Source organism: Phalacrocorax aristotelis, chromosome 5 (assembly GCF_949628215.1).
Source record: "Phalacrocorax aristotelis chromosome 5, bGulAri2.1, whole genome shotgun sequence".
NCBI lineage: Eukaryota > Metazoa > Chordata > Aves > Suliformes > Phalacrocoracidae > Phalacrocorax > Phalacrocorax aristotelis.
In genome coordinates, this window is record NC_134280.1 from 65524685 (window position 1) to 65668863 (window position 144179).

A 144179-nucleotide genomic window follows, 5' to 3' on the forward strand; every position below is an offset into this window, starting at 1 on the left:
GCAGCTCACTTAAAAACTCCTGACAGTCAAAGACAACCACTCGGAAGCTGAAATGAAAGGGCTGACTCTCGGTGACTGCGACAGCATAATCTTAGTTGCGGTAACAGAACATGAAACCATCTGCTACTGCGAATTGTTAAAATAGAGGTGATGCCGGGAGAGGGCATTTGGGGCAGAACTCGCTGAGGTTTGGGAGGACACCAAAGCTGCATCTCCACAGGGCGGGCAGCACCGCTGCGGGCCCTTAGGAAAGCAGATGACTTCAGCATGTGGATTTGGCACGGTGACAGACTAAATCCGTGGGACGCAGCTCATCAGGCACAAGCGGTGCCAGCAGTTGGACGGGGATGGAAAACCCTCTCCAGCCCCATAAACTTTTGCGTGATCCCACGTGTCTGTTTCACCTTACTGTAGATTCCTAACATTCCACAGGCTAAGAAAGTAGGAGCCACAGGGCAGAGAAAAATCACTGTGCCTCCTTCCCTGTCGGGTACTGTGTATCAGCAGCCAACGAGGCAGTACAAAGCGGAAGGCCAAAAAGAACCAAACCCTTGGAAACGTCTCTAGCAGATGCTTCTGTAACGCTGCGGTATGGTGAACAGCTCATCTCCCTGATCTAAAATGAACACATATAATGAATTCAGTGTTGAGTCTTAAGTTTTAAGAAACTTGCTATACCTTCCCACACACTTATACTGACACCTCCCTATTTCAGTCATCCCCACCAACAGCCCTTGAACTAGTTTCCATAGATTTTAACGTTTCATCTCTCAATTGCTGTCAGAGAAAAGGTGGTAATGCAAAGGGAGGAGCAATTATCGTGGTAATAAAGACAAAAAAAAAGCCTAGCCTCAATCAGTTATGTAAATAGTCCTGCTTGGAAGAAAGACTCCAGGTAATATATGAACAGCAAGGTGACAGAAGGTACCTCCTGTAATGAGCAATAACAGATGTTACAGTTATATTTTCAAACTAGTTCTGAACTGCTTCCAGCATGCTGATGCTTACTTGACATTATACGATAATTATGTTTTTTTAAAAGTAATCTTACATAATTTAACCATCTTGAGTTTTAGCACAGTTACTTAGTCACAGGCAGCAGGAGCTCCCATGGGGTTTCTTCTATGACCCAACGAGGACTTCAAGAAGCAGCTTCGTTGCAGCTCAGAATGGTTCAACTTTTTAGGACTTTCAGCCTCCTCAACACCCACATTCGGCCAAGTTCACAGCAACAGAGTAAGCCGAAAACACTACACGGCACTCTTCCTTACGATCATCTTCCGTGGCCAGTTCAACATTTCAGCGTCTCATCTCCAGCCCTTTTAACAAGCAACTGTTCCACCATCTCAGCAGGGACTCCCTCACTTGGCGGGGACAAGAGAGAAGAGCTGCAGGTCTTCCCTGTTGGTACTCTACCATTCAGTTCAGCCTTAGAGAAATCTACACTAGATAAATTAATACCATAGATTTTGGCATAGAAACTTCAACTATCATCTACCACAGCTGGGCAAACAATGGGGTTTTTTTCTCCCCAAATACTTTCTGCATGAAGTCAGTTTTGCCCCCATCACTGCAACAAGGGCTGTACCTCTTTGAACAAGGTTTTGCTGCTCTAGCTTTACAAATCTGAGCCTGAGGCACCTAACAAACTCCCCGACGCCCACATCACTACAGGAGCTAGAACACTAAGAAAATACCATTTATCAGCCCATCAACACTTCTACATCAAATACCCCCAACCCCTTCCTGCAGGGTTAGCTAGCATACTGCATGGTTGGTTGCTTGCTTGCTTTATCAATCCTCCTGCTTTAATTTCTTCCTTTGCCAGGGGCATCAAATGCAGCAAGTCCCACCTGCAAGCCTTTTACACAGAGTAGGTGGTAGTGGCAATACTTTGAATTAAAGCCCATTATAGGTCTTGCATTCTGGAGCTGCAAAAGTGAAGTTTTAAGTCAGGAAGTGTTTTAATATGTTTTTTGTTTGGTTGTTGTTTTTTTTCTAAGATGCTCGAGTACCCTGATTCAAAAAGGACTGTTAATAGCTACAGTCCAAGCACAGTAAAGCACATTTCATGTTTAATTTAAAATGTTGGTTTGGATTTACCAGAATTATTTGTTGAAGTTTAACATTAAAATAAACCTAAAAATACATTCTTTATAATTATCTGCTCTTGATTTATTAACATGTAAACACCTTCAAATACTTTAAAGAAAAAATACACTAGTAATGCAAACTTAATCTTGGATGATGGAAATACAACTATTTATGTTTAAAAAAAGGAACCATTATTTCAAAATAAACACCTGAGACTTTCACAACTGATTTTTCTCTGTTCATTTGAAAACCGATCTCTTGGTGCATATATTAAGATCATGATTTTTCTCAGCTCTGCTGCATTTTTTTTTTAAATAATGTGGCTTATGGTCTGTTCCCAGCTACCGGAAGGGCTACGTCCATTGCTTCTATGAGAATTGGGTCTTCCTACAGCTTTTCAAAGGATTTACTGCTTGTGCATGTGTCTAATCTTCTAAGAAAATGTCTCAAAATAAGGATAAAACACTGCAATTTTTCTTTCCAAAAACACGTTTGGAATTATGTACTGCTGCTTATGCTGCTTCTTCTGGTGCACCAAGCAATCGTGAACTGTTCGTATTTAGCAGATATTTTTAGACAGTGAGGTGGAATGGTTCCACAGAAGGGAGATACGACGTGCTGGTTTTAGTAAGGCATGGAACGTGAAGGAAGAACATCTTGATCCTGTCTGGCCAGCAGATATTGTGCTGTTACTTTTAAGGACCACAGGAGCAGATCATAAGTCTATGCTTTAAAACTGAACATCAAAAAATACAGAAAAAAAACCAAGTTGGTACTTAAAAAATTATTTCCCGTTTGTTCTTCCCCTGCAAAGGAAAATGAGTTTTCAGTAAAATCCGGGTATTTCTGTGCTCTCTGAGTAAGGGAACGCTTGCCCCATTCACTGCGTAGCTCACTGTTAGGCTAGAAGCAGGACTGCAACTTGTAGGTGTCCGGTCAGTAGCAGCAAAGTGCGGGAACGCAGATTACAAATAATAAAGACGACTTTCAAAATGTATTTTAAAAAAGTTTATTTCATTTGTAATGAAACAACTGAGTTCTGCTCAAATTTATACAGTCAGTGAAATAATCCTATAAAATGATTTTTCTAGGACGTTACAAGGCACATAAATTACCAAATATAAACATAGAAAAGTACCCAAAATAATGAACTAAGCCCCCATATGCCGTTAGCTATTTCAGAGGTGTGTGAATGATTTACAAGAACGTGAATCACTCTGCTGACAGGGTAATGGCTATTTCACATTTGGCATGACCAACAAAATTAAAAATAAGGGGAAGGAAAAGCTCAGACTCAAGAACGGCGTAGTGTTTTGTGCCTCGGGAGGAACCGGAATCTTCTGAACCCCCTCCGGGGGCCAAAGGCCCGTGCATCTGGTACTGCTTCCCTTCGTGGGTTGCCGTACATCAGCCCGCTGTACAACTGGCCATCCCTATTGTCTGACGGAGGAAGGGACAACCTCTCGGCCTCCCCGGGGCTTCTATATTGGGCAACTTCATAAAAGACAGGAAGGATCTACGTACAGAGCTAGCACTGAGCATTGTCTTCAGCTTTAAAGAGTACAAGGTGTGGGGGTTTTACTCCTGGGCTTTTTTGTTTTTTAAAGTAATCGCTTTGGGAAGTCATTTGGCATGCAATAAGTCTTTATACTCTACTGAATAAGAAAATCTTGCAACCCATAAAAATAGTCAATTTTATTTCATTCCAAGAGGCATTACCAAATAATTTCCGCAAATACTCATCTTCCACCTGCGTATGTATTTTTCAACTAGCCTAACAGTCAAGGATTCAATGTAATAAGATTTTCATACAAATATATCGTACTGTGTATTTTCTTCCGTTAACAGGATCGACTCCTTTATGTAACTCTAAGTATACATTCACATATTAAAGAGTAATAATTTGGCTAAAAATATATGTCTATTTCTTATCTGATTGTAGTAATTAGCCTATCAAGGGTAATTTGCTATAAAAGATACAGTACTAGAAATAAATAGTTCTACAATTCAAAGATCTTCAAAATGGGTTGCCATTTCCAGTCTGTTTTAAATTTTCCAAAGTCCTTTTAAAGCATAAACTAAATTTACTACACTTGAGAAAGTAATTTGGACCTCAGTACACAGAGTCCCAATCACACGAGAAGCTTATTTCACTTAATCTCCTTCTTGGTTTTGTAATGGGCAGAAACCACCAGATAATTGACTGGATTCATGTCCCTGAGGGTTGGAGACTTGCTCTGGATTGGAGAAGTTTTCCCATCCACTCGGGAGATCTGCAGCATTCGGCACGGGTCATGCTTCAGTAAGTAACCTGCAAAAGTCTCCCATCCTCCTCCAACACGAACCATCACATGTTTGTTGTGCAGCATCTGAAATTACATATACAGGGAAAAAAACCCCAAAACTCTTGAGAGGGAACCGTTCACTGGGAAATCACATTTTTTCTACTGGAAAAAGCTGTGCTTACTTTAATTAAAAGTCACAGACATATGTTAGTGGTCTGCTCTATAATAAAAGGAAAGGAAAAGAAATAGTAGAATAGGTTTTATTTGAATTTAATAAGTAAATTAACTGTAAGAAAATGAGATAGCATTTAAAACAAAAGATTTTCATATTTTACGTAAAAAATACAACATGTTTTTCTCGTCCTGCAGCAGTGAGCGATCCTGTTCTTCATGTGTTTAGTATAAACACGTTAGGGAACACTAATGTTTTTCAGATTAATTTTTATATGTTACTAAAGACACCATTTTATATGTCTTGAAAAGGGCCTGCCTTTATAGGATAGGACCTATATAAAAGAGTAGCAAAGGAAAAACAACCAAACCAATCTCATCTATCTCCTAAAATATCAATAAAGTTAAGAAAATGAAGTACCATATAGTTTAACAATTCAGTATTGCTGACATGCATTCTAGCTAAAATAGTCTAACGCTGTAATTAAATTCATCTAACGAGGGACATCAGAAATAGCGTAGCTGGAACTGTTTGGAGATACCTGAATTTGTGCTGAGTTGTGAAAGAAAATACAAGAAAAGTCCCCAGGCGCTTACTAGCTTCCACTGCTTACGCTTGCTGCCTTTATTCCCGACACACTGGGGCTTGACCTACACAGCAATTTCAGGATGAGAGGGGTATCTAACTGCCAAATTAGGTACCTATCTCTAATTATCCTTAAGATCCACACTCATTTGCTGCCTAAACTCAAAATTTTTCACCAAGTCCCAGTGTAACTGCTGCCACGTCTGCACCTGTGAGTTCTGTCGGCAATTTCACTGTCATTTCTCTCCTCCGGTCCTCCACGCAGAGCAGGCAAATAAATACCAGTGAGGTATCATAAAGCAGCATGTTCTACAGAAGCCACATCATAAATCACGTGTTGAAAAATGCTTTGATTAGTTCCTCTCATGAAATGCTAAACATCATTTAGCGGGAGCGCCAGAAATGAAAAATTGGCCCTGTAAAAAGCAAGCTAGATGATGTTTAACGTAGTCTGGGTAATGACATCTGGATTTACGGCTGTGATGTGTATATGGGCTCGTCTACATGTCCAGAGCTCCCTCGAGGGCTGAGGGGATTTGCAGCTGAGACTTACCGTGCACGTAAGCCTTTTGTAACATAGCACAAATCAGATTAGTACATATAGCCCAGACAACAAACCAAGAAAAATTCTCAACCACAATAATAGATAAAAAAAGGAAAAATGTAGCTCTTAAAAAGCCCCCCAGCCAACAAACACCCCACCTCACCCTAAAAATATGTTGTTTGACTTCAGTTACGTGAGGAGACAGATTCACCTGGAGTGAAGAGAGCATGGAAAGCCGTACAACTTTCCAAAGTTTGAAAATCAGGGGAAGTTTATAAGGAACCAAACTCTTCATTTCAATGCCGCAGATGAACTCTCGTTTGACCCTTTTCATTTAAAACATTTTAATGCAAGGCAAATAATTGTGCTTCTGCATTTTGGCTTTTATGTGAAAGGCAGTGAAATTTATGTGAAATTCACCTTTACAGGTACTGAAAAATAAAGTCACTTCAGATCCACGCCAATGAGAGCGCACTCAAGTCCTCTTTGTTTAATTAACACCCCTTGGCTACTGAGACCGTCTGTGCTGTTGCTCTGGGTTGTGGGAGTGTGAGCCTCTGCAATAGCCGTACCCAAGTGAGGTTTTTCTCTAGATATACATGGATGTGAAAGCCGAGTCAGAGTCACACCTTCACCAATCACACTTTTTCCTCTCCAGCTTTGTATTTTAGTTTCAAGACTTCATTTTGAACCGACAACGGTATGACCAGCCTTCAGCGGTATGAGATTTGAATCAAGTTTTTCGCCTGGACAATATATCATGAAAGAAGCAAATGGTTTTTACATCAAGTTTGAAAACTGCAGTTCAAATGGCGATGCAGCCTCGAGACAAAAGAGCCTGCAGAATTTTATTTAGCAACTTTCTCCTCTTTGAACGTCTAAAAAGCATTTGAGAAATGCCCCAAAAACTTTTCGCGTAAAAGCATTTTAAGCCCAATTTCGGTCCACTACAACATGTGATGCTGCTGTGGGAAGGAGTTCACTGTTGCTGAATTTCAGCTTCCACATATTGTCACGGAGAGTTCACGTTCCAAGAGCAGCTAGTATCTGGGCTTTTGATTAAGAGTTAGGAATGGAAAGTTAGCAAAAAGTATATTTGCTTCAGTTTCCCTTAGGGACTACTGTGCAGACAAATAAAACCTACTGCTGGTATGTTATTTCCTGAAGCTTAGGTTAAATGTGCATCTTCTGTCCTTCCCCTCTTTTCTCTTTCTCTTTGTATTATTATACTAATATAAAATTCATTGAATGCTTGCTTTCTGTAGAAACTAGGGTTTCCTACATCCTAAATATAGTCATTATTCATGCTGTGCTGTGCCACAAGAGCACCATTTCACAGCCAGATTTTGATTTTAGTAACACCAGTACAAATCCACAATAATTCTGCCAGCTTCAGAATTGCTCTGTTCACAGAACTGTAAAGGATTTATCACAAAAAAAAAACCCACAAACCCAAAAAACACCAAACACCCCCCAAACTTGCTCTACTTTCTAACGGAAAAAGCAGTTTCCTCCCCAACCTACTTTGGCTGAAGATTAAACTTTCGAGTTTTATGATTCACTAAGTTCAGCTTTTCCATTGCATGAGATCTCTGAGAAAGAAAATGTTGGACTCTACAATAATCAAGTTTATTAGTTATCAGTGTAAATAAATTAATAAAATTAATCTATTTTCACACTGCTATCCAGCCAATTAAACTGAGAAAACCCTTTCTTTAAAATCAGATCCACCGTATGTTTATGACTGCCGTAAATCTTCATTATTTCTGTTGTGTCTGAAGCAGGGCTGTCACTAAAGCTGTTCCCTCTGGAATCTGTGTTTAAGTTAGAACGCTTGAATCTATGGGTGAAGCAAACATGTGAGAAAACAGATGACCAGGCAAGATCCTCACAGCGGAGGAACTGTAGGTTGCTTTGGTATGCATTAAGGCTGTATCAAGAGACAATAGGAAAAAAAGTCGGTAAAAGTTAGGTGAACTAAGCTGTCATTGCACAGGACTTTGGCATCAAAGCGTAATATAGTCTAAATGGACCTGGTTTTCACATAACTAAGTTTAGAGAGCTTTATGGCTTATTAAAGAGATATTAGGCTGTATGTAAAGGTATTAAGCTCATGTAAATGAGCACAGTTTTACGGAATTGAAAAAAATTGATTCTGTTTTATAGGAACTGAAAATCTTGCCCAATATTGCTATTCTTCAGACTCTATTATAGCTTTCTTAAAGAATATATCAGGGAGGGGAGGGGGAGCGGGGGGAGCAATTACACGCTATGGATCTGATCCAAGTACCGCAAAAGCCAATGGAAAGAATCCTACTGACTCAAAAGGATCTTGGGCTGGGCTCTGGAAGCCAAATGCAGCAACCTAAAGCAAATCATAGCCTGGAGTTAGTTTTTGTGATTTTAGGCCAACTTCAGAAATGATGTAGGCTACGTACTGAGAGTATTGACTATAAAATCCAAAGGTGTTTGGCAAAATAACACAGTGCATCACACCAATGGCTGTGCAAGAAAACGTTGCCCTCCAAAAGTGAAACGTTAACAAGATTGGATACATAACAAGAACTGGATACATAAAAATTCGTTTTTACTGAATATGAGCCACTTAGACTCACTGTCATCAGAAGATATAACCCTTGTTTCTTATATTTTAGCATTTAGGGGACCTTCTCTGAGAGGTGTTCAGCCCAGATCAATATATTTTCACAGTGACCCCAGAGACATCGCAGGTCAACACTAACGAAATCCCAGTGTTGTTAAGACTTACCCACGTTACTGTGTCAGACCACTACCCATAGCAAGCTGGAACATCTCACCACCATCACTGCAGGCTTCGAGGCCTGAAGTAAGTACACATACACACACACACAGAGGGTACACTCAGACATGGCACCTCTACTTGGTGATTTTGCTGCAACCCCAGCTGATGCTAATTAGGAATCATTTTGCTCCAGCTTGTCTGTACCATTTACATCGATGACCTACCCTCCTGTCTATGCAAACCAAAAAACCCAAACATTTTTCCAATCTCAGTATTATTCACTAACCATTCTTAGTAAAAAGAAGGTGAGAGCAGGGTACAAAACTTGGACCAGAAACAGGACCCAGATCTGGGCTACCAGCCTTCTCCAGTGAGTCTCTGAGCCTGTATCTACAATACAGTATTGTCAAGGAATGAAAATTGTTCCCCAGGGCATAGCTCGTGGACATTTTCATGGAGTAGGACACCTCTTCCATATACGAGACCACGGTCTCCCTCAGCACCTTCCTAGCTGTGGCCTGAAGAAGTGATGTTCGGAGAGAAGTCGCAGCCTGTGGCTGTGTGTGTGGCTGACAGAAGGTGAAGTCTTCTTGGAATTTGGTGTGCATGTCTATATGGAAGAGGAAAAAGTATTATTTGGGGACTTGAGACACTATTGCTTCAAGAGCAAGGCTCATGTCATTGAGTGTCAAAACTTTTGTTTCTTCTCCTGGTAAAAACTTTTAATGGTAAAGCTCTAACGCCAGTAAAATCAGTCCTCAAATTCCCCAGCAATTCCAATGCCAGAGGACCAGTTACCTTGGTCCTCTTGAAGGTGGCCACTGAAAATCCTCACAGCTATCATTTAACGTGGAGCCAGGTCTACCCTGGAAGGGCCACGAGAAAGACTCTCTGAAAGACTGGCAATGTGCAGAGAAGCCTGTCTAGATTTATGCCTTCACAGAAGCTCCAATGACATTATTTCAACATCCCTGAAGGTCAGCAAAACATACAGAAGTTCACGTTAACAGGTAATGCCAATACTCCATTCAAACAGGACATGACTGGGGGCTGGCCAAGACGAGGACACTGAGGAGAGCTGAATGGGCCCTGACCCTTGGTCTGATGAAGGTCTGACAATTCGTCTGAGAATGGGTTTGATAAAAAAAGAAGTTGAGGGTATCTACACAGATGTGCAGCACCTGCTGAGAGTGGGGCACCTCTGGTGGGGCAAGCCCATCACGGACTGGAGTTAGGATTCCTCCTTGTTCCACAGAGGTTTTGAGGAGACCTGACACGAGCAAGTGCAAGGGCTTTGGACAAAAGAAAAAGAGCTGCAGTGCTGCCCTGTGGATCATGGATTAGTGGTACTTAATAGCGATGTTTAGCAACCTCATATTTCCATAATCATTAATATTATCATATTGACAGTTTACTCATTTCCAGTACGTGCCCGTGCAGTACATGCAGCAGTAGGCGGTAGTAGGAATTTACACCAAGTCTTCTAAATACATTCAAATGGGGAAGTGAATTTTCAGAAATTTGTAAGTAAGTGTTGCTATGTGGAGTTTATCTACTTCCCTGAGAATTCAGTGACCTGAAAACACCAAGAAGAACGTCTAATAGTCTCGTGATTAATTGCGGCAAGCCACGTAATTACAGATGTTCAAAATACCTTGTTAGCAGAGATTATGCAACTTCATCTCTGAAGTTCATTGGAAAATTTATAGCAGAATCCTGGACTACCATCAGATTTAATCACCAGTCAGGGTAGGTTTAGATACATTCCTATTTTAAAAAGTTTACAGCCACTGCTGCATACATTTGTATGAGGCATTATTGCTGCTACATACATGGAGTTCAGCCTTATGGACAAAAGGGATCATGGGAGCGATTCCCAGGAGGATATGGAAGAAAACCAGCTTCCAGCTGGAAAGCTAGAAAGTTTCCCTGTAACACTTCTTTTTCTTGGCTTTCATTCTCCTTTTGTCATTGAATTTGTGTGTTGTCTTCTTAGAGAAAAGTTTGAGCCTGATAAAACACAAAGCTTATTTTAGACTCTGAAGAACTGGCCTAAGCGCATATCTAAAGAATTCAAATTAAACCTCAACTCTGCAAATCTGAAAAAAAAGTGCAAATTATATCACCAATATTAATTATTCATCCACACTGAAGTAATCTGCTTAAGGAATATTACTGTGCATTTTGGCAGGCAAGAGTCTATTAGTCCCTTCCAACCTGAATTATTTGATCATCCGATTGTATTAAGAAAAAAAAAAAAAAATCTTTCCCCACCTGAAAAACAGGAAAAATGCACCCCTCAGTTTCCTTGTCACCCCTCATTAAGTCGCATTTTGCCTAGCCCCGCTCTTGACACAGGATTAGACAAAACTGTTTTGGATTATGTCTACTAGTTTTAAAAGTTCCAAATGATGCAACTTGTATCACTCCAGTCACTACATATGGATTTGTTTAGGGACCTCCACTGAGTTTCTGTGTTGTCGTTCTAAAACCCCACAAAAGGAGCCTGCACTTCCCCTCTCTGCAGACACCATGATAATGACATGGAAAATAGACAGCTCGCTGGATTAACATCTCCCTCTCCTTTTCAGGGGTTTATATGTAGTAAATCACACTAAATGAGTCTTGCTTAGCTGGAAAAAGCATTATAAAAGCTCAGCTTGAAAAAAAGAGCGCATGCTAATTGCTTGTTACAGTATTTCTAGCTGTGCTAGAGTTGGGTTTTATAGTTAACACACTTTCTGAATTATGAAGAATTTTATTTTAAAGTTATATCTTGGGCTGTATCGAACACAGTAACAGGTATCCACTCAGTTTATTGAAACGATCTCTTACCCTATGTTGTATAAACCAAGAATGGGAAGGAATGATACTTTATCGATGATTTATAAGCTTCTTTGGTTCAAGTCTATACTCCTGAAAGAAACCAAATGCAAACATTCCTGATTTTATAGTAAATATTAATGGTGGAAAATAAACCAGAATGGAGGCATTCACCAGAATCCCTAAATGTCCATTTTTGGGCAGAATAACCTTTATTGCTTTGTGTCAAGTGATATTTCTCACTGAACAAGGAGCTCAGTTTTCACGTAGAACCTAATAAAGTTCCCAACTGCTTCAGCAACACCACCGCACTTACATTCTCCATGTCTACTCACTGACGTATGGGGTGGGGGGAACTGAAAGAAGTATTGACTTAAATAGGTGATAGAAAAAATTGTATCAGTGCATTTCCAGCTGAAATGATTTTCAACGGCTGCTGATACACCGAAGCCTGATAGATTTTCCAGGTGAGGCAGCCATAGAGGCTCGTACCAATAGAGCCCTCAAAGCATATACAGACCCAGCCTTACACTAAGTATAGATCAGAAGCCTCCTATAATTCATTGCATCATTTTTTCAGTTTGTTTCAGATCAAAAGAACAAGCACGCTTCGTGTATGCAAATACAAGAGGCATCTAAACAATCATTTGCACATGTAAATACCCAAAAGACAGCTTAAACATGAGAAGTATGGAACAGAAAAGACAGTATAAACATAAGAAACATGGAACAGAAAATGGCAGGTGTAAGTATCTGCTTATCTCCTTTTCAAAACGTGGCTATCACTTCACTCAGTCAAACTAAATTCATCAGAGACGACTGTAGACTTATCTCTCTGCAGGCAGGACTTGCATCGAAGTCAGCCACAGTAAAGACAGGGGTTTTAAGCTTATCCTTAACACTTCTGAAGTTAAAAATCTAGTAAGTGAGGCTTTCTGAGCTGAGTACTAATCTCCATACGTTCTCCTAGGCAAGAACTGTTATTATGTTAGAGTGCTAAAGATAAAAAAAGGAATGGAATGTTAGTGGTGCAAAATATTACACATAGTGATATCTTTAAGACAAACACTATCTTTCCCCATTTATATGGCAGGATCCCTGATCTGTGCCTGGCGCCCAAAGGCATCATCACACAGCAAATAAGGATTTAGGGTACAATGACATATTTTGGTACCATTTATCATATTCAACTCCAAATGCTTCAGATACACACATCACACACACAGGAATGGTGAGCCTTAGTTTTTTTTAAAAAAGCCACCTATCCTCAAATAAATTAAGACACAGTGAGAGACTCGTACAGTTTAGTGGGCAGTCAACATCTTTAACAGTCACTATTCTGTGAAGGGAAAATGTTTGACTTTGAATTACATTCTAACTGTGTTTTCATTAGATTGCCTTTCCTACCCAGACATTTGTCAGTTTTCTATTACATAGTTGAGCCTCAAAAATGATGCAGAAATTCTCCAGCATTTGTAAAGTGATAGCAGCTTATGTATTAATAACAGTGTTATGTACTAAATTTCATTCTTATAATATAGTATTATTGAGTATAGTGTTAAATTAAATAGGTATTACCTATTGTTTCACACGTAAACCTATTAACAGATTTTTAAATAAAGTAGAAATGGACATTTTTGAATATATTAATAAGGTGAAGATCCAATCTCCAAATTTTGGAAGCCTACTCAATAACAGATACACTTTTGTCTCCTATTCCTTCTTCAAAATCAGTAGGAAATTGTATCTGTTTCCACTTGTCATTGAAAAAAAAAGCCAAAACAAGGTGAGTTCCAATATGAAAAAAGTTTAACATCAATTATTTTATTTATTTTTTTAAGGTTTAAACTGGAAATTAATAAATCAAAAACTTGGCACAGATTGTAGTGAATTTGGGTAGAGAGTATACAGAGATTTTCTTCCTTCCGCTTTGCTTATTCAAATCGGACCTGAAACATGTAATTCTTTGTGGGTTTTGTAAAATGGCTGGTGGTCTCCAAGCTGAGAGCTGTTGCCCAATTGGAAAACATCATCAAAAAGATCTGATAATGTAAAGATCAGAGGCTTGGCTAGCCTGAACTCTTATTCCTCAAAATGCTGCTGCCAATTTAGGCCTTTGCCAGTCTGTCGGAGGAAGTTTTGGAAGCCAGAGTTATATCTGATTTTTGTTCATCAATACTACGTAGTAAACGTGGCCATTACAGGTATTAAGTTATTTGACTGTGTTATTTATGAATCCTCCCTTGCTCACAGGGGTTTCTGTGATAATAGAAGTTGACTTCTTAAGATTGTTCTGCATCAACATGAAAATGCCGGTCTAAGTAGCAAAGGGAGAGGTTTTTGAAACACGATGAAGCATTATTACTTTGCCACAAAACCAGAAGGCTCATGAACAATACTTACAGCGTAATGCTTGCAAGCTTCAAAATACTTAAACAATGATATTAAAATGATCCACATGAGGTACATAAGTTAACTCCCGGTCTCCTTGCAGATTAACTAACAAATGCACCAAAAGGTCTCAGAGGAAACATAATGAAATCTAATAAAACCAAATGAGACCAGTTACACAACATTTTCATTAAGTGACTGATCCAGTTCCTACTAAAGTCAATGGGAATTTATCCAATTCTTCAAAATCTATTTTGGGTCATGTTCTTCTGAAATCTGAACCTGACCCTTCTGCTAAAATAAGTATTTATTTCTTTTCTTTTCTGAAAAAGTCCCATGGGCTTTAAAGCCGTACCCACCACGTCCTTTGTTAATTAAATCCACTACTTACAAAGCAGCCCTCTCATTCTCCTTTTCCCCTCACAGATTTTTCTATGAAAAAAATGCATGACTGCATCAACTTTTTTACCTCGCTAAATCACACTGCAGAGAGCTCTCTTCTTTAAGAATATGAAGCGAATGGCTCTCACCCAACTCATCCTTACTCACCTGATCGCTCAGTCACTTTGCGTGCATGTTGATTTCTCCTTTTCTAGACACTTACTGTCCATTCAGCAACTGCTTCCACTTGCAAAAACACTCTTTTCTGTGTAAAACTGAAGCAAAAGGAGGGCAAGTAAAGCTGACCTCAAATGAGAACACCCTTGCCTCTTGGGACTCAGTTTCTTTTCCAACTTTCTTTATTCCATTTGCAAGTTCCTACCAGAGAACCTTTGAGCCTCATTTGAGATTTTCACCTCACAACTTTTTAATTTAATTTTCCAATACTTACCCAAGTTGTTAAACGTTAAACTACCTAAGCAGTCAAAACTCTTTCTTTATAGTGCTTATGAAACACTGTTATTAGATGTCACATTTTCAGCATGGGGCTGACGATGCAACTGGGAACTGAAGACATCTGTATCCTGCTGAAGACAGAGGCACAAAGATAAGTGTCTCGTGATTCGACTGAAATCAGACTGCTGGAGCTCAAAACCAAAGGCTTCATATATTAACATACTTTGTTGGTATGACCTGTGTCACCTAATCCCTGCTGAAGAAAGTGAAAATGCTCTAACACTGCTTCAGTGACATATAATTCATGCACGACTGTAAATTCCCCCTAACAAGACGACAAGTGGAAGTTGTATAACCCTTTAAAAATCTGGGGACAGTGTGAACAAGTGTCTCAAGTCTCTGCCTTTTACCCTTACACAGAGCTAATTCCTGCTCCTCTGTTATTGTTTATGCAGGAAACAAATTCTTCTCACCAAGCATCACAGCAATATGAAATGAAAACAAGAATTCATTTAGATTTAGTCACTGCTCAGCAAACTAGCATGTAATTGAGTTAGAAACACAATACCAAGGGGAAAGGGTTTATAAATTGTTCCTAGAGCTTCCCCCTAGTTGAGGTACATACGTGGAAAAGCTGAGATGGCTTCTTAGTTACATCCTGGTTTATAACAAACAGCTGCTCTATGTGGGCAAGTTTATAAAGGTCTGAAAGAAGCCAGGAAACATATATTTCAGCATGAAGACGAAGGTTGTCTATGAACACAGAATGGATAAGACGCTAGATGACTAAAGCCTCACACAATCCAAGGGAAATAATGGCAGATAACTAGGACCATGACCTCCACTTAAAGCAGACAGAGAACAGGCAAATGGCATGTTTACTCTGGTACCAGGCATGATGTGCCAGAAGACTTTTCCATTTGATATTTCAGCAGCAAATCACACACCCCTAAAAGGGGCGACAGCAATTGCTGAAAACAATGCTCCCGTAAATCTAATCTAACAGCATACGCGGGTAATAATGAAGATCAGCAACTGTGGATTTATCAGAAGTACAGTAACAGCGAGGTGTGACAGAATGGGAGAGTAGAAGATAGTGTGTCCCAGGATGTGGGGATGAGCAAGATGATAACACGTGGGTGATCCAGAAACACCCAGCGAAACATGAAAGACAACAGTACTTAAGTGCCAGGGGAAAGAGAGTTTCCTTTCAGCAGGTATCTAAGAGTAAGCAAGAATCAAAGAGCACTGAAACCCTGAATCGACGCGAAACATGGAATAGTACAGGAGGGAGAGGGAGAGCTCAGGGCAACTAACAGTAGTTACTGAAACTACGGAAAGACAAATGTAATGCCTCAAAGGACAAACTGGAAGTGTGACTGACAACATTCCCCCATGAATTATGGGATCTAGCATTGAGGTGATTTTTAGCTGACACCCTGTCACCTGAAGAGACAGTAGAGACTGAACTATGGAGCAATGATAAAGAAAATTGCACGAGATAGCTGACATCAGGACTGGAGATACATACAAAGACACATATGGAAGGCGGTGTCAGGGGAACTGAGAATTTTATAGGAACGGGGTGGGGTAGGAAAGAAGACATTTCACTTGCACAATGAAGGGAATGGAAAGATCTCATTAAGCCTGAGGGATTGAGGAACAAAAAGCTGATTAGTGTAGAGGTCCCAGCTTGAGGAGTAGCATTTCCACAGTCATTCTACCATTAAAGATATGTAGAACCCATGAAATAACATCTTGCTTTCTGCAAAAGAAATAATCAAGCAAGGAAACTGGAATTTTTCCCCTTTCACATTTCGAAAATGCAGCCTCCTCCCTCTACTTGTTCTTGGCAAGAGACGAAGTGAATATGCTTGGTATAATGGCATAAAACACTAATGCATGTGGATGGAAACTAATGAAGAAAATTGCCTGTTCCAGTGGTACAGCTCTGGATTGAATACACATGCAGGGAGCCGGCCTCATTTGCAAAGCTCTAGATTGTAACAGAACAAGAGTTCAGCCACCTTTCATACACCTGAAGAAGCCAGGAATTGGCTTAGAGGGTGAAACCACAGCTGCGTAAATCCTGCATGGCACAGACACCTTAAGGACGACAGCCCGTTGACCTCTGGAGGTTAACGAAAAGGCAATGTTGCATAAAATATTTTCACAAAAGGAAAGCACCGGGGAAGGTCAGATTAAAGAACTGTCTGTAGCACAAATGTTGCACTTAATGAAACTAAGGTCTTTATTTCTGTGTTCATGATAAAGCAGGCTCACAGAAATAACTACTTGAAGTATTCCTGCCTAACTCACTGAAATCAAGACACATCTTTGAGTGTGTACTGATATAAATAACATGAGACTTTGGACATTTGGGATTCTCACTCTTGATTAAACTTTCCCTCAAACCTTACTTTTAGTTTGTGTCTGACACAATTTTATAGAATTTGGGAACAGTACACGTTTGGTGTCTAATTAACTCTAGACCTTGGTTGCTGTTTGAAAAAAGCATCCTGCGTAGGCGAGCACTTTGTGTGCGAGAAATGACTCAGATGCAGACAGAAGTAAACACACTTGTTTATTCATTAAGGGACAAGTGAATTCCTGACAAGTGGAGGCTTTTACTACTTCTTCAAGGAGGAATAACGCCAAGGAAAATCAATTAGATGTGGGAGTCATGTTCAGAATGGCATTTGTAGGTAAAGGGTCTGTGCGTTTCCAAGCACTTTAGGTGAGACCCTGCACCTGGTGGACATTGAGGGCAACGAGGGTCACACTTCATCGTTGCTTCCCCTCCAGACATTGATGTGTGGGTCAGCCACAAAGCAGGCCTATTCTCCATCAGCTGAAGAGTTTTGGATATTTAACAGAAAGCTAGTTGCTTCTAGCTACAGAACTGACTCATAAGAAATATGTTATGCAATGCTCAGCAGAAGAGATGATATGGCAAACAGATTAAATACAGAAAAAGAAATCAGGCAGAGTTTATGAGGTTAAGTGAAAGAGAAAGTGTAAACTGGCAAATGCTGTCTCTGGATGGAGACACAGAAAACCAGATGTACTAAGATCAAATAATGGGGGGAGGGAAAACCGTCTTTCAGAAAAACCATTTCAAAAACATAAGCATGAGGCTGCCAAAGCAGATCTATGAGTGGTTGCTTAAAAAGAAGAAAAAGGCTTTACTCTTACCTTTGAATGAAAAGAATATTTAATTTTCTTAATTGTAGACAGTTAATGCTTCTATTCGCATTCTGAGCCTTGGAAAGTCTCTCTTAAAAACTAATAGCTAAGGGGGAGATTCTGTCTCACTTTCTAAAGTTAAGTAAGTTTTTACCCCTCAAGGAATATCAACTGAAATCATATATTGGAGCAGTGAGATACTGCTCAGAATGAGTTAGAGAGGCATAATCTAATGAGAAATAAAAATATGAGTTCTGCTTATAAACAGCTCACAAATTTAAAACAGAAACCTCTGCAAGTACAAAAGGAATTCATTTTACCAGACTATCAAGATTCTCCTAATTTACATTAAGGATCTTAAGTCATTTACAGAGCGTATTCGTGCACAGAGTGATCATCCATTTAGATTTTGCTACTGAATTCAGCACATCTAGGATTTCACCATGCAAATGTGCGTAGGTTGCATGTGAACACGCTCGTGTTATAGTGTTGCAGAAGTACATGAAAATGTTCTTTTGAACCCCAAAGTGCCATCTGTTTTCTAGCTATTTTCTCAAGACTCATTCTGACTCTCCTAATTTCCTGAATATCAGCCTCAAAACAGTCAAATAAAGGAAAATGTTTCCCGCAACTGAATAAAAAACCCCCCACGTTCGTCTACAGAGTTCTCCACTGCCTGCCTATGGAAGCGATGTGCATGTGCTAAGTGACACAGACATGTTATAAGGGTACCACAGACTGATTTGACTTATCGCATGCATCCAACTGCAGCAATCCCTATGCATCCCTAGCTCTGCCTGGATTTGGTTTGGGTTTTTTTTCAACATTGCAAATGGCTTCTAACAGCTACTTTCAAGTGTATGCAAGATTAATACAGAAGCTGGAGTTAAAACTGTTTAACTCGCTTCCTTCTTTGTGCACCCATATCCTCAGGGACAATGGTACAGCAGACCCAGCAATGAAACTTTCCTGCAGATGTGATCTTTGTAATCTTTGTCACAAAAGTGACTGCAGGTCATTTCCCCCAAACCACTATTTTCCTCAGTGGACAAGACAGGCTCTGACCTCTACAGACAGTAAACCTAACAGGATGACTTCAGAAGCAATGTTGCAGCAGGAGCTTACCCAAAGCACAGAAAAGCAACCAAGTCGAATACAGTTTCTCACAAGCGTAGAGGAAAAAGAGGGGAAATTTCATTATTAGAAGTAATTCATTCCACTTAAAGCATACGACAACCAGGTGTGTGTTGTGGAGATTGGAAAGTCCCTGAGCAGGAAAACAGTTGAGTAAAGTAGCTGAAAATATTTTTGCCAAAATAAAAGCTTTCAGTATCTGTAATTATATTTTTCCTATCACGCAGAGATACTGATATAAAGCCTTCACGAACATAATTTGCTCAGAGCCAGAAGGTGAAATATCTTACCTTATCTCAAACAATGGGAGTTTGAGCTGCATTTCATATAGACTAGCGGCTGTTTTAAACCACCAGCATCTAAAGACAGTTCACACTGCTCCCCATAATTCTGGTCCCCTTATTCCTTTCCTGCTTGCATGTTTGGATTTTCTTCCAGTTGAAACCTGTCGTGTTGAAAAATAATATGCCCATCTTTTGCCTCCTATGGAAATAAAGATGCTGCCAGCTCCCTTAGTGGTAAAAATCATGACCCATAAATTTTTAAATTATATTTAAGGTATTTTTATTTACCCAACCTTCAAAATTAATTTCAGTTGAGATAGGTATGGCAACATCCTCAAGCTGGCTGTTAGTACTGCAGTTTAACATATTAAGTCTGAAGTCATAATCCCCTGGAAAAAAAAACCAAACCATAAACCCCAACATTAAAGCCCAACCCCAACAACTGGTGCTTCTAAATGTTTTTCCTAGCTGACTTTCTGAGCTTCTGCAGACCTCAGGTCAGTGAGAAAGGATGGATCTTGATCCATCTGGATGTGTGATTGGCCCTTATTATAGTTTGTATGACTGACCTTCTCCATGACCTTGAGAAATTACTTGAATGAACATACGGTTTTTTGTTTCACTACCCTTCCACTTACTTTCTCTAATGTGATGATCTGAAAACCTAGACAGAATCAGCTTTTAGTAGGAGTTTTTACAATGTCTAACATAGGAGACCTGATCTTAGTTAGGTCTTGCAGATTCACTTCAGAATAAAACCAGAACACATAGTGTTAATAAAGTAATGAAACAGAGCTACCCCATTTTCTTATACTGCAAACCAAAGATTTGAAAAAACATCATCGCTCTGTCCCAACCTTTAAACAGACAGACATATAACACAATAATTTATTCAGAATTCCAAAATTTCAGGGTTTTTTACAGTTGTATCTGATTCTAACCATTTTATTTTCATCCCTTTTTTAGTGAATCAGCTACTTTTCATAGCTGTGCATCCCATGCTACAAATAAACATCACTTAAAATAGAAAATGTTGTTGCCTGGAGTAGCAAAAAGCCATGCACAAAATGAAGTCACTTTTAGGATAGTGTGATGTCTTACTGAGTCACAAGGTTAAAAACCTAGTCAGCAATGGGAAGGTATGATAGCATCAGCTATCACTTACATGAAGAAAAGATGATGACAAAGTATGGGATCATGCTCATCTGTTCGTTAATGAGTCTCTCAAGGGCATCACTCTTACGCATTTCTGAGAAAGAAATAAAAAATGGCCTGCCTAGAGCCATCACAATACAGTTCAATTGCTTAGCATAGCCACGCGAAAAACAAAACAAACAAAAAACGAACCACAAAAGCAAACCCACCAAACACATCAGGATTGCAATTATGAACAAAATCACAAGGAGGCAGACAAACACCACAATCAATTAAATGCATGAGGAAAAGGAACAAAGACGGATGTTCAGGACAAGTGAAGATCTCACAAAGGATAGTTAGAACTTTTTCCACTTGCTTGCGTAATGAAAACTAATGGAAACTAAAAATCTCCAGACACCTTAACAGATTACAAGGAACTGAATGCCATGGATTTTATGCTTGCAGATTTGTCTTTGTGAAGAACTAAAAAATATTCGACACTGTAGAGGTCTTCTGAGCTGATCAGCATAGCCAGTACCCTGACCTCAGCTCATTTTCTACAGTCTATGAGTTCATTTAGGATTAGTACCTGCCTCATTTGGTCTGACTCTCTCAAGTAAGTGAAAGGAAAGACAATAGCCTGAGGCGTTTTCTAGACTGGAGAAAGGAGGCCTGCACAATGGCAACATGCTGTATATCTTAGCTGTGAGACAGACACCACAAAGACTGCATGTTCCTAGGGTGGAACAAAAGATATCATTTCTCTTTGATCACTGGAAACAGAGGAAAATCTTGTCTGTGGGTTTAAGCCAGAGCACAGACCCGTTGTTTCAAGCACAGGTTTCAAGCCTACTTGAAAGGGTAGGCATGTCCCTATTTTCAGTTTCCATTCAGGCTTACTTTTAGCTTGAAGAGATTTTTGAAAGAGATGATTTCTCTCTTTCTGTATCCACATATTTAATTTCCATACGCTGAATTACGTCACAAGTAACACTCACCACAGAAGAACTGTTATACTGAACTTGAAGCTGATAGCAACATGTCCTGCTGCATCTGGGCTTAGACACGCACCGTGAAAAGCTTGCGGCTGTACCGAGGGAAGTTCTCGCAACCATAATGTCCTCTGCAGCATCTAGCATCATCTCTGTATTGCTGTCAATCTGTGCTATATTGAGATGACATGGCCTTTGGAATTTACATAGGAAATTATTTCATTACATCTTTTTCCAGGAAAGCAACAACTAACACTCAAACAAAAGCCCTATAAAGCACTTTTCAGCGAGGGCCCCAAGAAAAGAATGCCAGTAAGATTTGTATTTTTCTGGACATTCTCAGAATAACCTGCACATTTTCAAGTGCAGAAATTTTTTGATGAAAAGTTCAATAATGCCTTTATTACTCAGACTTTCTACTGCTTCACGGCATTACTCTCAGGACTTGCAGAGTGCTGGAGTGTCTGATCCAACCCATAGGAGTAAATAATATACAATGACTATAATACCATTTCACTTCCTCAAATTTATGAGATGTAGGTTTAATTATAAGCTCTAAGACATACTTTTTGCATGACCTTCAGCAAGCAAATATACTGTAATTCTATACTTTAAGTCTCTAGGCTGGGCATAACAAGACTTATTTTTTCCATTTCTTCTGTGTACTGGCTTGCCGGCCATTCAGAGGTAGGATCTTTGAATATATGTGGATAAAACATCACTATTAAAAAGTACAGTTTCCAATCACTGATGTAAAACAGTCAGAGCATAGCAATGATTGGAATTAAAAGCAGTTTTTAAGACTAACACATGCATTATCATGACTCCTCACTGAGGGCTTGCAGATGAAACTGGTCTGTGCTTATTATCACCTGGCTGCCTACTCATGCCCAAAGATGCAGCAACTATACCGCACAGTTTCAATGTGCACTAAACCCCTACCTCACTGGGACTGCAGCATATCAAAAAATAAAATAAAAATTAAGAAAAAAAAGAAATCAGTGAACAAACTCAAAAGAACACCACCAACACGATGAAGTTTAATTAAAGTGAGAAATTTAAAACTGGGGAGGCCCCAGCCGTGTGAGTACACCGGCCTGGGGAGAGCATGTACCAAAACCCAGAAATGATTCAAGAGGAGCTGTAATATGCTTACAATCCATTTATTCCTGTGCTAAAGAACTAATGTTCTTTTAAAAAGCTTTTAAAAGCAATACAATATACCGGACAGACATAAAGCCATTTGTCCTTGGTTGCTTAGTGATCCTAGAATAGAGATGTAAAGAAATTCACTGGGCCTTTATTCTGGCTAATTCGAAAGGTTACATGTTATTGTCTAGTCTTACCGTTAAATATGTTTAACAATAAGGTCTGTTAGAAGAAAACTATTCCTTTATGCTATTCTCTGTGAAAAAGACTTATTAAAATGTGGCTACCCTGAGGATATTGCTTACAAAAATCTCTTGTAGTAGCAACAGGAATTAGTAAACACCACTGAGGTACGTTTACCATGTTTAAGGGTGGGTTACATTTCAATAATTTAATCCATCCATTTTTACTCCATCATTCCTCTACAGGATGGTTTTTTTCCTTCACTTTCCACAACCCACAAGCTTTAGGGATATCTGCTCTCTGCATTATAGGTAAGGAAAAATTAAAACCTGCCAAAGAATGGAAGCACAAAGGAACAAAGACAGAAACAGCGAAGGGTGCGAGGCTTCTCTTTACAAGTGCCCCATGGCAATCCAGTACTCCAAAATAACAAGGAGGAGAAAACAGGGACCTGTTCTCACCCCAGTCTCCTAACTCTGGTATCCTGAGCCTACAGAATGTATCTAATATTCCTCAAATAGGTGCAATATAATTTTAGTACCAGCACAGTAGGGACTACAGCTTAACTTTTACCTTAAGGTGAAAGACTGCATGTGAACACTTGTTGAAGGGTAGTTGACATGCTGCTAACTCACACCCTAAAAGTAACTCGGTTGATTTGCCCCAAAATCTATGTAGCATAATCTAGCTCTATGGAGGTGTAAACTAATTCCCAATGTACTGAAACAGATCTTATAGTCTGTCTCTTTTCCAGAAAGTTCTGGACCGTGGAGTGAAGGCTTCGCCTCCGACTGCTTCCCCCATGGTTAGCACAGCAGGAGCTGTAATGCCATCTCCTCCCACTCATGCTCTCTCTGGTAGGAGTGTTTCCACCACTCCAGACTCCACCTCCTTCCCTTGACGAGCTGTAGGCAAGCACCACACTGCACTAAGCACCTTACACCCTCACTACTTATCGTAAGCCGTAAGGAACCCTGGGCTCCAGACCAACGCCACTCTGGCCTCATCAGGGGTACGTCACGTACGTACGGAAAGGTACATGGACAAAAGGACAAACAATGGGCAGAACAGTTAAAAAAAGGCTTTTTCTCTCCTTATTTTTTCCAAATTTATACACTTCCACCTCTACAGCTCCATTCAACTAGGTGTCCTTTTTCTCTTTTGAAAAATGCCTTCCTAGATTCATAAACCCTGTAGGCAGAGCACGGTAAAGGAAAAAACATGACCTGACCAGCACGTAAGATTAAAGGTCATCATTCTGTGACATGCATATGTCTGTATTTTCTCTATTATTTGTCATGTGTCTGGTGAACAGATAGTGATTAACAACTGCTATTTAACAATAGTTAATTACACTGAATATCAGTGTATTATACACTTACGCTAACAACTACTTTTGATTCATTTCAGTCCAGGTTTATACAGGCTTTTTCACTTGTACAGCAGTTGTTTTTGAAAAATGCATCATTTCTGTATTTTATTTCACCCCTTTTTACACGCTTTCTCCACCTTAGTCCTGAGTGCCAGCAAGTCTCTGCATTATAATTATCCTGTGGTCTCAGTCTAATGTCAATTCACAAAAAAATTTGACCTTTATCTCTTTTAGCAACACGATGTTCTCACCGTTGTCTGAAAAGAAATTGAGCTGGAATTTGACTACAACATGCCTTCACTTATGTGCTACAGTCTGAATACAAAAAATTTTTAGTTTCATGTAAATTGGAATTAAATAACACAATAAGGGAACAAACATTGTGTAAGAAACCTAAGATCCCAAGCAGTGAGTACACTGCCAACCCCATCCCACAGTGTAACTGCTTGCTTTGACCTATCACTGCAAGTGGCTCAGCTATGGCTTTTGTGGGAAAATTATCTCAAAGAAGAATCTTTTGGTTACTAGCACCTATAACAGAGATAAAGGGCTTATAATAAAAATGTCTGTGTGCTGGCAGTATTCAGATAACATTCCTGCAACCATCGCTGTCTGATTTTAATCACAAGAACTGTCAGGATTCTCTAAGATACTTCAGAAAGCCTGTGCAAAGCAGAAGTAGCTCAAGATACTGGTTGGTTGCCTATAGAGTGCTTCAGATTCCTTCTGGTCTGTGATTCCTGGTTATGCTGGAAACCTTAATCCATGTGCTTTTAGATAAGATCTAATAGACAACAGAAAAATTTCAAGATTTGTTTTCCAGAGTCTTGTATGTGAACAGTTTAGGGCAACCCCATAATTATGAAAATAGTCACAGATGCCCTAAAGTAAGATGCAGAGATTTGGAAACTGCCTCCTACCTCCATCCCCTGTTTTTTAAATCAACAGACCTACATGCGTAACCAAGAAAATTACATTTGGAAAGTATCTAGAGACAGATTATTTTATCAGATCTTGCTTGAATTAAGACTAAAGAGTATGCTTTTAGATGATCAGGCCTGAAATAAATGTATTTTGCCCCATGCGTTTCATTAAAACGTCTTCTAATTTACACTGGGGTAATGAGGGGAGAATGAGGGTAGCGTAATTTCAATAATGTTTACACTTCGGCTTAATTTCCTTTAAATAGTACAAAGCATCCTCTCAAAGTTTTCAAAATGATGTCAGTGTGAGTCTACTATGGGGTATGATGTTACAGCGTTGGAATGAAATTATGTCACTGCAAATCTATGAAAGCAACATTGTGAGTAACAAACCAAAGCTATACTAACGTGTTAAAAAACTGTGAAAACAATCTGAATAACAACTTTGAATGAAATGAAGATATTACAGACCAGAAATTATTTATCCGAGACTGCAATCATCAGTCTTGACTACAGATCCAAAAATTTGGCTATAGAGCCAAATGCAGTCAAGTGCAATCTATATGATATTATCTAAATTCAAATCCACCATAGCTCAAGTGACCACAGCTTGCATGGAAGTCTTTGGGCCAAATTTGGTCAGAGTATACTGGAGATTGCATACTGGGTACAACAACTGGAGAAGAGTGCAAATGGCTGGAGAATTTAAACTAGCATGTCAAGTGGACAGATTTACTCCTGATACTTCTAAAAAGAGTCATCCAAATGCAAATCAGAGGCGATTTAATTGCACTGATGAGGGTAGCCTAAGCTCCAGTTAGCACATGACAACATGGCTGCACGACATTTCAACGTTTTTACCAATGATATTACCAACGTTTCTTGCTCCATCTTTTTCCTTTCTTTCTGGGATCAGATTAGCACTCGCAGTCATCTTGAATCAATTTTCCAATGCATTTGAACCTAAAATAGGTTTACTCTGAAATTATAGTGTTGTAGAGAAATGAAGGATCATGCATTTCAGCTTACAAAATATATGAATTTTATGTATTGAAGTTGACTATTTCATTTCATGCACGTTATTACTTTGTCAGTCTTTACTCCCATTTTTTGATCCCCTTACCAGCACCCCATATATAGTCTTATACTATCACTCCGTCAATACTGAACATACAAACTACAGTGATTTCAGTTCTCAGGAACATTAACAAATCTTTCTAATGTTCTAAACTGTACACACATGAATCATCTGAGGTTTGTGGTTTTTTTTTTTTAATCAGGCATTTCTTTTAAAACAATTTAGCCCAAAGTGTAATTCAGCTGAAATCACAGTCTTATCTAGTTTGATGTGTAACGTTGATTTTTTAAATTGTTTTGACGGAAGACAATGCATTTTGACATGGACATGAAACTGCCAAGATTTACCAAGTTTGGTAAATTTGTGTGATAAAAGAGAAAAATATAAAACCTGATGTTTTTGTTCTCCTCGGCCCTACTTTGACAGCACATCTGATATTAACTTTGTGCCTAATCCTCACTTTTCCAGAGGACGGATCCAGGAAAAAATCATGGTAATACTATCACTTTTGTTCTGCAGAATTCCAAGTGTATCTTTGGAATGCGTTCTAGGACAGTTTACTGCACTGTATTTTCATGACACTCGTGAGCAGCTGACCAGGTGCCAAGCCCTGAAATCCATTTAAATGCTGTGAGTGCTACCAAAAAAAGCCACTTCCTTGGTGTGAAAGTTAAGATAAAGGACCGATGGGGTCAAGGGTAGAAGAAATCAGACTTAAGAGAGCACATGGATTTTTCATGTAGCTCTCTTTTTCTTTGGGATATTTAATAATTCTAGGACTCTGATAACTCTCCTGACACAGGAACGAATTATTTCAAGTTAGTATTAGTAACTTAGTTTAGTTTTGATAGCTGCCAGCTGTAACCTGACGGCACTTAGATTTAGTCACATGGAAATCCCCTGTTGTATATATTCTAGTACCTTGGATCTCTTTGCACTCATCAGTTTTATATCTTTCCGCAAATACCAGAAGAAAGATCTTTTTAGGTTCTGGCAAAGATCTTGGAATGGGAAAATGTGCTAGTTGCCAAAAAGGCACTGATTACTGTAACAGAGTAGCCTGGAGTTTCTATCCTTTTCCTTTTAATATGTAAACTTGTTTCTGATTTAGAACCGACTCTCCTGGCAAAGGTGTTTTCCTCACTGCTAGTTTGTGAATAACTATACTCTATGTGACTCTCTTGCCTTAGAGTACACAAACCAGTTTTCACTTACTCGGAAGCACAAATTTTATACCATTTAATCCTACGTTGCAGGAGATAGAGCAGGTACACACGAGACAGGGACAGAAACAGCATTTCTATTGCATGGATGCTTCTTAACCATTATTTCAGTAGCAGGAACTATGGAAAACTTTTTTTTTTTAAAAAAAGAAGTCTTTCTAACACAAGGAAGAACTAGCTTTAGACAAACCCAGTATGCAATACTACATCCTTAGATTTAATTTCCTTCAGAGAAGTGCTTTTTGCTTACTGCCAGTATAACAGATTTTACTTTGATACTGCTCCAACAGAAAATTTAATGAACGTTTACAGAATGACCATGCCTGGCGATGACATTTATCTGCACGATCATGTGTGGGGTTTTTGGGGTGGGGTTTTTTGTGTTTGGTTTTATGGTTTGTTTGGGGCTTTTTTGTCTTTTTCTTTTTTTCTGTTAGGGTGATCAGGTGGTGCTCTAGCAAAGCCTGAAAAGCTTTGGAAACATTCTTGGGTGAAATGCCTTCTCAAATATTCTCCCTCCTTCATTGCTGCTGCTACATCTGAACTGTGGGGTAGAAAGCACCTCCTGTGGCCCACGTCTGTGTGGTGTGACCTGGCCACATCTTCATCCATGACAAAGCAAGACTTTTTTTTTAAAAAAAACCTTATCTCTCTCTCACTTTCAGGTTTCCACAGAAGAGAAGCCACGACACCTCTAGCTGCATACTCAATCTGAACATTCAAGAAACCATGTGTGCCCAAAATTACATCTATTTCATAATTTAAACATAGAGCTGCCGAGAAGGAACTACTGTTGCAGTTCCTAAAAATCTCAGTTGAATCTACAGGGGTGCTAAACCCGTAAAGCCTTATTATGGTCCTTTAATCCATCCACAATGAATAATTATGAATATACATATATATATATATATATATAATCTAAGCACAAAGAATGACAATTCTTGGCTTGAAATCACATACTGAAATTATACAAATGCAATATATTAAACTGAAACAGCAGAAGTGAACGAGTGCGTCCTTTCACATTAGATACTAAAGGCGAAAATCTTCATGCCCAGAGTCCTGCAAAGAAATCCACTGCAACTGCATGACGAGCAGATCCTGGTGGCATGTACCTATCTTATGAAAAAAATCAGGTCTTACTTCAAGAGTATTGTTTGTGACAAATCAGTCTCCTAGCTGGCACTGGGCAGATTAATTCCTACGGAATCCTTTTGCACTGACCTTGGTCTTCACAGTGTCTCTCACCATACACTGTTTTAACTGAGTCTTTTCACTATGGTGTACTTATTCTGCAAAACAGTTTGACTAGATTAGAAAGTAGCACATAGACATAAATATTTCCAATTCAGGGTCAAAACAAAGACGATTTAATCAACGTTCCCTTCTCACACTTAAAACAGGCACAGTTTTCCCTTTTAATTCACCCTGGGTGTCTAACAAACACCCAGATAAGCCCAATGTGGCAAACAAAGCATACTGAATGCCACTGTCCTTGAATACTGAAAAAATATTTAAAAAACACATATTGAAGCGAAGGAGAGAAAAAAAAAAAGAAATTAAAACATGCAGTTTCACAACCTGCTCTTCACAGTGGGAATCTGGCAGGGTTAGATGCCACCAAGAGGAGGGGCCACACTCAGGTCAGTCAGTGCATTTAGGTGACCACCTTATGTGTACAGGAAGGTCAGCTAGCCTGAACTGGCTTGAAGCCATAGGCTTTCTGTGGAGCAGTTAGGGCAGCGAGTATGTCGCCAGGACAGGTAATGAGCTATTTCTCAGAATGAAAATATCTAAGCTTGGAAGATGGGAGAAACAACTGAAAATCAGTGGTAAACACTGGAGCTGTGGCAAATTTTAAGCACCACGAAAATGCAGGAAAATATTTCTGGATTTGAACTCATCTTCTCATCCTTTATCTTACAAAGTTCACAACTGGCCATACAGCTACCACCAAAGTACAGCACAGAACGGAAACACAGAACCACCCAGCTGACGCAGGAATTATACCTGGGAGCACGTATAAGCGTGCACACGGGAAGCGAAGCGGCAGTCTGACATGCAATTCCAGGCCAGCGTCTGCCTTACGCTTTAATCTGAAGTCTAGTCGTTGCTCAGTAAATCAACACATCAGCTGGATACTACCACATTTTAAGCTGACATCATATGAAACTTGGTCAGAGGCCTTTGGTTTCAGTAATAGAAGCGTGGCACGTGTGTGTTTGTACAGACCCATGTGTAGGTGTACACACGCACACCTCTCACAAAACACACAAGTACCCTGTGGCCAGGTAACATGGTGTATAAAGCAGACGAGAATTCCTAAGTGCAAACATATGTATTTGGGTGGTAGGTCAACTGGTTCATAAAATATTTTCATAACGTTTTTTTCCACTTCTGTATTATGACTAAAGCCAAAGAATCACGTGTTGTAAAACAAAGCTTCTTCAGGCTGGAGAATCTATTAAGCTAATTTTAGCTTTCATTCTAAAAAGACTTAGCTTTTAAAGCAGGTTTTGTTATTAGGTTAATCTTCAAAGTGGTTAATCTTGAAAATTGTCAGGATGACTGTTGGTTTTAACTCCTTACATGGCCATAGGTAACCCCAAGCAGTAGCCCTAGACAGAGACAAAGCTACAGAGACCTTCCCCTTAGACCAGCACTGCTAATGCTAAGCACGGGTTCTGAGAAATTCTTCCCACATTATCTTCTGCTCAAAATATCTCCTAAGCAGGTACTATGAATTTTTAACAGCCAAGAAGCACGAATGAATTCCTCTTGTGAAGATGACAGTGTAAAAATGTAGTGATTTCTCTTTTCATGTCAGCATTATCTCTCATTATAGTCTTACTTTTGTGTAGGAGTCTTTACTTCACTATTAGTGAAATGGGGGTATTATGTAACAATCCTGAAGTATTAAATGGCAATATATTAATATTCACTAGAATCTGCAAAAAATTAACTGATGGCTGTAAGCCAAATGCAGCCAGACTCCTGGCTTTACAGAAGAATACATTGACCAACCTTTTATATAGATACGGATACGTTGCCAGACCTGGATCAAACGCTTGATCTCCACATTTCCTACAGCAAAGATTTCATACCACAGACACCATATTGCACACTAAAAAGCTTTGAGCTTGAAGGCATCTCATCTGGCTTAACCCTCAGGCCAGCTTTTTGGACAAAATTGAAACCACAGCAGAGAAAAGGCAGAGGAGTTAAAAAGGCAGTATCACAAGCCTAGATAGTGCGTTAAGGACATTTTGCAATGCTTTTTGCTAGCTGAAAGAAGGGATCTGGATGCTTAGCACATTTAAAAAAAGGTCCTTCCCCTACTGTTCTATTCATATTCAGGTGCTCCTAACCCACTGGCAGCTTATTTATCCTTACTAGCTTTTTTGTACTGATGGGCTTTTTCAAAGCACTGAGAACCAACTTAACTCCTCAGGTTAGGTCAGGGCTAGGTCAAGACTGAATACTTAAATTACAGTATCTGATTTTAAAAAAAAAAAAAAAAAAAAAAATCACAACCAACCCACCAACCCACCCCCCCTTTGCTATTACTTTTCCTTAGTTGGAAAATGTGTTCTAAAATTAGGCCAGTGAGACAGTAACCCCAAGCAAATTAGCGCCAATATACCTGAATCTACAAGATAATGGAACACCATTACCTGTACATGCAGACCAGGCTTTCATTGACTCCTTCAAAATCAGGGCTTATGCTCAGAGCTGTTTTATGTAGCACTTTCTATAGCATCTTTTGCATATACTATATGTAATTTAAACAACAAAAAAAAAAAAACCACCACTCTACCAAAGCAGACTAAAGAGAAGGAGGGAGACTCGAGAACAATGTACACTTTCAGCATGAAAGCGCCATGATATAATTCTTTGGCTTGCTAATATATATACTTTGAGAGAGTGGGGCAGGGAGGAGGGAAGGAAACAGAAACAGGGTTCTTTGTACCCTTATGAAACGCCAAATGACTCCTTCTCCCTCTTGCCCCTCAGTAAATCACGGGGAAGTAGTTAAGTAACATGAACCAAGAAATTAGCACAAACAGCAGAGTCATTTCTGAAAACCTGGTTTAACTAAAAGGCCAGCCTGTCATTTTCCCTGATTTATGTGACACTGGTTAGAAGGTTTTACACAGAATTCTGAAAGCCACTGTAGTTCTAGACCTTAACACAACAGAATATTGATACTGAAAACACATACTTTTTGTAAAGAAGGTTCTTCAGGCCAGCCAGGATTATCCTTATGTTCTTTGTAACAGATATCTGTGTTTTACATACATACAGAGAAAAAATCATAACAGTACCTATGCCCTGACATCGGGGGCTGTGGATGTGTGTGTCTGGGGGCGGGGGGGAGCGTTTAGCTCAAGTTGTAAACTGGCTTGGAGTTTACTTTAAGGTATTCATTTTACTTCCCACTTGCAGATGTCATTGGCCTTTACCACTTTTTTTTTTGTGTGTGCATTTGAACAGGGAACAGACTGGAAACACATTTGATGGAACACAGAAAATGGACACTCTTCTAATCATGTGGAAATTATAACCTGTTGGCACGGAACTGGCTGCCGCACCAGCCAGAACACTTAGGCAACCCAAAGTCAACACGTTGCACTTTCTAATTTTTGCTACGCTTTCTCATACACAGCGTAATTAGATTAACCAATTAAAAATGGCCTAATCAATGTTTGGTTAGAAAAATCCACTGACATTTAACGAGAGTTTCACAACAAGTTTAGTGAATATCTGCTTTGGTTTCCACACTGAAAATTTTTCCCAGAAGAGAAAACAAACCGTGTAAAAAGCAAAACAAAACTGTTCAAATCATTTATAGTAACAAAAAGGGAAAATGGGAGTTACTTTTGATCACTTTACGTTTACATATGCCTAACTAAAACATTCCAGTTGCATATTACCTTCCCTACTTCCTTCACAAATTTCAGCCACCTAGCAGAGTATTAGACCAGAAACACCGATAATCCTGATGGATTTATGCTGGGTTCTACTTTTTCCCCCATGTAAGAATCTTTTATGGACTCACTTTTTCCACGCTTTTGATATTGAATTTTACTGACCTATGCTGAAGTTGTAAAACTTTTAAATGTGTTATTCCTTTCTTTCAATTTCAGTTCAGCTGCCTGCTGGTCCTTACATCATAACACTGTGGGATCTCAGCAATATCCATCTTAGTGTGTTGAGAAGCGCTTACTAACCTTGAATGATAACAAGGAAATAACAATTAAAGTCATTGTGAAAGACACTGTTGTGGACTCCGGCCAACCTATCCTCCACCTGACTTTTGAGTTTCTGGGGAACCAAGTGATTCCTTTCAGTCGTGTGTGCAATCTGAAAGGGTTAGCTTCATCCAAGCACTACTCTCCATGACCCTTTCACTAAGATTTAAAGTAAGGTTTAAATACATGAAGGATGGGACCCAACCCAAAACCAGGAAACAGAATATGAAAACCTCAGTAGTTTTGCAAGACTCTCTAAAAGGGTAATACGGTTGGAAGCATTCTGAATCAGGTCCTCAGCAGGCAGTCAGGTTCCACAGAAATATTGGCTGCTTTTGGTCAGTGTTTAAAAGAAAAATAATAATCTTGTCCAATACAGTGAAGACAGATAAAGAAATGAAACAATACAGGTCACTGTCCTGATGATCAGATAATAAAAAGTAAGTGGCAGCAAAATAAACCTAGGAAATCTTTGACTGGGAAACTTTTTAGGTTAGAAATGTTAAAATCCTATCAGGCAGTTAAAAGAATTCAGTTTACTTTTCAAAACAATATTCAAATATTATGGTCAACTACAGTATTTGAAACTAAGTGTGCTGTATTAGTTTAACTGGTTGTCATGGTTTCAGCTGGGATAGAGTTAATTTTCTTCACTCTAGCTGGTATAGCGCTGTGCTTTGAAATTAGCACGGAAAAAAAACCCGTTGAGATAACACACGATGTTTAGGCTGTTGCTGGGTAGCGCTTATACTAGTCAAGGACATGTCTAGCCTCCCATGCTCTGCTGGGTGCACAAGAAGCTGGGAGGGGAGGGGGCACAGCTAAGAGAGCGGATTCAAACTGACCAAAGGGATATTCCATATCATGTAACGTCATGCCCAGTACGTTACCTGGGAGGGGCTGGCCGGGGGAGGGAGGGAGCAATCGCGGCTCGGGGACCGGCAGCGTCGGTCGGTGGGTGGTGAGCCGTTGTATCGTTTGTGTTTCCGTGGTTTTTTTCCTGTTTTCCCTTTCCCTTCCTTTTCCCTTTTATTATATTAACATTATTGTCATTATTATCATAATCATTTATCATTATCATTTTATTGTAATCATTAAACTGTGCTTATCTCAACCCACAAGTTCTTTTGCTCGTCCGATTCTCTTCCCCATCCCACAGGGGTGGGGGGGGGATGTGAGCGAGCGGCTGCGTGGTGTTCAGTTGCCAGCTGAGGCTGAACCACGACACTGGTTGAGTAACAGGCTAACTAATGGCAAAATGTTTCCCAGGTCTAATAATGAAAGAGAAGCCTGAGCTGTAAAAAGAGTGCTACAATTTCAACTTTTTTCAGCGTGTTCCCTTGAAGGAAACAAGGAGAGATGTTGGAACCTGAAGCGCTACCATATACCATATCAGTTCAGTTGTGCTCAAATGTCTTCCATGGAAAGCAATGTGTTAGAGCAAAATGGTATCAAAGTGTTAAAAATATATGTCAGTTGTGTTTTTTTTTAAAATAAATAAGAGACTCATTTTGTGGCTTTGCTGGGTCATCTTTAAGTGGTCTATTAGTATGTTCCATGTGAAATAACACTAGTTGAAGTGAACCAGGAAGCTGTCGGCTGCTAAGCTGAAATGCCCCAGCCACATGCCATGTCTGTGGGCCTCCCTGCCACACCAGAACTATTTGCATCAAGCCCACTTATCTAAATACATCGTTGCTCTAATGGCAAGATTCCGAACTGTGTCTGGGATCAGGGCTGAAATCCAGCTGTGTGGACATCAAGTATTATACCCCCATCTCATCCAAGAGAAAAAAGGAAAATCTGAAACCTTTCCTTTCCCTGAGTTTCTAATTGCGGGCTGCTGGGGCAGAAGACGGCTGAGGTAGAAACCACTTTTATACAAAGCACAGGTACTCCTGTCTTACACACGTGTAAAACTGGGACTGAGGCACAAACCCACTTCCTTTATATTTAGAAAGTCTTTGAGATTGTTAAGTCTTCCTTCAAATAAGACAGGAATTTATTGTAGCTACGCACTTGACAAAGAGTTATAAACACATCTCCTTATGAACAAATAATTACTCTTAAGTACAATAATGTTCATGTGAAGTTAAGATGATCACGTTTAAGATGATATGAGAAAAGCCAGACTGCCAAAGGCTTTAGGGAGTAAATACAGCAGAGGAAGCAGTTCCTTTTCCCTATGCCGTATTGGGTAGAGTTTGAAAGAAGATCTCAATGCAAATTAAAAAAATACTTAATGTTATTTCAGCATTGCTTACAAAAGCAATCACAACCCAATAACTAACATTAAATGGCACGTTTAGGGCAGTGGTTCCAGCTCTCTATCAACTTTTTAAAAGTGCAAATAGGGTCGCATCTAGTTGGGTAGGCAAAAGACATACATTTGACAGCAGAACTTAAAATGCTCAGTTCTGATTTCAGCATGTGTTTATCTGAATGGAGTGTTAATAATGACTAAAGTGTTTTGGCATCTGTGGCCATGACTGAAATGCTACCTTGGTAAAATACTATAATTTTAATGATCTGGTATGCTTCTTTTTTTAAAAAAAAGAAACAAACAAACAACATAAGGTAAGTTGAAAACAAGGCACGACAGCACACAGCAAAGCAGTTTGAATCAACTGATGCTGATTTACGACTTGAGGAATAATCTATATCTGGTCTTCAGCTTAATAGTTGCTGTTTTTGGGAAAATACCCTTCGGGTAAATAGGTGAGCCTGGGATCTCCCGTGTTTACTAATCTTTGCCAAAGGAAATGTTTGCTGTATTTAATACTTCCTTACCGCAACAGATTCGTCTTGTTTTGCTCTGAGTTTCAAAAATTAATGACAAAAAAAAGACCAGAAGAGATGCTCCTACACTTCCATTAAAACATGGACAATATCATTTAAAAAGTATAAGGTCTCAATGAGATTTGCAAAACAAGCTGATTAAAAAAACACCTGGTTTAAAAAAAAAAAGTTGTAGAAATTTGTGCATTCACCATTTTTTAAGCCAACACACAGGGAAAATTCGTTTTCGTACACAGATCTCCCTCAATGCAATAGTTCATTACTACAGGACAATCACAAGAAATCACTTCTGGATTTATGCAAAGAAAACAATGCTCTTTTCAGAAAAGGAAAAATAATGGCACTGGGCATATATTGTAACAGATCTTCACATCCAGTTTTAACTCCAAATGCCACATTTGGAGAAGCCAGAAGTTTTATGCCTTGGCTTTTGTGGGCTACCACCGACTGCAGTGTTTGTGTGCCAACTCACATCTGCCTCCTTAAGTCGTCACCTTCTGTGGCATTCATGTAGTAATTAATGAAAGCCATGGAAGCATAATTTTGGTCCCGTGTGAACTGCAGCAGTCATTTGCTGCAACTATTTCCATTCGTGACATACAAAGTGGTCACGCTTTGAAGAAGCGGAGACAGTAACTGATACAGTCTAGTCTAGGGTCTGACAGTCACCTCTGAAGAACTAGTAAAATTTATATTTTAATCTTAATGTATTTTGTACATAAACCACATTTTATATATGTTCAGCACAAACTGCTTGAACGAGCAAGCTGCCATCATAGAACAATAGATACAATGAAATTTGAGTGCACATAACCTTAAAGCATCTTTCCTTTTCTCCTCTCTCTCCAAGCAACATTTACTAACCAGTTTTTTGACTTTAGTTTAAAATGAAATAAAATTAGCTATTAACACCGTGCTAAATTATTAACAGCAAGTTACATTCCAAAGGAAAATGTATTACATTGTAGTTACATAAAATCTAAAAATCTGCACTTAAAAAGCATTGTTCAGTATTGTTTCTACACTATTGCATATATAAGACAGACACACTAAATTGTCATGACTCTTTCATAGTCTTGGGCTCCTAGACAGGTTAATAAATAATTCAAGGACATAACTGTTACAGATAAATCTCTCATTGTTTTATCCGTTCTCCACTGGAAAAAATTATTCTTGATACTTTTTTTGTTTTTGAAAGAGATATCAATTCCTATTGACTCACACAGATGCAGCTGAAGTTCTTTGTTGTGGTTGGGTTTTGGTTGTTTTCTGAAGGGTTTTGGTTTGGGTTTTTTTTTAAAGGTGAAACACAACATCTTGAGATAGAATCTTAAGAAATCAATGTAAAAACATTTCCTCATAATTTCATTTAGGACAAAGAATATCTCAAATGGACAGTTGACTTAGTAAAATTTTTAATCTAAGAGATAATATGAAATGCCATGTACTTCTGTAAGTCGATTAACAATCCAGCTAATCAACAAAAAAGAAATAGAGAGGAACTGTGCTTTCCTCTTCACTAAAAAGAACCCTGTAGGCGTCAAACCGAGGTGAGATGAATCCAGCCCTCAGATTCTAAAAACAATATTCAGTTTTGAAGAGAACAAAAACCAAAAATAAAACCACAACTTCCCCCCAGTCTCTCTAGGAAGAGTGGGCATCTCACAACTTCTGCTACGGAAACACATCTTAGTTGAATAGACTGGTTGCTAAATTCATTGGTATTCAAGTCATGAATAGTCTCATTAAAATACAAAGGTCTGTATTTCAATGTGATGGAGAGGACTGGGAAATAGAGCATTCAACTACTTTTCTACTGAATTAGAAGAATTAAAAGGCAGAACGGGACAAACATCAATAAACACATGGGATGAAATCTTGCTGCCTTCATTTATGGTAAAAAGTACTTTACACGCATCTTCTGCATGTTGCCACAGAGGTCTGATGGAGCTTAACTTCAAAATAAAATTCTAAACGTCATAAGGATTGTGACATTTATAAAATAGTTATAAATAGTTTTCAGTGAAGAGCATGAATGCATGCAAAGTGTAACTGGATGCAACAGGAGGAAAAAAAAATTGGTTTCACACTGATCAGAGAATGACAAAGAAACAAAACACTTTTTTAAAAACACCATTAAACTTTTTCCTGTTATTTCAGGAACAGAAATGCCAAACCACATGGTATTAAATATTTTAAAAGCCTACACACCGTTTTTGTTAAATCATGGCCAGTTCAGTACTATGTAGAACCGTCATTCCCAAGCCAAGATAAGAAGCCCAGCTGGAAATCCCCATGTAAGCTACAAGTTCTTAAAGAATGTTACCCTAAAGCTAAAGTATACTGCAGGAGACAATCAGTGAACTTTTATGCCTTAATCCTACATGTTCAAGGAGAATCTCTGATGAACACTGCAGAAACTTCAGTTTACTGATGCCACCACCTAAACCTCATTTATTGCCATTTCTCTAAATGATAGCATGAGTTATGCATATAGTGTAAAGCTATACTGTAAACGAAGCATATCAAACTCAAGGAACCAGGGATTTTTTTTTTCTTTTTAATTAGCATTGTATACTAATTATCTAAAGATACAGTGAAAAATATTAATTTAATTCACCCATAAAATATTGCAACGTTGTTCTATAAAAAATAGATGTGCTTACCTTGACTGTGTTAAATATTATTCACGTTACCGTCATGCAAGACCTCTTCACTGCATCAAGGAAGCTTAAATACTCAGTGCTAGCCTTCTCACACAGCAACACCACAAATAGCTGCATCTCCAGTTCTAATACGTCAGGCTTGCTAGTTCCAAACTAGCAAGTGCCAGCATTAACTGGTGTCTCATCGTTAACGTAAAACGCATAAATGTCTATCACATGTTAAATGGATTCTTATGAAATTATTACTCTATGAAACAGAAACACAACAAGAAGATAACTGAACAAAGAGGAGATACTTCCCCCTATTAACATTTTCAGTATAAATGTTACGGGACCCAGTCTGTGACTCTCAACAAAAAAATATCAAGGCTTTTCCATTTTGCAAATTCTTGTCTGTAGAGTAATGGTGGAGTGGATTAGCAGTCTATCTGTGCTCTTAGATATGCAGATGCTGATCCAGTACCTTTCATATAAAAGGAGCCAGAAAAGCAGAAAAAAATAAAAGGGGGGAGGGAGGCAAACAGGAGGGGAGTTATATAATTTCAGCATTCTAGGGGAAAAAAAATCCTGAAATAGTAAGATCTATAATACATAACATAGTTACCTACCTTTGTTATTCATCTTCTTTACCTTTAAAGTATTGAGAAATTTTTTGTATAATTAGTTACTGCACAGAAAACACCGCTGCTACTGGTGCGCAGGGCGATTTTACCCTGGCACAGCCCTGCCAGAGAGGAAACTCTGGCACCCAGGCAGGTCTTGCTTTGCTATCTTTCAGCTCTTGCAGGCACCGGCTGCATTAAGAGCACACACTAAAGGCTTCCTAAGCCTGAATCCCATCGCTAAGGAAGTCAGTTGAATATTTGGGTGGTACTTCTAAAAGTATTACACGTATAGCATCAGAATACCCTACCCTGGCCCACTGTTCTGAGCCACCTCCTGAGGGAGATTTCTCTTTCCACTGAACACAGGGAAACTTACATTGTTTGACCCCAGCATCCCAAATTATAAATACCTCGGCAGGGAATTACTGACGCTTCTTGAAGATGCATTACATCTTAGAGAAGCACAATGTAATTTGCTAAAGATTTTTCAAACATCCAAGTGGAGTTCTCATTGAGCATTATCGCACAGAGGGAGACACTGGGAATTACAGACAACCCAGTATTTAATCATCCCCAGAAGGAGTTCTCTAAGGCAATCGGGTCTAAGCTAGTGAGAACAACTGCTAAGCCATTACACAGCCTGTCAGCTCCACTGAATCAGAGTATTGCATTGGAGATACATTCTGTCAAAACATTTTCAATCAAGACTAAGAAGAATACCATCTGAGTGAAAGTAAAAAGGAGTAACTCCATCACTTTTCCAGTAAATTAGCAGCTAAGAATTTGACTTACACAGCTTTTTTGTAAAGAACTTTACAATGAATGCTTTAAAGCATTTTTGCTCACAAGATGTATTCCAAACTATCCCCAACGCATGCAAGTTCTAGACACTAAATTAACATGAATGGCCAGGCAAAAGCAGCATGTTGAGGAAAAAAAAATAGGAAATTAATTCCAGAGGGGGGGAACAGAATTATTTCATTTTTACTATTTAATGGGTTTGACTAACCCTCAGTGAAAGCCTGTCAACCATTTAACTAGAAATGTCTACGTCTTCCTCACAGAACCAGAGAGTGGAACTGTAGCAGCTCTTGGGTTCACTGTAAACACGGCATCATCCAGTGCAGCGCAAACACAGAGAGGTCCAGGGAGCCTGCTCCTTCATGGCTGCTAGGCCGGAGTACGAGAGGCTCAAGGCAGGAAGGGATAAAAAATAAAGGAAAAAAAAAAAGGGAGAAGCAGGAGAAAGTGTAACTATGAGAACAAGCAAGCTGTAACTTAAGTTGGGGGAGGGCAGGGGCCTGCCTAATGTCACTCAACAGATTAATGGGAGAGTAAAGACGACGACAGATCTCCTGACCGCCTGTCCTATAGGCAGCACTGGACTGCAGTCACCCCACTGACACACGTTCAGTATCACCGTTTGTGTCCAAGAGCTTTTCAGTCTTGTGGATTGACTGTCACCAGTCCTTTAAGGATTTAAAAAAAGAAAAAAAACCCAAGAAACTTGAGAAGACTTCCACCTTCACTAGCAAAAGTAAGACTGAAATGTGCAACTATTCTGTGAGCGTAAAGCAGTTGGAGAGGAATTGGCTCATAGTAAAGGTGTCCGGCCACCCACTGCCAGAAAAAAGCCTTCCATCTGGTACCTAAATTGGGCCTGGAGTTTAGGTGTGCCTTTCTCCCTGGGTCTTTTGCAGTCTAGCACTGAGAATTAGTATGTTTGTCTAGAAGCATGAGAAGACTGAGATCAGAAGACCAATAAAGAGGTGAATGACTGTCACTGTTCTGTGGCTCAAGATGTGTTTTCAGAACTCACTCGCAAGACGACTCCCAGGCATCCTGCTACATCTCCTTTGGAGTTAGTTCAGTTAAAACTCCTGATCTGCCTATGTTTTTGACATTTTAAACATGTCTGAAAGGTGTTTGATATGGATAAAGCTCTGGGGAAGGAATTTCAGTGCTAAAAAGGTAAACTATTTTGTAGACTAGAAGCGGATGGGCCTTGGAAAAGCAAAACAACTGTTAAAATCTTTTGAATAAGGAAGACAATAAAAGTCAGGTGAACGACGCTGAAGAAAAACCAAAAGAGAGAAGCACACCAAGCAAGGGCTATGAGAATGACTTATGCATTTGGATTGGTAAAGCAGAACAAGACATTTGAGTCTTGAGAACTGCATCATCGATCTGCTTTCCATTTTTACTTATTTCTAGTTCTTAGATGGTATATCTTCCCTGCTTGGAGGGTTTGGAGTAAAGCGTGCTTCCGTATTTGTTCACGAGTACATTTTTCTCACCAGGAAGAGGCAATGCCATACACCAGGCCATCCACAGAGTGATTTTATGGATATACACACACCTATATTACACAGACATACACACACACACTTTGATAATTAATCCCAAAATAAAGTTTCTACACAGGTGCTAGAGCAGGCAAATCATGCCTTGCATTTCCTGCGATTTAGAGGAAGCTAGTATTAAACAAACATTTTATTATTATTACAACAAAATAATGCTAAGTGATATTAATAACTAAAAATACAAGGTCAAAAAGCGTGAGAGCAATCACATGCTCGTCATCCTGTCTGCAAGGTAGAGAACACCTATAGACTTTAAGGCCAGGACCCATTATATCATCTAATGTGACTCCAGTTGCACAATGAAATGATTTTGCCATTGCGCAGAACCCAGCAAATTTGAACGTTATGGGTATGGGCTGACAGGACAGAGCTTTCTGAGAGAAGCTTGCTAGTATGTGGAAGGTGTACATCCTTACACATATACAATGTAATAAATGCAAGATAACTTGAAATAAGAATATTTGCCACTGAAATTGTTAAAAAGAATTACATTTTTTTTTACGGCCTGGCTGACTTCTACTTCTTACTATAAAAATCTCTCCTAACCTGAATAACTCCTTTACTGCCTTCTGCAAGAACTAAGCACTTCAAAATCTGTGACCCTTTTTTTCAAGTTATAAAACATGCATTTGTGCAAGTTAAGTTTTCATGACTTGTCATTCTTTATTTTTAAAGACAGGCTTATTAATTCAGTTCTACTTTCAAAGATTAAGGCTTATTCCCTAAACCACCTGATGGCGTAGCAGTAGAATCTAAGAGTGAACAGGCAGATAACTGATTGTGTATGGCACGCATATAGAGATCACACTAATTCGAAACCAGTGTTTCAGTTTTAAATAAGCTAGTCATTTAATTTACTTCAAGTTATAAACAAAACCCATTATTGTAAGACATATCTTCCATCATTTTTGTGTATGCGGAATTTAGGCTTTTTCATTCCTATATGGCAGGGAGGAAGAAGAACTCACAAGCAGATAAATTTTTACTGAAAATAAATTTTTAGCATCTAAGCCACCACAGCGTTATGGTATTCTTGTTCAGTTTATGCATTACAGAACTACTTCATGCATAAAGAACTACTTTTGTGACACTAATTTTTGACTAATAAGTGTCTTAATGTTTTAATGGATTTTCATGATTTCCATGGCTTATTTCCATCTCAAATTAAACTTTCTTCCATGTTCAAAAAACAAAACAAAAACACCCCCACAACTTTATTCAAGTAATTTTAATGGAATTACCTTAAGAAGTTACTACGATGCAAGAGAATTTTTGAAGAATGGCCCCCTCATGTTTTGCTACATATTCCAAAGGTTTTTTCCTTGAAATTACTTTAGATTGACACATGTATATTTTGCATGAATCCTATGTTCTGCCAGGTTTGGTTTTGGGTTTTTTTGGCCGTTCCTTTTTCACTTGTTTCATATATAAATATAAATTAAGAAAAAGAGGGACTTGGATACTTTTTCTTCTTTTTTTTTTTTTTTTTTTTAAGAGAACTAAAATAAAATAAAATAAAATAAAATAAAATAAAAGTTTTGTTACGGATATGATATTATTAAATAATTAATGAAAAAAGTAATCTTAACCATGAATTAATAGGTGCTAACTCCACTTTAAACTTAGCTTTTGTGATGTTTTATTGCATGGCATGCTTGTAGCATCACTGAAACTATACAGGGTTTATATCCTATACAGGTTACTGGAGAACGCTAATAGAGACAGTAATGGGTATGCTAAGAACAACTTAAAACAATGAAACCTTCAATCTCAATTCAGCTGGAACACGTTGGGTTATAAACAAGTGGCACACATCTGGCTGTGTCACGCTGTCTAAAGAACATGCAATATCGGAGGAACTAACTCAGCAGCATCACATCGGGTGCCAAACATCAACAAAAATAAAAGTCACCTATGCATCTCGAATGTAGTTTTTCACAAGCGTCCAAAGGATTCCAGAGAAAGGCTAACAAATCTATTTATGTACACAATAAGAACATAGAGACGGAAGAGTAAAAACTTACTGTGATCCAGTGAAGCGTTCCAAAATGAGATTCAAACTAACCAAAACCAAAAGACAACTGACTTTTAAAACCTAGGAATATGGGCTTGCTCCCGCTGAAGTTCATGGCAAGTTTCCATTGATATCAGTGTTGTAGGAATGATCTCCATTACTGCAGTTTAATGTCTAATCTATATTACCATTATTTTTTGGCACAATTCAACTTGGAATGCAGTAGCGTGATATGAAAAGGGTGTTTTGTTTGCAAACTTGGAACAAAATCTGACTTGGACTAGATTGCACAATAAAAAAGCCAGCAAACAGGAATTTGACACTCACCATTCTGGCAGAAAACCTTAGTTTATCAAAACTGGAAGATTAAAAATACATTGATATTGTTATTTGAAATTAAAATCAAAAGGAAGAAAACATAAGAGTTAAACAGTGCCAGATTACTGGGATCTTTGGTTAATGAACATTACCTTCTTCAAAGTCGTTTAAAGCCAGTAATAAAGCTAGTCCCTAAAAACACTGTAGAATTAAGAAAAGTCTCACTGGCCATGAAACAGAAAAGCTATTAATCCTTTATACTAGTGTGTTAAATCTCAAACTATCTGTGACAAATCCTGTATTTCTTCTTCTTTCTGAGCTATTACTGAATTAATTGGGAGTTCTCAATCCCTACTCAGCACAGTACTTAAACATGTTCTCAGCTTTATACACATGAGAAAACCTAAATCCTTATCTAAATTTGACTTCACTGTAAGTTAAGCATAAGTTTATGACAGAGCAAGCACTCTGGTGTTTTGCTGAACTAGGAACTTGACTGCTACAGATGGGAAGGAGTCCCTCTGACTTCTTTTGTAATCACAAGCACTAAATCCTCAGTTTTATCAGGCCACAGTTGCGTGCCTTCAGCAAAATAGGAATAACAGTTACTGGAGAGCAAGAGCTATCATTTCGTCAAGTCGTTACTCAAGGATTGTACACGTAGAGAAGAAAATGGAAAGCATAGCATGAATCAGATTCTTAACCTACTACTACAGCATAAAATGATTAGCATATTTTCATTATTATTACCATAAGCCTATATAGAGAAGATTAAGAGGATCAAAATTAAGTTTGCATAGTGTATTCAGCCAGATGCTAACGCTAGCAAATATTTATATTAATGATTAACTTTGTCCTATGGGAGTTAATATACTACATATGAAGTCTGAAATATAACACTGGGTTTGGAAATACCTGTTAATCAAATGAAGTACTACAGACATTGTTTTGCTCACCCTACTTTAGCAATATGCCTTAGTCATCACTTGGAATTCAATGATCATGAAGTCTTTGATCTTTTTCCTCACCTGTCAAATACTATCAGTCAAAGCAAAGCGGGAGAATGGCCATTTCAATGAAATAGATGTTTCAAACCAAACCGAGAGGAATCCATCATCTCCTTTTGTGAAGACTTTTGGTTGCCATTGATCAAAGACAGAGCAAATTCAATGCCCAAATGTTAGAAGGATCTATCACATGCTAATAATTCCTCGAGTCAGTTAACCCACTGTAGTTTACCTGTTACCCAACAGCATCGTAAAAATGAGTCAGTGCTGGTTAATAAGAAAATATTTTCTCCTGCTCATCAGTGATATCGTTTGCAAAGTGGAAGGTAGCAGGTACTAGCAATTCACTACAAAATAAAAAATAAAACCTTTACCCTAATAAAGAGGATCTTCTCTCCAACTCTGTATCTTCCTTGTGAAAGACGCTCCACACAGAATTTATTAGGGCATTTACAAGGTGGATCTTCAGAAATGTGTTTAACCTGAAAACCACAGAAGCTATTAATAGAAACAGTTTAAAACGGTACGTGTAGCGAAACACTCAAGACAACATTTGCAATAACGTGGTATCGCTAAGCTAAGTCTTCGCTGATTATATTTTCTTAGTTTTGTCTTCATTTTCTTAATATTTCTCTAATCCCAGACTACAGTCTTTCCAATATCTAGTATGATTTTACAGCTGTGATGAGGTAAAAAGAGAAATGAGCGTCACAGAGTTCAACATAAAAGTTGCACTGTTTAACCAAGGTCAAAGAGTTTGTTAATTTGTGTTCGGCACCAAACTTTTGTAGATGTGTTCTCAGTATTTTATGGTGATTCAGCTCAACTGTCAAAGTGCCAATATAGCTGACAGGCAAAATGAAGATGTCATAATGATGTATTTTCCCTTCTAAATAAATATAATAAATACAGAAGCATCTTGCTTATCAATAAAAGGCCCTGTCCAATACCTTCGTTTGGCACTTTTAAATAGTGCACTTACACCTTGAAAAAAGTATGCAGAGGATACTGTGACATAATCCCAAATCCATGCTAAAATGTGTCCCAGTATTGCTAAGTACCCTTTGATGATCTCCACCTCAGGGCATTAGTGCAATCAAGGGTAACTGAAAGGGGCCTCAAGAGTACTCTGCGTGATCACTGCCAACAATAAGGCCAGAGAAAATACAGATGAAAACTACTTTCCTGCTTTTTAACAGCTGCATCAGCTTGGCTCCAGCCTCTTGTGAAAACTTGGCCTTGCATGTGCTACCAAAGGTATTAATGTTTAGTAAAAGTATAGTTTGTACTCTTCAGTGATCTGAAAGTAGCACAGCCATCAATGCCAAAAGAGCAGATCGGGTTGAGAAACTCTTATTTGACATTCAAATCTCACTGCTGCACAGGAACAGCGATAACAAGCACAGCATTTTCATATATTGTGGTTTTCTTGGATGAACGCTGACCTAGTGTGTCAGTGTTAAACAGTGCAAAGTGCCAGAGGAACTTCCTAGAGGTTTTGTCCACTTCAAATAACATTCCAAAGACCTTTTCAAATCCAGTTTGCAAACCAAGGCCTGCAAAAGCAGTCTGAGGTCTGGGAAAGACTATTCCCAGAAGAGCTAACAAATTAAAGTCTTAAGCTGTCTCAGAAAAAAAACCCAAACATAAAAAACACAAACCAAAAAAACCAAAACAACTGGGCAAAGCTATGGCACTCTGATAGGTGTTTTGATTATCTTCAATGCATGAACAGAGAAGGCTTCTGAAGTACAAGTGTTATTCAGATCTGCTTTTAGAATAAAGTTAGAATATGTTAAATAAACGAGAAAGAAATTAACCAGTTATTGTCTCCATACTAGATTGCGGAGCAAAAGTGCTTTTGAAACTAGCTCTGTTGATCAATTTAAAGGCTTTCTCATTATTTCTGGAATTGCCCAGTGTTGTTATTTAGATAACTATTATTTTGTGGAATAATTTTTTATAATTATACTTAGCTGTTTTTTTTAAGTCAGTGCATGACTTTTCTTAGAAAAAAAAATATTTTTAAAATAACACTTAGCAGAGGAACTCTGCGTGTATTTTACAAAGTGTTTCTCAAGTCTCAGATGAGTTGTCCTCAGTTTGAACATACAATAACTGAATTATTTTAAGAATAATTATTCCAGTGATTTTTATCGACAAATGGGTGAGTGTTAGCCTCCATTTCTGGAGAATCAAACTATTTAGTCAGTCAATGTACGACAGGAATAACTTATATGAAGTCAGTGGTCGATGACTTAAATCCAAGTGCAGGTTGCTGAGGCCACGAAAGGTTCAGTCCTGTATCTCCTGGAAAGCGGTACCAAGACTGGGATTGTGCAAGAGGACTATCTGGTAACGGCCCTCTGAACGCTGCCTGATAACCAGGGATTTCTCACATAATATCCTGTGGCAGTCTCCAGCCCTCTGGAGACACTCCTGAAATTCGAAGCTTAACATTGATAGCGTGAACTCTGCCTTAATAGCTGCAACTACCAGGGTTCATCTAAGCAAGCAAAAACCCAGAGGAGCCAAACCTAACGGGTTCAAGGTTATTTTGAACTGTGCAAGCAAAATAGAGCCATCTTAGGCCTGTGGAGAATGAACACCAACAGATTTATACCAGTGTAAAACAGAGGATAGTTAGACCTTCACTGCTTGTCCTGCTGTTGAGGCTTCCATTACCTTACTACCCCAAAGGACACAAAAGTATTATTGAGTGGAATTTGGAAATCAAATAAGGAAGCAGAGGGAAGAATTACATCCTATTTTATTTTGTGCCTGGACTATATGAGCACTGCTGCTATTTTATGGTGCGAGTGTCTGGGGCAGTGCAGGTCAGGAATCTAGCTGGACGAATTCCATTCTGTTTCTATCCCTACTGCTTTCTAAATTAAAGGAGGTGGTTGGAGACAACCTTCATACTCTCTGTTCTGTTCCTACAAGATACGCAGTCACCACCCTCCTACATGTAACTGTTCTTTCTCAGCTCTGCTGAAACATGAGTGCTTTCGCAAAATTAAGGAAGAAATACAAAGTGTAAAAAAATGTTAAATGTAATTATTTGCATCAAATACCACAAAGTATTTCAATAAAATGAACGAACATTATATTCCATCTGCTCTTTGTAACAAAAAAGTGGCACACAGATTTTTCAAGAAGTGCTTTGTAACTCCCAGGTGGCACATCTACCTTGTAATATAGCGGTTACTATAGTAACTGCTTCTTTTTATAGAATATATTTGTACTTTTCGAGTTTAACCTCTTCATGGTCTCAAAATGTGTCCTTTTCATCTGATTCCAGCTGTTTCAAATGAACCCCTCCAGGGTTTGCAACAGAGAAATGAACACTGCAGTATAGTGCAGAGTTTAATGAAATTCAAAGCAAGATGCTTTCTTTCTAACAACGAGGAAAAAAATGTTTGCTTTTTTTACCACATGATAAACATGCAGAACAGCAGCATAAAAACTAGGCTGAGATAACTTAGAAGTGCTTGTTCACAATCTGTACAAGTCAGTATGGGCCAAATCTCCCATTCCTGACTCAGTCCTTTCTCAGACAAAACACCAAGTGGGAGTTGATGAAAAAGCAGTCAACGGAAAAAGAAAACGGAGCAATAACAAGGGAACTTGGCCCTAAAACCGAAGCCAGCCTAAACTGCAGATCTCCTACACAGTGTGACATTTTTTCCAAACTTCAAGCATAAATAATTGTGGTCAGAAATAAATTAACTCTATCAGTCTGCAAATCTTTAAAATACAGTCAGATATTAAACTCGGGCTTCTGTGTGCTTTGCAAGTGCGTGCATACCCGAATGGGTCAGATAGGAAGCAGCTTCCTCCCACAACTTACAGCATCATCCAACAGCTTCCCCGTGCTCTTTTTCCCAGGAGACTTTGTTGGTGACGGTGAAGGAGACGGAAGGGGGGCCGAAAGTGTTTCTTCTTGTTCAATCTCTTTTTCCAACTTTATTAATCCTGGAGGCTCCACCCCAAACCTTTTGGAAATATGCAAATAAATTACTAGTCTTTACAAAGTATTACATATTTTAAAACAAAACAGTGCGAAGAATTTATACTTTCTGTATTGCACCTTTGTGCAATAATAGAGTGCTACATACATTAGTAAACATGTAAAAAATATATCAATCATTAACACCATCATTTAGAACTAATACAAAAAATTAATTTAGACGGAATCTTGCAGCTGAAAAATTTACAGGAAATACACGGTTTTTCAACCTCTCTGATAACATGTACATTGGCAAAGGGCTAATTTATGAAGAACTCTAGGCCTCAAAAACTGCTACACCATGTAGGACACATTCAAGTTCAGTACATTCACACTTCCCCCGCCCCGTTTTTCCCCCCAAACAACATCCTTTCAAATCACTTGACAACTTACATTGTGTGTTAGCATTTTTCAAATTAAAGGGATTAAAGGTTATCCCGTGCTCAGCTATTGCACTGAATTAATAGATAAACAAACTGAGACATGGCCAGTATTTTTCAGAAGTGGCTAATGCTATTTCTAACCTATTTTTGACAGCCAGTCTTCAGATCTCTGTTTACAAAGACAAAACACTTGTAGCTCCAACCAAAACAAAAAACGTGCAACTTTGGCATGGAGCATGTTAAACACAGCGCTTGGAGAGTGAGGCTTTTTAAAACAATGCCTGCTTTTGAAAGCTTTATGGCAAGTGATTAAGTCAGTATCTCACGGCAAGCAGCAGAGCTTGGACAGATGTCAGAAGTCTAAAAGCCCATCCCATTTTCCTAATCACTGATAATTCCCCTGTTTTTTTTATTTGCCAACACTGAACAAAAAACAGAAAAATAGAAAGATTTCCTTTTTCAGAGGACTTCAGCTTGAAAAAGTTATCATGCCAGGTAGGCTTCTCACAACAAACTACTGGCATAAATGGAACCATATTTTCTTCTGTAGCAGAAAAGTCCATAGCCCAGATGCAGAACTCTCCTGACTTATCTAGGTGAAGATCTGGATACTAACATATTGAGCAGTAACAAACATATTATGAAAATCTAAGCTAAATACCATAGTAATGCTAAAAGCGTACAGAGAAAGGGCATAAATGCATATACTGTCTTTTATATTTTTATGATAACTTTTAATTTAGCCACACTACTGCCTCGTAAATTAATATAAAGGAAACCAAGAACCAAATCCGTGCTTGTATTGGCTTCTAACTGGTGCAGTCTGCCTAATGAAAAGTCAGCCAACACTGAAGCAAGCACTTACATACAATCCATTTACTTCCTGTCTGTCTGCAGATGCCGACAGGCTGTAAATCATTGAATTCCCACTGGGCTCTAAACCTACACCTGCATGCAGCCCTACTCATCAAATAAAACTCTTCCACTCCAAGCAATGCTGCTTCTTTGCTTCTACTGCTTTTCATACTCTCCAATTTTTGTCACGTTGACAGACTTCTAAAGTTCCCTGTATTTCCAGGGTTCTGAATTCCTCTGGTGATGAGTTGAAAAATAAAACAAATGAACAAACAAACAGACACACATTTTTTTTCCACATATTGTATCAACCTGAAGCAAAGTTGCTGGAAAGCTGAAATGGCAAGAAACACATCTTTTCTCGGAGGGGGAGAAGTGCAAATTCTGGTCTGGAAGGTATGCCGAGAATTTCCTTTTCTGCTCTTTTCTAGCCTGCCTTCTTATAACTACAAATGAAGCAGCATTGGGCTGTAACATGATCTCCAATAGACTTCTTAGAGCCCCACTTCCCATTTGTACCAAGGAAAAACTGAATACAATAGCAGAAAGATCTTGAAATTGCTCAACAGTAATTTCAAAAGACCTGTGGGGTTTGTTTAACCCCCCAGATTTTAATAGTTACCCAAGAATTTCATTCTTTCTGCAGAAAAGGTAATTTAGCTGGTTTCCAGTGTATAATCTCTCTTTAAACACAGAGACAGACAGCAGATATACATCTATTTGCAAATAATTACATTCTCCATGAAGTCTTGATTACGAAGATTACGCAGGGATAGAATCTGCTTTCACATCACTTCAGTTTAAATGATTCACTCTGACTTTAAAATGCTTTGGGAGAACATTGGACCTGTGCAACCCACTGCAACAGCCCTGTGTACTGGCGGTGCTCAGTTTCATTCTGCAGGCCACTTCCCTCCCTCACGAACGTTCTCACTCTACCCACGTGATATCTGCCAGTGCACACAATGGCCCATTTCAGCTACTGAAATTTCACAGATGACACCAGAATTTCACTTTCATAAACTACCCTGGATTTCAGTTGCTTATCAGGCTATTCTATTTTTATCAGTCCCTGGGCTTTGAACTGCCACCCTTTGAGCCAAGTGATCACGCCAGTTTTCCACCCCCTGTGTAGTCCATCCATCCAGTCCACCTCTCTCTAATTTGGCTAAAAGGACACTATGAAAGAATATGCTAAAAGCATTGCTAAAGCATAGGTAAATTGTCAGCTGTCTCCCCTCACCTGCAGAGTATCTGTTGAATGGGATCAAGTTTAGCAAAACAGAGCTCTGTTCTATCTCCTCCTCAAGCAATCCCTATTCCCGCTCACTTGTGCCTCAATCCCAAACCCGTCTGCATTAAGAAGGCAGGCCTAGGTTGACTTATGGGAGTTATAGACCCTGAGGACTAACAGTAAGCTAGCTAGGCAAAGTGTGCTAAGAGCTGGCTCCTTGTGATGAAGAAGCCACTCTGAACGTATCTTTCTGCTTCTAAAACAGAAAAGGAAAAGTAAGAAGTTGCTCACAGGGTCTCTCACATTTCTATTCTTTAAAAACATCCTGAGGCACCTTTGCAAAGATCTCTGCAGCTCCTGTTCTGGAAAGCAGACTCCTAAGACTGCCAACAGACCCAGTCTGCTTTACAAAGCAAGCATACGTCTGACATCTCTCCTGTTTAAAGCAGCACAACAACAACATCAATTTAATGTGCTCTTTACTATGCTTAGTGGAGGCAACTACCTATTCCCTTTTTCCACATAGTTCTAATCTACCACAGCTCAGGCAAAATTGGCATCACATATTTGCTTTTCAATTATAGTAACCTGATGTTCCCCTTCAACAGTTTTTGCCCATCTTGGAAACTTACAAAAGTATAAACAGGGTTTTGTTTGTTTTCAAATAGATATTAGAGCAGGAACAAGTAGACAGACATATGTTATTTGACACCTAAGCTATAAACAAAAATAAGATACAGTAACATAATTCTAATTTATAAAATACACTAATGATATATGGTAATACACATGAATTGTAAGTAAAAAATTTAAAAATATTTTAAAGGCAAAGGGATAGATATGCATAATAAATGAAAACATGGTTCATTTATTGGTTCAGTATTTGTTTTCATGCCTGGAACAGAGAACATCTGAGACATGGAAGCTAAAGACGAAAGGCAAATACAAAGGCTAAGAGTCTATCTTAATTTCCGTGTAGATCCATTGAGAAATCAAATCTCATTGCAAAATGAGATTAACCTAACTCAACCAACTCTAGCAGAATCCAGCTCTGCCTAACCACTGGACCTGCAGTCCCTGAGGAAGCTGGATGCTATCAAGTAATCAACCTGGGGCAGACATTCCCAAGAGCTATGCCCTGGGAATAGGGTCTTTGGATGCTGGAAGGTCTATCTCCACGCTGGGGAGCACAGGTTGAAAGCACAGGTTGTTTGCACAGGTAAATTAAATTGAGATTAGTGAAAATCAATTTCATTAAGCACCTACAGATCAGAATGCTTTGTTATTCATGGAAAGTTTTTGTTTGTTTGTTTTGCCATGTTGGACTGAACTCAAGTTTTAGAGATCAGAAATTTCCTGCAAACTGCAAATCAACTCGTTTTCTGGCCAACACTATTCCTATGCAAGCTGCCACTGACGGCAAGGGCTTTTCTGAAACCTGACCAAGAGACAAATTTCTAGTTAAGCAACTTCCCAAGTGAGTTGCATTCACAAATTATGAATATCCATAATGCAATTATAACATGAAAATACTAGTTCTTAAGCTAGGACTGAACAGGGGTCTCCTTCACATTGCTTGTATCCACGAGGAATTATTCTGAAATGAACGTAACTATTTGAAGAGCAAGGCACTCCAGTTTGATACACATGGGTGAATGCAACTGCAATTTATATGCAAGACTGGGCAGCAGCACAGCCGTTCATATATTTTGTAGCAAATCTACGCTGGTTAATTCTGCATCTGCAAAAAGGGAAAAACCTCATTCTATTTACTGTCGTTTTGATTGTCTAGTAAAGTCACCATCCTTTTGACATCAGAGATAATGCTACAGTGATTGAGGGTCCAGCCTGGCTAGAATCATCTGACAGAGAGAGAACACAGTCTGTTAACTCAATTCTCATATTGCTTCTGTTGGTGAAAATCAGAGTTAAGTTTATTTAAATAAATAAGAGTCAGTGTTGCTTAGGTCAGATGTATATCATGTAAAGATCAATTTATTATCAGTAAAGCTAATGAAATATCAGTTGTTTATAGAGATCTGACTGTTAGAAGGAAGAACAGCTTTATTTAGAAAAAAATTCTCAACGCTTCCCCCTCCTAATATGAGGATAGCCAACTAATACCTTCACTGAGATGATGGTACAGGGATTTTATTATATTTGTATATTTGAGTGACATCAAAACGTTTTCCTTGAACCTAATGAGCATAAAAGTTAGCCTGAGATGTGCTGCTTTAGTAAGCCTCTCAATAGCCACTGCTGTCAAGAATGTAAATATTGCTTCATTCTTCAAATATTTTCACCTACCTTGCTGCAATCCTTCCAAGTTCCAGCAAACAAAGGCACACTTCTCTTGGCTGCTTGTGGAGAACTGGAAAAGCAAAATGAAGATGGAAACATTTATAAATAAAAGCTATTTTAAAGATCTTAGTGATGAATGGAACCTAATTATCAACATCAGTAAATCCTGCCTCAGATAAAAGTTGACTTTCTTTGGCTTGCAGTGGAGTTTTACTGGAATAAAAAGGATGGGGTTGAGGAGTGGTTCTCAGAGTGCAGATGATTTAGGAAGTTCCCATTTAGTTATCCTTTAGTTCCGTTGGAAACACTGTTCTAAATCTAAATTGCTGAATAAGTATTTGGGCTATTTGGTAACCTGCAAGCAGTTTATAACTATTTAAAAATAATCAAGAGCTCTGGCAGAACACTAAACCAGCAGAATGTCAAAAATAAATTAATACCTTTAAGTGATACTTTTCTTTCTACAAACTAAGAGAATTCCTATCCTTTAGACCATTTTCCTTAGCCTATTTAAATCACAAAAATAACAAAATTGCACTAGCGAAGATACATCTCATTATATATTTGGTCCTGAATTCATTATACTTGTACTCTTAAAGCAAATATGAAACTAGAATACTTTAGGAATTCAGTTCACCATAGAAAAAAACTCAACAAAACAAGAAACTTTTCTTCTGTATATATACACACATATATGCAAGATTTCACACCTGGATTCCACACAGGACCTGTAGTTTTTAAGCTTCAGAAGCAACTGTAACACAGCATGAACTTCTCAGTGAGAAATACTAACATAATCCAAGATAATACTTTCTTTTTTCCCCCACAACCCAGACAGGTAACGTTCTGTAGAGAAGTCCAGCAAAATGCACATGCAATAGATGACGATAGGCCTGTGGCTGTTTGCATAATCAATTTCCCAAAAGTCCAAAAAGAAGAAAGGAAAAATGAAGAAAAAAGAAAAATGAATTACAAAGAATCGCCTTCTCTCCAGAAATACCTCTTGCAGTAAAACCCTCGTGTTGTGGATAAAATTCAGGTTTTAGAAATCTCCACAACAATCAAAAGATTTGTATCTTATACTTTAGATTGAATTGACACCGGAAAATAAGTGTGTGAATATTTGTATAAATCAGAAAAATAGAAAGAGCAACAAAACCGATTTGTTTTTAACGAGATGAGGTCAAGACATCTGCTGTATAAACAATTTGGTTATCTAAAGACTCACCTAACTCAAATGCAGGAAGAAAAAAATACCATACCTGAAAAAGATATTTCAATGTCTAGTTAAAGCTCTGAAAGGCATTGCTTTGTCCTACACCGTACGTATGAGACCCAGAATGGGCAGCCATAGACTTAAATATCTCAAAATAACTAACGCCTACTGGGGCACATCTTCAGCTCCTCCACCTTTAACTTCCAGCCCCACCGACTTGAATAAAGGTATGGTAGGTTGCGCGGGCTGAATGTTCATCCCAATATCTTTTACTAGTGACTATGTAGCACTTTGAGACATATGCATTCTTCCCCTCTAATCTCATCCAAATACGTTTCCAGAAGTGGAACTGCAGAGCATGAAAACTAAAATGGCACTGCACTAGGAAAAGTATTTTTATCCTTCAGCCGTTTGTTATTAAGGATATAAAAGATGCAGACTTGGACATTCAGCTAGTCTCAATATTCTTCCTTGCTGCCACACAGTGATTTTATGACACCTTTACCTTCGCTAGTAATCAGTATTTTTAGTGTGTTACATTCATGACTGTAGAAACATATTCTGTTGCATTCGTTCTCAACCACTTGGGACTACCCCAAAATATAACTTGATTTTAAGAAATAAGGCATCCCCCAAAATATAAATGGAATAAACCTGTTCTGGAATAGACAAAGGAAGTCCAATATTTCTTAACTGCAATTCACACATACACACATCTGAATAACTTTTGGAAGGGAGGAGGAACACAGAGGCTCAAGTAACATTATGTGCAAAAAGATCCATAAATAGAATTGGAAGAGAATTAGATTAAGAAAGGTAAAATGTTTTTCTGTCGATGCTTAAAGTCTTCTACCGAAACAAAATTCCAAGTCCTTTAGCAAATCCGACTCAACGTAATCTAGACACGTCATGCATTTCACATCAAACAATGTGACACAGTGAAATATTTGTTAGAGGATGAAGAGCTGTGCAGGCAATAACCGACCACAAAAACAAACATCTGGTCATCTGGTAAGACGATGGTGACACGGCACTTCTAACAAGAAAGCGGTAGCGTTCCTGAGGACTATACCAGCATATGTATTTGCAAGTTTTGGAGACAAACAAATGTTATTTCATACACTGCAATGCCCACTGGAAATAATTTAGATTCTCAACCCAAAATTTTCATTTTTTTCCAAAAGCACAGCTGTTTAATGGGCTACCACCTCACCAGTCAGGAGTTACAGCAAAAGCCACCGAGGCACAAGACTGCATTTCCACACCTATCTTGGTCCCAAACTTTCAGTATAACCTTGAGCGAGCAAATTAAGACTGTTGCCTTTTGAAACAAGCAGAACTTTCGAGTGCCTTCATTTTCAGAGTACGTACTTTGAGATACTTTTTGTCTGGTGCTATTCCACAATAACTGAAAGAACTCGATATTTACAGTCACTTTCAAAAGGCTGCCTCCTAAGCTTTTTTGAAAAAAAAGCTACCTTTACACTTTTTCTATCTAGAGAACAGAAGGAGAAACACTTCTTACACTTCCTTGTTTTAGTTTTACGTACAGAGGTTGAGTTAATCAATATTTTCAAAGCACTTTAAGACATCTCATCAAAGAGATGGCAAAAACTATTTCAGAGGCACTACACCATCAAAATCACTTATTTCATTATTTCAAATAAGTATGCCCCTAAAAAAAAGAAAATATGTAGAAATCATAATTCACATTTAAATTCTCACTGTACTGTAGTTTAAATTTGCATTTAAATTCTGCCTGTACTGCAGCTGGTGGCTAACTACACTACATACATGCACACAGTTTTATAAAGATGTAATGGTACATGTACACATATGGCGATAACTAGTAACGTTTGAGGACTACAGGCAATTCATTCTGAAGCGATCGGTTACAAGCTCAGGCTGAAATGTAACACCTGCACTCACGGTGTTCTGTTGTGTCCTCTGGGAACTGCATCTATCATTTTCTGAATTACTTACTACAACCTACACTAATAGTTGCGCTTCAGTAATAGGCACCACCTCAACTTTTTGACTTGACCACTTACTTAATCCCATATATAGTACACGGCAAACAGACATTTGCTAAGCAACACATTTTCTATAATTGTTGCAATTTACACACAGATACAGTAAGTACTGGAAGCCAAAAAATTACTCTTAGAGGCCATCTTCATTCTATCTATGGCCACACACGCAATTCAGTGCTCACCATTTCAAGTCTACGCTCAACATGGTGCAATTCATTTCCACAATAGTGCTACTGTATGCTGTGAAGAATTCAAATAAAAAGCAAAAAATGGAGATTTCTCTAACACTTCTATGATGTAAGTAGTATTATCCCCATCTTATTCATGGAATTAAGGTATAGGTATAAGATACAAAAAAAAAGCACACTTATCTAGCTGTTATTTTAAAATACTTACTGCCTGATCTCCAGGGTACTGCTGAGTTTCCTAATGCTACATTTTGTATGAAAGCAAAGCCAATGCAACCAGTGATCACATTACGTCTGGCATGGATCCCCTCCCGCTGCATGTGGGAGCTATGTGATAGAGCCACTTCTTCCAACGCCATTCAGTAGCAATGACAAGACACTGTCCTTCAGCATCTTGCATCATTCTCCAAACATCTTCAATTTTTTGCAACAAATGAGGCATGTGAGGAGAAAATAACATAGCAATAGAGCTTCCTTCACTTCATGAACCATACCATACCAAGATGTTGGCAGAGCAAGGTCCATCCTAAAAAGAACACGGCTCTTTAGGGGAAAAAACAGCCCATGACGACATGAAAAGTTAATAGATGTATCATAACAGTTAAATAGTTGAACTAATGTAGTACAGCCATCCTTAATTATAGACCAAGTACTTCATTTTGCAGCATTAATACAAATTTCTGTATGCAATTTCCTGTAATTTTTCACACTTTCATATATGGAAGAAAACAATATTCCTGGAGAACCATTGGCCAGTCCTCCCCTATCAAACATTAGCAAGGCGAATCATCCAAGTAGGTGGCTATAAGCAAGTAGCAGTTTGTAAATGTGGAAGACACATGCGCTACACAGATCTACTGCATACGACGAAAGGAAATAGCCACCTTGCCAGAGAATCTCACTGATGATGTCTGCTCAACAAGAAAGCAATGTGAAGATGTAGAAATAGTGCATACAGGTCCAGTTTATTTTATGCGTCCTGACAGTTACAGAACCTTCTCCTTTCCATCTCACTCATTTCAAATCCCTCCTATCTGCCAGCCTCGCTGCCTGCATCTTTTCAAGCTAATTCCAGCCACTCTTTTTTAACAATACCTCCTTTTCAGCTCCTAGGCAAGATTTTATCCCTGCTCCTCTCTGGGTCTAACTTCATTCTTCATACTGCTTCTGTCTTGCTGCTGCCCCTTTTTCCTTTTACAAGTCCTCCTCTCCTGATCACTCACCCCTTGTTCTCCTTTTGTTTTGTTTCTTTCCTACCTACTCCTCGTCACATTTTTGCATCCTCCACTGCCCCCATCCCCACTGCCTGGATGCTACCAGAAGCAGAGAGAGCGGAGGAGGAACAGCCTCTGCTTTCAGTGCTGATCAGCCCTGGGGCTGGGGGCAGACGGAATGCACCCTGCGCACGGAGACCATGTGTTTGCTGAGCACGTTTAAACCAACAGTATTCACATTAACAAATGTGAGGGGTTTAGTTTTGGTTTTGCTTGTGGTTTTTTGTTGTTGTTTGGTTATTTTTGTTTTTCTTTAGACTAGCAGAATGTCCAACCACAATACAGGAACAAATTTCTTACACCTGCCTGCCAAGTTTCAAGCCTTGGCTCCTAACATTTTTATAAACCATTATTAGTGGAGCCAGTTTTTCTTCTAAACATAACCTACCTAACCTTCCCTCTTTTTTTTTTTTTTTTTTTAAAAAAAAAAGTGTCAGACATAGCTGAATCAAAAAAGTGAATGTGATTTCTGCTTCTAAAGCATTTTTTAGCTCACTAGAAGTGAAGAGATTTTCTGAAGGGATTTACTATTTATTATCATAGGCTTCCAATTGCCACCAGAATTCACACCGGTTCAGGGTAAGTTTTACAAAAGGTTGATCTTTTGATCCTTCTTCCTGTTGTCTTTCACTTTCTCCTCTAATACTTTTACTTCTGATCCTACAGTAGACTCTTCTTTTTTTTTTTTTAATGTTGCCTTGACACAATTACTCTGTTCAACTTATACCAAACATATCCTGGCTTCTGCGTCGGAGTTATACCATGACATACTTACATCAAGGAGTTGTGTTCCCCCGCCCCCCATTTCAGCAGTTATGGAAGTCTCAAAACAATTAGCATTTCAAAGACAGTAGATCTATGGATAGTAAAGAATTAATCTAGAATGAGTACAAAGATCATCGAAACATTAATAATTTACTGGAATTCATTGATTTAACATGCTAATCCAATGGTAATATACCAGCATCCAGGATGCTTCTATAGTCCTCAAAACAAGATATATTCAACAACAGTATGAGTTGCTTAGTAAAATGTTGTGAAAGATGGGACAAAGACTTATTCTGATGCAACTATGTGCAAAATTTAACACATTATTACAAGCTGTAGACATGTATCTGTAAAAAACCCTTCCGTCTTGTAATATGAAATTAGATAAACTAGAGTATTAGTTAAAAAACTCCTTTGCGCCATGAATTAAATGTTTTTAAGCAATCGACATTTGAGTGTTTTTAAAAAAAAAACAAAACAAAACCAACTTTAAAAAGCCAAGAAACCACTAGATGCCTCTGTTTAGGGAACCTGACCATTAAACTCTGAGATCAGTAAGTTGCATCAAAAGAAGTCTATGTCACATATTGTGTGTACACACACAGAGTAACAGAATATACAAGCACAAAACATTAATACAACATCACCACCCAACAACTCCCAAAACAAACAACACAGATTAGCATGCTGGCACACTTGGTGGCAAACCCTTTTCTTGCCGGTTGGAGTCGTTATCATAGAAGAGACGCAGAATGTTTATTGGTTCCAAATCCTAGAATCATCCAACAACACTATGTTACCAACAGAGAGTTCATAACTTAAGGCTTAAGTTCACTTAACTAAAGCAATCGTAGAAAATCTTACCATTCTCACTATTTGGCCAAGAAGAGTTTTCTTCGAGAATTACACTCTTCAGCCTTCAGCACCAGAATTACAAATATCTCCTTCAAGAACACTTCCATAAATTGAATTAGCACAGCTGTGTGGATCTCCTGCCCTAAAACCTACAAAGGGGAGCTTACAAAATATACATATCATGGGAACAAAGGAGTTACAGACAGTATTACTTTTCTTAGATTGAAAAGAGTTAGTGCTTTATGTTCCAAGTCCTAGACAAATTTTGACCTACGAGATATCCAAGAACCCCATCCAAAGACAGTGTATCTCGAAATTTGCGCAGATGATGAAAATTTGGGCTTTGGATCATAATTTGTGTTATCAACAAAACTAATTCCTTCTTCATAAGATACACTAACTATAAAAACCAACAATCATGAGAAGCATGCTAAATTGGTCAACGAGTGCAGGGAGGGTGCAAGATCTCCCTCTATTTTGCAGCATCCAAGATTATCCCTACATACCGTGTTGCTATATTTGTTACAGATGCTAATGTCTTTTCTGCAGCTCATACAACAGGCACAGTATCCACCTTTTCTTTGCAGAGGCATCAACTCTGACACTTTCCTGCCATGTCTTTGCATTAAGGTAAGTGCAAAGGGCAAAATACACATAGATAGCTACTAGTCAGCTCTGGCTGTATTATAAATCTTTACAGAAAACTACATTTCCAAGTTGTTTTTAAAATACATTAAAGCATCAAAACATTCAGCAAGACGTAATATTTCGTATTATAGACTACTAACTACAGGTTAGTAGTACAAGTACATTGTTTTCAAACTTTTGAGCTCTCTACTGATCTCTTTCAAGGATCTTTAAAGTAACTCTACTGATGAAAGGGCATAAGCCTATCTACCACCACAACAAATACCACTTTTTTTTCTTCTATTGATTTTGAAGAAAGACTTTGACCCTGTTCCCCTGTTTAGCTCAGCTGCATAGCCCAAATCCAACAAAGTATCTGAACCTGTGCTTAACTTTTAAAAAAAATAAATAAATTACTAAATCAGTCCACAAGAGATGGACAAGGACAAAGTGACATGTCTAGGTCTACTCACCTGCTCATTTGGATCAGCCCTAGCACGTTAACGCTTTGCAGAACCAAGCTTCCAGGAAGACTCAAGATTCCCATTAACATCACCCGCCTGCAAGCTCCTCGGGCATGGACTGCACCTATCTGCTATAGCGTCTGCTTGACACAGTTCCATCCCGGTGAGGAATACCTTCATACAGCTTCAATCTGAGTGCTAAAGAAGTGGGAGTGTCGGATGCACTGGTGTGCAGTTATACTCGCACGATTTCAAAGACTTCAGAACTCACCAGAATAAGAACATATTTTTAAGAAATGAGAAATAATAGCAATTAATGTCTTAGCTAGTGTATAACTTATTTTGCTGATCTCTGAATAGACTGGGGACTTTCTTCTTCTTGAATCAGTAGTGTCATAAATTCATCATTCAAATGTTTCAGTGCATTACATCTTCAAAATTACTCTTTTGATGTTAGAATACAAATTTGCCAGAAAATGGCATCAGGAATGTTTTATGTGATACAATGGCATGAAGAAAACGCACATCACTATGTGCATCTAATTAAATAACACAGTATTAACATACCATAAGGTAGGCAGAATAGAGTAAAAAAGGAGGCTAAAAATCAAGTCAGTTAAGAACATTAACAAACCAAGGCTCCTCAACAGACAGAAAATAGTTTCTTTATCACTAGTAATTCACACATCAATACATTTTATTAGCTGTGAGAAAAAAAAAAACACAAGAAAACACAACACCCAGTCACCTCTGTAACCATAATTTCACCACAATTATTTGTTACCAAAAATACAGCAGAATTCCCCGAGGCAGTGCGAACACTTAGATGTCATTCACACACATTTCTCACCACTTTGAACAGAACCTCTGATATCACTTTTAGCTGAATTTTTATCTCCTGTGCAGTGGAGAAGTGATTTATGGGAGAGAGAGGAACATAAAAGCTTTAGACTGGCAAATGTTACGATTCATCATCATTTCTAATGCATTAGAAAAACCCCAAATGAAATCAAAACTTTTAAGAGTTCTACCTCAAACTGAGGGAGAACAGTAGCTTCTATTTTTATCTTTTTTAGAAATGGCATGGTCACCATCCCCTTCTCAAGCTCAGAAAAATAGGTCAAAATATTATCAAGTCCTAATCCTGTTTCCAGCACCCTAAGTCTTTTCAGCAATTCCATTCTATAAACAGTAACACTCAGAGAAGGAAAACAATAGACCCTCATCTTCAATCAGTGCAGAAAATCAGTCACTAATCAAACAAATCTAGTGCAGCACAGGTTTGCACACTGTGTATCTGGGCATATTTCACTTCAGTTTTCTGAGAGAGGAAATCATCTTGAGCCTCAACTTCCCAGGTGCATTTGCAGTGTTATACTGTGGCACTTTGTAGGTGTGAAAATTAACTTAGCCAGGGAATATCGGTATTTCAGCTATGCCAATTCCATCTCTAAACAAGATCTGGTTTCTTAACAATGCACAAGAAAATTCCTTATAAACACGCTCGCAATTACACAGTTAACCTATTATTGGAACAATGGCAAATTTCTGCCTTTACCATAGCAGTATGAAGTCTAAATTCATTTAAGTGTTGGATTAACCCCAGATTGTTGTGCTTATCTCAGACGCTGGAGGTCTGCGTCTCCTTCCTTCTTGTAGTTGCAAGTTTCTTTGTCCTACACAATGTCCAACTTTTCCATAATTTCAAGCCTTAGGAAATACAGTTATTGTTCATCTTCCACATGATTTACCATGTCCAGTAAAAATTTCTTCTTCGGGATTTAATTAACAAAATAGACAAGATATATATCCTCCTTACTACTTGTCACCTTTATGATACTAATTTCTTCTCTGCCAAGCATTTTCTCCCGGAGATATAAAATAATTTAATTTAATTTAAAAAACCCTCATAGGATAAAAGAACAGACAAATGAAAAAATTGCTTCAGGAATAGTTGTGCTAGAAGAGCAAGACCATAAAAGAAGGGGAATAGATCAACTGCAGCACAGATAAGAACTTCAGCTGGGCAAAGTCCTTTTGAGCAACAGAACAAAGCAGCCTCTTGATTCAGTATAGCATGTTCACTTCCGAGCTGTCCATCGTCACAACTGTTTTACCCTTTCATCTGAGTTCAGATAACAAACAAACAAACATTTGATTCTCTTCATTTCATGATATTTGGCTGAAAAAAATCTCAAGGTAAGATTCGTAAGTTTTCCTTTGAAGAGAGAAGAGTTAAAATAATGAAGAACATGTACTATTAGTCCAGTGGTTTCCTAAGCAGTCCAATTCTTTTGATGGTACACCCTGAAGCATTAGTGTTGGATAATTTTTGTCCACAGCTGTACAAGGGAATCATCTGGAAAAAATGTCAGTGTAGGATGCAGAGAAGAATTTCTTATTTTCCTGCCTCCTGAGCAATCCATTGAATCTGCACAAATAGCTAAATGTCTGCAGCCAAAACCGCGAATGCGCTTGTAACCTACTCTCCCTAAACAGAAAAGGACCATCTTATTCACTGAACTATGGAAAAGCATTCTATGGTCAAAAGAGCATGTGTAGGGTGAAAAATCATCCGTGAGCAAGAAATTAGAGAAAGATTTTTGTCTCATTTAGGCTCCTCTTAAAATCGACTTAAATGATTTTTAAGTGGCGTGTACTTTATTTGTCCGTGCTTCAGATGAGGGGCAGAATTAACACAGTCAGACACAGGTTGGATTTGGAGTCAGGATCTATTAAGAGAGCCATTCTGTCTTTCAAGGCAAAACACAAAAGAGAAGTTATTTAGAATTACCAACTACTACATAAACAAATACATACCCAAACCTTCTGACTCAAACAGGCAGGTATCATCCACCCCTACGTCTCTGCACCAGGATAAGAAATTTGCTGTGTTGTCTCGTGCAAAAAAAGACCCTGAAGGAGCATTGGCTTTGCATGGAATCTTCCGTACCGGCAAGGTCTGAAAAACATAAGTTAACTATTTAGATAAACTGCAACTGCAAGCATAGTACTTCAGTATTCTGAAATCAGTATGCAGGTTTTGCATAGATGGATGACTGCAGAGCTGCCAACATATTTCCTTGCCCGTTAAAGAATTCCAAACAAAGAAGAATGAGAAGTTAATTTAATGGCACAACGTTGTCAGCCACAGTTTTTTCTAAAGCATCATGACTGGCTATGCAATGTGAAGTTCAGAGCTGAATCAGTATTAGCAACTTTCTAACAATATTAGCAACTACAATTTGGGGATTTAGTGTTTGGTCCAGTTCACTGAATTTAAAAAAAAAATTATAAAGACAGACTTTAAACCAGGAACTGAACTTTTGCATAATTAAGGGTGAATTAGTTTCAGATCTATGTTAGGAGGGAATCGTAGTGTAAAGCGATAGGTATTGAGGACTCAAGACCATAAACACTTCAGAAACACCGCCGTCTCCCATTTAACACCATGCGTAAGCCACATAGGCACAACACCAAAGTGGAATCTAGTAGCTACAAGATCGAGGTTTAACACAGAGCCAGGCTTCTATTGTACCCGAGTAGGTCCGTTTACAGGATTTTGATATCAGAGGAGCTGCTGCCGATTCAGCGTATCAATATCTGAATGAAAGCAATTACCACAGCAAGCTTTTTGCCTGTATGGGTACATTTACTGCGACACATACAAAGAATACTTTAGCATTTAGTTCTCATTTAAGGTTTCTCTTCCTCAAATGAAAAATAGCCATATCCATGGCAAAATGAAGAAAGTATGAGACATTGTTACTACATAATTTTAGAAATCTCTAAATCATGGAGGAATTCAGACCCCACGTCAACCTGAGTGTGCTGCTTCTCTGTTATGCTGATTTATGAAATATTTGCTTCTGTTCTGGAGTCAGCGGTTACTGAATGGCAAGTGAGCTAAGAGGTAGAAAACTGAAAATGGTGTCTCTATTAGTTCCTAGCTCTATGTCCAAAATTCCATTTTCAACAGTCCAAAATAAATCTTGGAAATGTGGAAAGGGAATAAAAAGACACAGAAGTAGACTTCCCCTTACAACAGCTGCTCGTAGCATACTAATGCCAGTATTGAAAGACAGTTTAGAAAAAGTTTCTATGAGATTTTATATTAGACATCTGATAGCAGCAACGTAATTGCAGAATGCATCTACATGCACAGAGCTACTCACCTCTATATACCTAATAAACCAAATAAACTGCAAATAGAAGGACTGCAGGGATAAAAACCATTCTACTTATTCTATGGGTATGTCAATGGGAGCTTATAAATTGCTTTAGACATACACACATGCTTCATAAAGGTTTCAACCTACTCCTCAAATCACTGTCTAGCTCTCATCCCCCCATGTTTCTTATTCCAACTGCACTTTTTTACATTTATTTCCTTGTTTTGCAAAAATTATGCTTATGTTTCAAAGTAATTAAAAGGCGATATTAAAAGTTCAAGTAAATCTTGTGTCAATGACACCACATAATCCCCTGAACCATCCTGGAATTAAGGAGGGGAAGAAGGAAGACAGTAGGGAAGGATACATGACTATTCAATAAATCCAGCAAAAGTACAAAAGTAAGAAACAATTAAACCTGAATTCTTCCAAGGGACTTTAGATATGGAGAACAGAGCACAGGGAAGTTAACCATTATTTTAAATCCCTCTCCATTCTTCTGGAGGAAAAAAAAGGAAAGAAAAAAAAAAAAAAAAGTGCTCCGTTCCTCACAGACCAGGGCTGCTCTTTTTTTTTTTTTTTTAAGGAAAAAAAGCTATTAGCACTAGACATCTTTCTAGACTAGCACCCTTTTCACATCACACTAATTTCTTCAAAGAAACAATGAGTGTCTGTACCCTGAGGCAAATTCTCATTTTATGCTACGGACTGCTTCACACATTGAATTTCCCCTTGTGACTTCCAGCCTTTAGGAAGAAGTAATGCAGCATTTGTCCATCTCTGCCCTGCTGCATCCTTTCGCAGAAAGTTTTCATTGGACAAGTCTAATAGTCTTAAAAGAGCATCCCCTTCTGTTAATAGGAGTCCCACAAAATTCTCTGGCTGCCTGCTGAAGGAAGGTCAGCTAGTCCAGCCTGCGTTCAGAGAAAAGCTGTCAAAACAAGCCTTTTGTTTCATGATTTTCTACTAAATGGGAGCATGAAGCAAGATGGGAAACAGGCAGGGAGCAGCAAGAGTTGGGCTGCTCCACGAGGGAAAATAAGCCAGGAGCCAAGGGCGACCCCAGCCCAAGCAGTGGCAGCCCTCACTGGCAGCAGTGCCATTCCACAGCACCTGAGGAGGGCAGCGCCCGTGATGTAACAGCTTTAGCTGACTCTCCTGTGACAAGTCAGGGTGACAAGTCAGGTCTAGTGTCTGTCCAGGAAGACAAGTCAGAAACAGCAGGAGACAAGGCTGGACACAAAGCAGAGGCTGAGGCTCCAGCCACAAAGCCCAGCCGGCAGAAAGCAAGGCTGGAGGTGGTCTGTCCACACCATGGCTCAGGCAAGAAGAGGGATGAGGTCAAAGGGGGAGCCTGGGCCGTGGGCAGAGGGCGCAGGCTGGGGTCCCAGGGGAGGCTGGTCACAACTATTAAGGTATTTTGGTTCTCTTGGTTCCTGACAGGAACTGTTCTGTTTTTTAGTATTTCAGAGGAATCAATCCCTTCAGAAATACATAGCTTGTTTATAATCAGCTCTAACTTGTCGGTCGATTCAAAGAGGTGCCTTTTCATAGCACTGTACCTTAATATGAATAATAAAACATCCACTGTACATACAATAGACTTGATCATATTCATACAGAACCAAATTACCAGCAGCCACAAGTGGGTTTAACACCATTAAAATCAAAGGGAATGAAATTCTTTTCCTGCGATACCTCTGCTTAGACCAGAGTATCTGAAGTGATAGATAGATGTTGAACCAACTGAGTTAACAGGTCAATGGTAAGGACAGCAAACAAATTATACCTGATAAAACTATACTCTAAATTTTTTGAATGACTACATCCAATTTAAAGCACAAATCCTGGGTGACCTTATAATGGATTAGCAGCACTGTAGCAGGAACAAGGTGACAGAAGCCAGCTCCAGTATTCCTGGCACTCGCAGGCTTGTGCACAAGCTACTTCAGAGAGCATGGAAAGGAGATAAAGCTACCATTACTCTTCATTTGAAAGCAGACCTGCAGTGTCAGATCATGTCATCTCCTAGTTCCCTCCTCAGCTCTCATCTCTGGGTTTTCCAGAGCACCTATACGTTACTTAGTTCTCAGGCTTTCCTTTGCAGAAGACTAGAAAGTGTTCTCCAAGATAGATAAAAACCGTTTATGACCCCAGGAACAGCTCAGAAAGGCATTATAAGTGAAATCATACCAGGTTTGTCTCCTTCCACTCAGTTCTACAATTTCAGCCCAGCTGATTCTGTGCCTTTAAACTACTTCATCCTGACACATCTCCTGATAACCAGCTTATATTCTTTCATGTCATACTAAGGGTATTAAACACTGTTCTGGAAGTCTCTGATAAAGCCTTCATATTATTTCAGGAAATTTGAACTAGGAACACCACCACCCACATCCACACCCCCCTACCCACCCCCCACCCCACCCCCCCCACCAAAAAAAAACAAAACCAAAACCAAAAACCTGAAAAAAAGAAATGTAGTGCTCAAGGGCTGGCAGCTGCCATCTAGCAATCAGAGGAGACTTGGGCCCAGCGCAGGAACCACCAATCTGCTCTACTCGGCCCTGAGCCCACAGGGCATGAGCAAATCTGCAGCACTGGTCCTGGAGACCAGGAGCTTCTCCTTGGCACTGATGCCCTCGGCAGTACAACAGCAGCTGGAAGCGAGGAGGCAGCCAGGAGAACCTACACTGCCTTTCTTAAAAGAGGTTCTTGGGAAGGCGTTGCGATGCCTTGCAGGAACGCATAAAACTCTAGGGTTCCCCTGGGTCACTGCTGCTCCCCGGTACTAACATCACATGCATAAATCTTGTTCTAGATATTTTATGTCTAATGATTTAGGTAGATCATAATGACTGAATATAGAAATGCTTTCAAGGAAAGCAATTCAGAACAGCTGGTTTATGTGTCAGAAATCTATGCAGTTCGAGTCAGCAAACAAACCATCTAAAACTTCATGCACGTAATGGACTATCCATAAATTACGATTCTACACCTTGACAACTACAACAGACCTTTAAACACATCAGTTAACCCAGCTTCACTGTGAAACCTGGACATTCATGGGGCTTGCAACATTGCTTTTACAATTATAAATATTACAGTGTCTTTCAGAAGTACAGGTTTGTAGTAACAGCTACTGACAGCAAATAATAAGAGTCTGGGTGCAGAACTATCACATCAACTGATCAAACTTGCAATATTCTCTATTTTCATAGTGACAGAAAAAAATTCTGATCAATAGGTGCTCCAAATAACTCAGAAGCAACAAACACCCAAATGTAAAAACAAGGCATGCCCTGGATTACAGAAAGGAAAAATCCTACGTTATTGAAGGGAGGGGAGGGGGAAGCTTTAAGTCATTTTATGGAACAAATACTACACAGATAAATATCCTTGGCATCACAGCCTCACTAAAATGTAGCGTTTTATATTTCATCCCATTTCCCACATTAGGGCCTTGCTGAAGAGAACAGCAAAAAACCCTCCTCTCCATTCAACAATAGCACGATCAGGTTTATCACAGAAATCATAGGGAAGTACTCATATTTTCTTATCACCTAATATATTTCCCTGCCACCTTTTAAATAGAAGTCTACTTTTTAAACATTTCCAAACTATCACTGTAACGTTCAACCTATAAGACGTGAAAGCTCTTATTTAAGAAAGGTTTCACGGACAAATATTTTTTACTGATTTGTATAAATGGCCCGACTATCTCAAAAGTGCCTTCTAACAGATCATTCTGAAGTAATTAGGTTTCCATATGGCAAAAGTGACTTTTGTTGACATAGTATAGTATAACCGCAGTTGCTTTGAAACAGCAGTGGCCGCAATTACTCCTATCAAATATCATGAAAACAGTTCCCCAGTTACACTCCTTTTACAATCTTGTCTTGTTGATGTGCATGCATGTGGTTTAATGCAGGATGTGAAAGTGTGAGTGAAACATATGATGCAATCCTGGAAAAATGCTGTCAGGTTCACTTCTAAGCCCAAAAGGGACTCTCTTACACCAATGCTCTGAAATCACACGGAAAAATGTATTTTTTTGGTACTGTTTTTCCAAAACGAGGGTCAACAAATACACGTCAAAACCCACATTTTTTTAATAGAGCCATGTTCTGAAGATCGCTAATCATACCCTGCTCTTTGAATAGATGATTTCACAGCTTTTTGAACTGTCAGTCACACTTGAATAAAAGGGAAAAGATTAGCAATTTTGTTTGTTATGGAAGAGGGTTACCATTAGCTAGGCACTCGTAGGAAAAATCTGTTTATCTCCTGATGACCTACATTAACCAAAAAGGGGGGAAAAGTAACACTACGGAGACTGCAGTATCTGACTGCAGCGGTGTCTCTTACGTAACTCTTTCGCGCTTCGTAAGCACAAATTCATACTGAAATTTGAGTCTATCAGCTAGACAGAGCACGCATCTGCTTCTGAACTTTTTACAATTTTGCCTTTCACTTTGCTACTGGCCACAGAGCTACTCTTTTCCTTCTTAAGTTCTGCCCTCATTTTGCTCAGGTATTCTCAGGAAAGCCCTCCTTTCCCTTATAAAATCTGAATTAGCTCTTTAGGATAGGGCATACACAAGAGAAGCTCTGCCACAATCTTCTCTGTAAATATAATTTTTCTGCTTGACTTTTATCAATTTGTTAAACATAAGTGAACTGAAGCTCATTGCTACAAGCACTTACTCTTATCGAGCTGTTAAATTCACCTCACCACTGAGTAACAATATCCCTAGCCAACCATCATTTATTCAGTTGCTATTCTTAATTCCTCAGGAACTCAAACCTAAAGTGTTTCAGAACCCATTTATAAATCACGGAAGTGGTGTCCCAGACACTCATTTCAGCAAAGGAAAATTAAGTTTACCTTAGACAGCTTTGCAGTGACAAAATTCAGGTTTAGTGAATAGCCATAGACACGTATGAACTAGACATTAAATAAGTGAAACTCTAATACTTACAAGGTAAAATAACTACTCCTTGTCAAGGTGGGCCCAGTTTTGTTTTCCTCCTACACCGTGTACTATGGGAGAGAACACTTTACAAATGTAACAACTGGACCAACAATCAAAAGAATGTGCTAAATGCATATCCAAAATGGATGGAAGGAACTCCAAATACGGAAATACATAGACAGAATTTGAAATGAAGCATTTCCCACTGCAAAAAATAAAACCTAAGAAAAAAATACATAACACACCCACCCACCCACCCCCAGCCCTCCCAAAGCTGCAATAGAAGTTAAAATCAAGGAAAATTTTTTAAAAATGAAAACTCAGCATGGAAATTTTGAAGGCTTAGGAGACATCAATAATGATTGCCAAACTTTTCAACAGACACGAAACCAGGAACAGTTTCCAGATTAATGAAAAATGACATTGCACTTACAACAAAGAAAGCATCCCTAAGCCATTCACTTCACGAGTGACAAAGCATTGTCCTTCAGTGAAATACAATCTTTGCACCGTCTTATTAAGTACTGTAGAGAGATGTCATTTTAATGGGATAGCAGGTTGGATTTCAAGTTTAAAGATCATGTGTTGACCAGATTGTTACCCTACCTAATCACTGCAGAGATAACCGAAAGCCAAAAATCACTCATTATCAACTTCCTAGGTTCTAAGAAAGCATTTGTGATCACTTTGGAATACCTAACAGATTTATGATATGCCAATAAAAATAATTAACATCATCAAGGCTTTATATCAACATAGAGACCACAATGTTAAAATAAATACAAAACTAAGTGAATGGTTTGGCTGTGCTATTACTGTCAAAGTAGAATACATTCTCCCACTTCTTCCATGTAGCATTAGTTTTAACTTCTTAAGAGTAAGCATAGGTGGACAATAAGCTTAATTTAACAACAATATAGTTTTAGAAGTTAAGAATTTGTCCGTAGCTTTGTTCATTTAAGTCCTCTGTCCAAGACACAGCTTACTGGTCACACAGCAAAAGAAGAAAACAATTGGTTATCATTCCAAAAATATGGGGTTAATAAATAGTTATGAAAAACTAATTTAACAGAAATACTGCAACTCCTACTTCCAGCAGCGTGTTAGAAAGCCAAAGATTACAAGAGATGATTGAATTCACGTACAATGCACCAGACAACTGGGATACCCAGAAGTAAATAATGTCAAAAATTGGCATGGCAGAAGCGTCATTCACCAGCTTAAGCACATTTGATTATTTGACTAGTAACATTTAAATGTAGTCAAGGGACATGTCCCTTTCAACATATGAGGCAAAAATCATAAAGTTTGCCAGAATAAGTGACACCTCTCTCACTGAAACCAAAAGCCTCAGTAAAATATGACTTGATGAATTTCTGTTAAGGGTCAACTGATATTCAGCAACTGAATTACCTGGCAATGCCTGGAAAGAGAAACTAGACGAGGAAACATGAGGAACATGTTGTGAATGAGTCAGAAGGCCACCTACGAGAGGGTGGCTGTTGGGCAGCTGAATAACGTACAGACACCAACCACCAGCAACCTTCCATGGGAGAGCAGGTGAGCGCAACTAATGGAAGCTGACAACAAAGAGCCCATTTTAACAGATGTCAGACCCTGTTCCTGCCCACTGAATTTGTGTAACTGAGGATGGGATTAAGTCACTAAATTCCAAAGTCTTGGGGAGGTCTAGAAATTGACTTCCAAAATTTCTGGACATCTAACTGTGTAACAGATCTATGCCTACTGACAAGTGCACTTTTATTAATAGTCTTTCAAGTTCTTGTAAAAGTAATTTACAAAGTCCAGGCACGTACACACCATAGAATAAAAGCTGTTACTTCTACTTATCTACAACCTGAAAATACTACCAGCCCAAACATAAACATCAGAGGTGGTTTGGTTTTTCTTCTAATGCTATAATAGCATTAAAGAGAGAGACTACAATCAAAATAAAGAAAATAAGTTCATTAACATTTTATAAACAGAGAAACTAAAGCAAAGGCTCTCAGATAAGTCGTGGCAAAGACCTCCTTACAGTGTTCCTGAAAACAAACGTAAAGGGTAAAGCCTGGGACTAGGTAGTTCATTCCCAATCAATAAATGCTCTGTACTTTGTCCTTACAGCTCTGGTTTTCAGAATTTACATGGGGATTTTTAAAATTGGCATTTCATAATAGGTTGCTTCTATAATATCTGGTTAGCACAGAACGGGGCAATTCTCACAGCTGCTCTTTCAGAGGACAACTACACCTTATCATAGAGTCACCATTCCTGGCGGTATTTAAAAGATGTGTAGACGTGGCACTTGAGGGCATGGTTTAGGAGACGTGCTGGTGTTGGGTTGACAGTTGGACTTCAGGATCCTAGAGGTCTTTCCCAACTTAATGATCCTATGATTGATACATGATCGTGATCTTTTCCCCTTCACAACCACAGAAACCAGAGCTGAATTATCATGGAATTAGTTGAAGAATCCTAGTTTCTGAATTTCCCTCAATTCTATTTGTGATGGTTTTGACTGGGGTAAAGTTATTTTTCTTCACAGTAGCTAGTACGGGCCTGTGTTTTGGATTTGTGCTAAAAACAGTGGTGATAGTGTGGACATGTTTAGTCATACACTAGTCAAGGACTTTTCCAGCTCCCCATGCTCTGCTGGGGCACAAGGAGATGGGAGGGGATACGGCCGGGACAACTGACCTCACGGGTGTCCCACACCATCTGACATCATGCTCAGCACATAGAGCTGGGGGAAGAAGGAAGCAGGAGATGTTTGGAGTGATGGCGTTTGTCTTCCCAAGTCACCGTTACACGTGATGGAGCCCTGCTCTCCTGGAGATGGCTGAACGCCTGCCTGCCCATGGGAAGCAGTGCATGAATTCCCTGGTTTGCTTTGCTTGTGTGCAAAGCTTTTGCTTTACCTGTTAAACTGTCTTTATGTCAACCCACGAGTTTTCTCACTTTTACTCTCCCGATTCTGTTCCCCATCCCACTGTGGGGGAGCAAGCAAGCAGCTGCATGGGGCTGAGTTACAGGCAGGGTTAAACCATGACACCATGAAACCATGGCAATATTGTAATCTAATGAGAAAACCAGGAGGGCTGCATTTGAGTAAGTTCCTTGTGGCTATTTCAGTGTCACAGAGCAGGACCTTTGGATGAACATGGCAACTACATGCATAAGCAGCAATAGTTCCCTGAGGTATAAACCTGTTGAATCTGATCATAGGACACTTTTCAAAAAGCATCTTATTAACCCATGGCCATGTCTTATCAAACATCACATTCCTGAAGGGGATATGATTCTCTCAAAATAAAGTTAAACATGAGAAGTATTACATTTTGGCAAAACCAACTTATTTTAGCCTCAGAAATTTCAAAATCACTTTTTCCCCTTAATCATTCCAGAAGAACCCAAGCTAATGACAATGCTTAGAAAATTTCAGTTGGGATAGCTGAAGTCCATCAAAACACATTATAGGTTCTAAAATTTCATATCAAAAGATGTTTCCATAATTTCACTTAGAGTGCAGTATAGTATAGCTCAAATAATCAACATATTTCTTTGATCTGTGGAATTATAGCGGATAACCTTTCAACTGGCAGTCTGAATAGCAAATATAAGATGCCATTCAAATTCTTTCATGTAATTATACCACCAGGTATATTGCTGTATGACAGTCATGCCTCTTCTTCCTTTCCCTCCTGTTTTTCTCTCAATGATCAATCTCACACTTGGTGACCTTTCGAAATGCGAGGTGGGGTGGGGGGTTCCCAGCTCTTTCTGTAAGATTAGTTCCAAATGGTGCTTTACCTAACATGAGCCAAATGTCAAGGAAGACTGTGATAAAGATCTACGCAGCCTAAAGGAAGACAGAATTCTTTCAGATGCTTTATCTGTTCGCTTTTTTTTGGATTTCCAGATGTTTAACAAAGATACAATTTTAATGCAGATGCTGAAAACATTCAGGAAGAATTTCACATGTCGCTCACTGCAGGTAAGTCTGATTCTCCAAGACCTGTATGTTCATTTTTAAGAAAAATTGCATCTTTGCCTTTATGATAAAGAATCTGATTTTCTCCGAGTTTTCCAATTAGAAACCACAAGGAAACTGCTAGAGCCCTGGGAATTCTAAGCTGGCGCAGAATTTAAAAATGTCCATGATTTGAAAAACATGTTGGAATGTTAATCTACAGAGCCAAATTTCCAAATCAGCCTTAGATCAGCCTCTAAAGTTGTGAACAAAGCTTTACTGTATACTTGAAGCATTTGGGGCCAATTTACATATACAAGCCCAAATGAGAATACATGTTTATTACGAATTAGACATAATTATGGTATCTTTAAATTGGTGTCTAGCCCTGAAAGTGACTTCTGTTTTCTCCTTCTGCATTGCAGTCATCACTTATGGCTGTATATTCACTACTCCCATTGTTTCAGAAATATTGGCTCATTATTGTATGTTCAAGACTCACCACTGGTAAATGGACAAAATTCTGTAGTTCTTGCTTATTCATTATTCCCTAAAAGCTACTAACACTATGTTTGACCTAAGAATTGCACAATTAAGCTGAAGATAGTTATTCTGCATTATATTTTCTCAAGCTTTTCAAAAATATATGCTAATTTCCGTTCAAGTCCCAACCCGTACATTTCTGTTCCAGACTATCCCTAATAGTCTAAATAAAAAGTCCCATAGAAAGACGTGTTACTAAGATTTTTACAGTTTGCTTCAAAGACTTAACAAATAGTTAAATAATAGTTAACTAATAGGATTGGTACAATGCATTTCACATAAAAGGCAAAATCCAGCAAATCTAAAAATGGCTCTTTATATATTTCTCTCAGAAAATATGCCATCCCTATTTGCAATACCTGGGCTGAAGTAATGGTAAAAGTGTTGTTAAAACTTCCAGTTTTAATACAAATTTTATGAAGTGCCTAAATGCTAGTATTCCATACAAAAACAATGTTAATTAAAAAAAAAAAAAAACACCTTGAGATGTCTTAGTTAAAGGATAGTATTAGAAATCAAAGTTTGGGTCTCCTCTTAACCTGATTTGCAGCCTGAATCACTAGGATATTTTCCAAAGCAGGATCTAACAGGAGGTTAACTGCTTAAATCCCCAGTGCTTTTTCCATTACAACCACCTTGAGATGTAAATTCTGACTATTTCTGCATGTCAAATAGGAGCAGAAGGGTATGCAGGAGAATCCCTACCTCAGGTTCACTGACAAAAGCAAGGCCACTTCACACAGACATTAAATGTGCTCCAGCCAAACAAGGGAACAAACCGTGCTTTCCCAAGGACAAGAAGTATCAGCAGGAAGAACTAGCGGGAGAGAGACGTCTCAGTACTCCTTCCAGGATTGTGTAGCTCTACCTCCAACACAGTGCATGGCTTCAAGTGCACCTAAAAGCTTGCAAAAAGTTCTTTAATGTATTCACCTGGAAGGTGCCAAGCAGACAATCACAGAATATCCTACATTTGTTTGGAAATCTCCTTTTACGGTCTGGTGAGAAACAGAACTCTAGCCTACCATGCAGTTCTCCTGCTAGCAGAAAAGCCTTAGTTGTAAAAATTATTTGCTGAGGCATAGAGGGTTTGTCCACATGACCTGCTGCAGGCAAATCCTACAGTATCTGCAAGAAACCTGGGAGCAATCCAGCTGAACATGAGCTATTGACATGTCTGAGAAAGGTACGAGGAACACTCTAACCAACAGCTTTAGTCTTGTGGAAATGATTCCTTCCAGATGGATTAGCACTTGTGAGTCATTTCAGAAGATTATTCTTTTCCTCTCATATCCACATCAGTCTGTCACTATGAAGATTAATACACAAAAAGACAATGCTCTACTTTTTTTTTTTTTCTCCCAAGTAACTGAGGGCCATATCTATACTGTAAATGATTAGAAATTGGCTCCAAAAGCTTTTCTTGCAAAACAAAAGTCTCCAGAAAGTACAAGTGTGCAGACAAGCAACTTGCTGCCCCAGACCACAAAGAATCCATCCATAGACTAACTACATTCACGCAGTCCTCCACTGGAGAGTCAGATTTATAACTTACAGAGAGTGCCTGAACATCGCTCTGCCATGGCTGAGGACTCTACACTGGACAGAGAGGCTCAAGGCATCAAGCTTAGAGAACACTATTTGCTGGGAATCCATCCCATCTACAGGACACAGATAAACTCGAGCAACTGAAGCCTACAGTCAAAACAGAACCACCGTGTTGATTAGATGAGATTTTCAGCTCAGCCATCCAGGATCTAAGAGGACTAAGGTCCACATGCTTCACAGGAAGATACTTCAAAGCAGACAAAGATAAAAGAGACTGTCCAAAGAGAAAATGTATTCTTAGCCCATTCCATTTGAACTTGAATTACACCTTCAGGCAGGAAAATTTATACCCTTTCCAAATTTTAAACAAATTGAAGCAATTCTTTCTACTGTACCCATGGATGTTCTCACAGCGATCACACATACCCAACTCTGTTTAGTCTCATTCTTAATTGAGAATACATTGATGCAGTAAGTTCAAAAAGTATTACTGTACTTCAGAAAGACCAAATGAAAGGAAATTATAAATTTACTCATTTTAATTGCATGGCACCTCAGTCGTTTGTCAAGAGGAAGATTTCCTTGGGGCAAGACCTTTTCTACTTGAAGAAGAAAAATGAAGTATCTGCTTTGGCTTATTTTTTGCATTTTGATACCCTGGATAATTTTAACACACACCCTCTTTTTGACAACTCCAGTAAGGGAAGGTCAGAGAGCTTCAGTGTTAATTTTGTAAACTATAACATCTAGCCCAAAGAATTTTTTATTAGCCTCCTCATTTTTAAGACCCCTTCAAAAATACGGTGGTCTTACTACTTTATTCAGATTTAGTTAGATCTTAAACCAACTACTGAGGCTTTGAATTATGCCAAGCACAGCCTGCCTCCTGTCTACCAGCCAAGCTAGCTGCCTTGGGAAATTAAATATTTTCCTAGTTCTCTTTCTGGTTTGATATTTCATCAGTTGAGGTGAAAATATACTAGCATGACCTACATCATCTACAATTTGTCAGATGCGTATGGTCTTCTGGAAATAAAAGCAACAATTTAACCTTACATTATCTGTACAAGTATCTCACCTTGTCCGAGATTTGAATGGATCTTCCTGGTTACTTACAAATGAGGGTTACAGTAGCATATTCATTTGTCACTTAACCTATGTGATAATACACCCGTATGAAGACACAATGTTTTCTGAAACCAAATTTTCTCATTTCTAAACTGCTGCCAGACACTTTGCTTTCCTTGATGATGCTTGCCTTGGAGACTCTGAGGCATTTGTTACTTCTCGTGAACCTCCGTGATTCTGATAATTCCTCCATTGACATAATTCGCTTTATGCTAAGGAATGATTGAAGAGATAGAACAAGCATAAACACATCTTTTGTTCTTATAAGTTGTTAGAGCAATCCCAGAGCTGTTACTCAATTCCAATTCTCACTGGTTCGGGCGATGAGTCAAATTCTAAGCCATTGATCCAGATTCTCTGCTTTGGGAGGACTAGGTTCACTACACTTGCTTGTGGCCCCGTTGCAGAGCATACACCAAGCCCTTGGAAGCAGTAGATTCACAAGCGAAGGCCTGTCTCCTATCTGTATTTAGAGAACCGTGAGTTTCCATGTTTCTTGTAAATAAGCAGAGTCAAATATCAATTTATTTTCATAATGGGAACTACCTAATACTAATCACAGCTCACCAAATGGGCTAGCAGTACTCTTTGGTACAAGAGCAGCTCAGAGTGATTTACAATATTCACAAATCAAGCCACTGTTGTACAGCGAACAGCACTCCCAGGTTACAGATGTAAAAAATGAAACTACGGGGATTTATTCTCCCAAAAGCAAACAATAAGCTTAGAGCTGAGATGGGAAATTAACTTGGCCTCCAGTTCATAATCTTGTTCTTTTATCGCTAGCCTTTTCTTTCAATATTGACAGAATTCAAGTCAACTCCTTGGCTTTTCAAGTCTTTTAGTTTGCAGGATTCTGCCTCTACTTCCACAGATATTTATGTTTAGAAACATAAACATGTTGACATTTAAAACAAACCATGAGTTTTCAGTTGTGTAACTGCTGAATTGTTTCGCCTCAGAGATCCAACTAATATTAGAACTTAATTACAGGCAAAACACTTCCATCCCAAACCATGGTTTAGATCTCCTAATTGTAACTCTCAAAATGCATAATATGATCTCGAAGTACTCTTATTAGGCCAAAAATCTCACCTTACGCAAACCTGCGTGACTCTGAGAAGCCAATGCTGTCACGGTGATCTACACCCACCACATACCAGGTCTGCTAAGTATATTTCCCAGGAGCAAATGAGAGCTTTGGATACAGAACAACTGCAAAATACACTTCAGATACTACGACTACAGCTAAGATGTGGACAGAACCTCTTAATGTTAGGAAATACCTGAATGTGTGTGCATAAATTACTGTTTTCATAGACAGTTTCAATGGAAGTGCACACACAAAATGACAAGGACAAAAATGACTCACTGTTTTCTAGACAACAGCTTTATTTCAGTGCACATTCAGTTTAATCTTATTAAATCAGCTCCCATTGGAAGAATAAAATTAAGTGCATATTTAAATGAAACATCCTAGGACTTAGGAGGTATTTGCACCTGGATTTATTTTGTACTCACTATTATTTCTTTTATAGGCCAAATCAAGTCTAGATCCCGGCTTCCTGAAAACGAGGCTGAATTTTATATTCTGATTCATTATTCAAAAGTGTTTCTAAGAGAGATGACTCAACTTCAACCTGTTTTCATTCATTTGCCATGAAAACATTGTTTTCAGTGGAATGTTCATAAATACATAGGCAGCTTCAAGGATGGTGGGCAGACTATTATGCCCTGCCTATTAAAATGGTGGTAACTATTAACACAATTTATTTATGTTTACTTTAAAATCTTAATTAATGGGCTTACTAAACTAAGCCCAAGCAAACGTGGGCTCTGTGCATACTGCACATGCCTTGATACTTTGAATTTGTTTGTACAGCTGTGAAATTCTCAAATTAACTATCTGTCATGAAAAGTAAAATACTGCCAGGAGAGCACGGAGATGAAATCCAAGCCAATGGGAGAAAATTACAAAATGGCATCCTGTGACATGAATCACTTTTACGGAATAACTCCTGCTATAATAATAAGTCTGTAGTTTCTAGACCGTAGATCATTAGCAGCAGCAGCACAGGTAGTTCCAACAACTTACTACCATACAAATCTGGAGCATTTATTAAGATTGATGTCAGTCATCTCCTTGCCATTTTATAAATGTACATGATTAGATTTGTTTATGACTGTAAAATCTCCAAAAGGGAAAAAATTACTTTAAGAATATAGCATACAGTCGCACCAGTCTAACACTACCCTCCCTGTTAAATATTTCCATCTTCACTTAAAACTCAGTTTTTTCTGTCTGAAGCAAAGGATCAGGTACAACATCACTGTCTTCAGAATCATCACATTTTGAAGCGTGATTTAGCTGCTTAGCAATGAAGGACATTGTCCTCTGGGATTTGCAAAAGAACCTAGCACCTAACAGCCTTTGAAATGAACAACTCAAATGCTTCACCTTTAGAAATCGAAATGCTTTTATTAACTCATTACTGAATGACTAACAAATCAGACACCACAGGGTAAGGGAGCTAGACTCGTGGAGGATGCATTCAGAGTATCTATTACGATATCCAAAAGTGCCCATTATGGCATTAAGCTCAGAAGCGCAATGAGCAGAGACTGCGTAAATGGCACCCGAGGCTGCCAAACTCCAGCACCCACAATCACACATTACTCCCCTGGATAACAGATACCAAAGCAGAGTGTGACTCAGGTGCTATTTTTAGCTGTCGGGATTCAGTCCTAAAGAGGCATCTTTGTATAGAACAAAAAGTACATTATTTCATTTAAAATAATTTCTTTGAAGTTTGACCCTCGTGAAAGGACAGACTTGTCCATGTCCACCTGCACAACCAGCCAGGTATTCAGCCCCAAGAAGCACTAACACACAGAACATGAGTGACCCTACTGGGTCAGACAAAGGTTCATCTAACCCAGACCGGCCCTAAGTGAGCACCTAGGTAAGACTAAGACTGCAGCAAACATGTTACACCTCCCAATCCCTTCTCAGGCTCCAAATATTTTCAGCTATGGGGGACTTCCTCGTCTAGATGGGGTTTCTGTGTATTCAGTCTTCCAAGAGATCTCTCTTCCATTACCTTATTCAGTGTTTTCTTTGAGCTAAGTAAACTTTAACCTTCATTGGAAAGAAATTTCCAACCGGTTCATAAACAAGGACCTCCTTTTGTTTGTTTGGCTCCTGCTAGCTTCGTTCAATATCCCGTAGCTTCTGTATAGAAAAGACTGACCCTCTACCATGCCATTCCTGATTGTGCAGGTTCCATCACATGCCCCCATGTAATGGGGTAGGAATCGCATGTGACTCCTCCACACTGAGGGATCCTAACCTACTCAGTCACTCATAAAAAGCTGCTCCATTGACCTCCTTCACTCACAAAAAGTTGCTCCTTCATTGCCTTCCCCTGACTGTTAAGGAAAGAAGACTACTTTTGCATTGCACGCCTTTTAATCATCTTCTCAGTTTCTTAAAGCTGTATTCTCAAGTCATGCTACCAGTGGTTGCCTAACTCTTTTGAAAACGTCCCCAGCATCCACAAGTGTCTCCAGATGACACAAAAAGGAAGGGTTTATATCAAAACCACCATTTTCCCTCCAGATTTGCAAAATGCAATATTTTGTGAGGCATACATTTTTTGGTTTATGCTTTCCTGATTTATTCCACACTTAAAAAGGCTGATACTGACCTAGGGAGTCCCTGAAAGCTGGAGAAAGTTCAGTCCTCCCTAATAAGAAAGGGAATTATGCAGTTTTGTTAAAAAACAAACTGCAAAACTGACAGCAACTAGGAACTTAACTGCACAAGCAGTTCACACAGAAGCAATAGGATTTAACCTCTGACGTTCTGTAGAATATCGCAATATGAACTTAAGGAATTATGGCAAACAACTGATGAGTCAGTGGATGAAGTATTAGTTTTTCATGTCTTCTTACACATGCTGCTGTAGCTGCTTATCTGGCCAGACAGCCCCAAAGAGCTGCACAACTGAACTGATGATCACTAGTACATACCAAGCAGAACAAGCTATATCATCTTCCCTAAGACAGAACTAAACCCAAAGTATTTTATGGAGCTTCGACATCTAGGAAGGAACTCCCATACAAAGAAAAACTTCACTTATGAAAACAGACCAAATCTTCAAGCTTGTGGAGGGATGTAGTAAGATTCCCCTCCAACCCCCATTATCTATAGCCTTATCCTGTCTTCCTCACTCAGCTGCAACTCAGCGCTGCCTGCAAGCTGATCCTTCTGGCAGCCACTCATTTTATATCAGTCTGCTTCTATCTAAAAAAATGTAAAAGTTACAAATATAGGCAGAAAAGCATGTTATCTATTTTGATAGAGGCTTGACTCTATAGAAGTCAGCAGCTTCTTCCAGCGGCCAGTGAAGTCACCAGGGCACCTGGGCGAAAGACCATTTTCCTGTGCACAGAGAAATGGCCCAATACCTTCAAAATTCCACATGTATTATTAACAGAATACATAATAAAGATTCAGAGGAGGGTTGTGGAATTCTTACTATGCTAAATTTCATACGGTATAATCTTATTAATTTCCTTGGCACCACAAGTCAGATTTTCCAATGTGTACGCTAGTCTTATTGCCGAGGACCGCTACACGGGGAACTGCAGTCTGAAAGGATAAATAGCTTGCTAATAGCCTACAATGACACAAATCTATTACTCTGCCATTTCCCTGAATTCTTACTATACTAATTATGAAATAATATACATCCAGAAAATAGCAGTCGAGCAGAATTTTTTCCCTTTAATTGCATGGCCTGTTATACCAGTTTGACAAATAAAAGACCAACAAATCTAAGTAATTACAACATATGGGATTACAAATGTCTAATTGGGTTCTCATGTGATTTAGGTTCAAAAAAAGGGGATCAGGTAACTGAAGTTAGAAAGGCCATATTCTCAGCTGAAGTAGTTAATACAAGAAAGAAGGTCTACCTCTATTCAGTAGCAAAAGCTCACGTACCAAACATTGGTACGTTTCTGGGTTATCTTTCCAAATGGTAGCTCCCTCCACATGAGCCACCATCAGACAAAAGCCTAATGATACAAAGAAAAAGGAAAACAAACAAACAAAAACCACGAAAACCCCAAAAAGCAGTAGTCAGACATCTAACAGAAACATATTGTTTGATATTCTGAATATTGACCAGAATTTTGTAGTTGTTGATGAATTTATGACTAGTATCTTCCTAAGAATCTTACATTAAACAGGCATGGCTTTCTGAGACGACAGTCTGTAAAAAAAAAAAAATGCTTTGCACTTTTGATTTAATTGATTTTCTAGTATGCCAGTTAGGCAAGATATGAAAAGAGGATGTTTTAGAACTCTGTAGCCAAGTTTACCTTCTGGGTATTCACTGAAGCTTCTAGTAGTTTTTGTCAATAACAGTACTTTTTTTGTCGTTTGTTTGTTTTTAAGGGGACAACCCCAAGAAACAAGTAACCCTTCTTTCTGCCTAGCTAGTTCCTAGGCTCAACCCAAAAGACTGCCATAAGCGTTTTCTCAACTTGGGATCAACCATAATACTAACAGGCCATCACTTAGGCGAAGACAAGCTGGACCATATTATAAAGAAGAACTCAGAAGTCATCCAGTACTTCTACTAACCAAACCCTGATTACAATTTGAAATATGAAATATGAAATATGAGTTCCAGATGTCTTTTCCTCCTTTGTGAAGGAAGGCTTCCTTCCTTCTCTACTTCTTATCTTCCTTCCCAGCTATCTCTTCCTTTATCATTGGGGGGGGAAGAAGCAAGCAAACAATACCCCCCTGCACCCACCCCAACCCACAGAAGGTTAAAAATAATGAAATACATAAAGCCTGCCTTAGTCCAGACAATTTCTCTGCAACAACAATTATGAGCTTGGAACCAAGAAAAACAACTTCTGCAGCTGCAGCTGACACAAGGCTGTCAGTTCTCAGAACTGCTGATAAAATTTATGCTGTGCCCTAATTCCTGCTACAGACTAGTTATGAGAACATCAAGAACAGAAGATACATTTTTGTGATTTCTGCTTTTGAGCTCTTTTTTTATGTGCTGGGTATTTGCCTGGTTTAGCTTTCAAGGAAGATGTATCTGATTTCAATAAGGAAAATAAAAACAGTTTCACAGTAAATGCATTAATGTATATGTCAACCATTTAATTTAACTTCTCCCAAAAAGAAACTTGCCACACTCTAATTTCTCCCAATAAGATTGTCCTAAGAAAACTATTTAAATTAAAGGGAAGTTGTGGTCAAGATAGATCTTAACCTGATCTTTGCAAAGCTCTTCAGTATCTTCTGAAGGTTCACATTGTCCACATCTTCCCTGCAACTATTTACTGAACCCCTTCCAGTACACCAACAGGACATCTAAACAAATGGCACTGAAACTAAGTACAGAATTTTATTGTTGGCCTCCTAACCGCTGTTTATGGAAGAAAAGGCACCTCCCAGAGCTACTTAATATTCCCCTTGCAAATAAAAACAAGGATCCCATTTTCTCTATTAGCTACCACATCACACTGCTAGATCTTGCTCTATGTTACATGACATTTTTTGAGTAACTTCCTCTCATAGTTACTTTAATAATTACTCAAGAAGTATTTATTCCCCCAATTTTATATTGTAATTTTTCTACTCGGAAAAAAACATCTCCCTGCCCATTTGCAGAGCCTCCACAAACTAAAACTCTTAATTGAGCAAAATAGTTCAGTACCAAAACAGTCAGGTACCTCAGATACTAATAATACATGCTAGAACATTTACCGACACTTACTTTGCCAGGCTTGTTTGCATCAAAGCTGTTTTCTTTAAATTTCTCCTGCAGGGTCTCAGCTAACCGACAAAGCAAGGCACCATTATCCAATTTCTCCATAAAGGTTTCTGCTGTTATTTCTCTACCTGAACAGCAAACAGAAAGTTAACATGGCAAAAAGCGTGCAATAGTATAGACTGCATTTGTGTCAAAAGAGAAATCAATAGAAATCTTGACATCAACTTGAAATATGCTTTAACTGAATAACTTGCATCCATTTTACTATTTTGTGAATAACCTCACTACTACTTTAATGGTAGACGTTCAGCAAATTTTTAATAAATAGCATGCTTTCTTTGGGAAGGCATGTGATATTTGAAAAATAATTCCAGCATATCAGACTCCAAGTATCTATGAAATTCCAGTGCTTTTAGCATAGTGTTTTGAAAGACAGCAGGCAAACAGTTCACACAAGCGTGTGTGGGGAGCTATAGTGTAAGGGTTGCTAACGCTACCGCAGCTTATTCTGTAACAGAAGCAGAAAACCATCTCAAGAAGGAAAGGAACGTATTTTTTAAAAAAGACTGTAAGACTTGATCCTGCAAGAAGTTGACAAAAGACCACAGTGACTGCAATGCTCCTTTGAAAGAGCTTTGTCAGAAGTTAGGTACATTTAAAAAAAAAAAAAAAAAAGGAGAGAATGAAATTTCATGTTATGTATCTACTTGCCACACAAATTAAATTTTTCACCCAAAGAACAAAGCCAAAATACTCTGATTTCAAAATATATCCATTATTTTCATGCTAGATGACGCTGTACTTCAGCTGCCACAGATCGTCCTCCCTGGCTACGGCAGACCAGATGACCTTCCATTACACCATAATTACATTCTCCCGGCAGAGGAGATCACTGGAGTCCCATGATGAGATGTGCATTCTGACCAGGCTGGGCAGGCCAGATGAGAATGGAATCATTTACCAGCCTCAACCAAACTTCCAGCATCTTAACATCATTTCCAATAAAGACATTCCTTTTTCTTATTGAAGGTTTTCCATTTCCACATTTCTACTGGAGAATTTGCCTTCTCTTCGGACAAGTTTTTGACCAGCAGCTGTATTTTTCAGCCCTCAACTTCTAATATAAAGACAGCATCAAGGACTATTCCTTGCTCTTCATATTAAGACAGGATTTATTTATTTTTGGTGATATTTACATATGTTGTTTAGGAACAGGAATAACACTGTCAACTCATTTTTGATAGGCTGTTACACAGCAATCACCAGTAACAATAGTAAATAAGTAAGTTAATCTGAAGTGCGAGTGATTCTTCATCCCATCCAGATCCACCCCTGCTACTCAAAACCAGCCTGCTGGCAAGCAGGACAATAAGCAGAAGTCTGCCCGGTGCTGGTCGCGTGTTTTTGCCACAGATTATTAATCAACAGGCAGCTGCCTGACTAAACCAGGGTTTTGTTTTTTCTAGTTAGTTTGGGAAAAATTATTCTCCATGAGATGCCTGGAAACTGAAAATACTAATGTGTTTAGAACAGGTTTGCAACAATTTTTTGTCAAAAAAACCTAGGAAAAGTAGGTTTAGGAAAAAGAAGTAAAGCTTTTCTGTACCTTTTCACTCATAAGAGAGGGGAAACTAACGTTCAAAAGTAACAAAAATAATACAAAATTAATATTGTACTTCTGCAACATATTGCTGGTACATTGTAGTCAACATCATTTCGAACACTGAAGACAGCAGTATTATAAAGAAATATGATTTCAAAAAACGCTAAAGGAAGGTTGATTTCTCTAGGCCCATGCCTGGAAACCGGCAGATACTTCAACATACTTTGGGCAAAAAATTGTGAGTCTTTCCAGTTTGGTCAGATAAAAATCAAAGACTGAGACAAAGAAAGACCTTTGCCACAAATCGTTTTCAGATAAAACAGCAGACCTGTATCTTTGGTTGATGTTAAACTTGTTTTTTCTAACACATTTCTACTTCAGAAATATCTGTTTAATGTGAATTTTTTTTCCCCTTTTTATTCCCCCTTAATTCTCTCTGCCATATAGCCCACTTTATAGCTCCCGTATACCTAAATGACTTCTCCAGGCAAAAGAGCAGTAGCAGCAGCACTGCAGACGTTCAGCGGTAGCTTGTGCATAACTGACAATATTTCAGCGGTGCCTCCAGCTCAGCTGAAGCCAGGACTGGAACTATAATAGCCCACAGATACAAAAATTGAACATCTCAGCACCTCAGAAACCTTCATCACAATTCTGGCCTACTTATTTTCCCATATGCCCCATCAGCATTTTTGGCAAAAGTTATAAAACCATTAGAAAGCTAAATGTGAAAAATTACTGTGTTATAGGAACAGCTTTATTTTTAATACAGTATTGTATTTTATAATAGACTCATTTTCTTCTAAAAATTGCATTTCAGATTTTTAACCTTCTCAAGATTTTAATTTGACTCGGAAAGCATTTTTCTTAAACACGGGTAAAAGCAAAATCACATTCTAATACCTATTCTGTTCTATGATTTATTATTTCATTGGTCAAGCATTAAAAAACCTAAATATTATTTCAAGGTATTTTCTCTTTATACAGACATGGAAAAATTCTTCTATCTTCTGCTATTTAACAATATATTTATATTATTTTAAATGCTGCATTGCATTAGCAGTTTGGTCACTGCATATTGTACACTAAGCCAGAGTATTTTAGTTCTGTTCCCTTTTATGAAAGCTGAAAGAATGAGTTTTGCATTGAACATCTGTATCCAATGAAAAATATATTAGGTGTCAGCTTTCAATTCACTGTATTTTATGGCTCCAAAAGGTGGCATTTCTTCGCTAAAACAGACACTCTGACATATTTAACAGTTGAAATGTATTGATTCAAATGAGAGTAATGTTCATAGCCTGAGGAAAAAAATGGCTCTGTATATTTGTATGGAAAAAACATTAAACTCCATTAAAAATGTATAAGTCCCCCTATAATTACAAGAAAGCAGTTGCAATGTTTTTATAGAATGGTAATAACATTAAGTATAATAAAAAAACAACACTAAAAGTATAAAAAAAAAACCAAAACCAAAAACCAGGAATATGAAGGCTTTCTCAACCGTCGCAAGCACTGCTTACCCTCTCCTTTACCGCAATCACCAGATGCCCTTTAAAAAGACAAACTTCTATACCCAAACACCTACCACTTGGAAACCACGGGCAGCTTTCTCTAAGGCCACCCAGTCCTGGGACTCCTAATGCAACCAGGCTGGGAGGTCTACGGAAGAATAACTATGAAGAGCCCAGCCTAGGGTGTGCCCAAGAGACCAAAGGTAAAACATTCCCTGCGGGCCATCTCAGACAACCAGAGCCTTCAGAAGAAGGCAAAGGGACTCAAAGGCTAAAGCAAAGCATCAAAATCTCGTTGGTTCCACTATTATTGCACCGAGTTCTTCCATGCTTAGTTTAACGACCACAGAGCAAGACACTGACTCCAGCCTCACAACTACCAATCGACTATTTTAATTGTACGCTTGAGTGGTGACACAGAACTACTACTTTACAAATAGAAACCTGTCACTCAGGTGAGTCTCTGAAACTATCAGTAAAAGGATGAGCTTCTACAATACTGAGGCACCAGTGGAACAATTCCTCTTAACCTTCTCAAACTGTGTGGCATTTAAACCCAACATAACAAAATGCAATAAAAATAAAAAAGGCCAATAATTTCATGCACATGGAAAACTGGTTCTTGTCTGACAAGGCTACTCTGTTTCCTACAATAGCTGACAACAAGAGGAGTAGTTTTGATAGCATTGAGACATTATCACTTACTTGAAACGGGACATATAAACAATCCCAAGGGCATGTTGCAACTACAGAAAATTATAAAGCCACTCAGCTAAATAAGAAACTGCATCAGTGCCAGCAGAACCACTGGAAGTATCAGTGTCATTCACGTCTTGGTATTCAGATATTTAAAACCTTCATTTCCCACCGACTTGAGCTGAACACGCTGATGTTGAAAATAAAGGTACTGCTACAGAATCCTCTTAGGCAGCAAAATGAGCAAGAACACTGAGCTGAAGCAGGTAGTGCTTTAATTCGGAATCAAAGACAGACAGTTTTCTTGCAGAAGATTTCCCACCCTTCATCCCCCAAACTACACCTCCCATCACACCTTTAAATTCTATGCCTGGTCTTCACCTCAATACCTCTCCTAACCCCTTACCTCTCTGTTCCTATTCTCCAAACCTACTTCACTTTTGCATGCAGGCAACTTTCACATGCCTCATGCAACACGCAACATTTACACGTCCAAATCCTCAGCATCTTGCATTCTCCAGCTCCTTTCCTATGAGCTTCTGAAGCCCAGAAAGCTCTGCTAGGAAAAGGCCTCAGCACTGAAACGTTGGAGCCCAGACATGTGCCCAGGCACATCTTAAAGGTCTGTTCCATGGTCCCATGTGCTAAATGAAGCTGGATGGGATAAACTACAATACCATAACCCTCTGCAGGTGGTAAATGGGCTCCGGGAATAAACAGATAAACAGGAAAAAAGATCAGAGCCCTATGCAATAGCGGAAGGGGCAGCAGAGAAACCATCCCTCTGTACTGTCCTAAGCTACAGACTGGCTATGAAGCCCACTCCTCCCAATGTCAGCCCTTTCGCCTCTGTGGTCATACAGGAGAAAACAAGACAGTACTGGGGAGTACAGCAGACAAACAAACCCTGTTTGCTTTCAGATTGCCACTATGCCTCTGCAATAAGATTACTATGGCCCAACTCTGCTAATTCCCATGTAAAGCTTGCTCAAGGTGGAACGGTTGTTTTCAGTACCCACAAGAGCATTCTACTTACTTATACTAACTAAGTATATACATAATCTACCAAATCTGGAGTGTGTCAGCAATGAAAGCATTGCCGAGTGCTTCATTGGCTGTATACGTAAGAAAAACAAGGCTGAGAGATTATCGTGGTTTGCAGAACAGTTGGGTTAACACATCTTTAACTTGCCACTGCAAAGATCTTTCAACTGAGACACCAGAGCTCAGCAGAGGGAAGCGAGGGCAAGAGACACAACATCCATAGCTCCAACCTTCCTCTCCAGCATGCAAACCCCAACCACGGTAACACTGATGTGCCCCACTCTAAGAATGCTACAATGTACAATATTGTATGAGTCAATCCCATCTGACATATCAATTTCATCTGCAATGTCCTTTTTCCAGCCCCCAGATACAGGCAGCTAAAATCTATTCAGCAATGGAGCTGTAATGACAAACCATCCTCTCAGAAGCTCCAAGTTTCTCTGACATGGGTCCAAAAATAATTAGCAAAACACGTACAAAAGTACTAGTGATTACCAAACAAAGCCACAACAATGTCCACGCTAAATTAGAATAAAATGTCCAAAGTCTCAGGGTTAAAAGTTCTTACAGCATTATTTTCCAGCTGCACTATGTATCTCACTCTTCCAATTCGTCACTTGGGTAAGGTCAAATTCTAGTTATGCCTCATTTCCATCTAATATCAAAACCCTTCATTCACAGTACAAAGTGCAATATTCTTTTCATGTTTTCCAATTTGTAATTTCGAACCCTCACCAGGCTTTGCTGCTGCAAAACTGTCACCATTTTAACTTCCAGTAACGCTGTGTAGGACATGTTTGCCTCTCCACAGAAGTTTCTAAAAACGCCATCCGTTGATCAAACTATCTCAAAGAGGTTCAGCCCTATTCTTGCCTTAAGTACTTGCTATTATCTTTTAAAAAATCTACATTTATTTGAAAAGATTATATGTCCTTGTTGAGTTACAATACAAATGAATGAACAAAATATAGATTAAACAAAACATGAACCAACATGGCAAGAATTGAATGAAGTGTGTATTAATTTTCTTCATAAATTGATAAAACCTACTGCGTTAGAACTGGCATACAGACACTTACAATGAGGCCACACAAGTTATAGCACAGGGCAAACTAGGGTGTGAATACACAGAATATTATCTGCTCTGTGTTATCAGCACATCCACGCATGTGAATATCCACTGACCATTAATGAAAAGTACATCATTTCTCCCATGGAGGAAAAACACCCCACAACAAACAAATTTTAAAAAATAAATTTTAAAAAAAAGTCTTGCACATCCTTTTATCCTCTTGGATGCCGAAAAGCGAGAGAATACAAACAGGTTTTTACAACAAGGCAACTGCAGCATGCTATAAATTCATACCTATTTTATCTTACAGCAACATGCTCATGTGTCCCTCCTCTCATTAAAGTTAACCTAAATTATACGGTAATTATAACCAAATTTGAGTTCTGAGTTAATATATTTATATGACTCTTAATTACTTTAATTCAGTTACACATAATTTATTTTGAATGTGAATTTTAACTTAATTGAATTATGAATTTGAATAACAATGTCTACACAGGAATTCAAAGCAGTTTAACAAATCACTGTAATTTCTGTTCTTCCAGACAAACTCTCAGAAAAGAAGAGCCTGGTGTCACAAGGTGTGGGGGAACACATTAAGCAAATGAACTGTGTATGCTGCTTAATTGAAAGAAGGCTGTGCCCATTTCATTCTGCAGTGCAGAGTTTGGTGTCCATATGAAAAATCAGATTTTTAATTATAGTTGGCATTTCAGAACCTCCTGCTGGTCGCTACTTTCTTGCTAAAAAGGTGACCTCATTCCTAAACTTGTCACTGTGAGCACTCTGTTATGAACTGCAAACAAGCTTCTATTTGTTTTAGAGCAGCTCACTAAAACTTCATTGTTTGAAACATTTAAACAATATATTAAGTTCTTAATGGAATGTGCTGCTTCTGATTCAAAAACCAGTCTTTGGATTGCTGGCTTGTGGTAATTGGAATGAAAAGTCAGGGTTTCTGGATTTTCTTCTGGTATTGCCTAGACAACTTTATATTCAAAACTCACTGATTTAAATGGAAGTACCACACAAAGACGTAATTTAAACAAGTGCTACTTTTGCAGTTGTGGATTCATACCCATTCCAGCTCTAAAATGAGTATCGCCTACTGGGAAAATACTGCGTTCTTGCACTCTACTAACACTCTATTTACTGACTACACCTCTCTCATCATAGGGATACTTCCCTTCCTTTTAAAAAAGGAGGCAATAAAGCAGTGTAGAACGTGCAGATGAAAGGCACTAGATATACTCTCTCTTTGTGTGATATCACTGAGACGGTTCAGCTACAGCATTTGCTGGGACAAGACGCTGCCTACATCTCACCAGAACAGACTTCCAAAAAAAATAAAACAAACAAACAAAAAAACCTACACACAGCAAAATTTAAAACACTCATCTAAATTTTCCTCCCAAATAACGTCAACAAAAGTTTCATGTAAACATCACCTCCTCTGAAACCTTTTCTCCTCTTTGCTTAATGAGAGGAACTGCTGGCATGTTTCCTTTAGGATGAGGTATTGTGTAAGTCATGTATTACTTCGGTAGAATCCTTTGGACTTACAGAGATCACACAAAAGCCATTTTCCCCTGAATGCTCTCAACAAACAACATACTATTTCCTGGCTCATAGTTTCTAAATTCCACCTTCCTGAATGAGTCGTACATCCCAAAGAACTGTCTCTCTCCTTCCTGCCAGGGACATACTCTCATTCACTTCTCTTCATGTGTACCCGATTTTTTTCTTGGCTTTTGGTTTGCATCCTCTTTCATCAGCAGTATGTTTTGGCTTCACACACCATGATGTACAGCTGCCATCAGTAAATCCCCAGGTCCCAGCTGCAGCCCCTAGGTCAGACCCCTCTACGCACAAGCTTCCACAAGTCTTAGCATGCATTGCCTTGGGCGGCGATTATCAATCACTGGACTGCTTGGTCAGCAAAGAACCATTTAACGGTTCCTTCCGTTCAAGACAGTTGGCACACCCGTACTCTTCAGGAGGCCTACCAATAAAAATGAGAGTCGCAGCTGATGGCAGTAATTAGCACCATTCAGCTTAATGGTATTAATAGAGAAAGCACATGCAAAAGAACATTTAAAGGGAAATTTGAGGAAAAATAAACATGAACTGAATAATAAAGTTCAATTACACTACTCACAGAGACACTGCGGATGCAAATTACTCATTAGCTTTTCTGACCTTGCTAACAGTTGCACTATGTGCAGGTAGCTACCTAGTCATAACTACCTTTATTTTTCAAATGCAGAGAAGTACTGAATTCCCAGCTAACAGTGTATAGAGTTCTCTTACTGCCCAGTATCTTCTTCCCTTCTTATTTTATCTTACCCAGTAGGTTTGTGAGCCAGAGGGCCAAATCCTCTTTCATCGGCAACAAGTTGGCCTCATGTCTACTTGCAAGCCACTGACTGTATTGATGCATATCAGAGAGGCCAGGCCCACGTGCCTTCGGGCTCAGAGCAGTGCACATCGCTTATCCGCTTGTGGTACCTGTTTTATTATATTAAAAAAAAAAAAAAGAAACAAGAAAAAGAAGAGAAAGAAGTACTTCATTATATCAAATAAAGTTTTGCAGGTTCCGTTTTTAGAATTGTACAAGATAACAACAGTAACTATGATACTAAGAAACTAAATGTCAGACAAACAGATGTGGATCTAACATGAATACAACATTGATGACTGAAGTTTTGTTTTGTTAATGGATCACATTGCAAGTGATTAAATCATACAGATAAACGTCAACTTCATTTGTACTCACCAAGCTACACATGTTGCCAACACATAACCAAATATTCTGCAAGGAATGATTAAAATCAAATCAAAATAAACATTTTACACAAGGCTAACAACTCACTAAAGTGCCTGATCCAACATCCATTCAAAATAAATGGAAAGCTTCAGAGGTTTCTGGATCAGGCCCAAGAAAAACACAGGAACAACTGAGTTATGCTACTACAGCAAACTTATGAACAATTAACAAATGCAGTTACCAAATGGAATCAGTCTATTCTACAGCTTTAGAATAATTACAGAAAAAAAAACCCACTCCAAATATATTGACTGAATAGCATTATTTCTTCATAAAGCAGCACCAGAGCTTGTGCTGGTCACCCACACTTCCCACTTCCACCTTCTTTACAAGTACTCCTCTGCTTCAGTGACGACTTACTGAAACTTTAGTTTCAGGTAAGACAATACGTCATGTGTTAAATATTAGTTCAATGTTCCGAGCCTTGCAGCAGCCAGAGACGTTAGGCCCGCTGGACCTGTATCTCTGCTCCTGAAGGACTAATTCCCCCATCTGTGCCAGAAGCGTGCTAAGGAAAGGAGGTTATTTTTCTCTCTGAAAAGAAACTCAGACCTGGACCCTAATGCTTGTAGCAATGAGCTGGGATTCTTTCTTGCCCGGCAGGCTGTAGCCTGCTGAAAGCCCAGCCACACCAACTAGCAGTCACAAGGTCTCACGTAGGTGGCACTAGGCAGACACGATGTGGAGGTGGGAGGTCCGTAAGGATTAGTTCTTTGCCTGTTGTCAACCAGCTGATCCACGCCGACTGTGGTTACACGTCGGCTGGCTTCAGCTTACGATGCCCTGCAAACACTGGTCCTTTCTGTCCTTTACATACCTTTCAAGTCAGGTAAGAGGTAACGGTGACTTCGAAAACAACCACAAAAAATAAAAATTTGTTACACCATTCCACTGTGTCCTGGAATAACAAGAATACTGAAGACAATTCCTTTGCCAAAAAAAAGGAAAAAGTTTACTGAATGTAAAAAGCAATTGCCTTTCCATAAAATTGTGCTGTAACCGACATTTCCAAATATATGAAATGCTATGTGGGATATTTTAATACTTACATGAAAATACTCCAGCATTTTTTAACCATATCATAGGTAACTAAACTCCTTGTTCGCAAAAACGGCTGCTCAAGCCCTTTTCGAGTATACCCCAAGTCCTGAAGTTTGGCTTGCCCTTGGGACGGACACTGCTCTCACTACAAACATCCTTCTTACCAAAATTAGACAATTTTTTCAGTTCGGGAAAGGGGAAAATAGGCATAAAAAAGACTTTATTCCCTTGTACAAATACACATTTCTGAATTATCAGTAGATTTTACATGTTTCTGACAAAAGAAATCCTTATGAATCAAAGTTCCTTTGAAAGTAGAGGCGTTTAAGGCAGATTACTAAAGTATGGAATTTAAGCACAGCTCCATTCTGAAAACTGACTTTGTAAAAGTGTCAACTAGGATTTATGGTTTCCTGGTTGATTAAATCCAAGTCATACCTGTTCATTTGGGGCATGGTGCAAGGGAGTGGAGGGAGACGAATCAGGCTGTTAGCTATGCAAAAAATCAATCTGGAATGTCACTCTCAAAATAGCTTCCTTTGGACTAGATGATACCAACAGCTAAGGAATTACAATGACAGTGTATTTAAAGTTGCTCTAAATCACTCAGAAACCGCAATTTAGTGCTTCAAATCACTTCTTCATTTTGGATGGAAACAGAGGCAAGATGGATAATTGACACCACCTTGTCTTCAAAGGTTATATGGGAAAAATCAAGTATAAATCTCTCTGCCATATACTTTCCTTCCAGAAAAAAGCCTTAAAATAATTTTTCAGACTGATTTATGAAGTCTATAAACTCTACTGATATGGTAAGAACCAGAACCGAAACTAGTTTATTGTCTTGAATCAGCTCTGAAATTATATCAGTAAGAAGTAATGAAGATTCTCATTCCTGAATGTTCACTTCATATACAATATACAAATAAAGCAAAGTAAAAATACATCAAAATTGGCATCGATTTTTCAGTTTATTAACAGCTATATGTATCTAAAGACTTCAGAAACAAAATCCTGCAGTTTGCTTCTTTTGACATACAGATTGGAAAAATATACCTGAAAAAAGCAGCGCCATTGTATTAAAGGAACCAGTTAGACACTGCACCTCTTCACTGGAAGTAATTTCAGAGTTCGTATGTGCTTTGAGGAAGGGGTTAGACTAGATGGCCCCTGGAGGTCCCTTCCAACCTAAATTATTCTGTGATCTTCTATTTCAAGGATGCACACAGAAATACTCATCACGGGACCCTGCGCAGTGCCTGCCCTGCTGAGAGTACAGCACACGGCACACACACTGAGCTGGGTTGTGTTGGGAGGAAAACTACGGGGACACCACCCTTTTCATTCACCTCAGGAAAGGTCCACCTACCTTGTCACTTCCAAGACCACGTATATGAAGTGCCCTATGAAACTTGGAGCTAATTAATAACAAACAACCCTTTAATATGCCTGACAGCCAGCCAGCCAGATACGAAATGGGCTGCTGCCACTGGTGGGGCTGAAGTAATTCTACGGTCTAGAGTTGCACTTCTTTAAGACTAGTGAAACGAGAGAGAAGGCTTCTGGAACAGCCACATGGAGGCAGTTTGGGTTTCCCCATCAGCCTGTGAAATGAGCACTGCAGTCTGTTTGGACTTCAGGCTGATCTCTGTGAAGGTGCAGAGCAGAGAATTCAGGGATTTGAGATGTTCCTTCCGCCTGTGTCTAAGTTACAGGGCTATCTTTAAATATATTTCATACTGACCTACCTCTTGTTTCACAGAGGTCAGCAACCAGGCCGTGTAAAGGACTGAGATTCACTGAAGGAAGAAACGTGGGAAAACAAAGAGCTTTGATTCTGGAGGATGCATGGGTGCTTCATTTTCATAGTAACTGTGGTAGTAAGAAGAGAGCAGATCCACAGACAAGGAGGGTATTCTGAGTTTAAGGTAGTTTTAATAGAACACAGGTTCTCAGAACAGGAAACTAGGAAAGATGGGGAAAGACAGCCGACAAAAATCTCTGAAATCTGAAAATTAATCAGGTATCTCTATACTGGGACAGGTCTGCCTGAAATAGTAGCCCTGAATTAACAATAACCTGTGGGTTAATTTGTGAAGCAGGTACACAAAGTGAGGACTGCAGAATGAGGAAGAGCCTCCACTGAGAAAAGCCCTGAAGAATCACAGATGAGTCACATACAACCCAACCGTTTTCTTTAATTTCATTTCTGAAACAAACAGATTTTCCCCTTCCCTGCTAATTCTCTGAAAACCTCCCCTATACTTCAGTAAAATACTGTGTTAGAATCAAAGCAACAAAATTCCTACCTTGGATTTTTAAAATTAAAAGAAAAAAAAAAAAAAAGGTCAGCCTTCAAGATGCAGAGCGCAATTTGTTACCTGGAGCTCCCATCGCAAATTCTACAAGTCATATCAATGGCCAGTTATCAAACTGCAAGCATCAGAAGTTACCAAACTCTTAATTATTCTTTATGGAAACACTGACCACTACTGAACTTCTAAATTTAACTTAAGCCTCCATGATAATTCAGTTAAAATACTCATCTACTTCATCAACTGTAATAGCCCTATTAACTATTCAAACTTCCTGACATGCTAGCCAGGACCTGTGAGGAAGCTGAACTGAGTTAGGTGAAGGTGACAGTAGCTGGGTCCTGAGCTCCTTCACGACCCCTTCAAAGATTCCACCTGTAGTCAAGGCCAGGCTCATGATTCTTTGCTCAGATACCATCAACTTCCCTCCTTAAAACATCTCTAACATATTTATTTTCTGGTGAGCTGGGGAAAAGTTTCTTGACAATTTGGCAGTGAGGAATTTGGCCAGAAGACAGACCTAACTTGCCACAGAGGTAGACAGTAGCATACAAGGATACATCACCAGAGCTGAGGCAAGCCTCGCTGCCTCCAACAACTATTTCATCTTTTTCTTTTGGCAGACATAAGGTATGAACCAAGTAGCCAAAAAATATTGGTTTTCTCCATCTCACTACTTTCTAACAGCAACATCAAATCATCACATATAAAGCTCTCTAAAACTAGCCAACGCAAACACGTCAAATATTTTATAGAATGTTACACTTCTCTATAAACTGTTGAGGCTGATGTGAGATACGCACAAGCATTTTCAAAACTTACCTCTAAACGCTTTGTTCCTCAAAAAGCAACTTCTTCCCCTTACTATTCTGAAGGCAGGCAAGGCCTTTAACTACTTTTCATTCTGTTTTGTTACAGGTCATATTTATGCAACACAGCCCTTTTTTCCATCTCTCTCAATAAGAGGACGACATCTCAAATTCTTAGACTAATTGTCTAGCTGAAGAATTCAGTGTGGGATAGTTTACAGGACACCCAGTGACATGTAAGGGATTCAACACACTAAAAGGTTATATTGCTCTCTGCTTCCTTCTACCGAACAGGGAAGTTTTTATTTTGCTTTACAGTAGCACATTTAGTCTTCTGTGTATCGTAGCTCACTGCTTGTATGTTGCCAGCAGCATAACTTACACTGTCTGCTGATTGTTGTCAGTGATCATCAGGTGAAAGCAATGAGAATCAAACAAGTCATCTTCTGTAATTCCACTGGCTTTTGTTGGGGTTAACTGGTAGAACAAAAGGATTCAAGAATGATACACTCTGTACTCAAAACACACAGGAGGTTTAATCCAGAAAGTAAAACTGGCTGCACAATTAGGCACTCGCAGATCCCCGGATTCAATTCCATTTCCTATTTCAGCCACCTTCGTTACCCACGAAATTGCGATAGTAGTACTCCTCAACCAAAATAAAGTATAATCAGGAGGAAAAAAATTATTCTATATAGTAAAAATGCATGTATAAAAGTGTGTGTGTATACATAGATATACATACACAGCAAATACACATGCCCCACCCTGTGAATTAATCGTACAAAACATTAAGTTTTTACCCCAAATCACCCACCTAGTTCCAGCACATGTACCTAATGACTTATACCGCGTAGCTGCTGGTTGTGCAGTGCTCTCTGTATTATACAAGTTTCATTGTCACTTCAGCCTTATTCCTAATTACAGTGTGCATCTGTTCTCAAAAGGAGGCTTGAACCACTCCTTTTAACTTGCTCCTAGACACAATCCTTCCAGGTCAGGGATGAAGAAGTCTTGCTGGGTCACTTGCTCTTTATGACTTGGTTTAAGAATTAGCATAGAAATTAAGCATCCGGCAAAACAAGCTTTTTTTTGTATATTCAGTTAGAAAAGAATAAAAAGAATAATGAAGTCTATGGAGGTGGAAAAAAAAAATCATGAAGCAAATGCAGAACTCTGTTTAGAGATCATTCAAATCATCTCTGATGCAAAGGCCCTACGTGATGTCCCCTTTGCACCAAACCAGCTTGACTGTGACACTGTGCAACAGACAGCTGGTTTGGCCCCCCAGGTACTATCGCCTAACAGGCAACCTAACTGGCTCTGCTCCGTGAGCAGCCAAAGCAGAGTCACCCAGGGCTGCAGATTTGCACGTATGCCAATTCAGTGGCTTGGTTGCTCTACAAAGCTGGAACTGGAACAGAAGATGGCATAACTCTGCCTTGGACACCGGGTTCAAAGACTCTATTTCATAAAATCTTCACAGAATTAAATACGCAGGCTTTAAGCTTGCACAGTGAGGTCTCTTATAATATGATTGAGGAAGCACATTGGCTATCAGTTGTAGAAAAAACAAAACATCACGCACACAACTCTGCAATAGCTTCACTGTCAGTGGCAGAGAGAGCAGACAGCAACTTAGACCAGAGCAGCAATAGTTTCCTCTGAAGGAACTGGAACTGGAGCACTAGACTGCACATTGGCTTTGACAGAGGGGTATCGGCTATAACTGCAGACAATCTCCTGCTGTCTTAGAGAGAAGGTAATGCTATTGGAAAGCAGCCATCCTGGAAAGAGAGGAGACAGAGGATCAAAAGCCAGAACAGAGCTCATGAGTATCTGGCAAGGGTCTCTGCTGGATCTCCCTGCTAGTTCTAATCACCTCAAGCAGATGGAAAAGAACAAAACTTTTGAAACTTTACTGAAGTTTAAGTGGGCTCTGTGAAGCATTCACTTACTGTAACTGCACGTTGGGCGCAAAAGAGGCTTGAAGAAAAGATTCAATGTTCATAAACAGATTAAGTTGCAGCAACAAAACACACATTTGTGCAAGCAGATTTGTGCAAAGCTGCCCACAATCTGGGGCTCTTACTTGCAATCAGCGCTTTCCCATAAGCAAGTGCCAGCTTTACACACGTAGCACGTCCAAGTATAAATACATTCAAATTTGACAACCAATTTCAGTCTTCCTGCCTCAGTGTTCGCATATTTTTCAGATTTGGAGAGTATATGATTAGTCCACAGGCTAAAGGCTGCTCTTGTTTTTCCACCCCCTCACCCACATACATACACATGTGTATACACACACATATACGCAGAAAGGGGGGGGGGGAGAAGATATATGAATGTCTTCCTTTGAGAGCCTCAGAGGTAACTAACAACTTCTGTAATTGATATTTTTACTGTCAGGAAACCGTTCCCTACGGTGAGATCTGCTAGACAGTGGAATAATCTCCCCAAGTGAAACCATGAAAACTCCCCTACTTGAAATCCTTAAAGTGGACTAAAAGAAGCAGTAGGAAAAAACACGGAGACCTGCTGCTCGCTGATAGACATTACCCAGTCAACCTTTACCACCTGCAATTTCCAGTTTACTATGGAAGAGTAATTACTCTCATTTTGCCCTTTTACATATGCAAAAACACACACAACCACTTTTGAAGTGATTCTGCTACCACACTGCAGAGCTCCTCGTCAAGAGCTATGACAGAGCTTTCCCTTCTGCAAGAAACAACAGGTCACTCTCATCTGCATCATCCTAAATGCATGTATCTGTAATCTTAGTTTTCTCACTACCATAAACAAGCAGACAAAACATAAGCTCACAAATGCAAGCATATTTTTGTAAGGAAATTCAATTTTTCTAGTTATTTTATTATCCTTATAAACTATACCACAACCAATTTAGCCCAAGGTTTCTGGAGCTTTCCCAGATTAACTTGGAGCATACTGTACATGTTAGGAGCAGGGGGAGGGGCACTGGAGGGAAACCACCATCTGAAACTCATTAATCAATTAGAATTTTTAAGGGCTTACATCAAAATGTGATCTACACTGATAAAGTAAACTTTAATCACAAGAAACCTTCGTCCTTTACGTTATGAATATACGTGTTACAAATGTGTGCAGTACTTTGAGGGGAGGGCAGAGAAGCTGGCACAAGAGCTTATCGATACTTCAGACCTGTAAGGCCCTTGGTCTGAGGCCAGGCCAAAATGAAGTTAACCGCACACAAAAATCTGAGCTAATCATTGGAAGCCTAGACATTTTCAGGACGATGCCTAGTAGAAAAAAATATTGCTGCCTTGATAATGCCTCCTCTACCATAAGGAACACAAAAAATCCTTCTCACACAGACCAAAACAAAGCTTTAGGAATGTTCAATATCTCCTTGCTCATAAAATTGTAACTTCTGGAAACAGCCCGATTCCTAACTCTGTCCAAAAACTTTCAAGTTGACTTCTCTCTACCTAGATCTTACTGTATGTTTTTCTGCTTGTCTAAGCAAAATGGCCATTAAAAATCAGTACAAAAGTTTCAACCTCCACCAATTAGAAAAGGAAATAAAAATTTAAATTAACATCTCACATCTTACAAGGAGCATAAGCGTGTCTCTTGCTGCAAGCACACTGTGCAGACAGTATTACAAGCTGACTCCCAATCATCAGCTTTGCTTTTAATTAAAGTTCAATCTCCAAATCCTGTCCTGAAATTGGCATGAAGCTTAACTGAGAGGTGTAAAGTAGCATCAAAGAGGTACTTTGGGTAGCAAGTGTGCCAGTTTAAATAAAAGTGTGGGTAAAATACATAAAGTGACCAAATGAGGTTGTAGCCTACAGTCAGGAGGAGCTAGAAACTTAAGGGTAGTACTGACCTTCCTCACCTCACACCTCCAGCTAGGTTTGGTTGGGGTTCCAACCAGGGTACCCCAGTATAATGCTGATCAGATGGCTTATGGTACCATGTGATATAAATTTAGGAATGTCAGCTAATTTCCTATTAAATCATAATCAACACCACAAAACCATCATAAAACCATTACACTTGGCACAACATCTACTCCACAGTGAAGAAACCATTTATAATCTAATGTACATGGAAACTGAAGAATAGGGCAGGTTTTTGCTCATTTTTAATTTCAAAGTAACTTCAGAAGTGTGCTGGAAGTGCTCTGGGGGGCAAGGCATCCTTCCTGGTGCCCCGAGAGCCCATCTCCCCTGAGAGCACCCAAAGGCAGCGCGGCCCGTGGGCTCAGCAGGCACACAGCACTGCAGCGGGGTGCTGCCTGCAGTCCCAGGGAAGGAAGGCAGCAGTCTTCACTTCACAGAATCCCAGACTGGTGGGGGTTGGAAGGCACCTCTGGAGATCATCCCGACCAACCCCTATGCTTGAGCAGGCACAGCCAGAGCAGGGGCACAGAACCGCGTCTAGGCGGGGTGTGAATGTCTCCAGGGAAGGGACTCCACAGCCTCCCTGGGCAGCCTGCGCCACTGCTCTGGCACCCGCACTTCTTACTAGTAAAGCACTGGTGAGGGAACGGAGCCCTCTTGAAGTCACACTCTGCCCTCCTGAGACCTACATCCAGAGCCTGAAGAGGAAAGCAAGAACGGGGACGGCAGGCTTTTGGCAGGAGAGGACTCTCAACCCCCTTGCCCTCGGGGCAGCGGAGGGGGCAGGCGGGAGCTCCGCGGAGCAGCCCCCGCACGGCGGCGGGGCTCGGCCCCCTCCCACCCCGCCGCTCGCATTTCCCACCACGCAAACGCCCAGACCCCGTCCTCCTCTCCCTCCTCTCGCACCCCCGGGCAGCCCAAGGCTCAGGGGTTTGGGCAGAGGGCGCACAGCCAGTAGGAGCTACCCGAAAGATAGGCTGGAAACGCGCACGCCGCCCCGCAAAGAGATACCCCCCCACCCGCTCGTCCTTCCCGCAGCGCTGCGGGGCCCGGCAGCCTCCCCACTCCACCCCACCCCCCCCCCGCTCTCACCGCCGCCGAGCCCGGCTCTGCGCCGCGCCGGGATGCGTCTGTGCTCCTCGGGGCCCCTCCGCGGGAAGGCTGAGCTAACGGCTCTGCCATGAGCGCTGGAAGCGCTGCTCCCAGCTCTGCCCCTCGGGGGCAGGACCAAGCAAACCCGCCAGTGACCCCCGGGCTGGCCCCGGGTGACCCGCACCGCTCGTGGGTCTCCCCCGCACACCCACGCAACGCTCTCGTTCCGCCTCTGTGATGCTTTCCAACTCCGCACAGCCAGAGAGCGGGAGAAAGCAAAAAAAGAACCACAAACCCCCGCAAGCAGAACGCAGCCCCCGCGGGACCCCCGCCACGCCACGCGGGGAAGGAAACAAAAGCACCTACTCCGCAGCGACCGGCCGCCGGGCGAAGCTCACCTTCCCGCTTCGCTCCCCGGCCCCTTTCTCTTTAAATTCGAAGGCAGCCGGCGAGACACGCGAAACGCCCTCAATTTAAAGGAGCCCGGGTTGGGGGGCTCCGCCGTGGGGCCGGCAGTGAGCCCCGCCGCCGGGGCGGGCAGGGACCCCGCCGGGGCGGACGAGCAGGGCAGGGGGGGAGCGCTCCCGCACTCACCGGCCGCCCGCCGGCCCGCTGAGCCTCCCGCCTCCGGCCGCCGCGTCCCCCCGCGCTGAGCTGAGCAGACCGGCAGCAGCCGCGCTGCCGCTCTTCATACTTCTGTCCGCTCGGCTCGGTGCTCTCGTTGGGAAAGCCTGCCTTTTTTTTTTTTTTTTTAAACCTTCTTTTTCTCCCCCCCTCCTCCTTCTCCCCCCCCCCCCCCCGCCCCCTCCCCCGACACCGATTTCCGATATCGCCGCAGTCCGCACAGGCTGAACGGAAGTTTAATACTTACTTTTTTTCAGAGGGACGGCAAATGCAGTTCACACTGATTTACCCTTGAAATGCTGAGATATTGTATTACAGCCTTTGGCAGCAAGCTGGTGCTTGGGTCCGCTGCTCTTTTATTATTGTTACTCCCTTTCCAAGACTCTTGGTTGTGGACGGGAAGGAAAAAAAAGAGAAAGGAAAATTTCACATCCAAGAGAAAACTCTCTTTTTCTTTGACTAGTTGTCTCTGGATTTTTTTAACACTTAACAGCACCCCTTTTAATGGTCATTTTCTTTTTCTCCTAGCTAAAGGAACGTCTTGGGGGACTCAGCTTTATCACATATTTCTCCAAAACAATTTCATGCCACCCTGGAGTCTATTTTGAACAAAAACACCATTTCATGCTGTTTCTGCTGTTCAGAAATTAACCATTCTTATACTACACGTTCAGAAGAGCAGCAGGTAGAGGCTTTGCTTGTCCTCGTACGCCGGTGCTCCGCTCGCCAATCTACCTCCTGGCACACCTTTATTGCAGCCGTTTCATTCTCACCTTCTTTCATTTTTGTGCCATTTTGCTATTTTGTTCCAAGCCAGGGACAACCTTCTCCAACTGTTGTTTATTCACTTATTCCCTGCACCGAGAAGCCCCTTTAGTGAATTCAATAGCGGGAAACAGATGTTCAGACTTCTGCTGCTCTTAATGCATGGATGTAGATTGTCTTGTTGAGTTTCCTAATCATATCATGTTATCACTTTCCATAAGAGCGCTCCAGTCAGACAGCATACATTTTTTTTTCCCTTTCACAATGTATATCTCATAATTAAATTGCTCTAGCCAAAGCACATTATGTAGAATTATACCGAAAGGACTGTTTTAACCTGATTGCTGAAAAGCGCATCAAGCTGACCTGGATTTTTTATTTGAGTTCACTTCTTTGTACTCTGATCTGCTGGGAAAACTCGATTTGCACAATTAATGCCGGGCTATTTCGGAATAATTGCACTGTAAGCAAATTTCCTGTTCTCCGAGGAACAGACGTTCACTTCTAGCCAATCAGAATAGACACGTATTTTGCTATTTATTGTATTCCTATACTCATATTATGCCATTCTGATGGACTATTAACTGCTGTGATGAGTGCTATGCAAATGAGAGCATTACATCAGCGTGCTGAAGTATGTAAGTATGATGAGCTCTAGCCATGTACTATGTGAGTAACAGCACAGATGTAAGTGAACTCCTAGTTTTATTCTGGTTAGCAAAATCTGGATGCGCCTGAGAAGGATGGTGTTCTTTGGCTCATTCAAAATCTCGATCAGGGGAATAAAAAAATATATATGAAAAAAAGCCCTCAAATTCCACACTGGGGTGGAGCAGGTGGTGAGCTGATGAGCAGATTCCTGTATGCACTTAACTACCTTACAGAGGTTTTATCTGACCTTGAGAAAGATTCTTTTCAAAATAACGAGCAGCAATTTAAATCCATTTTATGTGTCACTTCAATATAAAAACAAGCTTGAGGTGAGACCAATTCAGCTAAGGTGTCCTCTGTCCTTAGAAGTCCTGCCACTTTATAGAGAAGTTGAAAAACATTCCCCTAAGCAGCAGTTACGTCTCCAGTAAAGGCTTCAAGGTTCACGTGTACTCTTGAAATTACAAGATTCCTACTAAGTTTAGGAGCAATTCCACATAGGGAGTTAAGCCGAGGCTTTTCCAGGTGTCATGCCATAAATCTTATTTGTGCATTTGCATAGGTACCAGTGGGAAGGGCTGAAAAGGCAGCCATAAGATTTTTAAGCCAAAGTTGGGTGTGCACTGCTTGATATGGCCAGTTTGTACCAAAGAATCACCTAACATCAGCTGATAGGAGAAGATTTATTATCTGTATGCAACAAGTCCTACCTTTTATTATTTCAGTCCTTAGTTTCTTACCGTCACTTCATAAAGAATTGGCAGTAGACTAGCAATATGCAACGCCCAGTACAGCGGTTAAAAAAAACCAAAAAACTGAAGGTTAGATCCAATCTTATACAAGCAAGACTGAGCAGAACACAGTGCCAAGTGTGCGTCTGAAATGTACATTACCAAAATGCTATAGAAGCTTCAGTAGTGACACCACAGTTACGAATGCACTGCGATTCACACTTCGAGCAGGACTGCTTTTCTTTCACACTCAAATTTTAGCATTTGGCTTTCAGATTTGACACTAACTTTGGAGCCGCAGCACAAATAAATTTCATATGTAAGGTTATTTCAACACCATCCTTGCTAACCTTTGTAGAGAAAATACACAAAAGTGTCCTTGTGAAATGCTGTTGTTTTCTTCACTACTCCTCTACATAAACGATCTTAGCACCCCAGACTTTCAACTTCCAGTGTCCACATGTCCTGAAAATATTTCTGAGACAGCCTACTTTCAACAGGATAAGAGGATGAGTGGGCATAAGAATAAATGATGATTTGAAGACGGAAGAGAGAAGGGAGGGAAGAGTCACAGCAAGGAAGGTAAAGCTTGCTTGGAAGTCATATGGGCATGCAGGAAGCCTGAGCAAAATTATTACCCTGACTAGGACAAAACGGGTAATATTAACAATAGGAAGGGAATGTTAACTCTCAGAAGAAATAAATGTGTGTAGTTAGCTGAGATGCAGCAAATCCTATCTAAAGACGTCATAAACTTTTATGATATGGGACAACATTTCAGGCTTAAAGATTCTTAAAGATTTACTCTAAGCTGGTTGCACATGATAAATCTTGACGCATAGATAATTTGAGATGAAATTCTGGAGCATGGCATCAGCAAGGACGCTCACGACCCATTTTAATCCATTAAATTCTTCAGCACTTCTCTAAAATTGTCTTATGATCACCATCTCTGGTGATCTGCAGATGCTGCATCATTCTGTGGCATTATCAGGATTTTCTTAAGAAGGTACCTTGCAGGTCACGTACAAATGGGGAGAGAAAATTACCTAGATCAATGGGTTATCAATGCCCAGAGAGCTGAGACAGCAGGCACTAAAGGGGATGAAGAAAAGGGAGCACTAGAGGGAGAATGTAGAGAGAAGGTTGAAGTTCTCAGTGGGCAGGCACAAGCCTCTGGTCTGGCTTATCTCTAGATCACACTTTCTTGGGGATTTTCTAAATTTCCTAAATACCCCTTCTTCAGTATGTAATTACTGTCACAACTGACCAGTGTAACAGGAGGTAAATACAATGGATATAATGTAATTTACAACTGGCATCCCAATTCTATAGCAACTGTTAAAGCACATACAGCCGTTAAGCAGGAGATACCTTGGTTAGGTCCGAGACCAGAGGTGGGAGAGAGCAACCGAGATGAGTAGCAGAAATTATGAATACAGTGTATATTGAGTAGAGAACATCATACCTGTTGATTTTCTTGCTTTTTGCCACTTAAGGGACTATACAATTAAAGTATTTAACTGAAAATTAAGCAAGTTTGGAATGCAGAAATACATTTACTCTGTTCGTTCTTTCAGTATATGCCACAGAAGTTCAAACTGAAAAGATGCAGAGTTAGAGGTCAGTAAAACTGCTGGCACTTGACCCAGGTCAGCTTGCTAGAACAGGAGAATGCTATGGAGCAGCCACAGTGAGTGCAGAACTTGTTTCACAAATGACCTAGCATTGTCCCAATATTACAGTACTTAGCAAAAAAATTACTATGTCTTCCTTGACTTTTATAAAAGGCAGAGCAGTGAGCAGCCCTGCCGTCCCATGATCCATAAGTACATCCTTGTGGATATATTGCACTCACTGGTGGCAGCCACCTCCTAGTTTTACATTTTTGCTAAAACAGGTGGAATATAACATATAAATCCTAGTTAAAATGTGTCCTCTGGCAATTTGAAGAATACATGCAAAACCACGAAGGGGTAAAACTTAAAGTTTTACTTGAATTCATTTCATCCTCTGGTAATTCAGTTCAATGCACACAATGATTCTGCAGTCAACTGAACTTCTATCAAATCTGCAGTGGAATACCCATTTTAAAGCTCTACTATTAAACTGCAAACAACTCCTTCACCATAGAAGTCCTATGTTTTTTCCTTCCATCTCGTAAACTTACTAAGCAAGAAATTTACTTTCTATTCATATAATTATACATGGCTTAAAATAATGACAGTTTTCATGAAACTTTTGATTTTATCTTAAATGTGAAACTATATGCTGTTATCTAAGGAAAAACAAGTTTTCATCATTATAACCCTAAACAGAAGTTAACTGTTTCCTCTGCATTATATGTACTAAAACATACCAACCTCTAATCTTTTGGAGTAATCTTCATCAGGGAAAACACCTGGATGAAATTTGACGCAATAACAGGGAGTTTTTTGTCATCATGGAGTACACATACTTGATTTAACATATTGCACCAGCATATACAGACTGCTCCAAAGCTACAGGTGTATAGTACGTGGATCCCTGGGACGTACATTATGCAACATGCATCACTGGCACGAAGCACTCACAATTCTGATATATACAGAAAGCTATTTTTTCCGCTGAGTGTTATAATAGTTTATTCATGGATACAGAGCGTGCTGTTGACATGCCAAGAAAAATACTGGGGTTGACACAATGATTAGCAGGCCAAAGTCTGTGTTCTGTTTGACAACAGAAGTGTAATGACCTGCCTCTAAACAAACCAGTGCCTTAAACATTAACAGTGCAGATTAATTTTTCTTAAATATGAGGATCTTGGATGCTACATTGATAGATAGATTAGATAGGCCTCATAACACCCTCCTGCCTTCTTGAAGTGAATTCAATGATACTCACATACAGAACTCAAAGTTGTCTAACTTTGCTGTCTATAGCTCATACTGCACTGCCTTCTCTATGAGACAGTGTGGCAACTGAAAGCATCTAAGACGACAACATCGCAACTGAAACTAACTCAAATACCTGTCAGAACTAGCCCAAATGTAAATTAAGTGATGGGAAAAATGCATATTCAATCTCTGTTCCTTGTCTTTTACAACAGGAGCCTGATATTTTGTGGTTGGTTTCTCCCTGGGATGGACAATTCATTACAGTAAGGTGCTAGCTATGGTCATACAGAAGCATCTGATTTTAACTACCAACAGCACAAGAAAAGCAATGAGGAAAACAGGATCTAAGGATGCCAGCAGCTACCACAGCAACATCATCTTCCCATATCAGAAGTGTTCTGGAATCATTTTACTGGCCTCTTGTATAGTAACCGACTCAAAATACACAAACTAATGTTCATAGGGACTCACAGGTAAACGCTGTGCTTTGGGAGGCAATTTACAAACAGTCAGATGCACACATTGCAGTTTCCTGAAAGTAAGATATTTTCCAGACCAACGATACCAGAAGACCAATTCGTTATTCAAGAACTCAAAAATTCTCTTAAAGAGAAAATGCCCTAACAGACTACTAACATCTAACCACCTGCTCCCTCCTTGGCTGGTCAAAATCCTGCCTTCCCTCTTTTTCTTGTTGCCTTTCGACATCTTCCTTCTCCTGACACATTCCTAGGTTTCCCTTAGAGTCAATAATAGTCTTTGCTTCAATTCTCCTTCCCATTAACTTATTCTCTTTGTTATTGGACTTTGTATGAAAATATTGAGTTTCTGTTTATAGTAAACCAGGGCCCAATTCTGTCCCTGATGTCACCCACAGTGAAACTGCTTTTAACATTAATTAAATCAGATGAGGCGTTTTTTGTACCTCGTTCATAAGAACTAAATTACCAGCAGTTACTCCAAATCTGAGAGAACTGTAGATAACTACAGATATAGTTTTAAATCTCTTCTTACAGTCCTATGGACTCATCCCAAAGTCTTCTTAACTTCATCATATCCCCATTGATGCTTTCCCACACAACTCCAGCTCATACTTCTCAGAAATATTATAGAATCGTAGAATCATTAAGGTTGGAAAAGACCTCTAGGATCACCAAGTCCAACCATCAACCCAAAATTACCATGTCTCCTAAACCAGGCCCTCAAGTGCCACATCTACACATCTTTTAAATACCTCCAGGGATGGTGACTCCCCCACCTCTCTGGGCAGCCTGTTCCAATGCCTCACCACGCTTTCAGTAAAGACATTTTTCCTAATACCCAATCTACACCTCCCCTAATGCAGCTTGAAGCTGTTTCCTCTTGTTCTATAACCAGTGACCTGGGAGAAGAGACCAACACCCACCTCACTACAGCCTCCTCTCAGGTAGTTGTCGAGAGCAATAAGGTCTCCCCTCAGCCTCCTCTCCTCCAGCCTGAACACCCCCAGCTCCCTCAGCTGCTCCTCATCAGACCTGCTCTCCAGACCCTTCCCCAGCTCCATTGCCCTTCTCTGGACACGCTCCAGCACCTCAGTGTCCTTCTAATACTGAGGGGCCCAAAACTGAACACAGGATTTGAGGTGGGGCCTCACCAGTGCCAAGCACAGGGGCCCCGTCCCTGCCCTGCTCCTGCTGGCCACACTATTGCTGGTACAAGCCCAGGTGCTGTTGGCCACCTGAGCACATGCTGGCTCATATTCAGCCAGCTGTCGACCAGCACCCCCAGGGCCTTCTCGGCCAGGCAGCTTTATTTTACTGAATGGGGGGGGAAAAAAAATGTATTTCAATGGGCTAGACAGTGATACAATACCTCTAAATGAAAATGCTAAGCTCAACCCAGAATCAAATATGTGGCATAAAGACATATCTTTGTACAGGTCTATGAGAGACAAATACATCTTCCTTCCCTACTGGTTACCTAGTGAAAACACAGCAATTTCACAGAGCTACTCTAGCCTAGTCACTGGAACAACTTCTGCAATCCAATTTAGGACCCAGTTTCCATATGAAAACCCCATAAAGCAGAACATTCTTTGGCTATCTCACAAGTTCAGTTCTACTTTCCTCACATTGCTCTATCCATGAAGTGAAAAATGGCGGATAATTAATTTTACCCCATTTGAAGCGATGCATACTCACAAAACATATAATTTGTAATAAACCTGCCTTTGTTACAACAAAACGCAAAAGCTTCATTGCCTGGTAATGTAAAGGAAGAGACACAGGCTGGTCCTTAGAGGCAAAAAATAGGTGCTCGCTTAATTTTCTGAGTTCGACTTTCTTTCCTCACTACCTTCATCATTCTCCCAGCCTTTGTCCTGGTGTTTCTGACACTGCTTTTCAGCATTTATTCCTCAACCCTACGCTTTCTCCATCAACATTTCAAATTAATTTTCCTCAGAAGCTATTGTTGAGATACTACTTCTATCACTATTCTGTTCCAGGTTTTTTTCTCCAACTGCTCTGTTCAAACAGCCAATCTTACACCGTAGGGAATGCTTCGAGTCCAGCATTCCTTGTCATTCTTCTATTAAAGTGGCATCATTGGAGCATTCCTAATGGAAAGAACATCATTCCCTCTGCACTGTATTGCACTGCCAAGTGAAACCAGGTGATTGCCAGCTCGTTTAATAAGTAGAAGTTATTCCTGCCTCATGGGGGTTTGGAGTCTCGGTTCCTTTTTCCCAGCCCCACAAATTTATCTGTTGTATGAGTTTCATCAAATCATTTTTTATTTCAGTTGTCCCATCTGTAAAATAGGCATGTTCGTAAGAACTTCCTCTTGTAAAGCAGTCTGACGTTAGTGGACAGCGAGATGGGCTCGATTTATTGATCCAATTTATAGAAGAGTCCTGCACATATTTCCCTTCTCTCTCTTTCCTTCTTCCTTATCCCAAAAACCACGTATCTGGTAATATGCTGTTAGAGAAGGGAAATAAGGTGGTTTGGGAATAACCTTGGCTCTGGTAATCACTTGCTGTCATAACAAAACAAGAAATCTGTGTGTGATCTTGGGAAAGTTACTTAATCTTCCAGATGCTTCAGGCTTCCAATCTAGAAGATGATTATTAAGTATATCTCATGAGGATTGTGAGGTAAGAGACACCTATTAAACATTTTTATGTCACAGACTGAGGATTCAACAGAAATGATAAATATTAATTTTGTAATGTATTACCTCTTTTGCAAGCATTCTTGCTGTGAAGAAGTTGCTCAATTCCAAGATCGTCTCTGTGACATTATTTTTCATGTAAGGGCATGTTGTGGAATGGCAGTTTCCTTCAGAAGAATCTTCCCAGATCACAGCATTACAATCTGAAAGGTGATAAGGGAATATCTAATTGCTGACAGAAGACTAGTGTTTATATTTTCAGTATGTTTTTCAGGTAAAAAAATATGCTTTTGTAGTTCTGTCTATGTTTAAGTTAGGAGGTTATTATTTTGCATAAATGTTACTTCAGCACCTCCAGTCTACAGATCATCCTTTTCCAGTTTACCTTTCTCTTCATTGAGAAGGATTCTTTGGTATGGTTAACAGCAAGGTCAATGTCAAAATAAGGGGTTGGTTTTGTTCAACAGGTTTCTTGTTCCGAATAAAAGCAAAGCATTATTGCCAAGTGTACGCTTTTGGTTTTCTTCTAGGGAGGAGCCTGACATATCTCTGTTTATGCTATAGCCTATGCCTTGGGCATGTTTTCCTAATTGGGGCTGGCTGAAACTGTTCTGCTTTCCTGCTGCCTGTCATAGGCTGAATTACTAACAATGGTGAGACTGGTTACCCAGCTTCCTTCATTAATGACATATGTTGCTGAAACGCATTGAGAGAGTTTAACTAAGATCAAATTTCAGACCAACCTTGAAACCAGATGCCCAAAAACAATAATGAGGAAAGAAAGCTATAGACAGAGAACTTCTTTCTTTTACCTTGTGAACATTATAACCATGCTTGCAAATAAGACCAGGGTCAGAATTCTAGTATTAACAATCACTCTGTGTGATCTTTTAATTTAGTACATTGCTTTTTCTTCATCTTTCGCAAGTCCAGGCAAAGAGCCCACAAAATAATTAAATCAAGAAATAATTCAACAAATGTGAGAGACACTTGTGCAAAATATTGTAGTCCTGGTAGGTGAGAAGAATTAGATACAAAGTAGACCAAACAACTAAGACTGAATATTCAGATCAGTTATCTGGATGATACGATAGCATGAGATACTTGGATGCTAGTAATTCCATATGGAATTCTCTACCAAACACTGTGCTGTGTATCTGTGGCCCCCAGGCTTCATTCAACAGAAAACAAGATGGGACAGTCAGTCATTTGGCATACTCCAGTCTTAGTACGTGCGAGTCCATCGTAAGGACCTCATTATTTCCATCCCAGTAGTTATGCACGTGAAATTTTTTGATCTGTAACAAAAAACAAGGTAAGCAAAAATACGCAGTGATCTACCAAGGGGTAACTGGTGATCCACATCTTCTGCTGTAACATACACTAAGTCTTACTGGGAATAGGTAAAAATAATTACTTTCTTAGGTTAAATTAATTTTTTATTACTGTAATAATAAAAACTAGATTATGAACCTAATAGTAAATATGGTAGCCTAAGTAGAACAGATAATCATATTTCATATCCTGCAAATAAACTGAGTTCACCAGCTGCTTCTTCACAAAATGCTATAAAAGACAGAAATCGGAAGAAATGCTAACGAAGCCAAGAGATTTAAACTACTCTGAAAATGGAGCAAGTACAAAGACTGCCAGGCCCACAACGTGTAGATTTTAGAAAGTCTGGAATGTCTCTTCTTGAAAAGACACTGAAAAATAAAATAAAAATCTAACAAAGACTCCCAGTTTTGCAAGGTTCAAGAAAACTTTCCCCAGGGATTTGGAACAATTCCATGGATTTTGCTGAACATGGCAGTAATTTTACACAGACCAGTTACAACTGACTGGGTGTGCTCAGTGAGCTGTTAAGAACCGGGATGCTGAATCACTTTGGGGACAAATTTATTGGGAAAACCATGACCAAATATGATGGATTAAACTTCTCTTTATGTCCATTAATATTATAACTGGAAGAAAACTTGGAACTGGACTGAAGTCACTGTTTGCTACTTACAAATTAAAACAACATGTAAAAAAAACAATTGAAATAACATCCATATTGTTATTTTTGACCAACATCTTTGCCAGTACTTCCCACCAAACTAGTTAACACAAATTACCCGAGATAGTAATGCATTAGTCACAGTAGCAAGTTCAGCAGAAGGCATCTGTTTGCAGGACAGATTACCTAGAACTAATGTGCTGTGTATAACCTGAGCCTTACATGTTTAGTGTGAAGCCTAAATATACATGTTGAAATTATTCCTATGTGAATTCTTTTGCAGCTTTTGCAAAGGTAAGGACTTGGAAACCAGGAAGAACAAAATGCCATTAGAAACAGTTATGTATACAGGGAAACAAACAGCAAAACAATATAATGTAAACAAAAGGAGAAACAAACACACTCCATTTGGATATTGACCCATGCTAAGCCTACCGACCAAGGAACCGCTGCATCTGACCAGGCAGTCCCTACATTTCCAATCCTTCCTCTGCTGCAGTTCTCCCCACGCCAGCCAGAGAAAGGGTCATTTTGAACCAGGCCATGTATCTCAATCCTGTCACCAGGACAAGGACTGACAAGACCCCTTCTTGTCTTCCAAGTCCTTTGAATAGATCAAGTCAAGGAAGAGCAGTTCAGACTGGTGAACATCCATTCAGACTAATAAGAGAACATTAAAAATATTTCAGTGGAAGGCTGGAAAGTGCCTTACTCGAGGACAAACCACCCAAACAAATTCTCTGCTTAGCAAAAAAATTTGTTGAGGTAAAAGTAACCCTCATTCCTCAATGGTACAATAGTATTAGAAAGCTTTTTGAAAAAAAATCGTAACTACTGCTTCGTTTTTTAAATCTTCAAATAATTTCATTTAAAAGTGTTCATTTAAAAGTTAAGTCAAAAATATTAAACAAAACATATTAATTTTATAAAAATTAACATCCTCATTTATCCCAAGTAACTTCATTTGATAACGTAATTCAGCAGAAAATTCTAACCCCTCATTCATAGTGAAATCACAGTTTGATTACAAAGACTACACAAGCAAACAGAAGCAAATTTAATTTTGAGATTAAAAAGCTACTCAGATCACTCCCATGGAAATGCTCTGGACTATTCTCTTAGATAAACCATTTCTGTACTGTAGTTCATAGCACATACTCACTAGGACTGCGGTATTTAGGCAAGTTACACCCAGATTATAAACTGTTAAATTTCCCGTGTAAACCTTCAATCACAACTATTGCCAGCTGCACAAGACGCTTGCACTAGATGAATGAGCACCCTGAACTGGGACACAGGCATCTCTGTTAATACACAAATTTTCAAGAGCTCTTAAGACCCTTAGGCATCTGGTTCCCATTGACTTGCTCTTGTGGCGAGGCGCCTAACTCCCTTAGGCGTTTTTGAACAGTCAATCATAGGCAAGTTTTGTCTGGAAGACTTGATCCATGTTGTCCCTTTTCTAAGAACTATTAGATCCAAATCTTCCTATGAAAAGCAAGGGAACCAATTCCAGCTCTCAAGGGCCATAAGTAATCAATTAACAGAACTTCACACTCTTCCTAAGCATTTGATGAGCACCAGCATTTCATAGAAAGAAAAATATAAACAAACTTTTTCATTGTTTCGTGAGTATTATTGTCTCCATGCAGAGTATAGAACTCCAGTCATTTGTTAGAGAGTAGCAATTCCTTCGAGTAGTTACAAAGTATTTCTGTCAAACGAAGGGAAGCTACTGTAATATCAAGGCATATGAGGATGCTTGCAGCAGTGGTTTCAACTAAGAATAGTGTTTTCACTGTTTTCATTAGAACAAATTGAATTAATACAAATTTGATTATTTCCAGGTTTAATACTGGGTGATTGTTACCTTTTTCTTTACTAAAATAAATGGGACCTTTAGCAAAGCAGCCCTTTCTTTTAGACCTTTTCCTTAATTCTAGGAATTATTCTTCACCCAACCCCTTTATCCCATCCACAGGTATGAACTACACAGTTTTTCTTCTGCTGGCTTTTAGGTTTATGCAAGCATCCTGTGTGCTACAATCTCATCTCTGCCTTATTTTTTTTAAGCTCATTGTTATTCTTTTCTGTGAGTACAATTCATTGTTTTAGCACTGCTAATTTCCTGTCTCATTGAGAAAGCTAATGGCAAAGTCTCAGCTTCAGCTACAAAGTAGCATATTCTAAGACATTTATTACCTGTATTATGCTGCTCTTCGGATATACATAAAGGCTCCAACCTTCGCCATTATACAGAATCCTTAAGCGTGGCTCAGCACCGGACCAGGAACCAAAAATAAGGAATTAATATGAAATACACAAATCCTAGCTGCTGTGGAAAACTGTGACACCAGATCAAAATATTTTAGTTTCTGGGTATTTTTACTAATTAAATACCAGTAATTTCTGTAAAATATGGGAAACCTTCTTAAAAAACACTTTTCAGTTAGAATACCTGGAACTAAGAAAAAAGTTTAAGTCTGTGTTTATTTGGCCTGTCCTTTCTGCCAGAAAACATCAATATCAGGACAATATGACAGTTATTGTAGTGGTTTCTGTGATATGAGGAGCTCGTCATCAGAAACGTCCTGTCAAAACCTGCCACAGGCACTTCCCAGAGACAAGTACACAATTCATTATTAACAAGTAGCCCTCAACAGAAACTGAAATTGTTTTACTGTACTATTGATTCCATAAGCAGCTGTATCAGTATTAACAATTTGCTTTCAGAGGCTGCCATAAGTATAGATAACAGAAACCTTCATACATGTTCAGATAAATAAGCAAAAAAACCCTTAAGCTTTTCTTAAATAGGAAGAAAAATCCCTTCAAAGTTTTGCATTAACTTTTGCTTGATTTAGCCATTGATATGATTTTTTTTCATGGGACGTTCTTCTTGATACACTAGGATGGAGAACAGCAAAATCTTTTAATCATTAATGAGATTAACATATAACCCCCCATTCACTTAAGTAATGATTCTTACCATCCCACTCTCCCACATTTGCTTCACAGCAAAAAGGATGTTAATACGGAAAATTGAATTCCTTTGTAAATATTAACCAATGAGCTTCTTAGCAAAGACTGAAAAAAATTTATGTATATATTCTGTGGTTTCCATTTCCTTGGCTTTATTGTTTTTATGTAAATTCTCCCAGGACATTTCAGGTTATACGTCTGGAAACCCCAGCCATCCAGCAGAGGAAAGGTTGAGAGAATAATGAGAAATGTGCTGGAAGAATTCACATAAAAGCTTTGGAGACATGAAAATGGAAACAACAGATACTTAAAAGCCTTATTGCTCAAAAAAAGAAATGTCTATCCAACATGTGCATGTGTGTGTGTTACTGTAGCTATCTCTGTATACACAGAGATGTATTATTTGTAAAGACACTGCACAGAGCTGTGAAGGAGCAATATTAGTGTATCTGATAATTTAAGATGTTCTCAGGATATTAGGGCAATGAAAGTGAAAAATGCAAGTGACTTACGTTATTAGAACCCAGACATATGTATAAATAGCTCTATACATAGTTGTCTTGCATTGAGTTTTATATATCTTTTTACATAAGTGAATAATATAACCGATTCCAACATGAAAGTGCATTTAAGATCTCCCTGTACTCTTGTGAATGACAGCAATTTAACTGTCATGGAAATACACAGGATCTATGAGTAGGAAAGAATTTTTAGATGCTATTCCTAAGCGTACATATATTTTTCCCCAGTACTCCTAAAGACACTTTGTCATTAAATACTAAATCCATGATGCTAGACTAGAAAGAAACAGTCAACATGGATTCACCAAGGGAAGATCATGCTGACCAACCTGATAGCCTTCTATGATGGTGTGACTGGCTGGGTTGATGAAGGGAGAGCAGTGGATGTTGTCTATCTTGACTTCAGTAAGGCATTTGACACTGTCCCCCATAGCCTCCTCACAGGCAAGCTAAGGAAATGTGGGTTGGATGAGTGGACAGTGAGGTGGACTGAGAACTGGCTGGACAGCAGAGCTCAGAGCGTCGTGATCAATGGGGCAGAGTCTGGCTGAAGGCCTGTCACTAGCGGTGTTCCCCAGGGGTCTGTGCTGGCTCCAGTCCTGTTCAACATATTCATCAGTGACCTGGACGAAGGGACAGAGTGTAACCTCAGCAAGTTCACTGATGATACCAAGCTGGGAGGAGCGGCTGATACACCAGAAGGCTGTGCTGGCACCCAGCGACACCTGGACAGGCTGGAGAGCTGGGCCAAGGGGAACCTCATGGAATTCAACGGGAGCAAGTGCAAGGTCCTGCACCTGGGGAGGAACCACCCCCTGCACCAGTACAGGCTGGGGGCTGAACTACTGGGAAGTGGCTCTGCTGGGAAGGACCTGGGAGTGCTGGTGGGCAGCAAACTGACCATGAGGCACCACTGTGCCCTTGTGGCCAAGAAGGCCAACAGTATCCTGAGGTGCATTAAAAGGACTGTGGCCAGCAGGTCGAGGGAGGTTATCCTGCCCCTCTACTCTGCCCTAGTGAGACCACATCTGGAATGCTGTGTCCAGTTTGGGGCTCCCCAGTTTAAGGAGGACAGGGAACTGCCTGAGCAAGTCCAGCAGAGAGCTACCAAGATGATCAGGGGACTGGAGCATCTCCCTTATGAGGAACGGCTGAGAGACCTGGGTTTCTTCAGCCTGGACAAGAGAAGACTGAGGGGGGATTTCATCAATGCTAAGAAATATCTAAAGGGTGGGTGTCAGGATGATGGGACTGGACTCTTTTCAGTAGTGCCCAACGACAGGCCAAGGGGCAACAGGCACAAGTTGGAACACAGGAAGTTCCACCTGAATATGAGAAAAAACTTCCCTGTGCGGGTGCCAGAGCAGGGGCACAGGCTGCCCGGGGAGGCTGTGGAGTCCCTTCCCTGGAGACATTCAAACCCCGCCTGGACATGTTCCTGTGCCCCCTGCTCTGGCTGTGCCTGCTCAAGCAAGGGGGTTGGACAAGGTGATCTCCAGAGGTGCCTTCCAACCCCTGCCATTCTGTGATTCTGTGACTGAACTTACTCCTAGTGTGCTGACTTCATACAAGTACTACAGCATTCTATATTAAAATTACAAACCTGTAGCCATAGCCAGTGTCTTATGACTCAAGCTTTACAGAATATTATTTTCAGAGGATTCTGATACAATGGTCTCTGAAACAGATAGCTCTTTAAGATACTTCTTAACAGGTACCCTAGGAAGTGGGGCATAAGTTCAAACTGCCTCAGAAGGCTGAATTTGTGCACCTGATCCTATAGTAAATGTACTTAACATAAGTAACTCAGAGTTTTCTTGGCTTAAAGGAAAATAAGCCAAGAAAAAGGCATGTAGACAAATACTCTAATCAGTACATGCTGTGATCTCTCAAACCCACTGTCACAACAGACATCAAATGCAACCCCTCTAAAAGGTATCACAAACAATGGCAAGTGATCAAAGCACGCTGCTTAACACCTTACCGTTCATCAGCTAAGCAACATTAATGGACCGCATGCACGCTCTTATCCCACAGCAAACGTAAGCTAAAATGCATTACCTCAAACAACCTGAGGGCAAAACTAGTTGTAGCTAATACACACTTAACAACTGCAACTGCTTTTGGAGAGCACACATGGTCATTTAATGTGGCTCATCTGGTGAGAGGGACCTTCTTAAGTGCGTAGTAATGTCACCCATTCTAATCAACTATTCACAATCAGAAAAAGGTGGCACAATTTGCCACTCAATTTTACTTATTTTTATGTCTATAATACTGCAGAGTTATACCCTACCTCAGGAGCTTTGCCAGCATAGTCCTGACCCATAGCACCACAAGTAGAAATGGGGCTACACTGTCTGCCTGTTTATATGTTCAATTTTGGTATAGCCAGATATAAGCAAAATTCCTAATTAAGAGTGTTTTTAGGTTACCTCAGTAATGACATATGTTACATACATTGATTGAAAATCCATGTGTTGAAAGAGTGCAATTTTCACTGCAGTGCATTCATTATACAACTGCTGCTTCATCATTGACACCGATTACTCAAATCATAGTCAGACTCATCACAAATGGGCATTTCTAGTCCTATATTGACACACTATAATCAGCACACGCAGGATTTACCAGGCTAGCCCAACTGGAACACCGCACAAGGAGGTTTCAGGGGAAAACCCCCTGCTGACAGACAGGCCTGTCATACAGTCTGAGGCTCGCGCCGATGTACAAATTAGTTCAATACCTTTACTATGCAATTTGATCGTACGCTCATTCTGGTCTCATTCCCAAAACCCACCCCAACCTCGCTAGGTTTTGAGATACAAGAGATTACATTAGCAAAAAAATTCTGAGAACTTCGCGAGAAGTTATGGATGGGGGTCGGAGTCTGCCAGGTACTGGCTTGAGTAATAACCTCAGTTTTCTGCAAAGTTTGTTGCAGAAATAGGAAGAAGTTCTATAAGAATGGTCCACAAGTTCAGAATCATCAATATACCTAAGTCACTATATAAGTGTAGCAACCTTATACCTAGTGCACGATTTGAGGCAGCTAAACAAACCCACTTGCAGTTGGAAAAGTAAATATTAATGCCAGAAATACAGCAGATGAACATATATCTCTCTCAATGTATTCATTTTTGTAATTTGAGATAACACCTCCTACCCAAGAAAAGGCCATTTTGGAGTTTGATAATGCTATGAACACTGAGTAAACAGAATACTAAATTTCTATTCAGAAGAAATATTATAACTGTGTTACAGCCAATATGACTTCTGAGAGGAAGGAAAATACAACAATGGAATCCAGACTTCTGGCTACTTTGACCAATTCTGCTTCAAAACTGCTATTCCCTGCCAGGATGAATTTTACTGGCTCCATAACCAGAGTGAAGAAACTCACTAGTTCCATAAAACTTCATATGAATCTTTTACTTGACTTCTCAGCTTAGATAAAACAGTACAGTAATTCATACAAAATGCAGGGCTTGTGAAACTGTTTTGCAGTGCTTCACTAAAAAGTGGGCCTGTTTTCAGGGAGCTGTGGAAATGACTTCCCAGATTCTGTATCTAACACACACTTTTCTTACTTAACAACTTTGCCAGGTATTTGATCGATCAAAACCTGTAAGAGAGAAACATTTACTACAGCTTAACACACCAGTAGATGAACACTCTCAAAGACTCCTTTTTATTTTAATGCTAACTTTAGAAATTAACATTAAAGATAGGCTTTATTGAGAAAAAAAAAAAAACCAAACAAAAACAAAACCCAAACAAAATCTCAGAACCAAAACCCACAACACAAGAAACACTGGCTATCCCTGTTCAGAGAATCATAGCTCCTCGCAAGAAGCATATAGCAGAGAGCTTAAACAATCCAATGTGTTGCAATTCTAAATCTGTACTCTAGCCTATGTGACAAAATATGCCCTGTTCTCCTATTCTTTACTTTTACATGAGACAAAACAAAGAGGTTACTTTTCAGACCGTACAATGAAGTAACAACTCTTCAAAAGAGTTGAAAAATTTTACTTTAACATATTTCCCCATCACTCACAGAAGGGAACCTCACACACTCACACATAGTCTGTACAATTTCCTTGAAGATATCTTTGTGGGTTCCATTTCTTGTTAGAAAAAAATATACAGAGACAGCATAGCTTATATGACACAAAATACACATGCAAACAAAACCTGAAACAGCATGAGAGACTACTACAAGAGTCATTAATATGGAGACAGACCAATATGAAACAACCAAAGACCTAAGTGATGCCCAGTAGTGAACTTCTAGGTTTTTTTCTTATGAAGTAACTAAGTTAAGTAGCAAGGTGCCCCCAACACACACCCAGCTGTCTGACAGCCCACTCACCATTCTACTCCTCCACCTCTGTGCTCTTACCATACCTCCTGACACCCTGACCCAGTTTTTCCCATCCCCTTCCCCAACATTAACTCTCTGCCTCACCTCCTCAGTCTCACAGCGCTTACCTCCTAAGTAACACCCCAATATCCCACAGATGTTCCTCAGGTAGAAAACCAAGTCAGCACTGCAGATATTTTTAAACAATACACAACTCAGCAATACTGTCAGATAGCAACACACCTCACACAAGCTGATACACAAAAACTACAAAATACATACTTTGATGTTTAGAAATCTTACCATTAGTAGGAAAAACCCTAGAGCTACTCAAGCTAGAACTAAAGCTGACCATGGAAGAGAGAGTATGAGCATTTAAAAGAGATTTAAAAGAAAATAATTCACCTGTGAGAAAGAAACCACGTTTGTTCAATTTAATTTGATTACCACTTGGCACCACAACCAGCAGATCAGTCAACAAATAAATAGGCTCCAGTCTTTTAATAGAAGATCCCAAAGCACATTCTGATAGTGGTCAGGCTCTCAAATAATAACATAGAGCTTGGACTAAAAAGGACTCTCTCTGATGGTGAGTGTGGAAAAAGAGCTACTCTTTTTAAGGGCAATTGCAGCATAACATCTTCTTGTGTGAATCATAACTGTCTTGGTATTACTTTGTTTCTTTGGTTTGTTCTTTGAATTCATCTTTTAATGTGTTCTTGTGCAAAACTCTCCTAGTTCTTGAGATCAGGCTCTATTTTTCATTATATGCATGAACTCTACCACATCACAACTGGAGGCTCCAAATACAGCTGTGCTACCTAGTAATACACAAATGCCTTCCTCCATGAACCATTTTATTACAGAGCTATCAACCTGTATCCCTTTGATGAAAAATGCTGATATCTAGACTTTTAATTCTAATTTGAGACAAAACCAAGTGCTGAAATATTCAGAGTTTTTTGTAAAACAGAAATTCCATTTTCCAGTCAGTTCTACAGAGACCCATTAGAGGATGCAGGCCATCTCCCTTCGCATACGAGAGTATTCCAGATATAATATTGCTCAGTATTTTTTTTCCAGTCTGGTTAGATTTTTCACAACCCATTTTTGTTGGTTTCCTGGTGCTGCAAATGTGATTATTTGATTTATTTCAACTGAAACATACCAAGACATTCACATGATATAAACCCATATACTTTATCCAATAAAGAAACAGAACAATCATGTGAAAGATTTCCTGTGAGAAGTTTTCTGGTGTATAGGGAAGTATCTCTATTCTTCATGACAGGGAGCATATGCACCTCCAAAAATATGCCTCACTAGAATAGAACATGGCTGTGGAATTCACTGAAACTGTTTTCTTCCTGTATGCCACAGCACTTAATTCAAGAGATGCTGTATTAAACCTAACCTAACCGAGAGGCCAAAGTACATAATAATGTAATCATATCCCAACCACTTCAGGTTTCTGTCACTTTTCCATTTAAGTAGAGCATTAAGTAAAATGTCCCAAAGTGTTGCACTCACTTGTATGTAACTGAAAGGTCTGCATGTTCCATCTTCTCTTTAAGGTGTACTAGTTTATAATATGCTTTGGAGTATATAGGCATGGTAGATGATAGATAGGTATGAAAATATTAATAACAAAAGTAATTCCATTCTTAACAATGCAAATAATCTCTAGCCACCTGTATACAATTTTACGTTTCTTATACCAGAAGTAGTTAGCAGAAAGCTTAAAAGTTTTTTTTCAGGAGAAAAACATCTATTTTAGAATACCTTAAAATACATTACATTCATAGATATTAAGGGATTCTTATGAGCTCCTTCAACCAGAGGGGCCATAGAATTTCACTCTAATTCCTATATTAGGCCCTTAACCTACAGGTGATCTAGACCATCAAGTCTCTATCCCCAATGATTTTTAAACAGATGACTGAAATAAGAAAATAGAGTGAGAGCCCTGTTTTCTTGAGAGTACTTAGGAAAGATCTTTCCTAAATAACCATCCAGGGCAGCCCAGGAGAGGGTTTGAACTAGTATCTAAGCCCTTGCTTACAATTTTCTTATTCTCTCTTTTGCTTTGTTTTGGAAATCTGACGTGAATTAGAGAAGCTGGTCACCAACAGCTAGCCGTTACCTTTAGGGCAGGGGTCTGTGGCCAGGGAACAAGGCCTGGGCACGTTCCTAGCCAGGCATAGGACTCCAATGGGTTCAGTGGCTCTCGTCACCCGCTTCAGGTTTCCTTAGTGGAAAAGAAAGCATTAGAAGCAAGTTGTGGGCCTTTTTCTTGTCTTTCACCCATGTTAGTTTGAAGTTTGGTGCAAGTCAGAGGCTATAACAGTTGTGTCCCTTGCTATCTGAGGTAAAGAATATTTGCTACGGAGAGTCTATTGCACGCTCACTCCACCACCCAAAAATGCAGTTCATTTCGATAATAAACTTGGGGAAAATAATTTCCAGCACTAAGATGTACAGAAGAAAACACACATTCTGCATAAGAGGAAGAGTGTTATGGTTTGCCCTACAGTATTGAGGTCACAGTGTTATAGTTTGGTTTCTGTTGCTGGTTGCTGCAATAAATTCCAGACAAACCTCCTTTACTCTGCCAGGTGTTGCTTGTGCCTTTCCGAAAGCCCTTACTAACGTAGCTGCTCGGGCAGGCTGGCGGTGGGATTTGCATCTTCCCTCACAACTGTCACCCAAGGGCTGGGCCGTGGGGCCGTGTCCTGGCAGGCGGGGGTGAGGAGGGAATGCCCAGCCCTGGTGACTGCCCTGCTCCTGCCCTGGGCGCTGCTGCGGCCGGTGCTGCCCTGCAGCCCAGCTCCGTGCCCGGCCGAGGGCACCAGGGGCTTCCTGGGCCTCTGCGCTGCCTCTGTACCTGCGCAGGGGCTGGGATTATGCCACGGAGCTCATGAACTCCCTGAGGAGCTCTCAGCAATTCCCAAACCTGCTGGCTCCAGTGCCCGCCGCCTTCCCGCCACTTCTTCGCCCCTCAGGGGAGGGGGAGCAGGTGGCGCCTGCGGAAGCTGCCAGAAGCCAGGCTGGCCTGCTCCCTTCCACACCGTGAGGGAACACTGGTCATGGCAGGTCTGTCACGGGGGCGAGGACGGAGGGAAAGGACCTGTCCCCCAGCTGAGCAGAAGCCCTCGAGGCGGTGGACATGAGGAAAGCCCCTGGCAAGTGTTGCTCCAACAGGTAGGCTCCAAGCTGTGCCTAACACCTTAGCCTGCCATGTAAAACTGTCCAGCTGGCAGAGGTGGGAGAGGGAGAAGGGGTCGCTTCTCCTCGCTACTGTAGAGGAGGCGTTATATATAGCATGTTTTCACCACGCTGTCTGCGGGGTGTCCACATGGCGAACCCTGGCTGGGTCGGCACCCAAAGGCCAGGGCAGATGTAAGCCCAGCTGCAGGCTGAGCTCACCCACGGCCTCCCTCCAGTGACGGGGGGTACCACGGGAATTGAGAAATAGCCCCAGATGCGGGGGTTTGTGGGGGGTGTTTGCTCTTGAGGAGTTTTATTTTTTTAAGGGATATTTAGGAATATTATTCTAAGCTTCATAGGTTTGTTTGTTTGTTTTGGTGTTTTAAATTCTTAATCCTCCTCGGTTTTTGATGCTTTAATGCAGCTCAACTTCCCCCACTCGCCCGTCGCAGTTAGTCAAAAATGACGGGCGCGGGCTACCCGTTAAAGTCTCCTTTAAGGGAAAATCAATCCGCATCGGATTGACGTCACGTTCAGCCAATAGAGTAACGAGTCCCCGCCCTCCCCAGTTCGGATTGACTGCGGCTCCCGGCGGCAGGCGGGACTTGTGCTCGAAGCGGTGGCGCCAAGGCCGGCGGCGATGGAGGCCGTGCTGGGGCAGGTGGAGCAGCTTCCCGCGCTCTTGGCCGTGTCTCGCTCCGCGCTGGTGCGGGACTGGGACCCCCTGACCATCGACAGGGCTCTAGAGTGGGCCCGGTATTTCCAGCACCTCCACGACCGCTTCCGCAACCGGCCTCGGCTCCGGGAGGCCCTGGGGCGGCGGCTGCGGCGGGGCCAGCCCGGCTCCCCGCTCGGCTTCTCGCACCTGGGCCGCTGCCCGCAGCTGCTGGGCCTGGTACTGCTGGAGAACCGCGCCCTGCCGCCCGCCGCCTACCGCCGCCTGCTCCACAAGCTGCTGCAGCCTTCCGACGCGGAGGCCGACTCCCAGTCCTGCGGCCTGGCGCTGCTCGCCCGCCGGAAGGCCGCCTCCCGCCTGCTGACGCTGGCCTGCGGCCCGCTGCTGTCCCCGGAGGGGCTGGAGCCGCAGGTGCAGGCGAAGGCGCAGCTGCTGCTGGACCGGCTGCGGGAGGAGGAGTGGCAAGAGGCCGCGCCGGCTGCGGGGGCCGCGCCGGCCGAGGGGTTCGCGGGCCGGCTGCGCTGGCTGCCCCGTGCCCTGGAGCAGCTCCCCCAGCCCCGGGCCTTCGAGGTGGTGGCGGCGGCGCTGCTGCTGCTGAGGGAGGGGAGCGGCGCCGAGCAGGCCGGAGGCGGGGGTCGGGACGGGAGCGGGCTGGACGGCAACCAGGCGAGTGGAGCAGGAGACGGATATGTTGCCGGGCCCCTTCTTTCCTGGCTGCTGGGGAACCCGGAGCGATTTTCTGCCTTCTGCCTCTTACTTCCGGGCTCCCTTCTTGCCTCCGTAGCTGGTCACTATCCCCAGTTAAGCAGACCTTATTTGGACCTCCTAACCGGCTGGGGAAGGCACTTGCTCTATGACCCTTTGCAGGGACAGTGGCTTAAAAGCTGTCCTGAGGAAGATGGATTGTCCTGGGAGGGGCTGAGGGAGCGCTTCAGCTGCCTCTGCCAGGGATCTGTGCTACTCAGGGAACAGACCCAAGCTGCTCTGAAACTCTTGAAGGTGCAGGATGGAGACTTCAATGTTCGTGGCCTAAGTGTCTGGACGGACTTACTGATGGAAGTAGAGGGAATGTCTGAGGAAAGAAGCAGAGCGCTTATGCGTGAACGCAAAAGCAACATGAAAACTTAGAAATCTAGCAAATCTGATTAACTGTATTTGATATGAAAGGCAAGAACACTGTACCTTGCTCTAGGCTGAAAACCAAGCACTGTTGTGACTGCTGATCACACTGGTTCTGACTGCATGTGAAGTCTTTCTGGGAGGCCTTGTGCTTTATTGTAATTGCTCTGTCAACTCTGGTCACCACAGGAAATGTCTTTCTTTTCAGTACTTGCTGCTCACCTAATAAAATGAAGAAAATGCTTTGTGTTTCAAATACAGAATAGTTTTCTGTGTAGAAAATACTACAGTTCAGATATTGTCATGTCTTTAACTGTTGGAGGCTGACCAAAAGCCCAAAGGGAAGGTGGAGTTTCAAACGTGAAAACCCCCAATTCAGGGTTAATTTAGTAGTGGTTATCTTCCTTGGGCCGTCTGCTCTGGTGGCCACTTACATGCTTCTATAGCTCTTGCACTTGACTTAGCCCCTGGGTCTGATTTAAGGTGGGAGAAAGCCAACTGGAAAGCTTATTGAAAAGTCCTAAAATTAGAAGGCTTTATTAGTTGCTATATTATATGATAATATGCAAGTATTTCCTAAGAAAACTGCAGTAGAATGTAGGGTGTTCTGTGTGGTTTTCTTCCCTTTTCCATAGTCTGTTACCTGATTTTTTATTTTGTAGAACAGAAAAGTGAGTGGACAACTGACTCTTATTAGATGACACTTTTTTTTCTTCATTCTTTTATGTTTAATCAGTTTCTGTGAACAAAACTTGAACAGAGTAGTTTCTATCTTTTCACAGTCACTTAAAATGAATATTGTAATGCAGAGTTAACAAGTTCACGTGTATTTAACTCTGTAAGCTAGTATAACCAAAAGTGAGCAGTGGTAAGAGTTGAGGAAGATGGGGGAAATCTATGTGAATACCACAGAGGTCTTCATTAGTCTTTTGTGTGGAGTACCTGTCAAAGAGTTCCTGTAGCTCATTATAGTTTCAAGGTCAGTTGAGACACCTCCTGTTGCTGAAGTCCCTCAGGAAGGATTAGAAGGTGCTTTGCTTCTGCTTATAAACTTAAAAAAAGCAAACAGGATGTTAAAAAATATAAAGTGGATTGAAGGTAATTAGAGTAATAGTCTGCATTACAACATAAAGTAGTGTATATAACTATGGCAGATATTTCTGTACCACAAAACTAGAGTGGGAAGGGTCTTGTGATTTTGAAATGGGAACAATTAATACAAGGGGAGGAATATTGTTTATCTAGGAAAAGAAGTAATGCCTGTTCTAACTAGTATGGAAATAATTGAAGACATAAATAAGTTCTTATTCTTCTCCCCCTCCTAAAACAAGAGAGGTACTCAATGGTAGCACTCTTTAAATAGTTAGAAGGCCATGCTGCTAAGCTCCTATCAAAAATATGACTGTTTCCTTTGGCTTCCTTGCTGCATCATGTCAGTGAGGCAATGAAGTTACGGAGATGTGCCGATGAACATAATCTAAAAGCCACAGCTGTGGCAGTTGTCTTGCTCTTTCTTGAACAGGGTTGTCCCCCCTTCTGGAACTTGTGGTGGTGGTTGGTGTTACAACGGAGCACCATGTCAGTGGACCTCAGGACTGGGTCAGTATTTCTGCGGTATCAAAAGGAACGTGAACACTGTCTATAAGTGTTCAAAACCGCTTAGAAGTATAAAGCATGAGGTTTGAACTTGCGTTGTCTAGCCACAGTTCCCTGTGTTATGTAGTTTTGGCATTTGATGTGGAAACTTTGCACTTGAGCTTGCTCTTAACGCTTTTAACAGGCGTAAGGTTTTTTGTCTGTTAGAATACTTCTTGCTATCAGAGGTTCTTGATGAACAATATACCCAAAGATAGTGATCAAAGTCATTCCTTTCTCCTGTATGTTAAGGGTGAATACAAATGTTGCAGAAATATTATAGTAATAAAAGAACCCCTTATCAGGGCTCTTTCGTCTGCATAGAGATCTGAAGGGAAAAGGTGGGTAGAAGCTGCTGGCATTCCCTCTCTTAGTGAGGGGTGATTGACCTCAACTATTAAAAAACTGACTGTTCCCAGATACCGGAGTCTCTGACAAACTTCAGAGAGGGTTAAGTCTTGTTTTTGCTTGTCAGGGTAGATACGTTTCCTAATGTACTCAGCATGGTGACTGTGAGATAAGTTTCTTAGCAGCTTTTAACTATTTCGAGGATAAATCTAATGCTTGTTAGGGAGTTTGTGCTTGCACTATGTCAAGTCTTGCTTTTTGATAAACTGAAGCTTTCTCTTATACAATTCAGTTCATGAAGACAGATGTCTTCTTTCCAAGTGATGTATCCTTACACTTTTTACTAAGTGCAACTATAGAATCTTCTACTGGAGTAGCGAGAATGTATTAGGCCCTTCAGTGTGACTTAATTAAGAAAAGAAATAATCAGGGAGGGGAGGCAAGAGATGGGCCAGTGTAGACCATACACGTGTGATTTCCAATTCTGTCCTCCTTACGGGAAACCTGTATAGTAAAAGGTAGTTTAGCCTGAGTGAGGCAGAAGCACCTGGTTACAGCAATTTTGCAAAAATGTTCCAATCTGTCCCAAATACATTATAAAGAGGTGCCAGATCCATGATTGCTGAATTCCAAAAATCCATCTGGCGTTTACTGAAATAAATGCACCAGTCCACATCCCCTATTATTTCAACGTGCTCGTCAAGTTTGCCGGGTAGCTGTGCAAATGACACTTAATTAAAATGTATTGGAACTCCGTTTTTAATAAAAGTGTAAACAGGAGAGGAAGCAGTGTGCTGTCTGGAACCTCCTCCCTCTCTGTATTTGCAGCTCGTATTTGCACGCTGAGGTTTGCAGCCCAAACTTGCAGACTCTTGACATAAACAATCTCAGCTGTCATGGGAAGTAAGGTATTAGAAATGACAGATTACAGCCTCTTCCCCTACCACCTCCTTCCCTTTTTTACTAATGAAGAGAAACAGATCTCTGCTATTTTCTCTATTAAAATGATGATTGAAGAAACTGTTATATTCCTGTTCCAGGTGATTGGTAAGGATTGTGAAGTGAATCAGGAGGATTTTACTCGCCCAATAAATAGCGAAGACAGATATGTTTTGCTACCACTGGTAATTTTTTAAGGTAGTAAAGGGAAAACATTTTACCTTTTGTCAAACAATACTGTTATTTGACACCAGTGACGTATTAGGAGATGTCTGGATACTAAGTTGCTGTTTTTCATATTTTTCTTGTAAAGTGCCTGTTACCTTCCAATAACACTACTAAGCAAAATCTAGAAGAAAACAAATCTGTTGTTCTAGTAATTTGCAGCATGTATCTAGATAGTAGAATAAGGATAAATGGTATAGAACAAATAGGTCATTCAGGGGAAAAAAGAAAAGCAGATTGGTACCATTCAGATGAATATACGAGCCCGATTGTGACTGAAAGAACACATGTTAAATTCAGAGTGTCCAGCCGAAATGTCAAGTCCAACAATGCATTAAAAAGAATTCTTGATTTGCGTGCAAGGTTTCTTTCCCCCACCCCCCAGCTAGGTGAACAAGGATCTAATGTTCTTGTTCTTCAGTGATAATGATGAGTGGGTTGGTTTTTTCTTTCCCCCCCTCGTGTGTAAGGGAATAGTTTTTAGGTCATGAAGACAGACTAATATTTTGATCCTATGGCAGTAGTATTTTCAGGCACTGTTTAACTAGAAAGCTGAGTTAATGTTGTATGGCTAATTTTAGTTCTGCTGTTTCTGAAAAATGGAAGATTTAAAGCTGAATTCTATTCCTTGTGAACAGTTTGGATGAATAACCGGTTGCAGAGTGCCGGTGAGGGCCCCAGCTGTCGCCATGCAGAATACAGCAAAGAGCACTGGCATGGGAATCATCTGCTGGAGAAGCTTATTTAGTTTGATGGTCAGAGTTACAGAAGAATGAATAAAATGCAAGTGGAGATGGTGAGGAGGAAAGGCAGAAAACTGCTCCTTTCTGAAGGCCCTGGAGGAAAGTTAGAATTCCCCTTCACCAAAACTGAGTGGCTTTGCTGCTGCTGGGGACAGCATTGGGTCTGTGGCTGTCGTGATTTTTTTTTAAAAAAAAAAAAAAAAGACTTGATTTGATGTTGGCTGCTCTGCTAAAGCACTCAGCCTCTGCGTTCCCTAATGACCACTTGGATCAATGGTTTAACGGGCAAGAATATTAAGGTAGTCAATGAGAAATGTAGCTGTGTGTGCGGGGTAGGAAACCGTGCAGGGGTTGCTCTCGCAGAGGTGAGGGCGAAAGAACCATATCCTCTCTGCCCTGCTATAAAATAGACTTGAATAATCACAAGTATGGTCAGGAAAAAATAGCTTTTATTCAGTTAATAATTAATATAAAACCTTCTCACAAGCTGCTTGCTCTCAGTATTTTATCTGTCTCTTGAGGGATTAAATGTTATTTGACCAAACACATCATTCTCTATTAATCAGTTATGTGCCTGAACTGAATTTCAGATTAAGAGGTGATAGACAATATGGGAACAATTACATGTTTGTTCTCCCTTACCTGTATATTTTTGTAAATGTCTTGGGGGGGAAAAAAAGATGTCTGTAGCAGTGAACTAGACCAGAGATAAACATGTAGTAAAGATGCATTCTTTTTTATTATTTTTCAAATGTAGCCTCAAAAGATGTTAAGCTGGTTAATGTAACTACTACTTCAATTCATGTACTAGCACCACTTTAATTCCTTTTGTGCCAATACCTTAGAGTTACTGATATTACTTTCTATATTTAATTATAACCTAGTAGTTTTTCATGGTGTCAGTTCTTTCATCTTTGTCCCTAAGTCTGTGATTAGAATGGTTGGCATTTTACTCACGGTTAGTGTTTTGAATCATCTCGGGTACCACAGACGGTGGCAGCAGAGTCTCTTTGCACAGATGGGCTTCGGCTTTGATCCAAAGGGAGAGGCTAAACTCGTGGGCCATTTCTAGAGGCAGAAGGGATGCAGGGAGTAAATACCCACTGTTGTGTTACCCACTCAGAAGTTTCCATTTGAAAAATCGCATTAAGAGTCTGTTTCGTCCTTGCAATTCTGAGTTTACCAGCCCTTTAATTTAATGTAGAATCAGGTAATAATATAAACTGTATCCCCTAACTGTCTGTATCTACGGACCTGTTTTATTAATAATATTCAGTATTCAGCTCTTAAATTCCTTTTCTATTACATGATAAATTCCTGTAGTATTATGTGATCAATTTACTGTAACCCTTAACTACGACATTTTACCAGAAATTATAGCAGTATGCACCGAACAGAGAATATAGCAATCAAATTCTGAATTTTGTCTTGAAATGCACCTTCCTATTATATTTCTCCCTCTGGGAAGAAAGTCCAGGATGAATGCTCAGACATGGGCTATCCACAGTGCGTAGCTCACAAAGAGGCTAATCCCGGCATCTGATAAAGCGTTATTTAAGTTTCTGGCAGTCGTCGTGAGTTTTAAATCCCACCACAAAGATTCAGTTTGAATGTTTTCCTAAAGATCGCTTCCAGGAATGAAATTAAATGAGCTGCTCTTACCTGCACATTCGTATCCCTGTTCCTCTTACGGCGTGTTAGACTTTATGACTATCTGGACAGGAAATAGTCATTGTGGTCTTGACTTTCTCTACATAGTGCTTCTCTCAAGGTAAAGTTAACAATGGAAGGAAATGATTATGTGCTTTCTATCATGTAGAATAAAAATTGCACCCATAAAAATAAGCCAGCAATACAAGACTAATTGTTATAAGATCCAATTGTTAGTTAAACACATAGAGAAATACTTGATTTTAATGCTGAATAACTGGGAAAAATTGTGTAGGTTGGTTTGTTTTCCTCTTATAGGTGGAGATAATGAATCCTCTTGAAATACCAGCAGGCTGAAATGTAAATGCAACTATGCAACTTCTGTTTCCAATACTTATAGGCAGTGAAGTCATTAATATTTTCTTATTAATGTAAATGAGCTAGGTAAGAACAATTGATTTCTTCTAGGAATTAATTGGACATGATCAATCCCTAAAGCAAGTGTGACAACAAGGTCATTCATCAGCTGCTTAATGTTGCAATAGCCTAAGCTTGCCCTTTCAGCTAGGAAAAGATGCCATGCCCTGGGGAAAAAGCTTTTAAATTGTTATGCTATTGACAAAAAAATTGTATATGCAGTCTCTCTCAGCCTCATCGTTCTTAATGTTGAGGTGAAAGTTGCTGAGTTCAGGTGTTTTATAATTTGCCTTGTAAATGGTGTCTCTCTTCAAGCTTAATTTTCTTTTACATGGTATAAATGTAATGTGTAAGGAAATTTAACAATATCTTAAGAGTCAGTGTCAGCTGCTTAGTCTGGCCCAAACTTTTGAGACAATACATGGAGTTCCACTCCTACCTACAGAATATGGCACCAGTGTTTGTCCTACGAAAGCAGTTGCGTTTGTATCCTAGAAGGGCTGATGGTCCTCTTGAGGATGTGCTTAGCATTCTGTTGAGTTGGACATCTTTGTCAGGTTGGAGGAACACTTCCTCCCTGAAACAAAGTGTCTCGACAGCTACGCAGGGATCTTCAGGCATTGAAAGTGATAAGCAAGAAAATGTCATCATTTAATTTATATTTAGATTTTTTTTACTCTTGAGTAAGGTGATGCTTTTTTTTATAGATTCTACCAATGAAATTATCTGACCCATCATTTGTTTATTCGATTCAAGTTAGTTTGAGCACTGAATTCACCTCCAATTTCCCCAACTCTTTTGCTTTGTTGTTTACAGGTATGCTTTCCCGCAGATGCAACAAACACCTTCCCTTTTATTCCTCATAAATGTGCACAAAATCTTGTTCGGGTTGAAAGATAATGTATGTTAAGGGAACGCCAGGATGGCCATAGTGCAGAAAGTAGTTTCTATAATGTGAAACTGGAATTTCTTACTGCTACTGGAGTACTCAAGTAAATACTTTCCCCTCTTTTTAAGTTATTTTTATGATAAGTTAGTTACTGCATGAGCCAAAATTCAACAAGGCGGCAAAAAATCCCACACCTTCAAATGGTATGGCAAACCATCATTTAACCTGAAAAGCACAGCTAAGATCCAGCAGCAGGAAATGAAAGCTTGAAACAGTTAAAAGAAAGATTCTGTTCTCTGTAATGGTAAGAATATCAACTTAACGGAATAATTTATCAGCACTTTTTGCCATTTTGGTTGCTTGCTTGCAGTCCTTTGCAGAGACTCGGTGTCTTCCTAAAATATGCTTTTTTTATTTCAAGCAAAAGTTTCTTGGCTAAAAGTAGGACAAAGCAAGTGAAATCCTATGGCGTGCTAGGGGAAAAAGTGAGGGTTAAAAAAAGTTAAACATAAGCAAAGAAGGAGAAGTTTATTACATTGGTTATTGGTATGAATCTGGGTACTCTGGATCTTACTGGTGTAGGGTTTGCAAGGGTGTGTGGCTGTTCTGAGGGCCACACGTTCCTGGGTGATGCATTTAACACCCTGGATGCAGCGTGAGACCATGTTGCAACCCAGACCTTTAAGACGTGCAGGGTAAGCTCCTGCTGTTAGTACCGATAGCCTTGTGACATTTTTTTGGTTGGTTGTTTTTTTTTAAAGTACAAGTTCTTGCAGTGTGAGGCAAAGAGCCTGGCTCTGTTACCAGTAGCAGGCCTGTGAGAGGCTGCTACCTCCAGAGGTAGCGCAGGGGGCAGGTTTAAACTGGGCATGTGTCATCATTCATCCTGCAAATCATATTTACCCTAAATACATGGTTACAGTTCAAGGCCCAAGGAGACAGATATAGCTAGAGAAATGGTTTATATTGTCAGAAGACTTCTACCACTCTTACTAGAGCCAATATTCTTTGTTCAGAGTCAACTGAAACATTGAAGTGCGTGGTCGCACAGCACGGGTCGGGAGGGGGTGCTGGCTTGCGAAGAATGAAGTCACGGTGTGAGCTTTGCACTGAGTTAACAGTGCTGCGACAGTACCATTGAGGACGAGCTGCTGTCATCTTGCTTCCTCCCACTGTTGTCCCACTTTCGTTCCTTCTGATTTGACACAAACCTAGTTTATCTGCATGGCAGAATGTCTTGCCCAAGCAGTGGTCGGGAGCTGTGCCAGTACGTGCCTTTTCCCACTGTGAGATTCTGCATCTTGCCGTTTGCCACACCTCGTCAGCCTGATCTTCTGTAAGCGGTGAGTGCAGCGTAGAGTACATAGCTCATAATGACGAGAGCTGCAGTTGTGATGTTTTTGAAGCAATCATTGTTTAAGACTTGGAGTCCATCCAGTAAAAGTGAGAAAATAATTTTTATCTGGATCAGGCTTAACACTGCTTCCTTTTAAATGTAATTGGATTTTTGTAACTGACTGCAATTGAGCAAGATAGAGGCAAAATTTTGCTGTGGACTGTAACTGGCAGTATCGCCACCAAAGCAGGAAGAAATGCTGCACTTAATTTAGAAAGACCACACAAACATGCAGGGCAGGAGTTCCTATGTAAGGAATTTATAATGTGAAAAAATAATTGTTTCTTTTAAGTAACTGTGGAATGATCCCTAAGGTGTTAACTCTGGTAACATAAAACTCTCATCTTCACACCTTCCATCTAAGTCAAGTTTTCTAAAACTTTATCTTTATTCTTTGACTTTCTACATATGACAATTTTTATACCTGTTCAATCTGAGAAGGGGAGAAATGGCATAAATCATTCTTGTCTGTGTTCTCAGTAATGTCAAAAACACGTGTTGCTGACACTGCCAGTTCAAGACTGTTGTTGGAAACATGAAATAAATTGCAGAGGACTAACAGGAATCATTTACAGAAGGTACATTATCCAAACATGGACACATGCACACTCCACTAGTCAGTGGACATATGGTTGAGTCTGGAATTGCTACAGTAACTTCAGGTAATAGTGAGCAGGCACTAGCCGCTAATTACAACAGGAAAACACTGGACCCTGCGCACTGCACTGACAAATTGCTCCCAGTGGTATCTAAGCTATTTCGCTGTTGTCATTACAGCCTCTAGCAAAGTCAGGATATTTGAAAAGAGTATGGTGTCTGCAACCTATTAAAGATATTATATCCCTATTTATAGTCCAGTCTCATGAATAGAAAATTCCAACAGAAGAACGTTTACTATAGAAATTTTGGAATATGGAGCTTTGAAAGGCAGTTGTGTTTAGTTTATGGGCCAGGTATTTAGGAAAAAAGCAATTAAAGCTGCCTTGCTCATTAACCTTTCAGTTCCTCATAGAGCACTTTAAGCACGAGAAAGTGATTGCATTTTGATTTGTAATGCTTCAGTGGACTGGACCTTGTCTCTGTGTGCGTTGTGTTAGAGCGCAGTCTCTGAACGCTTGCGTGTGGCTTTGTTCTACCATGGTTTAACTGAAGAGATGATCTTCGAAACTCTTTGAGCTCATGGAATCCAGCTGCCTTTTGCCGAGTGCTTTGTTCAGTCCTTTTTACATTTGCTTTGCAAAGTTACGATAGCAGAAATACATGGCATAACTGCATTGCCAAGGGTATTGCTAGCTTGCAGTGATCGGCGAGACTCAACAAATTACAAGCAATGGCAAATCAAGACAATGATTTAGAGAATGCGTCTTTTAAATTTTGCCTTATAAATTGGAAGAAATGATAGCAGGAGTGTTATGTCTCTGTCACTGTTTGAATGTGATGAGCACAAGTCAACAAATCACTAATCCCTAGAGAAGATATGAGGTGGAGAAAAAAAACCAATATCCGCTGCAGTTGGCCCAAGAAATGGGTTAGCTGAACCAGAAATTGTTATTTTAAAACAATGTATGGGTTAGCAGAAGAGGCAGCTTTAAAGGTATTCTGAATTTCAAAAGCTAATTAGAATTAGTGTGTGTTGGTGGGGATAGTGTCCTTATGTTAATCTTTTCATTTTTTTTCCAACAGCAATTAAAAATAATAGATAAACAAAAAAGGTAAAATAAAGATTTTTGCTGTCTTCTAGTTAGAGAAAAATAACCCATATGCTGGATTAAGTTTTTTCTCCTTCAGCCTTCATGAAGGTGTATCCAAATAAACCTAAAATACAGAGCTTCTTAAACTGCAAAGGGTTTTCATCATCTTGGCAGCCGTGACATGCAATCGTAACACACCTGATGAATCCTTGTCACTACAAAAGCTCCAGGCACAGTGGCGTGTTGCTCTTCATGCTGAAGATCACGACTTCAGTGTTTGGTGAGCATTGCACATGTACTTGAGGTAAAAAGTTCAGCTGCTGATTAAGGTCTGGAAGGACCTTTTTTCCAACAAGGTTAGATGAGACCTTTGGTTTTCATTTCGCTTTGTATTTCACTTCATATTTTGTAGTGTGAATTGTTGCTGCGAAGGTTGGAAGTCTTGGTTCTTTTAGTCTCCCCTTCTGAGCCTGTTGTACGCAGTAGTGCAGCAAAACTAAAATGGTTTGGTCCAACTAAAGCAACTGGTCTCAAGAAGAGAGTTCTTGAAATGTCATGGTAAAAATAGGATTTTCATATTCTTATATGAATTGCCGTGCTCTTTGATATACTTGTTTTGAATACAGTTGTACAAAATCTAAATCTATAGGCCTGCCTGTGCTTCTGAACATACAGATTTATTTGTTTTTTTAAAGGAGAAATCACAGTGTGACAGTATTTTCACTGCTGATCTGTGTGTCTGGATTGTGAAATTCATGGTTTAAATTTAAAATACACTTATTTTGAAGTTATCACACACAAGTTGTATCTTTCAAAGTCAGTTCTAAAAAAAAGTAAATATCTGCATTGGGAGTCTGTCAAGTGAAATGAAAACTTGAAGTACAGAGAAATCCAATGACTTGTGCAGACCCATACGGGGAGTTTGTGACCACTTGAAGCAGCTATTTATATTCCTGGGTCTCATCACAGGTCTGTCCTTGTTTAATTATGAGACTAAGACATTTTGAATGCTCCACAGCAGTTTTGAGACAACTTTTAAGGAAAACTGAAGAGTCATTTGATATTACCAATAAAATTGTTCGTCACATGCACTGTTGTAAACTTCATCTGGGCGACTTTCGTATTCCTTTGGCACCCCTATGGTAGAAAGTAGTTAAGTTCATATGAAGCAAATGGAAAATGGTAGCTTTTCCACCACAATGAAATGCTGAAATTTGAATGAATGATGAAGCCTTTAGAATTAGCAGCACGTTACTGTAGTGAACTGAGAGAGTGACCTGCCCTGAAGGGAACGGGGAAAACTAATAATGTTCCTGTCCCATCTGTCAGAAAGGTGTAGGAGACATTTCTTGTTACATAATGGCTGTCCCATTCCTTGAAATATTGTGGGGATTAGAAAATACCTTGCATAATTTATGTGCGCCATCTCTATTCCAGAACCATACATTACCGTTCCCACAGACAGATTACGCTGACATTCTGAGCCATATGTATGGTTTATGCAGGTAACATAATACTTTCAAATTATATGTGCTAGGAGCCAATAAAATTAGTATGGGGTACTTATGCAATAGCCTCATAACAGCTAAACTAACAATGGTTTATAAAATACTTCTCTCCTAATTTTTCATGGGGTAGTCATTGGTTTTGATTTTTTTCCTTTACCTTTACTAATGAAGCACAGCGTTAAGAACCAGCTCTGTTACTAGCCAAAATGCCGGTGTTCTCAAGCATATATGAAATTCCGTTCTTCTCTCTCTCCTTCTCAGACATGAATTTCTAGGATTCAAGGATGGAATTTTTAGCTAATACAGAACTGCTGCAGAGCTGTGACAAGTTTCATCTGCTTAGATTTGAGCATCTTGAGAGAGAAAATAGATGATCTTTTTAGATACACTTTCTGAGCTGGCGTTTTACTGTTTCCTCAGTTTTTATTTCTGTATGGGCAGCCTGTATTATTTTTCCAAATACCTTCACCGGTTCACTTCCAAAACAATTATGGGACCGTTTGACTCCAATAGGGCTTTATTTCTTTGTTTTAGGGGGGACTTGCTTTCTTTTTTGAGAGTATCCTGCAGGTACAAAACCACTGGCACTATTTGACGTTTCTTAGAAGTAGTTTACCAAGACCGGTAAATCTATCCGAGGGTCTATGAAAGGACAAGAGGATTGATTACTTCGGTCATATCAGGATTGTCTGCTTCTGAGCCTAGAGAGCCGGAGCCAAGACACGGCAGCGAGGAGGCCAGCGATGCACAGCTTGTTTGTCCAGCTGGGAATTGGCGCTGAGCTGTGCCGGCTCAGTGGCAGCTTTGGTATCTTTTCTCTGCAGCCTGCTGTGTTCCCGGGAGGAGCAGCCCCGCAGGATGGTGCTTTCCATCGGCTCTGCTTCTACACCCGGTAGCGCTGCGCTTCTGCAGCCCTACGAGCCTTCCTGGTGCTGACGGAGGTGGCCTGCCTCGCCTGCCCGCTCTTAGGAGGAGGCCAAGCACTTGCATGGTCGCCTTGTTACGGGGGCGAGAGGCCCTGCTAGCCCCGCGCACCTGAGGTTTCACTTGAATCGTGTCCTGTTCTGGCTCACCTTGCAGCCTGAGAGCGTGTACTAGGGCAAAGGCGGAAGGTACATACGTGGGAACGTATGGCTGGGGTAAGGGATATGCACAGCAGTTTCTGCTGGCAGTGTTCATGTTGTCTTTGGTGTGTATTTTCTTTACCAACAGTTTAGAAAATGGGTAGACGTTGTGATTAGGTGAAAAGCATTGGAAAGGAACAGAGCTTTTTCTTTCGTGTCACTCCACTGCAAATGTGCACAAGCTGGGCTGTCCTAAAGAATCATTCATGTAGCCATTTCAGATGTGATAGGCTGAAAGACAGTAACTTTTAGTATATTTTGCTGAATCAGCTGAGGTTTATTCTGGAAAGTACATTATTGTGTGCACTTCAGTGGAGTCCTTTTTCTTTTTTTATAAAATTATGTTTCATAATTTGAAAAAAAAGTTAATTTTCCATTTAGAAGAAATACATCTTACTGTACAAGATGACTTGAGAAGCCTATAGATTAATAAATAATAGAGGAGGCTAGGTCTGCTTCTCTTTCACACCTCCTGAGCAGTGGAACCACTTGGGACACAAGGCATTGATCTAACATCCGTTCAAGACTTTCAGGATTGACACTTGTTAAAATTCATAGTTCACAGTTATATTTTAAAATCTGATTTCTGATCATTACTGCACTGTAATAACTAAAATAGGTGTAACCCAAAGAAAGTGAAGTCTTCCTGCCTTTACTACTATTTTAAATTTATAGCAGAATTTAATAGCACTAGGTGCGTTTGCTGATAAACTTTCAGCTGATTAATTAAGCTTTCTCGTACACCTAAATAAACACACCCACACACGGAGTTCTTAAGTAACTGTAATCTGAAACTTTTCCATGCTGTAAAATCAGTAGGTGGTTGCTGTCAGCAACAGCATATTTGTTTTATATTTTTCTGCAATAACTAAGGGTCTGGAAAAAATTTTTGAGAAAACCTTTCAATTCTACCCAAATAAAATATGGAAGAAGGCAGGTTTGATTTTTTTTTAATGATATTGAATATCTAGGACATGTCAAAAAGACACTGATTTCCATAAGCCATACTATCTGATTATTTAAAATATTTGAATATAATTCATGGACTTGTTAGATAATTTACTTTGCTCGCATTGTGTGTAACTGTGCAGGCACGTTTTGCCGTCCTCAGTACTCCCAACACAAAGAATTTTTGGTGATAAGAGATGTAAGAAAAACAAAAAGCTGTAGGAATTTAATGCCATTTCAATTATGTACATGAAAATTCCCATGGAAAGTTAGTGGTCTTTTCACTGGTTTCTGTGCCTTGATTTCTTGAGTCTTCCTTTACAAAAATGGCCTCAGGTTTTTCATTATGTTTTAATGCCACCTGCTCGTGTGCTACCCTGCATGCTTCGTAAATCAGCAGGTAGGGTCATCGGTTCCTCTTGCATTGTAGATCTTTATAGGAAATATCTAATAATATCTGTTCTGAAATTCTCATTTGTAAAACAACTGATGCTTCAAAGAAAAGAAATTTTAAGCATGAACCCTGTTTGTTCTGCTGTCACTGGTATAGACTAGTATGGAGAGGACTTAATAGCTCAGTCTTCCCCCCTATCCCAATAACAGCAAGCAACTGCTTTCCTTAGGGTTCCTGTATTTTGTTATTGTACCTGAGGAAACAAAAATATGTAGACCTAAGTTACAGGTGATATCCTGACTCTGTTGAGTCACTGTAATGTATCTATTGACTCAGGGTCAAAATTTCCTTATCAGTGTTAACTTTTGACATGAAGAAAGGTACAGACTTCACAAACAGGACTGCCCAGGTGGTCATTTAAATATGTGAGTTATTTTGCAGAGGGTTTTTTTCCCAGGCTCTGTATTTTGGGACATTACCATGCTTTTTTCTGCCACATCAAATAAGGAAGCTTCCAGGTCAGAATATCTCAGCAAAACCAGATTATGTGGAGCCAAGGTGCATTTCTGCCACAAATTCTGTTCTAAAATATCTTGATTGAACTTGCAATGTTTTCTCTGAATGCACAGGCACAAGTACAAAAGGATTCCTGGAGGGAGTAAATCAAATATTTCTTTTGGTACAATCCAGGGTGGTTTTAATGATCTGGAAAAGTAGATTACTAATTCTGCAGTCCCCCTGATGCAAGTAACTGGTAACAGTTCTGGTATGTGTAATGAGTTGATGAGAACACTTGTTTTTAAATACAGAGTTTTTATCAGAATTAGACTTCATTCCATTTCAGATGGATGCTATGTGTACATGGCAGAAACTCTGTATGATGAGTGGTCTCTCCTCTCTCAGGTCAGTTTTTACCCCACTACTGGGCTGAAAGTTAGCAAAGGGGATCAGGGCTGCTGTGGAATCGGGAAGCCCAGTGGGTACGAAAGGCTGAGCCAGGTGAGAGCAGGTGACCTGCCACACCACGGGCTGGAGAAAGAGGGATTTCCAAGACAGTCCAACTCAGCATCTACTTGGCTGAATGCAACGGGAGTCGTTATTGGAAGGGGAGGAAAAAACTGGGGCAGAGCTGTTCAGCGTCCTGGCAGCGGGCGAGAGGCGGGTGCTGGTAGGAGCAGAGGGAGCGGGGGCTGGGGGCTGGCCGCGAGCAGGCACTGCCCGGCTCTGTGCGGGGGCACCGGGCGCAGCTGCTGCAGCTAACATCTTTCATTTACTTTTTCCATTTTCTTCCCCCCCCCCCGTCTTCAGTTCCAGGATGTCTTTTTCTGCCATTCTCATTATACTGTCTCTCTTTCTAACCCATTTAATTATTCTACTGATTTACACTTTCCCTTTCCTCCCATGAATAAAAACCTGCAAAGATTGGATGTAGACTTTTTTTTTTAACAGAAGCCGGTGGCTGGCTCTAACAGGATGAGCAGGATGACATTTTAAAGAATGCCAATTTCTCTTTAAGTTTTGCTGTAAGGCTGAAATTAATCTTGTGCAGAAGGCAACATAAGGTCTATTCACACCTTATTCTCACTTAAAACATTAAAGTTAGAATTAAAATAAGATCTTATGTGGCAGCTTAGTATTGAACTAGCCTTTTAAGAATGGCTTAATTTAATAAATGCGCAAAACTCATCAGAATAAACTCATTCCAAGATAAATTTGAAATGAAATTATTGAGTTATGCTGGTCAGAATATGAAAGCGGAATTTCTGTTCTTGCCTTTAAAAGCATAATGTTTACATAACATAAACAATGAGTGACAGTGTTATTCTAGTGAAGGTAAATACCATGGCAGAAAAGTTGCATCCTCATAAGTGATGGTGAAATCCAGTAGCTATCATAAGATAAAATTTTTGTTACTCCCATAAAGCGAGGAGGATGATGTCAGAAGAGTATCTGGTTTACTTTTTCTTTTATCTCCCTCCTTAATAGTTTAATTTCTTCATTGCTGACACCTGTATTGCACCAGTGCTGTTGGCACTCAGCTAATGTCAAGGTCTCGGTTGTGTTGTTGAGCAAGAGACCACGGGAGAGGCAAAAGGAGCACCCTGTGTCAGAGGGCTTACCCAGCCACGGGCATTCTTCATGGTCTTTTACAAGCTTGGTCTTTGTGTGCTCACAAAAAAGCCCATGTTAGGACAGGCTGAGCTTTAGCCTGCTGTGGGTAGGGCCTATTAGCTTGGTCTGAGCTACCTCGAGTCACTTGGCCTGACCTGCAGAGTGGAGTAAAACTGTGCAGCTTAAGGTAATGGTCAAAGGACAAAGTGGTAGCAGAGCTGCAGCAGATCCTCGAGTCAGAACTGCTGGCCCACTACTCGGACCCATAGGTAGCCGTGTACAGTGGATATACAAGCAGGAAAATAATTGAGGGTTTATACCATGGTTATTTCAGGCCACTAAACCAACATACCTACAGCTAAGGAATCTTAAAGCAAAAATTTACTAGGTGGCTGATGAGATGGTTATTACCAGCTACCATAGGAATCTTTAGGGAATTTAATTATTATTTTAGTATTCATTATTTCAGTGACAAATGAAAATTGAGCTCTGTTAAATGTTGTTTGTTTTATTTCCTTGGGGTCTTTACCAAGAACAGTAATTTGTCTTTTTTTTTTTCCCCTCCTTTCTGTAAGCCCCATGATGAATTCAGACATTCAAGTTCATTAATTAAAATGTTTCCTTCTCTGCTTATTTTAACGTGGCGCATAGAGTTGATTACCTTTTGCCTGAGCATGCTTTGGAAGATAGATGGGTCAGCTTTGCTAAGCTATAGCTTTTACAAGAAGGTTCTCCGAAATTATTTCAGCGGCAAGGTCTTGTACCTAAGCTATCATGCTATTTGACTCATAAGACATGGATTAAAAAATAAAGACTTTGTGCCAGATTGCCACACTCTGTAACGTAACAAGGCTGGGGGGCTTGGGGGTGGGCAGAAAAAAGGTCTTGCTGTTCTGAGTAACAAATGAGGGAGGAGGAAGCTGGGTAATAGTGGGGTGCTCTGCAGAAGAGATGTAGTAGCAATGGGGACCACTGCTCCCTGCTCTCTTGCTGGGGTCCCCGCACGAATACAGGAGCTCTTTGCAAATCCATCCTGGTGTGGGTGCATGAAAACGCTATTTGTCTTTAAAATATGTATCTTAAAATTTTGCATGTTTCTTCTAAAAACAGTAACATGAAAATTCTTGCGGTTCCTTGAGCTCATGAAGATGCATCCCCTAAGCTAGAGAGTTTAATTTCTCGAAAAAGAAACTCCTTCCCCTGGCTCTGGAAAGCGAAGAGGTATTCAGCAGTGGTTAAGAGGCAGAAGGGCCAAGGCTTTTTGGAATGCTGTCCGTAACATGAGAACCCCTCGAGCAGAATGGAGGGACCGCGCAGCCAGTGCCTCATATTCCCATTTGCCTACAGGGATATAGTTATGCAATTTTAAATGCACTTTTTATTAATCTCATAATATTTTCCTTATTAATTCTATCACATTTCAGAGAATATTTTTGCACATATTTACATAGAGATAGTGAAGTTTATATAATCTTTATATTAAATTTTTATTAAGCATTCAATACTTGAAAAATATTTTTCAAATCCAAAACCGAAGGGTATTTAACTATTAGAAGTGCAAATGTAATGAAATTACATTTTGAAATAAAGTTAACAAAAAGGAGCTAACAGTTTCTTAATGTACAAGTTGAAACTCATTAAGGCTTTTGTAGTTGCTGGGCAGCTGTCAAGGGTAACCTGCAGGCTGGAAAGCCACTTAGTTTTGATGTTGGAAAGGTGGGTGCCAGAGGGGCTGATCTCACTGCCAGGGGCTGAGGTTTGCTGTGGAGGGGCAGGAAAGCAGCAGCTTGCGCTGAGCAGAAATTTAGTGCCCTCAGTGCTGCAGCCCGGGTGCTGTTTCAGGGAAGCTGTTTTGCTCTGCTGGAAGAGCGTAGCTTTGCTGTGTTTTTGAGGAAGCCAGCATGCCTGTTGGTGATCTTCAGAAATTGCCTCTGCGCTTTTTCATAATTTTATAGTGTTGTTCTTTGAGCCAATTCCTGAGCAAAGTGAGAACCAGTTCAGAGTGGCTAATTCCTCTTACTCAGACAGGAGGAATCCTCTGCATTTTTGAGCCATCTGTGTTTGCTTTTCATGTTCTAAGAGATCTTTAAATGCACATTTTGTTGCGTTTTTGCTGGAATTCCTCACAGGTTTGTTAAGGGCTGGATCATTATGGGTTCTGTTCTGTGGATGGTGTCCACTGAGTTGTTGGACCTGTGAGTAGTATTCACGGTTATTTATTTCAAGTCTACAATATTGAAATAAATATCCCTCATCAATTCTGATTGTACCCTTCGGCTTCCTCCTGATATTGGCAGATTGCAAGGCTTTTTATTCTTTCTTTTTTTTTTTTTTTCTCCTTTCTTTCTTTCCACATTACTTCCTTGTATCCGGGTGCCATAATGTAATAAGTCTTTTGGGTACTCCCGGAGTGTTTTCTCTGTTCAGTTTATGGGCAGCCTTGATGAGAAGGCTTTGGCAGCTTGCAGCTGTTTTAAATAGGATTGAGATCAGAATTTTGGAGGGCTTCAGAAGGGTCTGTCCTGCTGGGACACAAAGCAGTGTGAGATGACTGGAGAACTTCCAAGCTAATATGGAGTAGAGATGTGTCCATAAGAATGTTATAAGCAAAGACCTAATGAGCATTGAACTTTATATGCTTTCAATATTGATAATAGAATGCACATTGTCACAAAGAGCTGTGCTGTGCAGATGCAGCTTACTTCAGTGCAGATGAATTAAGCTTAGCAGGAGCTTAAGTCTGCTCCACAAACCCAGTATGGACAAATCATGTATTACAGATGTAGGAAGAGGCCTTCACCTGTTGAAAAACAACCCCTGCTGCGACAAACACAGCTAGGATATAGCTATATTAGCTAATGATCTGGCCCAGTGAAGATTTAAGGTAGTATCTTTCTCTTCCATTGAACGGTACAAATAATGCGTTTAATATTTTGTCTGGATTGAATTTAGTGAGTGGTGAACTAATTCTGTAACATTGTCTACTCACTGTGTTAAGGAGTACAACTGAAGGTCATTGCACAATGGCCAGATACTGCAGTGCAAAAGAAA

General features: G+C 39.8%; 2 protein-coding genes across 7 annotated transcripts; one reads left to right on the forward strand and one right to left on the reverse strand.

The window, feature by feature from the left end:
* Positions 1-3087: 3087 nt before the first annotated feature.
* On the reverse strand, positions 3088-102198 carry GAS2 (growth arrest specific 2). Of its 6 annotated transcripts, none has more exons than XM_075094956.1 (8): positions 102034-102198; positions 91812-91973; positions 83537-83661; positions 63208-63349; positions 52969-53032; positions 48031-48175; positions 44552-44659; positions 3088-4463 (listed from the first exon to the last, which is right to left on the reverse strand). In XM_075094956.1, the coding sequence occupies exons 2-8, from the start codon at positions 91951-91953 to the stop codon at positions 4245-4247; spliced, it is 945 nt and encodes a 314-aa protein (XP_074951057.1). In that variant the 5' UTR covers positions 91954-91973; positions 102034-102198; the 3' UTR covers positions 3088-4244. The 6 variants fall into 6 exon arrangements, with proteins under 6 accessions (XP_074951057.1, XP_074951058.1, XP_074951061.1 ...); XM_075094957.1 differs by having other exon boundaries at positions 91812-91977; XM_075094960.1 differs by lacking the exon at positions 102034-102198 and adding an exon at positions 101838-102003.
* A 21699-nt stretch (positions 102199-123897) lies between these two features.
* Positions 123898-125372, forward strand: FANCF (FA complementation group F). The gene is given in 2 exon segments (XM_075094962.1): positions 123898-125055; positions 125057-125372. Coding segments are annotated over 2 exon segments (1155 nt in total). The 5' UTR covers positions 123898-123954; the 3' UTR covers positions 125111-125372.
* Positions 125373-144179: the final 18807 nt, after the last annotated feature.

Bases quoted from the DNA above. Each gene is read 5' to 3' on its own strand.
- GAS2 (XM_075094956.1), bottom strand. From the start codon at position 91,953: ATGTGCACTGCTCTGAGCCCGAAGGCACGTGGGCCTGGCCTCTCTGAT. The intron at 63,350-83,536 runs GTAAGTGTCGGT...TATGTTTTTCAG, and splicing joins ATGCAAACAAGCCTGGCAAA to ACCTTGCCGGTACGGAAGAT. The intron at 44,660-48,030 runs GTAAGTTGTGGG...TGTGGTTTTCAG, and splicing joins GGAAGCTGTTGGATGATGCT to GTTAAACACATTTCTGAAGA.